This window comes from Pelodiscus sinensis, chromosome 2, assembly GCF_052426305.1.
Source record: "Pelodiscus sinensis isolate ZL-2025 chromosome 2, ASM5242630v1, whole genome shotgun sequence".
NCBI classification, from domain to species: Eukaryota; Metazoa; Chordata; order Testudines; family Trionychidae; genus Pelodiscus; species Pelodiscus sinensis.
Window position 1 is genome coordinate 35,758,985 of NC_143053.1, and position 126,126 is coordinate 35,885,110.

At 43.9% G+C, this 126,126-nt stretch overlaps 1 protein-coding gene and 1 long non-coding RNA gene across 5 annotated transcripts; one reads left to right on the forward strand and one right to left on the reverse strand.

The window, feature by feature from the left end:
* Positions 1-5,433: 5,433 nt before the first annotated feature.
* Positions 5,434-111,678, reverse strand: ATP6V1C1 (ATPase H+ transporting V1 subunit C1). Of its 4 annotated transcripts, none has more exons than XM_075920259.2 (13): positions 111,557-111,678; positions 54,030-54,212; positions 48,389-48,456; positions 35,181-35,266; positions 32,399-32,493; positions 20,750-20,841; positions 19,618-19,716; positions 17,848-17,916; positions 15,108-15,200; positions 14,929-15,022; positions 12,203-12,300; positions 10,386-10,512; positions 5,434-6,217 (listed from the first exon to the last, which is right to left on the reverse strand). In XM_075920259.2, exons 2-13 carry the CDS (start codon positions 54,159-54,161, stop codon positions 6,122-6,124), a joined length of 1,149 nt encoding a protein of 382 aa, XP_075776374.1. In that variant the 5' UTR covers positions 54,162-54,212; positions 111,557-111,678; the 3' UTR covers positions 5,434-6,121. The 4 variants fall into 4 exon arrangements, with proteins under 4 accessions (XP_075776374.1, XP_075776373.1, XP_006122461.2 ...); XM_075920258.2 differs by lacking the exon at positions 111,557-111,678 and adding an exon at positions 67,144-67,290; XM_006122399.5 differs by lacking the exon at positions 111,557-111,678 and adding an exon at positions 67,068-67,275.
* LOC149525244 (uncharacterized) lies at positions 67,390-85,087 on the forward strand. Its single transcript, XR_016348695.1, has 3 exons — positions 67,390-67,729; positions 81,251-81,495; positions 81,940-85,087. It is a non-coding gene; the product is annotated as an uncharacterized LOC149525244 (long non-coding RNA).
* Positions 111,679-126,126: the final 14,448 nt, after the last annotated feature.

The following is a 126,126-nucleotide window of genomic DNA, read 5'->3' on the forward strand; positions in this document are numbered from 1 at the left end:
CCTCAGGAAGAGGAGTGTCTTGGCCAGATAAGAGTGATGTAGACCTGGGAGGGGATAGCCTTAATGGGGACCTCCCAGGTGAGTAAGATGTGGAAGGCAGGCACTGATACTAAAGGCTGCTGTGTGAGTCAGTTTCCTGCTGAGGCTGATCCGTAGCAGTCTCATCTGGCTGCCTGTCTGGTTGTGCTGGCAGCGTTAGTGCAGCATCATGCTGCTTAGTTGGAGCTGGTGCCGGGCGCTTAGCAGGCTGTAATTCACTCTGCTGCGGTGCCATGGCTTTAGTCGGTACCGCAGTTTTAAGCTGTGCTGCGGCTTTTGGCGCCGCCGAAGCTTGAGGCAGCGTCGGGGCTGGAAGCAGTGCCGCAGTTTGCTTCAGTGCCGGCTTTTCTTGCCGTGCCGGCTGCTTGGAGCGCTCCCGGGGCCGCTCAGCTGTAGCGCGCCCCGATGCCGGTGCAGAGTGGGAGGATCGCCCCGAAGCCTTCGTGGCAGGGGTCCTCCCGCTCTGGTGTGCCTCTCCTCCATGTTTTGGAGAGGAAGAGGCTGGTAGGGAGCGGGATGGTGAGGGTTTGCCCCTCGGCTCACTTCTGGAGGGTGGGGGGGAGGCTCTTGTCGTGTTGCCACCTATTCCCCAGCGGGCTGTAAAGCCTTTTCAAATAAAATCATTCTTAGGCGGAGCTCTCGGTCCTTCCTGGCTCTCACTGTGAGTGAATTGCAATGAGTGCAGCTGTGGGGAGAGTGAGATTCCCCCAAACAGTGAATGCACTTTGAATGCCCATCTGAAGCCGCCATAGGATCCCGGCATTGGTCACATTTTTTAAAGCCTGAGGAGCCGGACATGGCCCGTTCCCTCCTCTTTGAGCGTGTTCTGTGTATTTACTTGGCTGTTACTGTTGTTGTTGTCGTCTGTCTCCTTGTGTTGGGTTTTTTTTGTTAAAACTCTTTTCTTTCTTTCCTGTGTTGAACAGCTGTGAGAACGCCAGTACCTCAGAGTCCCGGTTTGAAGAGGATTCTAGCCCCCGGGGGGGGGGGGGGGGATTTAGGTAAGTGTATTCTTCTTGTTACTAGTTTTCTTTAAAAAAAAAAAAAAACCACACCACCAAGGAAAGCTAACTTGGAATAACAGTGGAAAAGAACTATGACTAAACTAGGGAGAGGAGAGTAGTCAGAGTGTCTTACAGGGAGCTCCTGTTTGCTCTGTCCGCTGACGAGGGCGGTTAAAAAGGAACTGAAAGGGAGGGGGTTGAGCCGCGCTCCTCAGGAGGCGGGAAGGGCTCGAGACGCCTCCTGGGCATGCGTGGCTCAACAAGGGAAACTGCTATACAAAGCTCCGATCTGAGGCTCAGGGCGACCCTTCACCTACAGTGGAGCACCCACGGGGACACTACTCGAAGAAGAATATCTGGTTTGTTTGCATGGTTACCACCTGGAAATAAATAACTTTCACGGTAAAACTCTTCACTCTCCTCTCTCTTCTGGGAGTTTTTGGCTCCCCTATTAGCTCTGCAGCAACTCTTCTTGTAAAGATCCCTGAGGTATCAAAAAATCTGGTGGGGTCTGCTCATCAAGCAGGTTACTACCAGAATAATTTAACATGGAAGTGGGAGAAGGAGGATGGTAGCTTGGAAGTGCTGTTTGACCCAGCCTACTGTGTCCAAGGAAATATAAGGGGTCACCTTGGGAGTGCTGACTAACCCAGTACTCTCTGACATGCTCTGTTAATGAGCAATGTTCATCTGATTCCAAGGCGTGAAGAACCCAGCCTTGGGGAACCTAGCTCCTGCAGAAGAGCACCACTGTGAGGGAACTGGCAAAAGGGAAAAGTAGAACTCTGTATGAGAGTACAAGTGACAAACAGCACACTGGTAGAATTACCCCCCCAGACAAATAACACTAATTACTGGGTGTACCCCATCATAATAGATAAATCTGTTAACACTCATCCCCGCACTTCACTAGAGACTTTCTGCAGAAGCTTCTACAGTCTGCTTTCCATCTGCCTTCCTATGACAGGTGTTTCTCCAACCTGTTCTTAAAAACTTCCATTTATGGGGATTACACAATCTCCTTTGGAAGTCTATTTCACAGCTTAACTATCCTGATAGAATGTTCTTCCTAGTATCTACCTAAACCTTCTTGCTGCAGATTAAACCCATTACTTTTTGTCCTACCTTCAGTGGACATGGAGAACAATTCATTGCCATCCTCTCTATACCAGCCCTTACCATATCTGAAGACATATTAGGTTTCCCCAAATACCACTGTGTCTTCTTTTGACACTAAGCTTGCCTAGTTCTTTAAAACTTTTCCTAATGGGTCTAGTTTTCTAAACCTTTTATCAGTTTTCTTCTTTGTCCTCTTTTCTCAGTGTATCCATATTTTTCCCTAAATGTGGTATCGAAAATTGGACACATCTGAGGCACTACCAGTACTAAGATCAGTGCAACAATTACCTCATGGAATCTTACATACAACACTCTTGTTAATACAACCTAGAATATTAGCCTTGCAAAGGATTTTTTTTGTAAATTGAAAACAGTTAAGATAAGTTTTTTGTTTAACTAACACTTCAAATACTCTTCATGCTCTTTTAGTTTTTAGTTGTTACCAAATTGAGGACTACTTGTTGTGTATGATGTGGCTGTATCTAAAATATATAACATAGATCTTTAAACACTGATCTTTCACTTACCTTTGCAGTCAAGTTCAGAATTTCAAATTTCTCTGTGACACTTGATGACAAGTATTTAATATAATGCTCGGCACAAGCCTGTGCATGTTTCTTTTCTTTATATTTAATTTAATAATGTGTCTTTCCTAGCATTACACAGATTGAGAAAGAAACAAAGCTTGACTACATAGGATTACCTGCTATTTAACCTTTCTTTGATCAAGTGGATAGTACAGTCAGTTCATTCAAACAAGATTCAACCTTTACTAGAATGTTTTTATTCCGGGGAATAGAGTTGGAGGTAAGGAAGTTGTTAAGAAACTAGTTTGGATATATAGGGATTCATTAGGAAAGTTGCAACCCCTTTCATAATCTTTCCAAAAGGATTCACTTATTTCATGCTGTCTGCAAGTGAGACAATAGCTAATTAACAGAATTCCTTCTCCGTCCTGCTGATGTTACTATCTAAAATTAAACCAGCTCTTCAGGGCAGGAATCCTCTCCTCCTTTCTACTGTAAAGTGACAAACACACATGTGCAGTAATATGTGAAAGTAGTAATCAAGCCCTGATCTAGATAATATGAAAGGTAGGGCAGGAAATGAGGCAGAAAAGTCTCCATTTTACCAAGAAACCCTTTGCTTACTCCTCCACTGCAATACAACAACCTCCTCACTCTCATTGCCTTATCTATTCCAAACTCAAGTTGCATCTTAACACCTATTCCAGCGCATTTTAAGAACAAAATGAGAAATAGTCACAAGATCTTCACATTATTAAATGTATATCACATGCTACCCATTGCATTCTGGAATACAGTACAGGCAGTCCCCGACTTACGCGGATCCGCACTTACGAACGGGGCTTTTCTTGTCCTGGAGCTCGCGGGCGGCGGGACCGCCCAGAGCACAGCGGTCCTGCCACTGCGTCCTCCGGGGCGAGAAAAGCTGCTCCGGGTCTCCCTGCTGTGCTGGGTCCCCCGCCTGTGCGGCTTTGCTTCTGTCTCCCTGCTGTGCTGGGGGCAGTCCCCCCCAGCACAGCAGGGAGACCCGAGCAAAGCCGCACAGGCGGCAGGACCCCGCTGACCGTGCGGCTTTGCTCCTTTGCCCCGGAGCAAAGCCGCAGAGGCGGCGGGACCTCTGCGCCTCCGCGGCTTTGCTTGGGTCTCCCTGCTGTTCTGGAGGGGGTAGGGGGCGCAGCTAGTGCGCCCCCCCCCCCCCAGCAGACCAGGCTTTTGTTGCGGGACGCCTGGGGTAGAGCAGCTGGGGTGCTGCCCGGTTGGTCCTGCAGGGACCTACCCGGCAGTGCCCCAGCTGTTCTGTCCCAGGAGTCCAGATTCAGCTGCTGTTGAAACTGATCAGCGGCTGATTCCAAGAAGCCGGGGGCAGAGTAACTCTGCCTAGGGCTTCCTGTAGTCAGCCGCTGATCAGTTTCAACAGCAGCTGAATCTGGAGCCAGTTCCGACTTACATACAAATTCAACTTAAGAACAAACCTATAGTCACTATCTTGTACGTAACCCGGGGACTGCCTGTACATAACAGACTATGTAAAATGAACTTGTATTTCAAGTGCCAACAGATATGGGATTTATTTGTGTGTGTCCAGCTCGGGAGCCCATGATTCAACTAGGACAAAGTGAGTTCAGATAAGAGGCAGGAGAATGATTAAAGGATTAGTAAAAATGTGCCTTATATCGCTAAACAAAGAAAGGCAAAGGGATGGTTTAACAAGTACCAACACAAAGAAATATTTAATAGGCTCGTCTGTCAATCAGAAAAGTCTAACATGACCTGAGAGCTGAAGCTTTAAACTAGATAACTACAGACAGAAAATAAGGCATATATTTTAAAATGGTGAGAATAGTCAGTCATTGGAAAAATTTCCCATGTGACAGATTCTCAATCACTAGCAATTTTTAAATTGAGATTAGATTTTTAAGATATATGCTCTAGGAATTATTTTGGGGGAGATGGTCAATGGTCTGTACCACAAAGCAGTTAAAACTAGGCTGCAATAATCTCTTTTGGACTTAGAATATATGAATGATCTTGTTTTGGAGCTTTACTACTTCAGCTCAAAACTCTTGGAAGTGCTTACACACAAGCAGGTCATCCCTTTAAGAGATGTAAGAGTTTCAATGAAAGCTGCTGCTATGTCTGCCAGACAAACACATGCCTGCAACAGTGTTTATACTGAGCAAGTAGAGGCCACACTACTTATTTTCTTTGAGCCTTTAAAGGCTGACTGGGGGAAAAATTTCCAAAAGACTGCAACACTCCAGAAAAGCATCAATTTACCAAACATTGTTTCAAAGCTCAGGACTTGTGCTGATGACTAGAATAAATCCTGTATTTGGAATCCATCAGTGTTGAAGTGGTGAGTGGAACATATAGTTTTAAACACAAATGTCTGTGAGAACAGTTACTGGAAATGTTAATAAACTCTTTCCCTCAAGCATTAAAAGGTCATGCTGCCTTGTGTGATGAGACTATAAGGTAAGTTGTAGTTCTCTCTCTGTAATTTTGGATGCAACATTATTACAAAAAAAGAAAAAAAGAGTGGCTGCCGTTGCAAATAAGGGAAAACAGTGGTTTTTTTTATATATATATATATATATATATATATATACATATATATATATATATATATACACACACACACACACACACACACACACACACACACACACACACACACACACACTGAGTAGGGCATGTGTCTGTGTATGGAACTTTGAATTATAGGAATAAAATCTGCTCCAGTATTTCTCACAACAGTGCAAGTGTTTATTTTAGTTTACCTCGCATCAAATATTTGTTAAACTGAAAGCTGCATTTCTATACTGTCATCTAAAGCATGTATCACAACTTTACATCAGCTGTAGTAATGTTTGGCTGTAGACGTCTACAGTTCTATGCATCACAATGAAATGAACCATATATTTGCACAGATATTTTTATTTTCTCTGACAGTGCTTGTGAACTGTAATTTAAAATATTCTGAAAGCACAGACTGTATATCAATCTCACATACTTTACATCACAATTCAACAACGTTAATACTTGTGAATCTACTAAATACAGAGAACAAAATGGCATAAATGTTTACACTATCTTCCTTTGTAAACGAAGTCTTTATGAACAACGGTAAATGAAATTAATGCAGATCACTATATGAAAGAGGAATTACCCTTTTCTTTAAATAAATGACTCTGTTTATAAATACTCTGATTCTCTCAATGTACATTTACAGACTTGATTGATTAAAAGCAGTAATACCTTTTCTTTACAAGAAAATGACAAGAGATGGACCACCATGGGCAAAATTCACCTAAGTAAAGGGAGTAAGAAGCAAGCATAGGACTAACAGTGTTAGAAGTATCATTGTACTTCAGCCTCACTTCTGTTTGTTTACACCAACACTATAAGAGGATTGCCAGGATAAAGAAAGGTTTACTTGAAGTCCAGCAAATTGCAATCAATCTTGTAATACACATATGGGTAGTACTCCTGTTGACTGAGGTTTAAGCCTGGAATATCCATAGTTGCCTGTGAAACAAGATTTTGAAAAAATGAGTATACATTTTACAATATAATTTGGTTCCTATTTGGGAGGTTACATAACAGTCAGACATTCGGATGCACAAGTCATACCAGACCTGAAACTTAAAAATAAAAAAACGACTTGAATTTTAAACCTTGGGTTATATTTTGTCTGGGAAATATAAATGTAAGGGAGGAAAAGGATAATCTGCTATCACCCTTCCCAAAATGGAATAAAGTAGATACAGAAAAACATCTTCCCTTACAAAATATGGGTAGAGTAGCAACAGTAATACATGCCATATTTCATACAAAATGGCATTTGGCTTTGTTACCATAACATCAGTGCAATCTTCACTGCAATGACATGACATCTAGAGGCAGAAAGACTTCATTTCCATTCACTTCTTTGGATCTATTCTGAAACTACTAAATATGCTTTGCTTGTCATATATACACATTTGAGAGAGTTTGTGTCTGTCTGTCTATAAATGTTTGTTCAAGAATTCCTCCTAAACAACAGCTAGGGCCACCAAATTAGGTATGCAGCTTCCTCTTATATCTTAAAACAAGGTCAAGGTTTGGTTGTGCCAGGAAAATGGGAAGTGCCTGGAATGGGATTGTTTTCCGTAGCATGGAAAGGAAGGGGACTGATTGGAGGACAGCTATACTACAGAGTGATCTCTGGGGGCAACCTCACAGCAGGAGAGCGTCTAGATGGGGATGGGGCTTTGTTTTGCTGGCCACTGGACAAGTAAGTGGCCCACCTGCCCCAAATGGTGCCGGGGACGCGGGGGAGAGGAGCGGAAGGATGAGCCCCCCCTCCACCCACTGGCCCCACCATTGCAGCCTCCCCAGGACCACGCCCTGGCCCACACCCCGGAAATGGTACCACCAAAGAGGCTGGCTTGCCTCCCCTGCCCCCTCAGAAGAAACACTCAGAGGAGAACCCTCCCCCCCCCTCAGAAATGCCAGGTGTTGACCAGCTGCAGGCTGGAGGGGGTGTGTGCGCGCAGCTGGAGGCTACAGCTGGCCCCTGGAGCCCTGCCTCCCCACAGACAAGCTGGAGGCTGGAACAGCTCGGCCGTCACAGCCCCAGCCTAGAACAGTACCATATTTGCCACCATGGGCAGCCCTGGTAAGCTCAGGCCCCCGCAACCCTCCCAGGTCCCTGCCCTCACTCCTGCATCCCCTCTTTAATTTAGCAAGACAAAAATTACAAATATTGTCTACCAACAAGATCTATTTCATGTTTGAATCACTTTCCTTCTTTTAATACAAACTACTCTTTTCCTTCATTTTTAAAAAATATAATAATGTAAATATTACTAGCGGGCTGTGCCCCTTCTCACTAACCTTCCCACCTCTCTGGCAGCTTTTGCAGCCAGAGAACGTGAAAGCTACACTTGCCAACCCCGCCTTTCTCTAGGGGTAGGATTTAGGGATGTTAAATATCGGTTAATTGAATAGTCGATTAACCTCATGAATTCTTATTGGTTACTCAACTATTCTATAATCCCCGGGCATGGGGCCGGCAGCCAGTGCGCTCTGCCCCACTCCCAAGGAGTCCTCTGCCACTCTGTGCTGCTACCTCTGTATTAGAGGCAGCAGTGTGGGGTGCCAGGTGGAAGCTGGTCTGCGAGAGGAACCAGTTAAAAACTAGCTCCCCTCTCAGACTGGCTGCCTGTCCCTCTACAATGCTACCTCTGATACAGAGGCAGCAGTGAGGGGTAGCAGCAGCCCCTGTTGGGAGTGGGGGGAGGAAGGAGAAGGGAGAGGGGAGTCTGAGCTCCCATACCTGGCACGAGCCAAACCTGAGCCTGGCTGCCTGCCCGCCCAGTTCCTAATACACTTTAAATGCAGAGCCACAGGGTAGGTCCCGGATCCAGTGCAAGCCAGGCTAAGATGGACTGCTGGACAGCCTGCTAAAAAATGTACTGGCAGGGGGTGGGGGTGAGAAATGCATGTAGTCTATAGAATTAACCTACAGGCTTTTGCTTATCGGTTAATCAACCATACTATTATATCCCTAGGAGGAGTCTGGCCAGGGAAGAGGGTGCAGAAGTGGGCTGGGGGTAGGTGTCTGGCCAGAGGGGAGGGGGCAGAAGCAGACTGAGGTGCGGGGTGTCGGTGGAAGGTGTATGGGGGGGGCTGGGAGTGCAAGGTCTCAGCAGAGGATGTGTGTGAGGAGGCTGGGGGTCCAGGGTCTCAGCAGGGTGATGAGTGAAGGGACTGGGGATTTGGGGTCTTGGGTTGGGGGCTATGAGTGAGGGAGCTGGGGGCAAAGTTCCCTCTTAGCTGCACAGCTGAGTGGCAGCACAGCTATGTTCTGAGCCCTGCAGAGGTTCAAAACTCCCACACAGGCAGGCAGATCAGTGGATTGGCTGGGGCGGGGCTACCAGAAACAGCAGCTAAATGCTGTCTGCCGTGTGCTTGAAATGGAAGCCAATCAGCCGAAATAAGTAGAACATAAGTGGCTGGGAGGAGGGAGAGAATAATTAATTTGTGTAGAGCAAAGTCCCATCTGCCAGAGGAGAGAGAGGGGCAGAAACCCAGCAGTCTCTTCAGTCCTTCTGGCCTGGGAAAGGGGAGGTGAAGGGCTGACTGAATGGGGTAGGTTACATAACCCTGTGTTACTAATTAATACATGGTAAATTGTGTTGCATTAAGGCCAGATCTTTGCAATCTGGTAGAGTTATGGCTTTTATGAGTTAGAAGTGGCAAGTATTAGGTGTAATGCTAGCTGTTTTGTAGGATGACACCTTATTTGCAAGCTCTTTGAAAATTTGCAAATGACTACAAACCCTGAAGCCATGTGTTAATTTGTTCTGGGGCTTCTACTCTTCCTTCAGGGGAAGAAGGCTAATTCCCACCTTTATAGTCACTAAGTGTACCTACAGCAACTAGTCACAGGTGTCTTGTTTTAATATATTTTATTCCACACGTATGGACTGCTTAAAGTGTGTGTGTGTGTGTGTGTGTGTGTGTGTGTGCGCGCGTGTATGTTGCTGGTATTAGTGGTGTACATTGACACTCTCTCAATACTGGTGATGCACATAAGAAAATTCAACCTGCCCAAGGTTAGAAAATGTTACAGGGAACACTGGTTGGGGGTGTGAACTCCAGTCTCGCCCCCGCAACTCTAGCCCCCCAATCCTCTCACATGTCTCCTGCAGAGACCCTGCACCCCCAAGTCCCCTCACTCACCAGCTCAGCCGGCCCCCCCTTTTGCTTCTTCCACAGCAGGGAGTCCATGCTGGTGCTCCAACTGGTGGAGGGAGGGCATGCGGCTGAAGCACCAGTACCGGCTTCCTTGTGGAGGGAGCAGAAAGCCCCAAGGCTCCTCACGCGCTGCCACTTCCCTTCCCCCTCCTCTGGCTGGGGGAACAGCAGTAGGAAAAGCCTTCTTGAAGTGCATCCCTGTGCTGCTGTTCCCCCAGCCAGGAAAGGGGGAAGGAAAGCGGCAGCACGCGGGAAGCCTCACTGATACTTCCCCCACGCTTCTACTCACAGGGGTGGAGGGGTGTGGGGGTAAAACTACAGCGTGAGAGTGGGCTGGGGGTGTGCAGTCTCGTCCAGGCAGTGAGTAAGGGGGCTAGGGGTGCAAGGTCTCTGCTTGAGGGAGGCGAGTGAAGGGGCTAGAGATGGTGTGAGGAGGGGCTGCAGCCAGTAGGGTTGTGGGGAAGAGGCCAGTCACTTGGAAAGGCAGCCAGGACGCCAGCGGCGATGGTAGCATGGTGCACGGCTGGGGCCAGGCCTGGCCAGCAGCGATGGTAGTGTGGCAGAAGGAGTGGCTGCAGCTGGCAGAGCTACAGTGGAAGAGGTAGGTCAGTGGGAAAGCATAGGTGGCCAGTGATGATGGTAGTGTGGCATGAGGAGGGGCTGCTGCCATTATGGCTGTGGGGGAAGAGTCCAGTCAGCGGGAAAGGTGGCTGAGGCCAGGCTTGGGAGGCCGGTGGCGAAGTTAAATAACTTCCAGAAAAGCCCAGAAGTCTGCATCTCTTTCTCCTGGAGCAATTCCTTTTAGAGGATTAATACTAAACACTTAGGAAGACCATTCCCGCATTGTTTAAAAAAAACAAAAAACCAAAAAGACTTATCAATGTTGAACAGAAGGTGGGTGATAGCTGAACACCATACACACCAATTATATAAAATAACACATGTTACTTACATCAATGATAGCTGCTGCACTACTGTCAAGGTGTTTGTATAAATCATTCAAAACCTCTCTCAGTTTCTTCATTGTTTTCTTATTGGGTTGAAGGAGCATTGCCTGGAAATTAACTGGCAAACCATACCTGAGGGAGCAAGCAGAAAGCTGTGACAGATTCTAATGAGATTTTTTTCAAGTAGCATAAGATTTATTCATTCTTACCGTACTACTGCTGTACTACTTTTTAGAGGTAAGAAACCTTGCTAAAGGTTTTTTGTTCCTGAGACTAAAACATCTTTTTTTAATTTTGGGAAGACCAAATTGTTATTACTATTAAGGATGTAACACTATACTACTATGTATTACTATTAGTGATGTAACCAGTTAGCACGGGACAGCAGCTAACTCCCTCGGAGTGGGGTGGCAGGCAGGCACTGGCTGCTGCCCCATGCTGCTGCCTCTACTAAAGAGACAGCAGTGTAGGGTAGCAGCTTCTGCACGCCAGAAAGCTAGCTGCATGTGTGTGTAACCATTGAAATATTCCACAGTTACAGTTACCCAATTACCCGCTTTTTTTACTTCCCATATTCATTCTTACCAAGCTTTGCTCCCCCTTTCATTTTTTTTTTTTTAAGTTTTGAAGACTTCCACTTCTAATTCTTGGGGTAGTAACAAAGTAATGTATTAAGCTTGAATGAGCTCGCCTGTGTGGAAAGGATAATCCCCTTTTTTATCAATCCCTTTTCCCAGCAACCTTTGAATTTCTTTAGGTGCATATTTATTTTCAACATTTTTTTCTAGTCTCTCAAGTTCCCTTACTCACACCGTTACTTGTCTCCCAAAGTAATAGGCGTACATAGTTGTAGCATGGACTAACTGTAGAATAGATCTACCACATTAACTTATGATTCTATTACCAGTCCCTGCCATCCTTTCAACACTGCTACATCACTTGCTTCATATCATTCCTTATACTGTTCTGTTACTATAAATGTAGTAACAAGCAGCTTTCAGTAACTATCCAATTTAGAAAGCAGCAAACTTCAATTGTGAACCAGATGTTCCTACTCTAAAAATCCATTCTCTCAACAGAATCCATCTAGTTATTTTAATCAACTTATTAACTTTACTTCTTGTTCACTTATGAACAAGAGAAAAGCAAATTATGAGAAAATAATAAAGCTATATACTGGGGAAAATAAATCTAGTGGTCCCTAGGGATGCAAAAATGTAACGATTTAAATAGTTAACTGGTAAATGTTAGCTTATCTGTTTCCATTACGGTTAATGCCAGCTCCCTACCCTACTCTCAGGGAGCCAGCTGTCACCCTGTGCTATAGGCTCTGCAGTATAAACCAGTGCAGCCAGCTCTTGAGGCTCAAAAGCTTTTGGTGCATACAGGCTCTCAGCTGCTGGCCCTGCTCCCAGGGAGCTAATCAGGTAACTGACAGGATTTTTAATAGTTACACAGTTACATTTTTAACCATTTTTTTACATTCCTAGTGATTTCTGTACTGTGAAGTCCTGGGCTACTTTGTAAGTCTCAAAGCTCAAACAGATTATATGACCAAGGGCTTTGTCTTCTCTGTGTATCTTAAAATAGATCACTTTATTTATTGTTTGCATTTGTAAGTCTAGAAAGTGTTCTTCTAGAAGACATTCAATTAAAGCCAGCAAGGACCTCTTGCTCTAACATACAGAGAGCCCAAGACATTTAAAGGAGGAGGACAAGAATACCTCCAAGGACACTACATCCTCAGTTATCCATGTGGAGCTATATATAGGTTTTAAAAAACGTAGGCAAAACCCTGCTAATCAACTCCAAATCTGTTTACCTTAGAACGGATTCAACAAAAACTCGTAATGCTTTCACATGAATCCATGCAATGAATGCTTCACTGAAATTCACTTTCAGCCACCGAACTAGAGGTCCCTGTTGGGGGTAGTGGAGGGAGAAGGAAGGAGAGAGAGAGAGTAGAAGAGACAGGGAGTTATTCACACACTTCAATAAAGATTCAGCCTTAATAAAATGTGTTTAAACAGATGCTCAATGTTAAAAACAATATTGCTACATACACAGTCAACTTAATTGAAGGAACAGGCACTGGACAGCTAACTCCAAAATGTTTTAGTATAGAAAAAGTACAGTACATGAAGACCTGAAACAAAAGCCCACGTGGTACAAGCCTAGACAACAAGAATCAAGACTTTGCAAATATAAAGCAAAGTGAAGCTGTGAGCAAAAGGCATCTCACAGAACTTGGCACAAACTGAAATGCTACTTGGTATTAGGCACAGGCTATAAGCACATTTCAGAGAGATAACAACAAAACACCTTGTTAAGGAACACTCTCCACAGGTAACAGGGACATACCGAACCAGGTTCAGGACAAAGTCTAAAATGTCAGTATGATGGATACAGATGTTTTTGATCCAACCACCAGGTGCATCTAGGTAATATGGTACTCTGATACGTCAGGAGTGACATGTAACTTATTTGAACCTGTGTATAAAAATGTGTCTTGAAGGGGCTCTCTTTGTTCAGCCTATGGAGCAGTGAAGAATCCCATGTCACTAACTGAGCCAAGACAATTGTCAGGGGGCACATATGTACTAGCAGAACTGTAAACATCTGATCTGGGGAGCTGAAGACCATCCTTCCTTTGACAATAAACCTGGCTCAGGTGCCTTCAATCCTTATCTGATTTTGTGGTCTTTGGGGCTCTCTCGGAGTCTGCTATCCTGGCTACCTAAGCAGAGATAGCAGAGCATACACAGGGAGCACACACAGCCAAACAGTTACCATAATTGAATGGAGTAAAATATCTGTCAGGACACTCTGCTGGTGACTTCTGACACACATTGATATATGAAAACTGCCCTTGGGCTTACTGTGAGTACACTGGATTTTAAGATTAGCCAAATATTTATTAGTGAAGTATTTAATCGCTTTGTTACAGTGTTTTTAGTCAATAGAAATCTATTAACTGAAAATTAGGGAAACAATCCTGAGTCATGCCTCATGCTTTACTCAACTTGGTCAGTAGAAAGCAGCCCTGAAGCTTGGAAACCATACTACTAAGTGCATAGAATAAGACAGACTTCACAGAGCATCAACGTTACACGTATTAGCTGCTGGTAAAGGAGATGTGGACAGGGCTTTCTTGTGCACTGGAGATGCCTAGAGCTGTACTGGTCCCTTAAGCCTGTTGGGCAGCTGGCACAAGTTAGATCAGTGATACTCAGATATGAGGCTACGTCCACATTAGGACTTTTGCCTGAAGAGGCAAAGCCAATGAAGCACAGAATAGAATTTTCTTGCGCTTCATTTGCATAATCTCTTCGGATCCATTTTTGCGCAATGGGTTTTTGTGCAAAAACAAGCAGTGTGGACGTTTCCTTTTTGCGTAAAACCCCCTATTTGTGCAAGATCCTTATGCCTCAAAAAGGAAGTATAAGGATCTTGTGCAAAAAGGGGTTTTTGCACAAAAAGGAAACATCCACACTGCTTGTTTTTGCACAAAAAAGGGATCGGAAGAGATTATGCAAATAAAGTGAAAGAAAACGCTAATCCATGCTTCATTTGCATTGCCTCTTCTGACAAAAGTTGTAGTGTAGACGTAACCTCAGTGGTTCAGGAGCCAAATTAGCAATCAGCATTACCCAAAAAGAGAAACAGTACTGCAAGTTCACTGTTTACTATAGTTACTATATATTTATATAGTCATATTTTTATTTATATATATATATTTTCGGACAACAAAATGGCAACCAAATATTACCTCTGTATTCATTACAATGGATTAACAGTAAAAGTATCCTGATTGGTTAATAATTTAGATTAATTAAATCACAGTGTTTTAATATCATGCGCTTCAAAAAGCCAAAGGAGACACATGAAAGCACCACTTGTGGCTCAAGCCTCAATCACTGGATTAGAGTGACACACTACAAGATCAGGGGAAAGACAGAAAACACCACGTTTACCCCCATTCTCGTTTACCTTAGCCAGAACAGAGGATCTGGCTGGATACATTGTAACCTTTATAGGGAGGACAATTTAATGTGTTTTTCTCTTCTATGTAAAAGGAGAAAATTTAGTTTTAGCTTTCTGCTTGGATGTCACAGTCTGTCTAAATGCATGTTTTTCAACTAAAGACACAATTGTATATTTTATAAAATACTTTGTAATACTATGAGCTGCTATTTGTAATGTTTGCAGGCAGGCTACAATGCCTTTATAAATTGGGCCTTATAGCCAGGACCTACCATATTTGAAGCATGAATGTAGTGGAGCCACTTATATATTACCAAAGTCCTTTTGGGAATGATTTACCATTTTGAGGAGTTTATTCAACATCAAGGAGACATTCAACAGTATATATGCAACTGAAGTACATCCCTACCTCTGAGGAGTATGTCTCAAACCAAAAGGAATGATTTAAGAGAACTTGTGTGAGTTTTGTGGCCTGAGGATGATTGCCACAGTGACCTTTTCATGCCTAAATTCTCAGCTACAGCAATTTCTGTCCAAAATAATATTTAGTGTATGCCAACTTACAAATTGTTTCTTTTTGTCAGTAGATAGCCTGTTCATTTCTTCTTTGTCTGCTTTCATCTCTTCTTCATTATACTGGAAATCACGGACCATAAACCTATATTTGGAGAGGAATAAAAAAACGGCAAGTGGCTGCATAGAGTACCCTTAAATAGGAAATCAATCTCAAGAAGTGATCTTACTTGTATTCCCTGGCTTTGTGTCTGAAGTCATCCACTGCCTTCCTGAACAAGGTGACATTACACAGGTAACTATCTTGGTCCTCAGAAAGAACACTGTGTAAAGGAAAAAGTGATACAATGCTCAGGTTTCGACTTTTATGGGACTGATGTATTGCAATCAAAATTCTAGTCTGCAGTTGCTCAGAGTTAGTAAGATCAATTTAGTTGCTTATGAATGGTTCTAGAACTGTACTCAGAGGTGCCAAATCCGGGACTGCTTTGGGGCTGGAGCACACACAGGGAAAAATTAGTGGGTGCTCAGCATCCAAACTCATCCCTGAGCCATCTCCTCCCAGCATCTCTGACCTGCCAGCAGCCCTGCTAACCCATCCCTTCCCCGCCCTCCCAGTATTTCCCTCTTGCTGCAAAACAGCAGTTTCACAGGGTTTGGGGTACTCCAGGAGGAAAGGTGAGGAGCAGGGATATGGAGTGCTCTGGGGAGGAAGTGATAAAGAGGTGGGATGGGGGGCAGGGCAGAGAGGCGGCAGATGGGGGGGTCGAGCACCCTCAGCTAGAGCAGAAGTCAGCATTTCTGGCTCTACTACATCTATAGTTCTTCATTTCCGAAGTTAAGCTACATTAGAGAGTAACTGTAGCTCGAACACTCATCTTTGTACTTTTTGAGCAAGATACTGTTTAGTGTTTACTTTCAGTGAATACTTTCTGGTGTAAAACTGTTAGCTGTGCTAAACCTGATATTTCTCCAATTTAAAGCCTTGTCTTATTGGAAATGAACTTGAACTGATTTTGATATATGCAATCATAAGAGTTTTCAACAGTCACATTATTTTTGGTGTCTTTTAGGTGAAAGGAAATGAATGCAAGTACAGAAGGACAGGAGCCAGCAGTGAACTAAGTAGGTGATTGGGTGGCATGGGTCCATGTTAGCCATCTTGGGGTATGTCTTCACTACCCTCCTATTTCGAAATAGGAGGGTAATGTAGGCATACCGCAATTGCAAATGAAGCCCGGGATTTGAATTTCCCGGGCTTCATTTGCATAAGCGGGGCGCCGCCATTTTTAAATCCCCGCTCGTTCGAACCCCGTGCCGTTCCACAAGGAGTAACGGTAGTTCGAACTAGGAAACCTAATTCGAACTACCTAGTTCGTGCCGCGTGTAGCCGCGCGGCACGGGGTTCGAACGAGCGGGGATTTAAAAATGGCGACGCCCCGCTTATGCAAATGAAGCCCGGGAAATTCAAATCCCGGGCTTCATTTGTAATTGCGGTATGCCTACATTACCCCGCTAGTTTGAACTAGCGGGGTAGTGTAGACATACCCTTGGAACAGGTGCTCTAAAGGAGTCCTGCTAACATCACAACAAAATGTAGATTTCTTCACAAAAGTTAAGCTTTCTAAAAGCCCAAATACTAGAATGTCTGCGATGAACAGCTTGAGGGGCTGAGCCTGTTCCCCACTGCCATGAAATCTGTCACAACCCACCTGATTATACCATCTACCCATCCCCAACTCTAAGAGCAAAGCATGCAAGAATATACCTAATTACCAAAATAAGCTACAAGGAAAACAATGCTGCCTCAAAAAAGGAATTTTACTTCCGTAATTATAATGTTTTTAACACTTGGAACACCCTGTTTGCCTTAGCCATCTCTCTTAACACATTCAAATACCTCTAAAAATTCTCACTTCCATTTACAAGTAGTGAAAGGCAGCAAAAGTAACAAAACAAAAGGGCTGGAAGTTAGGCATCAAGATTGTACATGCACAAGTTACCATGTTATATTACTGCTGCCCCTGTTTGCTCCCTCATCATTTCTCTCACACTTCTTGTGTTAAATTTACATAATAAGATCTTTTCTCCCAATAACTTTTTTTTTTAAATGTACCACCTATGTAGGCACTTTCAGATAATCCAGTTCTGCTTAATATGACTTGGAGACGAAGGAATACATTTGTCCATGTCCCCTTCCTTCAGGAAACTTAAAAAAAGAAGAAGTAAATATCTTATTTCCCCCAGCCAATCCTCTGGCATGTCCCTAAATATTCTTCCCATCAACCCCCACACAAAAGAACCCCAAAGCCTTTAACCAAACTCACCCCCCATACACACTCACATCCAAGATCTGCACTTGCAAGCATCTATACTATTTCTCTGCACCTCCACAGTCACTTCCACATTTTTATATACAGTACCCTCTCTTCCCTCTCACATTTGTACTGGGAATGCACTGACCACCATGGTAGTAGAGTGCAACACATACATTACTGATCTGCATACAATACTAGACCCCTCCCCCCATCCTGTCCCAAGCCCAGATCCAACTGCATCCCCAATTCCATCCTGCATCACTGGAAATCTGATGTAACTTGTTTGAGTCTAGCCCTTCAAGTAAGGGCAACACAGCTATCACTACACCAAGCATGGAATTTACTTGCTTCAAATCTTCAGTCCATTCCTTAAAAATACTGGGTCTGACTGACACCTTCAAGAACTACAGAATTTAGAGAGAATCTTAACCTTCAGAATATTATACATTGAATTGAACTCAGATTAACTATTTCATAATATAATGTAGGTAATTACTTTAAAATCAATTCCTAATCAGCAATTAAAATCCAATTACAAATAAAGGGCCCCAAAGATTTAGGGTCAAGAGGTACTCTTGCTCATGACTAAAACCTAATTAAAGAAAATCAGAGATTTACTTCTGAAAAGGTAAATCATAAATAAGCCACTTACTTGCTGGATCGTGGAACTACCATCTCTGCTAATGTTTCATATTGTTTAACCCAGTCATTGTAATTTGACCTACAGAATAAATAAAATATAATTCAAGTCTAATGCTACAACAACAATGAAATGAGGGTAAAAACCTAATGGGTCACCAAATGCTGGAAGAGAACCCCTAAATATTAAGACAGTATTGCAGTATTTGAAAAATTTTCATCTTCTTGCTAGTCAGGTTTCCCTCTGATAGTTGGAGGACATCAAAAAGTACATGAAATAGGGAACTTGGTCCCCTCTTGTCCTATTTTTCAGGACACAAAATATTGTGAAGGAAACACTGTTAAATGAGAACTCAAAATTAAGGAGGAACAGTATATTATTTTTAAACATATTTTCAAATTCACTTGTGTATATGAGGTCAGCTTTTTTTGTAAGAGTGAAAGGCAGAGATTTTTTAAAAAATCAGGCACAGCTACACAATAATAATTACATGTTTAACATCTCTCAGAAGATCTCCAAAACGTCTGACACTGTTCAATGAAATCTCTCAACACTTTTTTTGGGAACTGGATAAACAGAAGTACAGAGATTAAGAACCAGTTTTTCAGAGACACAATGCACCCAGAACTCAAGATTAGCATGATGGGATATGTGAAGTGTTTTGCTCTTGTTGTGGGCAATGAAACCCATCCCTATACAATCTGACCAAAATCACTAGTCAAAGTCAGAAGGAAAAATATGTTCTTTACTCTCACTTTTCTGACTACTGCTACTAGAATAGATAATATTGCCTTTACTATGGTGTTACACTTAGTAATTCACTATTCAGTACGAATTATTTAGTAAAGTTGAACTTGTATATCATAAATTAGAAGCCCACCATCACCTCTCCACCTCAAGAGAGACAGCTTGGTGACGTAAAGGCAGCAAAACAAAATGCCTAAAAGTTTACTCAGCTTTTGATTCAAGAAATATTCAGTTTGTTTTTTCACCCTATTCGCTCTTAACAAAAAAAAACAAAAAAACAAACAAAAAAAGATTTGGATTTTCAAGTTAGCACTTTGGCAGATAGGCAGATTGGCAGATTTTCAGTTTGAAGCTATTACTTTCAAAAGTTATCTATATAGTTCTCAGCATGTACCTGACAATTCCTCTTGACACTCATACCAGTCAGAGCATTGCTTAAGATGACTTAGTGAGGTTACAAGACCACTGAAAGAAATATTCCTTAAATTGCTAGTGGTTCTACATGAATCTAAAGACAATATTCAAGCTCTTTGAGAAGGTAATATAAAGACACTAAACAGATTTAATGTAATGTATTAAAAAGCTGATATAAGCTAATATTTAAATATCACGCACATTAGTAGTAAGTACATATTTTAGGAAAATGAGAAAAGAAATCCCAAATTTCATTCAGTATTTTGCTGGGATTTTATTATTTTATATGGACAACTTTTGTAATGTTAACAAAAGGTGTCATCTTTCCATACAAAACATTGAGAGCCTAATTTCAAATTTCCTATCAGGGCATCTGTTGATAGTAAGAACCTCCTATGAAAGGGCTATAAATTAGCAACAGCAAGAAAATATCCACACAGACTCATTATGCCACAGGTGAACATTTAAAGATTTGCCTACATTGTTTTCAGTGTCAAGACTGTCCAAAACGCCATACTATAAACCACCCTTTCTTACCACTAACAAAACACATTACATAACTTACATTTTTGCATTTTGGTTATATTTTTACTCAATATTTGGTACCAGGAGATTACTTACTTTGGTACAACTACCACCAATGTAATTAAGTATTCTGAATCGAGTACAAAGTCCTCTTTTTTTACAATATCAGCCAGGCTTCTAGTTAGTAAACTTCCCCTGTAGAAGAACAAAAACTGCTATGGTCAGTATACAGTTCAAATCTTAAATTTGGTCTCATTAACTTTCAGTATTTGGTTAATAACCTTTGTAAAAGTACTTCACTCAAGAACTAATCACTAGTTTGCACAGTGCACTTATTATTCTTTCTGTACCTGAAGTTTCTGTAAAACAGGCTACTTATAAGTTACCAGTGGTTCCACTGTCACTACTACAGCCTCTATGGAGTGGTAGCAGCTGAGAATCCTGACCAATGCATATATGGGGTGTGCGGGCATCAAGTTCCTAAGTCAATTATGTAGTGGTAGGCTCCATTTTCAAAAATGACTTAAGAGGCAAAAGTACAACTGACTTTCACTTAGGAGTCTAAATCACTTCTAATAAAAGGTATCCTTGATGCCTGTATGCATCTCAGAGCCAGTGGGCATGCCCTCCCATAGAGCATGTGACTGAAGTGTGGCCATGCCTGCACAGAGAAACACAAGGTCTGATGACATTTAGGACCTTTTACACAAAGAAGGGAAGGACAGAACGTTGCCCTTAGTTATTTAAAGTTATTCTGACTCTACTTTCACTAAGTTTTATCTTTACCCATCTAAGATGTTATCTCTACATTGCTTAACTAATCTGGACTTTTGAGGACAAGTCACCTGTTACTGTTTGTACTTGAGGACTATATTAAATGCAATATTAATTGGTTTCTTCAGACCGTAATTATAAAAGGAGAAACTTCTTTTAAAGAAATTTAGGTAGATATTTATATCGTAAGAAAACTGTTAGCAACAGAATCATGAAATTAGTAGCATCACGCAAGTAGAATACTGTTTTCATATAGCTACTGTGAAGTAAAAATAGCTATTTTAGGCTTGTTCACCACAGTAAACAAGCTAATTTTCATGACAACCAGAATTCTGAAACAGGCACCTCTAAACCTATCAAGTTGAAATATAGTACCATATATTCACATTACCAACACTTGGCAGTTAAAGAGCCATTTCTTTGTTCTGTATTAGCAAGGTCTAAGATCACTTACGCATTCTTTCTTTCCAAGTTCTGAAGATTGCCTTTCAGATTGTTATATGCTGATGCTCTTGATTTTAAGTCATTGTCAATCTGGGTTACTCCCTTTAAAAAACAAGATTCAAAAACCAAATTGTTCACTTTAAGTCTCATAAAAGTATAAATTTAGCAAATAAGTTTTTTTTTCCAAACAGTAAAGAAAAATCTACAAAACTTAGATTTCATTATTTATAGCAGGCATTTAACAACATTGGAAAAACAAAGCACTAAACAAGTTGTATTGATACACAATTCTAAAACTAGGAATTTATTGCAAATATTTAAGGCAATCCAGTGAGTAATGTAGGCTGGAACTTACCATTTATGAACCACAAGTGGACATGCTGCTTTTGTTTTCAGAAGTGTCCTGTAGCGATGCATATTTAACTCATCCCCCCCTTACCAAATAATATTTATCTGTATTTTTTTCACACCAACTATTTTTACAAGATATTTGATTTATTCAAGAAACTTTTAGAGACCCTACTATTGAAACTGCTCGTCCATTTTGTTTGGTGATTCTATAGCACATTATATGGCCAAGAACACTATATAATAGTTGCAGGAACAGTTTACCACACACGCTTGTACCATATCTCCCTCTCATCCATTTAAGAGGAACTGACCAACTGACAATAGTGAACAGGCTATTTTCTAACACATGATCTTCACTTGTGTAATCAAAAAATATGAGCTGTGATCCTATTTAATCCCCTTCCCAATAAATGTTCATATAACCTTATGTCCACTGATGGGAGTTCAGACATGTTGACCTGTATTAATATTAGATCCTCCAAGTTTAGCTTCCAGATGGTAAAAGGAGTACAGTTTTTGAAACTTCCAAGTAGATTCTCTCTTCACTATTACATACCAAGCTATCTACTTACTATACTTTTAACTTCCTCCTGCTTGGCTTTGATTTCTAATCGTATTATTATTTCTTCTACCAAGCCACTCCTTGGCCAAAGGATGTGAGGCCTTGAATTTAGTATGATTCAAAAAGGGAATGGACATTTACATAGATTTCCACAATAGTTAACAGTATTTTAGGAAGCAATATAAAACTTCATGCAGTAGGCGGAAGTCATATAATCTACTCCCATTCATATCTCTACTTGATACAAATTGGCTTAAAGCCTGAAATGTAGTTTCTTATGCCTTTCTCTGAAGTATATGGCACTGGCCAGTATCAGAAACAAGAAAACTGGAGTAGATGCACCATGGGTCTAAATCCAGTAGGAAAATTCCTGCTCCAATTCTCAGATTTATACTACACCATTCTGTTGAAAATGAAGCAGTTCCCTGATTGTACACTTTGAAGGGAAGATGTAACAAAGTTTGCATCAAAATGTCATTTGCCAATTTCCTTTAGGAAGTTTCAGTCTTGTTTTATATCTTGGCATAACATCAAGCTACCTCGCTTCAAGTCTGTAGCGGTTTGTTATAACTAAAATTAGGGGAATCTGTTTCAGCATGTTTCATGAGAGTTTTTTCATTTAGTAAAGACTGCCATAGGATATTTTGGCTTGTGCTGAAGCTGCACTGGGCCGTGTCCAATATTGTTATTACTGGTCAAAAATCAAAGCTTTTCAAAATTAAAAATCATAGAGCCGGATTTATTTCATTACCTACAGATAATTGGGTATGTCTTACCTCCTTTCTTTCCTCCAAGATTATTTTGTCCTCTTATTCACTCATTGCTCTGGGTCTGATTATACCAAATTGCATTAGTCTAGGACTGGGTGGGTAATAATTTTTAATGGTAAGTGATCAAGGGCCATACTTCTGTGGAGGAGGCGCAGGATCTGGGATGGTGGGTGGGGTGTAAAAGGAAGTCTGGCTGAACAAGGGGGTTATGATTTGGGGCCAGGGAATGGGGTACGGGTCAGGGAGGGGGTATGAATGCAGGAAAGGATTCTGGTCAGGGGGTAGAGCGTAGGCGTGAATGCAGGGTCTGGGAGGAAGTTGTGACCTGGAGGAAGTGGGGAGAGGGGATACAGTGGGTTTGGGTGGTGGCCTGGGTCGGGGAAAAAGAGTGGAAGAGGCAGGCTCTGGCTGGGAGGTACTTACCTAGGCGACTCCCAGGCAGCAGCTCTACAAGAACCCTACCTGTGTGCTGGGTGGGCTGCTCCACATTGCTCTGCTCCAGCACAGGAAGGCAGGAGGGTGGAAACGAGGAGGTTTCATTCACTGCCCCTGCCTTTAGCAAAATTTCTCATCTCCTTTGGGGAATTTTGTTGGGGGGAAAGCTTTCTGCTCCCTGCCCAGTTTGCAGAGCAATTAGCAGCCTGCTGTTTAAAGCACATGCAGCTGCTCTATGGTAAGGGTGCTGGCAAGGTGGCCATGGGCCAGATCAGATTTGCAAGCCATCTCTAGCCCACCCCTAGTCTAGGTGCTAATTTCAAATAGAGGGCATCTTTGGCATTACAGACAGATTCTCTTTCCATCTCAGGGCCATCTTGCTATAAGATTCTATTAAGCTTTATGTCTAACCACACCTCTAGTCTCTTAATATTGCCTACTTCCTCCCTGGTGTACTCTGCCTTCCAGGTTTACAGTGTCATTGTGGACCTTTAATGAACTTTTGAGCTTAGACACAGCGATGGTAAAATAGATATTCCTTTATCAAATGGAATTTAGGAAGAGAGTTTATATTTGGATTTCACTGACATTCAATACAGAGTGTTGCCACATAGAATCATAGAACACCAGGACTGGAAGGGACCTCGAGAGATCGAGTGTAGTCCCCTGCCCTCATGGCAGGACCAAATACTGTCTAGACCATCCCTGATAGACATTTATCTAACCTACTCTTAAATATCTCCAGAGATGGAGATTCCACAACCTCCCTGGGCAATTTATTCCAGTGTTTGACTACCCTGACAGCTAGGAACTTTTTCCTAATGTCCAACCTAAACCTCCCTTGCTGCAGTTTAAGCCCATTGCTTCTTGTTCTATCCCCAGAGGCCAAGATGAACAAGTTTTCTCCCATGACAACAGCCATTTCCACTATTCAATCATTTTAGCTAAACTGAGGAGGGGAGAGAGCATATGACCATGTGCCAACTGAAACTATATGGTCAGTCTCTTCAATATTTAAAGCAACCCCATATACCATCCTTTTCAAGTCCTGAAATACTCCACCTCAGCCCATTCAAGTTATAGCAATATGAGTTTACATAAGGATGTAAAAGGTTAACCAATTAGTCCATAAGCATTAAACTTACTGTTACGTTAATCGACGTTTATGGTTAACTCCCAGACCTGGTGAGGCCTGAACCGCGTCAGTGAACTGTTAAACAATGTAATTTTAATTGTTTAACCACTTAACTTTTTAAACAATATTCACATTGCTAATTTGCTCAATATTAGAATCAAATTAAGGGCTGTTAGAACTCAGGGTTCTGATGTTAAACTTGAAAAGGCATGAAATGGTTTCCATTAAATACAAGGTTTACATTTTTATTCCATGGTTTTCAGTATCTCCACTATTAAAATTATCCAATGCCACGGCTGACAACATGGTGATAACTGTATAAATATATTGTGAGAGAGATTGTTATTTAACAACTATGTTAGCCAAAAATGTATTTGTATTTATAGAGTTAAGGATTACAAAACGCTATGAATTCCATCAAGTCAATGATGTCTGAGCACTGGACTTTATGTTTATATTAACATATCCAGGCTTCTACCTCCACTCCTCATCTACCCTGAAATAACAGAAGTGAAACACATAGCAAAATTAATTATTCTACTTCCATGAAACATCCTTATTTCCATTTCTCTCCCCCCATTAAAAAACAGAGCTATGTCTCCATTGTACTCACGGATACAAACTTTGTTGATTTTTTACCATGATTGCTTCCACGGTTAGGGTTTTTGTTTGTTTGCTTGCTAGCAACAGATACCCTGGACCCATTCCCAGCTACCAAGATTATGTCTCAGGGACTAAACTCAAAATCACTTCCTCAATGCGCCAGAGAACACGGGAGCTTATAGGCCAGCTTCAGTAGCTTATCTCACTGGTTCCCAAGGCCTCAGCTACTATGTTCTTCAGGTTACCTACTTTGCCAGCCTACACTTCACTAACTTTTGCTCCCTGGTTGTGGGGCTCAACTTGAGGTGTCTCAAATCCCTGCTCCATGATTCCATGGAATAGTTCAAGGAATGTGCACTGTGATCAAAACAACTTCCCCTTGTGGGAAAAGCTTCATAGTCATATGGTAAATGAGAACCAGAAGTTATGTTTAATGCACAAGATTTTTATATCCCTTCCAAAATATCTCAGGCTTCAGGGTTTAAGGTAATCTTTCACTATTAGGAATCAGCATGACACTTTCATGTGGAGCAGATTACACCACATCTGCCTACAGTGAGGTTTCACACATTTGGGGCTGGCCATTCTCAGACAGGACACTGGCTGACTACATGATCCACATTCTAATGGTGGGCAATTCCCATGCAGTAAGAGGCAAATGTAGGCAAGTCCTGAAAGGAAAAGGTGACAAACAAGTTGTCTGGCCTTGGCTGCAGCAAAACGGTACAATTTCATGCCATCTAGAAAATTCCCAGGTATGCAGCTGCAGAATTGCAAAGTCCATAGAACCTGGATTGAGATCAGTGTGGCTGGTCAGCCCTCAGAACGATCATTTCATGCTCTCTACAGACTTAAAAAAACCACTATCAGTTCATCTGCAGTTTTCCTCAACTCATAAAATGGATGAAAAATATTGCCCCCCCCCCCACCACCCACACACACACACACACACACACACACACACACACACACACACACACACACACACACAAAATCAAAAGCGAGTTTGTGGTGCACAGTTTTGTGGAAAGTGGGCAAGAACTTTAGCAACTTCCAAGACAGTGGGGAAGTGGGAGAGAAATCAGAGTACACTACCCTGCCTACATCTGAGCTATGCAAAACGCAATTAAATTAAACTTATGTTTGTGTAGTTCTCTACACAATTTCCTTTCCCCCGCTGCTGGAGAATTAAATTTCGATTACTATTTTTATAGCTAATTTCCATAGCAGGACCAACAACAAGAGAAGATTTAATAGCAAGAACTCCATACTCTTATTTATTAAACAAAACCAGATTTCAGAAACAGTTCATTTCCTCAAGTATCAGCTCAACAAGACTTTCACAAATCTACCAGAAAAATTATTGTAAAGCTTTTTTCCAGGGTTTAAATGGATCAACATTTTATATCAGATTGCCAGAAACAAGTTGTCTTAACTTCTGCTGCTTTCTTCAAGAATCCTCCCAAGGTCCATTCCAGTTCTAATATTGTATGATTTTATTAATCCAAAAAACTCATAACTTTATATACTTTCACATTTTAACTAGAGCGGTCAAGCAATTAAAAAGAAATTGGTCTTAGCTAAGTGAGAGGTTAAAAAATTAATCACGATTAATCACACTGTTAAATGATAGAATAATACCTCAAATACTTTTGGATGTTTTCTACATTTCCAAAAATATTGATTTCAATTACAAAGTATACTGTACTCACTTTTTATTTTTGTTTGCAAATATTTGTGCTGCTAAAGCGAAACAGTATGAGGTGAATTGAAATATACAAGTACTAATAATCATTGAATCATAGGACTGGAAGGGACCTCGAGAGGTCATCGAGTCCAGCCCCCCGCCCTCAACGCAGGACCAAGCTCCGTCTACAGCATACCTGACAGATGTCTGTCTAACCTGTTCTTAAATATCTCCAGAGAGGAAGATTCCACCACCTCCCTTGGCAATTTATTCCAATATTTGACCACCCTGACAGGATTTTTTTCCTAATGTCCAATCTAAACCTCCCTTGCTGCACTTTAAGCCCATTACTCCTTGTCCTGTCCTCAGAAACCAAGAGGAACAAATGTTCTCCTTCCTCCTTGTGACACCCTTTTAGATATTTGAAAACCACTATCATGTCCCCCCTTAATTTTCTTTTTTTCAAACTAAACAAGCCCAGTTCATGAAGCCTGGCTTCATAGGTCATGTTCTCTAGACCTTTAATCATTCTTGTCGCTCGTCTCTGTACCCTTTCCAATTTCTCCACATCTTTCTTGAAATGTGGCGCCCAGAACTGGACACAATACTCCAGCTGAGGCCTAACTAGTGCAGAGTAGAGCGGCAGAATGACTTCACGAGTTTTGCTTACAACACACCTGTTAATACAACCTAGAATCATATTTGCTTTTTTTGCAACAGCATCACACTGTTGACTCATATTCAACTTGTGGTCCACTATGACCCCTAGATCCCTTTCCGCCATGCTCCTTCCTAGACAGTCACTTCCCATCTTGTATGTATGGAACTGATTGTTCCTTCCTAAGTGGAGCACTTTGCATTTCTCTTTATTAAACCTCATCCTGTTTACCTCTGACCATTTCTCTAACTTGCTAAGGTCATTTTGAATTATGTCCCTATCCTCCAAAGAAGTTGCAACCCCAACCAGTTTGGTATCATCTGCAAACTTAATAAGCGTACTCTCTATCCCAATATCTACATCATTGATGAAGATATTGAACAGTATGGGTCCCAAAACAGACCCTTGCGGAACTCCACTTGTTATCCCTTTCCATCAGGATTTAGCACCGTTAACAACAACTCTCTGACTACGATTATCCAGCCAATTATGCACCCACCTTATCGTGGCCCTATCTAAGTTATATTTGCCTAGTTTATCAATAAGAATATCATGCGAGACCGTATCAAATGCCTTACTAAAGTCTAGGTATATGACATCCACCGCTTCTCCCTTATCCACAAGGCTCGTTATCCTATCAAAGAAAGCTATCAGATTAGTTTGGCATGACTTGTCCTTCACAAACCCATGCTGGCTATTCCCTATCACTTTATTACCTTCCAAGTGTTTGCATATGATTTCTTTAATTACCTGCTCCATTATCTTCCCTGGGACAGATGTTAAACTGACCCTAATTACCTGCTCCATTATCTTCCCTGGGACAGATGTTAAACTGACCCGTCTGTAGATTCCTGGGTTGTTCTTATTCCCCTTTTTATAGATGGGCACAATATTTGCCCTTTTCCAGTCTTCTGGAATCTCCCCTGTCTTCCATGATTTTTCAAAGATCATAGCTAAAGGCTCAGATACCTCTTCTATCAGCTCCTTGAGTATCCTGGGATGCATTTCATCAGGACCTGGTGACTTGCTGACATCTAACTTTCCTAAGTGATTTCTAACTTGTTCTTTGTGTATCCTATCTTCTAAACTTACCCTCTCTCCACTTGTATTCACTACGTTAGGCACACCTCAGACTTCTCAGTGAAGACCAAAACAAAAAAGTCATTGAGCATCTCCGCCATTTCTAAGTTTCCTGTTACTACTTCTCCCTCCTCACTGAGCAGTGGGCCTACCCTGTCCTTGGTCTTCCTCTTGCTTCTAATGTATTTATAAAAGGTCTTCTTGTTTCCCTTTATGCCTGTAGCTAGTTTGATCTCATTTTGTGCCTTTGCCTTTCTAATCTTGCCCCTGCATTCCCGTGTTGCTTGCCTATATTCATCCTTTGTTATTTGTCCTAGTTTCCATTTTTTATATGACTCCTTTTTTATTTTGAGATCATGCAAGATCTCCTTGTTAAGCCAAGCTAGTCTTTTGCCATATTTTCTATCTTTCCTACACAGCGGAATTGTTTGCTTTTGGGCCCTTAACAACGTCCCTTTGAAATACTTCCAACTCTCCTCAGTTGTTTTTCCCTTCAGTCTTGCTTCCCATGGGACCTTACCTACAAGTTCTCTGAGCTTATCAAAATCTGCCTTCCTGAAATCCATTACCTCAATTGTGCTGGTCTCCCTTCTACCTTTCCTTAAGATCATGAACTCTATTATTTCATGATCACTGTCCCCCATACGGTCTTCCACTTTCAAGTTCTCAACTAGTTCCTCCCTATTTGTTAAAATCAAATCCAGAACAGCTTCTCCTCTGGTAGCTTTTTCAACCTTCTGAAACAGAAAGTTGTCTCCAATGCAGTCCAGAAACTTATTGGATAGCCTGTGCCCCGCTGTGTTAGTTTCCCAACATATGTCTAGATAGTTGAAGTCCCCCATCACCACCAAATCTTTCATGAAATCTCGGTCATGAAAGTTGAACTTACAAACGTAGAATTAACAACAAAAAACTGCACTCAAAAATAAAATATAAAACTTTAGATCCCACAAGTCTACCCAGTCCTACTTTTTGTTCAACCAATTGCTCCAACAAGCTTTTTTAATTTTCAGGATATAATGCTGTCTGTTTTGTGTTTACAAAGTCAAAGTCAGAAGAGGTGTTCACTCTCTTATAGTCAGCATCACAAGATATTTACATGCCAGATGTGCTAAAGATTCATATGCCCATTCATGACTTAACCGCCATTCCAGAAGACGTGTCCATGCTGATGATGGGTTCTGCCTGGTAACAATCCAAGGCAGTACAGGCAGATGCATATTCACTTGGAACATCTGAGTCAGATGCCCCCCAGCATAAGGCTGATTTTCTTTGTTGATGGTTCAGGTTCTGTGGTTTCCACATCAGAGTGTTGCTCTTTTAAGACTTCTGAAAGCATGTTCCATTTCTCATTTCTCTCAAATGTTGGAAGGCATTTTAGATTCTTAAATCTTGGATCAAGTGCTCTAGCTAGCTTTACAAATTTCACATTAATACCTTCTTCCATTTTGTCAACTCTGCAGTGAAAGCATTCTAAAAATGAACAACATATGCTGGGTCATCATCCAAGGCTGATATAACATGAAATATATGGCAGGATGCAGGTAAAAGAGCAGGAGAACTCCTGCCAAAGAGTTCAATCACAAACGAACAATTATTTTGTTAAATGAACATCAACAGCATGAAAGCATTTCCTCTGGAATGGTAGCCAATGCATACAAGTGCTTTGGATATCTGGCATGTAAATACATTCCAATGCTAGCTCCAAAGTACCATGTGAACGCATTCTCACTTTCAGGTGACATTGTAAACAAGAAATAGGCAGCATTATCTCCTGAAAATGTAAACACACATATTTTTCTGAGTGACTGGCTGAACAAGAAGTAGAACCAAGTGGACTTGTAGGCTCTAAAGTTTAACATTATTTTGTTTTTAAGTGAAGTTAAGTAACCAAAAAAAAAATCTACATTTCTAAGGCACAATTTCATGATAGAGATTGCATTACAATACTTATATGACTTGAATTGAAAAATTCTATTTCTTTTGTTTTAAGATTTTTATAGTGCAAATATTTGCAATAAAAATAATATAAAGTGAGCAATGTATACTTCATATTCTGTGTTGTAATGGAAATAACCATATCTGAAAATCCAGAAGAACATCCACAAAATTTAATAAATGTCAATTGATATTCTATTATTCAACAGTGCAATTAAAACTGACATTATTTTTTAAAATGATAGTTAATTTGAGCTAATTATGAGTTAACTGTGATTAATCCATGGTCCTAATTTTAAACACGAACACATTGCATATAAAATATTAACGTCATGCAGTTTTTAATCAAAGCCAGAAGCTAGCCTTCATACTTCCAGTAAGACTAAATACTGTAGACACAAAATTTATGGAAGTTTAATTACCAAGCCTAGAAACATACAAGATTATTGATAAAGAGGTTTTTTTAAGTTCTTTATCTAATTTAGGAAATGACAGTTACTACATTCTGAACTGCACATCAAACTAAGTGTCAGTTACATTCTGGATCAGCTACATACTCGTATAAGATAAATTTAGCAAGAAATTCAAATCAGAGGTTCTTACAATGCAATCTGTTAACTAAGGAATGCACCATAATTAGGGCCCTACCAAATTCACAACCATGAAAATTACAGACTGTGAAATCTGGTTGTGTGTACCCTTTTACCCTGTAGTATACAGGTTTCATGGTGGGAGATGAGTCTCTCTTAAATTGAGGGTCCTGATCCTAAGGATGTTAAAATATCATTATCTGGCTAATCATCTAGTAGATGCAATTTGTATCAACTACAATTAGTCAATAAGTGCTGCTGTACAGAGCTGCAGCAGGGGTAGCTCCAGGAGCTGACTCCAGCTGGTGATGAGCAGTCCTGGCTCGTGCAGGATCCAGAGCCACCTGTGCTGCAGCTCTGCATTTTAAGTGATCAGTGCTAGTTGAGACTGTTCGGTCCTGGCTCGTGCTAAGTCCAGCAGCCCCTGTTTATAGTGGACAGCCCTGACTGCTGCAAACAGGGCTGCTTTGCAGCAGCGTCCCCTATTTCCCCCCTGCTGCCTCAGAGGCATGCAGCACCCTGGAGATGGTGCTGGAGGGAACTGGCTTTTAAATCCCTTGCTTGAGTCCCCGCTCACCCCATGGACCCTGTGGCACTTCTGCTTTTGAAATGTAGAAGAGCCCCAGAGGGCTCTTGTACCTTTAAAAAGCAAAAGAGCCTACAGTGGGAACAGCGCGAGCGGGAACTCAAGCAGTGCCCACTTGCGCCGTTTTTTTGCTGTGCCTCTGCCTCCCCTGCCCCCCATGGAGATGGTGCTGGAGGGAATCAGTTCCTGCTCCCTACTCCCTTGCTGCCTCTCTCTAATAGAGGCAGCAAGGTGGGGGTGCGATTAGTCAAGTCACTACTCAACTAGTCGCTAACATCCCTACCTAATCCAAAAGGGAGCTGCAGGTGGGTTTGCAAGGAGTATGGGCTGTGCTAGTGCCACCCTTATTTCTGCACTGCCTTCAGAGCTGGGTGGCAGGTACTGACTGAGGATCCAGCTCTACAGACAATAGCACAGAACTCTCTCCTGTTGCACAGCTCTGAAGGGACAGCCACCAGCAACAGCAGCACCACAAAAGAGTAGCAGTACCACAACCCCTCTCCAGTAACTCTGCCACAAATCCAATACTGTGCATTTTCAATAGATGAAATCATGACATTTACTCTTTTAAAAATCCTATTATTGTAAAATTGATCAAAATGGACGAGAGCTCTAACCATATTTACAGAGCACGTGTCAGCCTTCTGGCACTGATTCTTCCTTTTACCCACAACCTACTTCATCATTCTTTTACGGGTTTTCAGAGACAATTCTCCTTTGTGCCCTGTGCAGATGCTTCTGTTTTCTGGATTTTCTTTTGGGCAAATACCATCATTAGCTAGTTCGGACACCACACAAAGGGAACAGAAGCAAACAGAAAAATACGCTGGTGCTATTAATGCAGTGAAAGTATATACTGAAGTTTCCTGTTGTTTTAATACAAAAAGCAATAACTTAAGGGGTCATATTTGCTCTGGCCTGTGTATTCTCACTGAAATCCAGGAGATTGCACAGGGTGAGAACAAATTTTGCAGTGGGGGGGGGGAGCACAAATATCAAATGTGAGACATAACCCATCTGTCCAACACATAGCATAGACATACGTTTTATTTGTATATGGTCTCATTGTATTTTTTGCTGTGGCCAATAATACAGTTGTCACAGAACAGGTAATAGATGAAGGGGAGTGACCCTTGAGGAAAAACCTCTAATTTCATAAGAAGCATGGAGTGGAAAAAATTGAGAATCATTGCCAAACCACATTCTTGCAGCAAGCATAACAGCAATACAATATATATGTAGTTTGAATTAGATGTGATCTTACCTTTGCAATTATTTCTGAAATATTCTTCAGAGACTGTTTGATTGGATACTTGGCCATATCCCACTGGAACCTTGTTATATAAGTAACCAAGTCAACTGAAAGTGTGAAGGAATGAAATGTGTTAAGTTTGATAATAAAGATAATAGACTTTGATACTTTGTTTTCCACAGTATTATTTCTGATAAGAACATAACAACAGCCATACTGGATCAGACCAGAGGCCCATCTAACCTAGCATTCTGTCTTCCAAAAGTGGACAATGCCAGATGCCCTAGAAGGAGTGACTAGAACAAGGAATCATCAAGTAAACCCCTCTCCTGTCACCCATTCCCAGCCTCTGACAGAGGCTAAGGACACTATTCCTATCCATCCTGGCTAATAGCCATTGATGGACCTAATCTCCATGAATTTATCTAGTTCTTTTTTGAACTCTGTTAAAGTTCTGGTCTCTACCACATCCTCTGGAAAGAAGTTCCACAGGTTAACTGTGCTCTGCATGAAGAAAAACTTCCTTTTGTTTGTTTTAAACCTGCTACCTATTCATTTCACTTGGTGACTCCTAGTTCTTATGTACATAACTTTTCCTTATTCGCTTTTTTCCATACCAGTCCTGATTTTACAGAACTCTATCATATCTCCCTTAGTCTCCTCTTTTCTAAGTTGAAAAGTCTCAGTCTTCTTTAATCTCTCTTCATACGGCACCCATTCCAAACTTCTAATCATTTTTGTTGCCCTTTTCTGAACTTTTTCCAATACCAATATATCTTTTTGAGATGAGGCAACCACATCTGGACGCAGTATTCAAAATGTGGGTGTGCCATGGATTTATATAGAGGCAAGAAAAAAATTCTCTATCCCTTTTTAAATGATTCTTAACATTCAGTTTGCTTTGACTGCTGCTGCACATTGGAGTGGATGTTTTCAGAGAACTAGCCACAATGACTAAGATCTCTCTCGAGTGGTTATAATCAAATTAATCCCTATAATTTTGTATGTAGGGTTGGGATTTTTTACTTTGCATTTATTGACATTAAAATTAATTTGCCATTTTGTTGCCCAGTCACCTACTTTTGTGAGATCCATGGAAAGTACTGAGAAAGACTGCAGACTTTCAAATATATTGGCCCCGTTACATATATTAATGGCAGGGGTGGGGAACCTAAGGCCCAGGGGCTGGATGGGACCCATAGCTTGCCTTAGATTTGGCCCCCGAGGCTCAGGGCTTCTCCCTCCCCTCCCAGCACTGGAGATCTCTATGCTGGCATTCCAGCCCTCCTCCCCCACCGCAGGGCTGGAGCACACAAAATCTATTAGCCTGGACCCCCCCCCCCCCCCCCAAGGCTCTGGTGTGCGAGGGGAATGTCAGGAGTGTCTTTCTCCTTCTCAATTGGGGGCCACGTCAATGAGGGTTGGGGGAGGAAGTTTGCACTTCTCACTTGTGTGTGGCCCCCAACTGATTTTTCTATGGGTCAGCAGTCTCTGACCGAAAAAAGGTTGCCCATCCCTTCCTTACAGTATTAGAACATCTGAATCTAAAAAGCTATAAGTGCATTGATTGGGATTCTTGCCTTCAGATATTGACTTCTGTAGCCCATTAAAATTTAAGAAATACTAACCTGGAGAAAGCAACAATGATTTCTCTTTAAGAAACAGCAAAGTGATGAAGACAAAAATAGTATGTCTGCCTACCACCGATGGCAGCGGTGGTCAAACTGCAGCTCATAAGCCGCTTGTGGCTTTTTTACAGTTAAAGTTTCGCTCACATAGCCCCTTCACACCTCTCCTCCATTCTCAACCTGCCAGAGTGGGGCAGAGGGAGGGTGAGGCTTTTGCACTCCAGCAGGATGCTGGAGCTAGGGGTTTCTGCCCTGTAGAGGGAGGTCTCAGAGCTTCAGCCCACAGAGAGGCCTGGTGGGACTTGAGGCTTCAGCTAGAATGAAGTTGAAGTCCTGAGCCCTCGCAGGTACACCCAGCACTCAAACTTCTGCAGATTACTCTATGTGGCTCAGAGGGTCAGGATGTTTGCCCACGCCATGACCTACAGCATTCAAGTCTTGATTTGCCCAAAGCTGTTTTTTGAATGTCAAAGTTAATTTGGTGCTCTGACAGACTAGCAGCTTCATGCACAAGTGCAGGGAGTAGTTTATATACAGATATGCAAGTATCAGATTATTATTATTATTTTTTTGCTGGGCACTACTTCAGCAGTCATTTTAACTCAATTTTGTATCTACCTTTCATAAAAATTCCAAACCATAGTAAATATTTGTCAGATATATTACTTGGCAATAGAATGCTTACATGAGGGATCAGCTCTGTGTACCACTATGGCCAGTCTTGTTTCTAGGAGATAGCTAGCCTGATAAAGTGTCACTTGACAACTTGAGGGTAGGCAGAGATTCTCAACTAGCTTACGTGAAGATCTTAGTAGTTATGATTTGTACATCCTGCTACATGAACACAAATTACTGATATAATATTCCATCCCAAACAAAATCTTTAAAAATGTATTAACAGCAAGAAAATAATTGGACTTTAAACTGGTAGAAGTATAAAACCACAATACGCAAAGGGAAACCAAGACTTTTGAAGTGAGCATTTAATGTAGATCTGTATCTAGGTTTTATCCCCTCCAAAATAAGTGACTTATTCAAGAGACAGATGAAAGCATTTTCATGTTTAAACTAAGTTCTCAGTCTGCTTCTTTACATGACTTGCTAAGTCTGAAGGAAAAAAAGCACCAAATCCTGAAACACTGGGAAGAACAAAGTTAATACTTTACCTCCATTAGCCAATAAATTTTCCTGAACTTTATCTTTACTGTCTTCCAGAACATCAGACATGTATTGGGCAACCTTCTTGACCACTCTGGAGAACCAAGATAGAGCAACAAAACAGAACTGCTTTGAGAATAAAGAAAGCAAGGTCATTTTGAAAGAATCTGTTACGTTAGCTCCACTAAGTCAAAGACAATTTGTTTTCCAGACAATTACATCAAATTTAAATTTTTAAATTGCATTCCTGGAAGCCTCACCTTAGCTAATTGCAAATGCAAAAATCCTCTATCTTTTTTGTTTATAGGCTTTCCTAGGTGCTTGTCACTATAGTGTGACTACCTCACAGAGACCCTGGGGTATTAGGTGGGTGTATATAACCGTGTACATCTGAGGCTATGTCTAGACTACAGGGTTTTTTTTGGAAAAAAGTGGCGTTTTTTGAGACAGCAGTAAACCTCATTATACTAGGAAGAACACCTTTTTTTGAAAGAGCTCTTTCGAAAAAAGGTGTTCTTGAACTCAAACAGGGCTTTTTTGAAAGAGAGCACCCAGATTGCCTGGGTGCTTTCTTTTGAAAAAGTAGATTGCTTTTCCGAAAAAAAGTGGTGGCTATCTAGACAATCTCTTTCGAAAGAAGCTTTTTCGAAAGATTATTTAAAAAAAGCTTCTTTCGAAAGAAGCAGTCTGTGGTTACACAGTTACCCAATTACCCACTTTTTAACATCCTTAATGTAAATAGAGTTTGGGAAGTGCAGTCAGCCCTGGGCATAGAGACAGGAAATGGTGGCATCTGGAAGATAGGTCATAAGAATCTTTGAAATAGGGAGTGATAATAGAGTGGCATTCAGAGATTGTGGAGTAGATTCCTATTCTGCTTTCTCTCCCCATCCTGCAGCTTTTCCTCACGAGGAAAAATGCTGCTACGTTACAGAAATTCTAACAGTGTCAGAATGCCCTACTTAGCAGATGGAAGACACGTAGCCATAGTTACAGTTTTAATTGGCTAGTGTACAGAATCATTTCCTTGTTGAAATCAATAGTAAGAAAAGCAACATGGCTTATCAGCAATAACTGAGCCACAAAAATAAGATTTATTTTTCAGCCAAACGTTTTAAGTTTAGCGCAAGCAAGGAAAAATTATTCTTTTAGAAAAGTACTTAGTACTTCTCTGTAGCTCTGCAAGCACTTTCACAAAATAATTACGTCTATTGTACAGATAGGAAAATATAGCATACAGCAATTATGCACCTTGCCAAAGATCACATAATTCAATTTCAGACCTAAAAAAGAACCCAGGATCCTATCCTCATCATTATCTATCTACTCTTCAGAAGTTTTACGTTTATGTATTTGCTCCTCTGCTATTATTTCATCTAACCCCAATAAACCTCTGTAATGTCTACACTGCATCTTCCACTCTTATAAGGTGGTAGGTACTATGCCAGTGGTAAACTAGAAACAGCAGAAGAGAATCTAAATCGTACATGTTTTTACATATATTCTTCCTTCTACATTCCCTTTCCAATGTCTTCCTGTACTGGACTCTGGGTGATAATTCTAGGTAGTCTCTTAACAGCTTATTGGTTATTTCAGAAAACCCAGCTTCTCATCCAGTCAGACACACCAGTGCAATTTCAAAAAAATAATTACACAAGGAACTTCTCAACGCCAGAATACGATAGCATTTAATGGAAAGGGATCCTCTAATCTCTTCCTCTTCTTCCTAGGGTTGCCAGATGGTTTCTAAAAAATACTGAAAAAAAAAAAAGGACCCCAAGACTTGTTAAGCAAAAAAAAACCAAACAAACCCCACAAACACAAACATGGCCCCTTTAAGAAATGCTTTTGAGGCTTTTTGGCCAGGAAAAAGAGAAAATCAGAAAATACCGGACATTTTAGGTGTCCAGTATTTTCTGAATGTTTTTTACCAGACAGGAGGCAAAAATACTGGACTGTCCAGTCCAATACCGGACACCTGGCAACCACCTAAAGAAAGGCCAAATCCCTGCCCTTGAAGACAACGGGTCTTTTTTAGAATTGGTAAACTGCACACCAGACAACTCTGTAGAAGAGTGAAGATAGATTCTTGCTGAGACAATGGTCCCACAAAAAGATTAATTTGTTTGTAATCCTAACTATTACCCAAATTCAGACTCAAAGAATTGTCCATGTAGAGTTTAAGTATTAAAATAAGATTTAAGAGAAGCATGGAGAAACATCGCACCCTGCGGTCTTCGCTTTTACACAGAAAAAACAGTTTCTTTGGGGAAACAAAAAGCAGCTGTAAATGCGCTCACATCCTTCCCCAGGGCCTTTGTATTAAAACCCTGAATTTAGGACTGGGCTGCCCAAGCAGCTGCTGCCGACCATGTGGCTTGGGCCCCGGGCAGAGCCACGGCAGCAGCTGCCACTTGCTATGCAGCCCACACGGGCCGCAGCTCTGCTGAAACTAGGGCCAGGGCCATGTGGTGACTGCCCTGCTGCTCTTGAGGCAGGGCAGCCACTGCACAGTTCTGCTGAGGAGGTAGGCAAGTTGATGGTGCGTGCCAGTGCAGATACATGCCTGAGAGAGAACACTGGCCCTCATTCTCCCTTATCTGTCCCCACCCCTCTTCAGCCCCCTCCTGGCCATCCCTAGGACTGACTCCTCCCACCCTGCACATGCTGGGACCTGGCAGCAGCTTCCCTGGGCCCAGACAGGGATCACAGCCAGCTCTGCTGGGAACAGCATGGGGCCAAACCCCCTCACCCCCCGTGTTGGCCCAGAGCACTGCTCCCAAGGGAAGGGAAGGGAGGGAGGGTGTCTCTTACCTGCCCCTAAGCACTGCCCGCCCTGGGGTAGGGGCTGGGCCAGGCAGGGATTGGCTCCCAGGAACCTACTTGGAGAATCCTCCTTGTGGCCCCGCAGCAGCCTCAGCCCCCTTCCCCCGCCCTCCCATGGCTCAGGGATCCAGTCCAAAGCCTGGCCCCAGAATACCTACAAGCAGAGGTTGCAAGTCCTCCCTGCTGCAGGGGCCGAGTCCAGTGATGGTTTCCTTTGTGCCTGCTGCTGGGTCCTAGTGGTACACCACCACGCTTCAGCTCCTTCCCAGAGCTCCTACCCATTGCTTCGGAGTCCAAGCAAGACAACCGTCCCTGTGCTAAGGGAGTGTGCTGTGGCCTGGTCTGTGGACTGGTGGTTGGGAACCACTGTGTTAGAGAACCTGGAGCAAATGATGGAATTCCCCCTTCCTGACATGGACAAGCTAGGTCTGACCAACCTCCAGAAGACTCCCCCCTCTGTAGAAAGCTCTTCATAGACTCATAGACTTTAAGGTCAGAAGGGACCATTATGATCATCTAGTCTGACCCCCTGCACAGTGCAGGCCACAGAATCTCACCCACCCCTCTTAGAATAATCCTCTCACCTATGTCTCAGATATTGAAGCCTTCCAATACTTTGAAGGCCCCAACATGCAGAGAGTCCTTCAGCTGTGATCTGTGCCCCATGCTACAGAGGAAGGTGAAAAACCTCCAGGGCCTCTGCCAATCTACCCTGGAGGAAAATTCCTTCCTGACCCCAAATATGGCGATCAGCTAAACCCTGAGCATGTGGGCAAGACTCACCAGCCAGACACCCAGAAAGTTCCCTATAGCAACTCCTATCATCCCTCCATTGACCTATTTCCAACTGGTAATGAATGGTCAATTAGTTACCAAGATCATGTTATTTCATCCAACCATCCCCTTATCATAGAATCAGAACTGGAAGAGACCTCAGAAGGTCGTCAAGTCCAGCCCTCTGCTCTAGGCAGGACCAATCCCATCTAAATCAACCCGGCCAGGGCTTTGTCAAGCCGAGACTTAAACACCTCTAGGGATGGAGACTCCACTACTTCCCTAGGTAACCCATTCCAATGCTTCACTACCCTCCTAGTAAAATAGTTTTTCCTAATATCCAATCTGGACCTCTCCCACCACAACTTGAGACCATTGCTCCTTGTTCTGCCATCTGTCACTACTGAGAACAGCCTCTCTCCATCCTCTTTGGAACCTCCCTTCAGGAAGTTGAAGGCTGCTATCAAGTCCCCCCTCACTCTTCGCTTCTGCAGACTAAACAGACCCAAGTCCCTCAGCCTCTCCTCGTAGGTCATATGCTCCAGACCCCTAATCATTTTGGTTGCCCTCCGCTGGACCCTCTCCAATGCGTCCGCATCCTTTTTGTAGTGGGGGGCCCAGAACTGGACACAGTACTCCAGATGTGGCCTCACCAAAGCCGAATAAAGGGGAATAATGACATCTCTGGATCTGCTGGCAATGCTCCTCTTAATGCATCCTAATATGCCATTAGCCTTCTTGGCTACAAGGGCACACTGTTGACTCATATCTAGCTTCTCATCCACTGTAACCCCCAGGTCCTTTTCTGCAGAACTACTACTTAACTGGTTGGTCCCCAGCCTGTAACTATGCTTGGGATTCTTCCGTCCCAAGTGCAGGACTCTACACTTGTCTTTGTTGAATCTCATGAGATTTCTAGTGGCCCAATCCTCCAATTTGTCTAAGTCACTCTGGACCCTATCTCTGCCCTTAAGCGTATCTACCTCTCCCCCTAGCTTAGTGTCATCTGCAAACTTGCTGAGGGTGCAATCTATCCCCTCATCCAGGTCATTAATAAAGATATTGAACAAAACCGGTCCTAGAACCGAACCTTGGGGCACTCCACTAGAAACCGACCGCCATCCTGACATCGAACCGTTGATCACTACCCGCTGGGCCCGGCCTTCTAGCCATCTTTCTATCCATCTTACCGTCCATTTATCCAATCCTCATTCCCTTAACTTGCTGGCAAGAATATTGTGGGAGACCGTATCAAAAGCCTTGCTAAAGTCAAGGTATATAACATCCACTGACTTTCCGATGTCCACTGAGCCAGTTACCTCATCATAGAAGCTAATCAGATTGGTCAAGCACGACTTGCCCTTTGTGAATCCATGCTGACTATTCCTGATCACTTTCCTCTCATTCAAGTGTCTCAAAATGGATTCCTTTAGGATCCCTTCCATGATTTTTCCAGGAACCGAGGTAAGACTGACCGGCCTATAGTTCCCTGGATCGTCCTTCTTCCCTTTTTTGAAGATGGGCACTACATTTGCCTTTTTCCAATCATCCGGGATTTCGCCCGATCTCCACGACTTTTCAAAGATAATGGCCAAAGGCTCCTCAATGACATTTGCCAACTCCTTCAGTACCCTTGGGTGCATTAAGTCTGGACCCATGGATTTGTGTACGTTTAGTTTTTCTAAATAGTTCCTAACCTGTTCTTTACCCACCAAGGGCTGTCCATCTTCTTCCCATCTTGCGTCGCTTAGCACAGAAGTCCAGGAGCCGACCTTGTCCGTGAATACAGAGGCAAAGAAAGCATTGAGTACTTCAGCTTTCCCCACATCCTCTGTCACTAGGTTACCTCCTTCATCCATTAGGGACTGCACACCCTCTCTGATCACCTTCTTCTTGTTGACATGCCTGTAGAAACCTTTCTTGTTATCCTTCACATCCTTAGCCAGTCGCAACTCCATTTGCGCTTTCGCCTTCCTGATAACCCCCCGGCATTCTCGAACTATACCTTTAAGCTCCTCCCTAGTCATTTGTCCAAGTTTCCACTTTCTGTAAGCTTCCTTTTTGTGCTTAAGTACACCAAGGATTTCCCCTGTAAGCCAATCCGGTCTCCTACCAGGTTTGCCTCTCTTGCTACGCGTCGGGATGGTTTCTTTCTGTGCCTTCAATAAGGCTTCTTTAAAATACTGCCAGCTGTCCTGGACTCCTTTCCCCTTCATGTTAACATCCCAGGGGATTCTTTCCATCAGATCTCTGAGGGAGTCAAAATCTGCTTTTTTGAAGTCCAAGGTGTGTATTTTACTACTCTCTTTCCTTCCTTTGGTCAGGATCCTGAAATCTACCATCTCATGATCACTGCTTCCCAGGTTGTCACCCACCTCTACGTCCCCTATTAGTTCCTCCCTGTTTGTGAGGAGAAGGTCAAGCTGTGCACGGCCCCTGGTCGGATCCTTCAGCACTTGTACCAAGAAGTTATCCCCAACATTCTCCAAAAACTTCCTGGATTGCCTGTGTACTGCCGTATTGGTTTCCCAACAGATGTCAGGGTGATTAAAGTCCCCCATGAGAACCAGGGCCTGCGATCTGGAAGCTTCGCTCAGTTGTTCGAAGAAAGCCTCATCTACCTCATCCACCTGGTTTGGTGGCCTGTAGCCGACACCAACCACAACATCACTGCTGTTTGCTCCTTTAAACCTGACCCATAGACTTTCAACAAGTTTTTCTCCCTCTTTATACTGGAGTTCAGAGCAATCATAGTGCTCTCTTACATATAGTGCAACTCCTCCTCCTTTTCTCCCCTGCCTATTCTTCCTGAACAATCTATACCCTTCCATGGCAGCGCTCCAGTCATGCGAGTCATCCCACCAAGTCTCTGTTATCCCAATTAAATCATATTTCTTGGCCTGGGCCAGGGCCTCCAGTTCTTCCTGCTTGTTGCCCAGGCTTCTCGCATTAGTGTACAAACACTTCAGGTAACCAGTTGATTGCACTATCTTCTCCATTCGAAACTGGGGTCCTCCTTTCTCGCTCCTTGCTCTATGCATTTCTTCCCGGTATCTGACTTTCCCACTCCCCTCAGGGTTTTGGTCACCGTCCCCCGACGAACCTAGTTTAAAGCCCTCCTCACTAGGTTCGCAAGCCTGCCCGCGAAGATGCTCCTTCCTCTCTTCGTTAGGTGGATCCCATCTCTTCCTAACAATCCTTGCGCCCGGAACAGAGTCCCATGGTCGAAGAAACCAAAGCCCTCTCTGCGACACCACCTGCGCAACCACGCATTTACGTCCTCAATTCGACGATCCCTGCCCAGTCCTTTCCCTTCAACAGGGAGGATGGACGAGAACACCACTTGCGCTCCAAAGTCTTGGATCCTTCTTCCCAGCGCTACATAATCCGCAGCAACCCGCTCAAGGTCATTCTTGGCCGTATCATTCGTTCCTACATGGAGAAGCAGGAAGGGGTAGCGATCTGAAGGTTTGATCAGCTTGCTAAGCCTCTCAGTGACATCCCGAATGCGAGCTCCCGGTAAGCAGCACACCTCTCGAGATTCCAGGTCCGGACGGCAGAGGGATGGCTCAGTCCCTCTTAGGAGGGAGTCCCCGACCACCACCACCCGTCGTTTCCTTTTGGGGGTGGTGGCCGTGGAACCCCCATCCCTAGGACTACGCATCCCATGCCTTTCAGTAGATGGAGCTCCCTTCTGGTTTCTACCTTGTGAGGTCCCTTCCAGAGCATTCAGCACTGCAGAGCCTGTGGAGAGAGCTTGAAAGCGATTGCTTACCTCTATAGCATCGGGGGAATCCCGTGCTGGCCTTTTTCCCCTTCTAGAAGTTACATGCTGCCAGTTCTCTTCTTGGTCGCGTACTGCCCTCACTGGCTCCTCTGCCTGCCGTGCTTGAAGGATCAATTGCTGCCTTCTATCGAGGAAGTCTTCATCCTCTCTGATCAAGCGTAAGGTCGACACTTGGGCCTCCAGTCCTCTAATTTTTTCTTCCAAAATCTCGACCAGCTTGCACTTGGTGCAGATGAAATCCGTTCTTTCTTCCGGGAGGAAGACAAACATGGCGCACGCCGTGCAGGTAACAACAGCAGCAGACACATCATCAACCATCGCTGCTGTCCTGGAGAAGGGATTTAAAAAGATAGACAAGAGAACCTCCCGCCCTTCCCTCTTCCCTTCCAAACTCCCTCTCAAAACTCCCTGTTAGCAATCACCTGTTCACAAGCTCCTTGGTCGCTTGCCCACTGCCTTATAAAGCCCCTCCCCCTACCAAGGCTCAGCCAATCAGCAGAGGCTTCTACAATTCAAACTTTAATTAGAAGCCAACAGTTTCCACCTGCCAATCACAGCCCCTACCAATCACAGCACAAACTCTATCAAGGGGAGGGGGGAAGGAAAAAAAAAAAAAGCCTCACTCTCAAACACAGGGGAAAATAAATAAATAAATAAACAAACAAACAAATAAACAAAAAAGAACACACACAACCCTCACTCACAAACACAAGCTCAGCATACAGCAAGAAAGCCCCAAGCACAACACCCACTTCACGCAAGACTCCTGTATCTACTTCTCCTCTACCTGGAGAACTCCCCCTCTAAAGCCTCACTCAAACAGGGGGGGAGGAGGGAAAGGAAAAAAAAAAAAAAACCCCACAAACCACCACACACCAAACAAACACAAGCTCTGCACACACTGAGAAAGCCCCAATAACAAAACACACTTCCCTCAAGAGTCCTGTATCTGCTTCTCCTTCACCTGGAGAACTCCCTCTCAAAACTCCCTGTTAGCAATCACCTGTTCGCCCATGAGAGGGACTTGATGGGGAGTCTCGGTGTAAGGTAGGGGTGGCCAATAATTCTGGAAGGAGAGCCACTTCACATATTTCGTAAGTGGCCAGGGGCCGACCCAGAAGAGGCAGGGCCTCAGGCGGAAGGGGTGAGATTGAGAACTACCCTGCCAGGAGCTTTGCTTGGCCTGGGGTCACTGCCCCCTGACTTCTGGCCAATGGAAGGGACCCGGAGCAGAGGGGAGGGTGCTGGGGGCTAGCCTCCTCCCAGAGTTGTCTGGGGTGGAGGCTTAGAATTCACATAACATGGCTCACAGTTCCTGGCCTCGCTGCCTGGCAGCCACTCAGCAAGTACAAGCCCTTTGAATAGAAACAGACAGAAGGGCTCGCGCCTCCGTGGCAGCTCCCAGGCAACGGGCCAGTGGGACTGAGAGCTGCGAGACTTTTCAATTGCTTCTATTAAAAGGGCTTGTGTCTACTGGCTGGCTGCCAGGCAATGTAGCCACCCAGCAAGCGCGAGCCCTTTAAATAGAAGCAGTTGAAAGGGCCTGTGCATCTCCAGCTCCCAGGCAATGTGCTAGGGCAGGGGTCAGCAACCTTTCAGAGGTGGAATGCCGAGATTTGACTTATTTGCCTCCATGTATAGGTCTGAATGCCAGTGATACTTTTTAAAGTCAATAATAGTCCTACTTACAGCAGCTTCATTAATAAATAAATAAACATGCAAATCTTACCTTTTAGTACAGGAGTCGGAAACCTTTCAGAAGTGGCGTACTGAGATTTAACATATTCACAGATGTGTGTGCTGGGAGAAGGAGGGGAGAGGGGAGGCAAGGGCAAGTTGGGTACGGTGACCCTATTTTCTGAACCAGATGCAGCTAGCGAGAACAGTTTAATGTAAATTATGAAACAGATTACAATTTAACTTTTTCATGTTAGTTTATCAAACTGAATTTTAAATAAAGTAAAATATTATGTCCAATACAAAAAGTTTCAATGTTTTTTATTTATGGCAAGGACGGGGAACCTTTTTTGGGTTGGGAGTCACTGCCCCAAAGAAGAAAAAAAATCAGTTGGGGACCTCACAACTGGGAAGCAAAATAACTCTAAAAACCCTCAATGCTCACTGATGTGGCCCCAACTCAGGCAACTCACTCCTCTGGTGCCCCAGATTCATGGGGTGAGGGGAAGGGACAGGAGGGACTGAGGTTCAGGGATTCCCATAGACCAGATTTACTTTTCTGGGGTTCCGGAGTTAGTGGATTTTTATGAACTTCCGTAGGCTCTGGGGTAGGGACAAAAATTAGGGGTACAGCGACAGAGACAGGACTGCCAGCAAGTAGGACAGCGATGGGGTGCAGGATCTAGCAGGGAGGTAAGGTGCAGAAGAGGCTGGGAGTAGGGTGTCTGGCCAGGTGGAGGGAGCAGGAGCAAGGGAGGGTGCAGTGTGTAGCCAGGAGAGAGGATGCAGGAGTAACGTGAATGAAGGAGAAGGGGGGGAAGGGTATGTCTGGCCAGCAGAAAGGGTGCAGGAGCAAGGGAGGGTGTTGGAGCAAGCTGGGGGTGCCAGGTCTTGCGGGGGGAGGGAAGTGAGGGGATTAGAGTGGAGGGGTAGGGCATGAGAGAGGACCTTACCTGGATTCATGCTCTCCTTGCAGCAACGGCCACAGCCACACTGTCCCAGCTGCCCCAGAAGGAGACCCCGCTGCTGGGACCCCAGTGGTCTGGGCCTGGCTCCAGTGGCCCACCTACCTTTGTTGACACAGTCCAGGGATGCCCCAGAGGCTCCACTGCCACTGTGGTCTGGGGCTAGTTCCGGAGGTTGCTGCTGCCATGGCTACACAGTCCTGGATCCTGTGGCCACGGCAGCAGCACCTCCAGCCTCCGGGGCCAGCCCCAGACTGCATGGCTGTGGCAGCGGCATCTCTAGTCCTGGCTGAGGCACCACTGAGGAGCCTTAGCCCCAGTGCTGCCTCACCTGCTGCAGGGAGGAGGAAGCACTCTCCAGTGGCTGTGCAGGGGAGGAGGAGTGGGGCTGAGCTCCCTCCCCGTGCTGCTGAAAATCGGCTTGCATGCCATAAGTGGCACCCGTGCCGTAGCTTACCAACCCCTGTGCTAGGGGGCAGGACTGGAACTGCCTCGCTGGCCGGATCAAAACCCTAGACTTTTACCCATCCCTGGTATAAGGGGCGATGCTCAGCAGGAGTAATGTGGGAAGGGTATAGATTCATGGGGGTTGAGTTAACTGGGAGGAAGCAGCTCTTCATACAGTGACCCCTTCTCCACCATTTCCTGGCCCCATCATGCCTCAGCCACAGGGGGAGGGGGTCACTATACAGGAAGCTGATCCCTGTGTCCACCCAACCCCCATGCATCTGGACCCTCCACCCCTGCTGAGAAATTATGAAGTTTTGCTATGCGTGCGTTACTGAAATACGTTGTGAGGTTGGGAACCAGTCCATAACCAGCCTTTCAGGGACAACAATGGAGCAACCAAACACACTGATAGCCCATTAAAGGGAATCCGCACTCCCAGGGACTATCTGGGAACTATATACAATTGAGAGTGTGTCTAGACTAAAGAGTTTTTTCGAAAAAAGTGGCAGTTTTTCGAAAAAACTTCCCCTGCATCTAGACTGCCGCCACGTTCTTTCGAAATTAAATCAAAAGAACGCGGCGCTTTTTTCAACCATGGTAAACCTCATTTTACGAGGAAGAACACCTTTTTTGAAAGTGCTCTTTCGAAAAAACCCATTCTTGAATGTTAACAGGGCTTTTTCGAAAGAGAGCATCCAGACTGCCTGGGTGCTCTCTTTCGAAAAAGCGGCTCGCTTTTTTGAAAGAAGTGGTTGTAGTCTAGACACTCTCTTTTGAAAGAGCCAGAGACTTCTCAAAAATAACATGCCTACAATGGAGACTGCTTGCCCCAGATCATAGCAAAGGATCCTGCCAGCAAGCTAGAAGAAACAATAAAAGAGCGGTACTGACATCATAATTTGGCCTCACTCATTCCTGGTGGACCAAGGCTTTGCACTGTGGAGGTGGTTCTATGCTGGAGAATTCCAGCCTATGTATTGTTTGCAACAGGCAGTCGTGTTGGCCTGTTTTAGCAAAAACAACAGGGAATCCGGTGGCACTTCAAAGACTAATACATTTTTTAGGGTATTAAAGCATAAGCTTTTGTGAGCTACAATTCACTTCCTCAGATGCTAAAGAGAGAAAAAGGACACAGAGATGGGACTGTGACATCAGTGTTAATGAAATCAGAATGGATGTAGCTCATCTCCAACAGTGGTGAGAATACTTGAATGGGAAATGACTTATTGTAATACGAGAATCTCTCCAAGTGTTTAATTAGTCTAAATCTACAAACCTATCATAGATGACTATGCCTCGCTCTCACAGACCTTCAGAAGCTAGCCAGTCCTCACTTACAGTCAGTGCCCCCAACCTGAGGCACCACCAACTTCACAACAGACACACTAATCCAGGAACCCATCCTGCAACAAACCCTGTTGCCAACTCTGTCCACACATCTACCCTAATGACACCATCACAGGCTCATTCACGTGTACATCTACTAATGTAACATATGCAATCATGTGCCAACAATACCCCTCTCTGTACATCGGATAAACCGGACTCTTTTATACTGAAGACTAAATTGACACATCACACATTAAGAATGGCTACATCCAAAAGCCAGTGAAGGAGCATTTTAACCTGCCTAAGCTCACAGTTTCAGAGACTTGCAAGTTGCCATTCTCAGAAAGAAAAATTTCAAAAACAGACTGAAGAGAGAAACTGCTGAGCTGGAATTCATATGCACTAGCTTTTGTATTCCAAATAAGAGGTTTTCCCAGCATTTGACGTACAATACACTGTTATAGGTAAAATACGAAACATGTTTATTATTGACTACAGAAAGATAGCTTTTAAGCGATTATAACTCGTAGGAATAAAGGGTAAAGATGGCTACCAAAGAAAACTAAAATAAGTACGCAATCTAAGTTCTATAAATTCAACAAGATTTGAACCAAGCTATGTCTCAGCCTGTATATTGAATATCTGTAACCTGCTAGTACTATCAGGGTAAAACAACAATGAGTCTGGTGGCACTTTAAAGACTAACAAAATTATTAGGGTATTAGCTTAAGCTTTTGTGAACTACAGCTCACTTCCTCAGATGAGAAAAAGAGAGAGAAAGAAAAGGATACAGAGATGGGACTGTGACCTCAGTGCAAATGAAATCAGAATAGATGTGGCTCATCTCCACATTGAGGGAGTGGCTGACTAGGTAATGAACCAACATTAGTCAGGCTTCTGGACTAATGGTATAGCCCTGGGTTCCTAGATTGGGGAACTGGGGAAACTGGCTGGAGTCTCTCTATTGTTAATTCATGAGTGGCTGGGAGAAGCATTCATTTAATTCAGCTGGGTGCGTCCCTGACTCTGGATGTCTGTGTGAGTGCAGTATTTAGAGAGGTCTGCAGCTTGTCACAGAATTGCAGAGTGAGAGGGAGTGGAGGTGGGTAAACCAGAGTGCTCAGCAGCATTCCAGTTCCAGGTTGCACCCAGGAAAGCCCATCACATTCACTATCACTGCCTGTGAGTCTTAAGTCAAGATCTGAACACATTTCTCCTAAATTTGGCAGCATGCAGCACTACCACAAAGAACCATTATTTATTAATCAAGGTCATCTAAAGCACGTTTAGCTCTCTTTATACAGAAAGCCTGGGTACTAGTAAACAAAGCTCAGATCAATCTGCTGAAAGGTTGACTATGGAGTCATTATGAAACCTGAACAGCAATATATAAATATAGTGATATTACCCCTCCACAAACGCATCCAACTTAGCCAGCTCATCTGACAAACCAACTAAAATATCCAGTGTGCCAACCTAAAAGAGACAAAAAAAAAAAAAGAATTAAAATGTATTAATGGATTTTAGATTCAGGTTAAGTCTTCGAGAACAAGCACTTAATTGCTAAACAAGAAAAATCTTCAAAGCAGTACAAAATGTTCAAAATGATTCAAAGCAGTACAAAATGTTTAAATTTAACGATTACTACTGACTTTAATAAGAGTTATTCATACATGTGAAACTTTGGACATTAATTGCTTCCTGAAACTATACTATCTGAGGGTATGTCTACACTACAGCACTAATTCGAACTAACTTAGTTTGAATTAGTTAATTCAAACTAAGCTAATTCGAACTAAGGCATCCAGACTAAAAAACTAGTTCGAATTAGCGTTTTGCTAATTCGAACTAGCATGTCCACACAGAGTGGACCCTGAACCGGGGTTAAGGATGGCCGGAAGCAGTGCTGGCAGGGCATCAGATGAGGACTTAAGAGCGTGGAGCTGCTGTCTCAGGCTAGCCGAGGGCTGTGCTTAAAGGGACCCGACCCCCACCCCGGACAGACAGTTCTCAGGGGTGCCCCGCTTGCAAAGCAGTCCTGGCTTGGATTGCCCGGAGTACCCACACTGGGCACATCACAGCACTCGGCCATCAGACCGGCTACACTTGCCGCAGGCTGCCATCTGGGGAGAGGGGGCAATTGGGGGGGCTGCAGGAGAGGTTCCACCCCCAGAAGCCCACAGAGCCAGCCCAGTCCTCCCATTGGGGGCTCGTACCCCATTCCTCCCTCACCTCCTTCCACTTACCCCTCCCTAGCCCCCCTTCCTGATGTACAAAATAAAGGACAATTGTGTTCAAAAATAGAATATCTCTTTATTGAACAAAACTGGGGGAGACTGGGAAAAGGAGGTGGGAGAGGGGAGGGCAACTACAATGATGAGGGGTTTGGAACAGGTCCCATATGAAGAGAGGCTAAAGAGACTGGGACTTTTCAGCTTAGAAAAGAAGAGATGGAGGGGGGATAGGATAGAGGTCTACAAAAGCATGAGTGAGGTGGAGAGGGTGCATACAGAAAAGTTCTTCATTAGTTCCCATAATAGAAGGACTAGGGGACACCAAATGAAATGAATGGGTAGCAGGTTTCAAACTAGTAACAGAAAGTTGTTCTTCACAAAGCAAAGAGTCAACCTGTGGAACTCCTTGCTGCAGGAGGCTGTGAAGGCTAGAAGTAGAACAGAGTTTAAAGAGAAGTTAGATCAAGTCATGGAGGTTGGGTCCATGGAGTGGTATTAGCCAGGGGGTAGGAGTGGTGTCCCTGCCCGAAGTTTGTGGAAGGCTGGAGATGGATGACACGAGACAAATGGCTTGGTCACTGTCTTTGGTCCATCCCCTCCAGGGTCCCTAGGGTTGGCCGCTGTCAGCAGACAGGCTACTGGGCTAGATGGACCTTTGGTCTGACCCAGTACGGCCATTCTAAGCTCAGGGTCGGGGGTCTCAGTGGACCACCTTGATTTTCATGCAAACCTGCTCCTGGGTGGCCAGGCTGGCAGCTCTCCTGCCCTAGACGGCCGCTTTCCTGTGCCTAGTGCGGAGGTCGTGGACGAGGTCCACGATGTCTACACTGGACCAGGCGGGTGCCCGCCTCTTGCGGTCCTGGGCAAGCTCCCGGGAGCCGCCAGCCTGGTCTCGGGAAGAGGGGGAGGGCTGGGGGGCATCAGGTGGCTGGCTCGAGCCGTGCAGGTGCAGGGTCTGCTGGCTGGGTGCTGACAGGCTTGCACCTGGCACGGGCACCATAGCCAGCCCGTGCCCCTTTAAGGGGTCCGGGGCCGGGAGGGTGGCAATAGAGTTTCCCTGGTGTTGGCCAGAGTGGCCACCAGGGAAAGCTGGGGAGGGCTAGCCTCCCACTAGTTCGAATTAAGGGGCTACACACCCCTTAATTCGAACTAGTCAGTTCGAACTAGGCTTAGTCCTCGTGGAATGAGGTTTACCTAATTCGAACTAAGCGCTCCGCTAGTTTGAATTAAGTTCGAACTAGCGGAGCGCTAGTGTAGCGCCTATCAAAGTTAATTCGAACTAACGTCCGTTAGCTTGAATTAACTTTGTAGTGTAGACATACCCTTAGACTTGACTTAAGGTAGCCTGGTACAACAGAACTTTCTGTATTCTGCCCATTCAAGATCCCTTGATACTATCCATGGATATTGAAAAAAAATCAATTGTTATTTATTCCGCATGATTTGCTGAAATCTTTTGGCAGTTTTTGCATACAGAACTCAAGTCTCAATCAGACCTGATAGTCACCTAGTTCAGGATCCCATCTCCGAAGGTGGCTAGTATCAGATGCTACAATGGCAGCAATAACAACACTGCATTATGCAGATGTGGGATAATTTGCCACCCACAGATAAGGTCTCACTCTTATATAACATTTACAGATAGGTTTAAGCTATAAAGCATGAGATTTAACAGCCCTTCCAATGTTAATTATAATAACTAATAGCAACAAACAACTCTGGATAGTCTTGTTATTCAAATAAGTGTCCAGAGTATAGTAATGTAGTTTTTTTTTTTAAGCATTTGGTCTTTCTTCTCCCACCCTCCAAAAGCATTTGTCATCTTTTCCTTTATATATAAGGTATTTGCAGCCACTTTTGCAAATTTATTTTTGGGAGACTAAAACCTCACTATGTTGGATTCAAATATTGCTTAGTAAGTTACAAGAGTGGATAATATCAAATATTTTGGGTGCAAGTAAATTGATGTTTAAGTCACAGGAAGCCTTTGGAATCTCACATATGGTTAGGCTTCCTCAAATATATCGATAAAAATGGAAGGATTTTTCTTTTTCGGGGGTGGGGGGCAGTTAACCTGTAAAATGAGATTTTTTTCCTGAGTTCTCTTGATGTGTGTTGGCACGTTATTCACATAAGAAGCAAATGTTTTATAGACAATGAGCACTATGTGGACAACCTTTAAAAACCATGTTTAAATGCAGTGATTATGTTACACTTAAATAAAGGTATGTTAGAAATCTTGATGTAGATTCAATTTTTAACTTAAGATGTTGAAGGCTCCAAATCTAACAGCTCTCTGTTCTATGTACTCAAATGTACATTAAAAATGTGCCTCAGGTTGTAGTTTTGAGTACAATCTCTGTACCCTCTTCTTGTTTTGAGGGCAAGGAAGGGAAAGAGGATGCTTTACATTCTAATCTCTGGTAGTGACCTACTTACAGGTTCATATCTAGCCAAAAATCTTAAAGTGAATCATTAATAAGATTTAAGCCTCAACAGGGACTAATGTCAAGATCATCTCATATTTTCATGTCGTCCAAACCTTGACCTAAGCTCCCTCTGCACTTGAATACAGTCTCTTTGCCCACACAAAGTTTAAGCTGGAAGAACAAACCTTTTAGCCATATGGCGTATACCAGAATTAGAAGCTAAAGGCTTGAATCACAAGTGTTACACAAAAGTACAGCAAAAACAATCTTGGCCTCCCAGATTGGGGAAAGAGTTGTTCAGAAAGGTCAGAGATAAAAGAAAAAGGGAGGAAATATCTGCTTAGATCCTTAATGAGGGGTACAAAAATAAAACCCACAGGGAACTGTCCTAGTTAAGTAGTGGTCTCACCACTGCAGATAGACCATTATTAGATTCGATACCAGGTCCACAGATGCATTAAGCTTGTGCTTGAACCAACTGGAAAGAAGGTGGAAAGGAGAGGAAGGATGTTTTTTATCTACTTTGTACTCTGAAAATCCTGGAGCTTAAACTTCAACTAGCATAATACAGAGCACTTGAAGAGGCGCTTGAAATTATATTAGCTGGCGACACCTCCTAAGAAGCCCACCACCAGCTAAAAATGAACCGGAGAATTATGCCCTCTGGGTCACTCCCAAGGACAGTGACAGATAGCAGGTGGTAAGGATAAAAGATCTGGCCTCCTATTTAGGAATCATTTGAGTGACAAGCACATTTTACTCCCTTTTCTTCTCCTCTTTTTCCTCTGGTAGATTTTTCTACTTTCAGAAATTGTTTTCGACTTATAAGTTCTTATTGTTTCTGACACCAGGATGTGCCTTCTCTTATTTAATGCACTGGTACCAATAGGAAGAAGTGAATCCAAAGTCAAGAGAAACTGGTTTTCAGATTTCCTTCTTCTTGCAGTAGTATCCACCAGCTTCTACTATTTTTTTAAGTCCAGGAGCAATTCTGAAACCTTGTGCATATGCAGAAGCTATGTCCCTTCCACAGCTTCCCCTCCACCATGCAGAATAAATAGATTCTACTGACGAGGCACTGCAATTACTCATTTTGCCCACCATGGGCTGCTGTGGCACCACAAGAGAGGGAAGTCACCCAGCAGAGAAGCTGCATTTCTCACAATGGGGCTAGGTAACCAGGCACATGATGGAGAGAGTGAAGTAAGCAGGGCTGCTGGGGGGAGAGATCACAGACTAGGGCACAGGCTCAGGAGCTAGTATGGTGACAGTGCTGAGCCAGGAGGTTAATTGGTGGGGCTGGCAGGAACACATGGGGCAGGGGTGGATGTCACTGACTGAATGGGAGAGGCTAGGAGCCAAATAACGTCTACATGGGGGAAACTCCCCAACTCCCTAATAATCCCTCCCTACCCCTCAAAAATTCTGCTCCATACTTCTTCTATTCACACCTCCAGATTCACTCCCAGACCCCATCCCAGTAATTACTCCCCATTTCCTCAGCTCCTCTATTACCCCAACTGCCCCAAGCCTTTGCTCTGATTCTGAGGAACGTGATAAATACATTTATGTATTGTAAAGTGAATGAATTACTCAATGTTCTTTACTAATATACCTGGCAAGGAATCAGTTTGTCAAAAAAAAATCCTGAATCTTTGTCTGTATTGTTAGAAATGTCTGCTGACAGATATTTCAAATCAGATTACTAAAATAAAAAAAGAATATCACACCAGCTTCAGTTATTTTGACAAAAATGTCAAATTTTAAATTATTGTGTGCAGATTTCGGGGAGGGTGAAGAATGCTAACAGAAGTAATTTTTCTATGAAATACTTTGGCAAAGAAGCAGCACCATCTGCACTAAAGGAGGAAGTGCTGTGTCTGGATAGGCTCTGTCTGAAAGAATCTGATTTTAATCAAGCCCATTACATGGCATCTCAGGTGAAAAAAGGAGTAGCAGACAATTCAGAAGTGAACCACAGAAAACCTTAACACCAGACAGCTCATATTACAAATCGCAATTGATCAAATATAGTTACAACTTCTCCTCCATTTAACTACTGTGTCATGGTTTCCAGAAGCAGCTGCCAGATCTAGAAGAACGGAGGGAATGGAATTATAGCATCTTCAAGTCTTACAGAGTAGAATCCAGAACTCAGGATATGTGAAAGAGAAAAGCTGAATTTCAGGTATTTTTCTCTAAATGAATTTATCTCTGGAGTTCAATTTTACATAAACTCCTACTAATCTGTGATTTCCTTCATTAAAGTTCTACTGTTTAAATCCCCAAGAACTAATTAGAAATATTAAGATCACTAAGTTTTTGTAGAAGAAGAAACCTGAATTAGATAAAGAAAATATGAACTGTGACTGAGTATTGTACGTACCTTTAAGTCAGGGATATTGAACTTTGAATTGGTGGAGAGATTATTATTTTTTGTAGTTGCAGTATGTAGTTTTTCCCATGTCTGTTGACATGTTTTCTCCCCAGGAGCAGAAATAAGCCAGAACTCTGTCATTTTTGTCACTTTATCTTGACACTTGATATTTCTGAAGATAGATGCGAGACACTGGGGGGAAAAAGAATCTATGCTTAGCCACAGATTACTGTCCCTTGAAGTAGTAACCTTAAAACAATCTCCTATGTTCTCAGAGTACAGTTCAACACACTGCAAAGAAATTGCTACAAAAAAGGTAACGTTATGTTTATTTTAACTCTTCAACTACTTGCAAACTTACCCTAGAAATTGCAACGTAAAATGGATTATTTCAAATACACTGAATCCCCAATATGACGTAGTTTACAAGTTAACTGAAGGTACACAACTGACAATAATTCAGCTCAAACTCCCAAAGCCATGCATCAATATAAATAAGGATTTTTTTTAAAAAGCCTGAACAGCAAGTAATAATACATCTGAATATATAAGGAGAGCAAATGTGCTCAGTAAGGTGATTTTTGCCTGACCACTTCTCCCGCCTCCCCCCGCCGAAAACACACTTGAAGAGCTATTGCTTGACAATGAAGTAATTTTAAACCGTTCACTGCTCTGAACTTAAGCAGATTTTCCAAGTGGCTAACTTAAGTAGGGAATTTCTTACTACATCTCTGATCTCATTTATCATTGTACTTTACAAAACTGCACACATAATAGACTGTTGTTCATTACAACAATTCAAGAACTGAAAGAAAATTACAGTGAGAAGACAAGTAAACGTTTCAAAAAAGATCAAAGAGGAAGTACTTAGGCACTGTTCTAGACATAAAAAACAGACCAACCCTACTGAGTTTTACTGGACTTTAATTGGCACATCACTAAGTGTACTTTGTTTATTTGATAATTATGGTTTGGTTCTGTTAATTCCTATTTTTTCCCTATAGAATATTTTGGAAAAGTAGTGAAGTTTAATGAGCCCTTATTAACCACTTGTAATCTTTGCTGAGAAAGGGGCCATATCTATAACAATCAGTGTGTGGGTTAGCAAAGCTTTACTGTACATAAAAACCCACATATTTCCCCTTGATTATATGACTTCCAAATTAATGCAAGTCCCTTCCAATTAGGAGATAAACAGGATGAGACATATATTACTAAACTCTGCTGTCTGCCCACACAGATTTTATTAAATTACAACTGCCAATTTATTTTCTTCCTTTATAAACTCCTGAAATATGCCCTTTTACCATCATGATCCTGCTTATAAAGGAACTTCAGTTTGTTGTAGAGATCCACCTTATAAAGGAAGCTATTTAATGCAGTAGCAGAATGTGGCACATAATTGCAATGATTTTTTGTCCATGAGTGTATAATGCAGGGAAAAGGGGGGTAATTTTGTATTACATAAAGCCTAAGAATCTACATGAAAATATGCTAGCTATATTTAGTGTTGCCAACTTGCTAACTGCCCAAAACCAAACACACTTGCCCCATCCCCTGCCCCTTCTCTGAGACCGCTCACTCCATCCCCACTTCCTCTCTCACACTCATTTTCACCAATCTGGGGCAGTGGCTTGGGGAATGGAAGGGAGTATGGGCTCTGGAGTGGGGCCAGGGATGAAAAGTTTGGGGTCCAGGAGTGGGCTCTGAGCTGGGGCCAAGAGGTTCAGAGTGTGAGGAGGCGGCTCTGAGTGGTTTTGTGAAATGAAGGGATCAGGGTGTTGGGGTGTGGGAGAAGGCAGCAGGCTCTGGGGTGAGCCAGGATAGAGGGGTTTGGGCTAGAGATGTTAAATTGCGGATAATCAGCTAATTGAGTAGCTGATGGACTTTCCAATGACTACTTGATTAGTTGATGGATGGGTGCTTGCTATCCCTGCGGGAAGCTTTAAGAGCTGCTCAATGGGAAACTGGCCAATGGAGCTGTCTGTTTCAATAACAGGCAGCCACAAAGCATAAGGGGCTCATAGTTATTCACAAAGTACAGCTGTAGCCTGTGCGGGGGGACGGGACGGGCAGGGAGGCTAATTCAAGAACTGGCTGCTGGCTGGCAAGTCTCCTGGCCACAGGCTTCCTCTGGCACCCCAGTCCCTCCTTTCCCCAACCATCTGCCCCTCATTCCTGCTCCCTTACTCCACATACCCACATCCTTTGTCCCCTTCCTGCACCCAGATCCGGCACCCCAATCCCCTGCCCCAGAACACTGTCCCCTTCCTGCACCCAGATCCGGCACCCCAATCCCTTGCCCCAGAACATAGTCCCCTCCTGCTCTAGGTCACAATCCAACCCCCGGTACCCCAGTGCCACAGGTCACAATTGCTTCCCTCCCTTACCCCAAGCTCCCTTCTGCACCCAATCTCCTCTATTAATATCATGGAAGAGTGCAGCCCTTGACCACTTTCAAAATTCTTGGAGTGCGCCCCCTCAAAAATTATTGCCCACACCTGCCTTAATATATGACAAAAATCCAGTGGCCCCTTTTCTGATGCAACATTAGATTCCTCCTCCACTGTCCTCACTCTGCTTTGTAAGTGTGTTTATAGAAACAAATTGTTTGATGCATTGGGGGTTCTTTATTCCAACCACCTTTTACATCATTTGTGTTTTTTATCTGAAAACAGTGTTAGGGTGGCTTCAATTTACTGTATAGCACTCAAACCATTTACAGCCAACATTTGCTCGCAATATCTCCTGATTGGAAACTCCCATTCAGCTTTTGGTCTGCCACTGCACAGGACAAAACACCATTGTTCTCCCGCCTCTTAACCATATCCCCCAGGAAAAGACTTCAGTTTAAAGACACACATTCCCAGACATCTGAAATGCTAAAGTCACTTGTGTTATTTTCATTTGCTACACTTGAAGTTTTAGTACTTTCAAATTCTAGTCAAACACCATTTTTAAAACAGACTTTGCAGGAAACTGAAGAAACTAAACAAGAAGGCATCACTGCAGAACAAGGAAGTAGCTCTTGAGAAAACAGTGCAAGCAAATATCCCAGCAAAACCAAATCTGACTCATTCACAACAAGTGGAACATTATATGTTTCCACTGAAAGCTGAAAGTCTCCTCGTGCATGTGTTATAAAATATTTCCAAAAGATGTCTCAGATATGATTAGTGAAATGAACAGTTACATCTTCATAGTGACATGGTCTCAAATTCTTTGTTGTGAAAGAACACAACATTCACCAATCAAACTATTTTAAATGTTTACCACTTTTTTCTGAAAAAAACTGAATTTAGACTGGCTTCAAAATTTCAAGTCTTAAGGATTTTTACAAATAGCTTTCAAAGGCAGTCTGTGCTATTTTAACACTAACATTTAGTCTATGGCAATTAAACTATAAACTACTGAAGAGAGGGACTTATAATAGATTTCTAATTCAGCTGGTAAAATAAAAAATAAAGAAGGTTACACTGTTGTATTCAATTCCTCATTCTGATAACCAAGATTGGTTTTGATTTAAAATAAAACACTATAGTGGCACATCTGCAGCTGTGTCACTGTTATGCTTCACTATAGTTTTTTAATACATCAATGAAAGGCGTTCTTCCATCACTGTCATAAAGCTACCTCCTTCAGAGGAAGTAGATAGAAAGCTAATGGAAGAATTCAATCAACCTAACACTAGTCTACACCAGGTCTTAGGTTGGCTTACCTACATATCTCAAAGTTGCGAATTTTCCACATTCCAAGAGACATAATTGAATCAATCTAGCTTTCTAGTGCAGACTAGCCGTAACAATACTTTCATACTAGCACGAGAAAAGGGATGTGGCCATATCAGTTGCTCAAATTGGGATCCTAAAATAATTATTTTATTTTTTTGCAGATGGTAGTAAGTTGCATTTTAAATGTCACAACTCCAGTCTTGAAAAATTAAATTGCCATCTTGCTCTATGGTAAGAAGGAAGCTTTTCCAGGCAAGGCCCATCAATATCTGCCTTTTTTTGAAAAATAGTTTTTGATATAAAAGATATTCTTCCAATCAAAAAATGTAAACCAGTACAGTGCTGTGATCTGAAATTTGCACAGAGCTCCAGTGCCTCTGCTACTGCTCAAAGCAGACCCGAGTTGAAGTAATGTGAAAAGTGATAATTAAGAAAATTGTGAGCAACAATGAAAGTGAAAAAAATCGGATCAGTTTCATTCTACTTTTACTGCTTGAGAAATCATGGAGCCATTCACTGGAAAGAAGACTGAGGATTTGTCTTCATGCACAGAAGTGCAGGTGCTCTTTAATTGAAGACACTATTACACCAATGGGAGAGCACAGTAGCAGAGAAATACTCCATTACCATCCTCAAAGAAGACTAAAAGTGGAGGGAATGGGAAAGCAGTGGAGAGCCATGCACATCTTCATTAGCAGCCAAGTGTTTTTATATTAGTCAGGGATCATAAATCAAGTGTTCCTTTTCTTTTTCAGTAGCCAGAATGAAAACAGCACATCTTCAAATTTAGCCAGAGGTTTATAAGAAACGGAAGCCCTCAAACAGGGTAGGAATTCCAGCACCCTTCTATTTTTCATCAGTTTCAGGATGACATTGGCTTCCTTCCTGGTTATTACCTCACACAGTTCTATCAGCCTTTGACTAGTAACAAAAAACAGGACTGTGTAACACTTTAAAGACTAACAAGATGGTTTAATAGGTGATGAGCTTTCGTGGGCCAGACCCACTTCCTCAGATCAAATAGTGGAAAAAAAATTGTCACAACCATATATACCAAAGGATACAATTAAAAAAATGAACACATATGAAAAGGACAAATCAAATTTCAGAACAGAAGGGGGATGGAGGAAGGGGAAGGGGGGGGGGAGGTAAATTAACATAGCTATTATTTAGGATCTGGCAAGATTTCCAAATAAATTAGAAGAGAAATGCACAATAGGAAAAAAAATTGGTGAGAGATGCGATGGAGACAGCAAATACAGAGAAAAAGGCAGAGAGAACAGTGTAGATAACGCATGATATGAAGGTAGTGAGAGAAAGGAAAAAAAGCAAACAGATTCTAGACAGCCCAGGAAAATAGACACAATAATCTATTATAAGAACATACATAAGAACATAAGAACGGCCGTAGTGGGTCAGACCAAAGGTCCATCTAGCCCAGTAGCCTGTCTGCCAACAGTGGCCAGAACCAAGTGTCCCAGAGAGGGTGGACTGAAGACAATGATCAAGCGATTTGTCTCCTGCCATCCTTCTCCAGCCTCTGACAAACAGAGGCCAGGGACACCAATTCTATCCCCTGGCTAATAGCCTTTTATGGACCTAACCTCCATGAAATTATCTAGCTTCTCTTTAAACTCTGGTCCTAGCCTTCACAGCCTCCTCTGGCAAAGAGTTCCACAGGTTGACTACATGCTGTGTGAAGAACTTTCTTTTATTAGTTTTAAACCGGCTACCCATTAATTTCATTTGGTGTCCTCTAGTTCTTAGTTCCCATAATAGAATAAATAACTTTTCTTTATCCGCCCTCTACACACCACTCATGATTTTATATACCTCTATTATATCCCCCCTCAGTCTCCTCTTTTCTAAACTGAAAAGTCCCAGTCGCTTTAACCACTCTTCATATGGGACCCGTTCCAAACCCCTAATCATTTTAGTTGCCCTTTTCTGAACCCTTTTCAAGGCCAAAATATCTTTGAGGTGAGGAGACCACATCTGTACACAGTATTCAAGCTGTGGGCGTACCATAGTTTTATACAGGGGCAGTAAGATATTCCGTGTCTTATTTTCTACCCCTTTCTTAATAATTCCTAGCATCCTATTTGCCTTTTTGACCGCCGCTGCACACTGTGTGGAAGTTTTCAGAGAACTGTCCACGATAACTCCAAGATCTCTTTCCTGATTTGTCATAGCCAAATTAGCCCCCATCATACTGTACCTATAGTTGGGGTTATTTTTCCCCGATGTGCATTACTTTACACTTATCCACATTAAACTTCATTTGCCATTTTGTTGCCCAATCACTCAGTTTGGTGAGATCTTCTTGGAGTCCCTCACAGACTGCTTCTGTCTTGATTATCCTAAACAGTTATCTATCATCTGAAAACTTTACCACCTCACTGCTTACCCCTTTCTCCAGATCATTTATGAATAAGTTGAAAAGGATTGGTCCCAGGACTGACCCTTGGGGGACACCACTAGTTACCCCTCTCCATTCTGAAAATTTACCATTTATTCCTACCCTTTGTCCCCTGTCTTTTAACCAGTTCTCAATCCAAGAAAGGACCTTCCCTCTTATCCCATGGCCATGTAATTTACACAAGAGTCTTTGGTGAGGGACCCTGTCAAAGGCTTTCTGAAAATCTAAGTATACTATATCTACTGGATCCCCCTTGTCCGCATGTTTGTTAACCCCTTCAAAGAACTCTAATAGATTAGTAAGACATGATTTACCTCTACAGAAACCATGTTGACTTTTGTCCAACAAATTATGTTCTTCTATATACCTCACAATTTTATTCTTTACTGTTGTTTCGACTAATTTGCTCAGTACTGAAGTTAGGCTTACCAGTCTGTAATTGCCAGGATCGCCTCTACAGCCCTTTTTAAATATTGGTGTCATGTTGGCTACCTTCTAGTCATTAGGCATGGAAGCCGATTTAAAGGATAGGTTACAAACCACAGATAATAGTTCAGCAATTTCCAATTTGAGTTCTTTTAGAACCCTTGGATGAATGCCATCTGGTCCCAGAGATTTGTTAACATTAAGTTTTTCTATTTGTTCCAAAACCTCTTCTAATGACGCTTCAATCCGGGACAGTTCCTCAGATTCATCACCCACAAAGGACGGAGCAGATTTGGGAATCTCCCCAATGTCTTCAGCTGTGAAGACTGAAGCAAAGAAATCATTTAGTTTCTCCACAATAGCTTTATCGTCCTTGATTGCTCCTTTTATCTCTCGATCATCTAGGGGACCCACAGGTTTTTTAGCAGGCTTCCTGCTTCTAATGTACTTAAAAAACATTTTGTTATTTCTTTTTGAGTTTTTGGCTAGCTGTTCCTCAAAAATCTTTTTTTGCTTTTCTTATTACATTTTTACACTTGATTTGACAGTGTTTACGTTCCTTTCTATTTATCTTTAGGATTGGACTTCCACTTCTTAAAAGATACCTTTTTGTCCCTCACTGCTTCTTTTACATGTGGTTAAGCCACGGTGACTCCTTTTTAGGTCTCTTGCTATGTTTTTTAATTTGGGGTATACATTTAAGTTGGGCCTCTATTATGGTGTCTTTAAAAAGTTTCCATGCAGCTTGCAGGGATTTGGCTATAAGAAGGAAAATAAGGCAGAACAAAAGAAGGAGATATTAAGCGAGTTATTTCTTCCTCATACATCAATACAGTTGCAATTAAACAGTAAGTCACTGTTTTGTTCCTTTAAATTGCATGTGAGTGCTGTCACACACACTTCTTTCCCCACTGTACACTGTTAGATTTTGGTTTTAGGCTAGTAAACATTGGGTACATTTTAAAGTCTGCTGATAGATGAGACATTGTGATAAGTGAGACTAATATCTATCAGCTTTGAAGGCAAGTGACCTCAAATATGTAGATAGATGGTTTTGCAGGCAATCACTTTTAAATACTGGAAAACCGTTATATAAACAAACACAACTTTAATCTGTTTAAACAAAACCAGAATCATCAGGCCCTTACACTAATGCTGGTAGCAGTTATACCAAAGATTATCCTGATTTCAAATGCTGGCACACAGTATTTCAGAGATACTAGTAAATTTTGCTGCTAATACAATACAATGGAGAGTGGAGAGAAAAAAGTGTAAGCAGTCACACAGAAAAAAGAAAACTGGAGTATACAAAGCAAAGTTTCTTGTAGACTTTTCACTCCAATTTCTTACTCTATTTTAAATTCTATAGTGAATAACTGACAACTTATTTAACTGTCAAATTAACTGGCCAATTCTATCAAAAAAGACTGAAAAACTCCTATCCACTTAATTACACTGTAAGGGCATGTCCACACTAGGAAATAACTAAATTCGAAAAGATAACTCCCAAAAAAACTATTTCAAAATAAGCTTAATCCCCGAGGAAAGCAGGAATACATATTTCAAAATAACCACCCGTTATTTTGAAATAATGGGCTTGGTAGTGTGGATGCTCCGCTTATTACTTTAAAATAAGAGGGGTTATTTCGAAATAACTCCCTAGTGTATACCAGAGCTAACATGTAATCTCATGTAAAACTATGAAGCTTAATAGCTGAATTTACAAGTCCGAGAAAAAATAAGGTCTTTTACAGAAAGACCAAATTCATTATATCCAGTTTAGAGTCACAAAATGTATGTTAAAATCTTGCTTCAGAAATACTTCTCAGTCAGAGGCTGTCATGGTCATGCGGGATGGCCAGTAGCCTGGGGACTAAGGGTTAACTATGTCCGTATATCTAGCCAGGTAGCATTCAGCCAATAGAAATGCAGATAGGAATTTCAAACAGGGACAAAGGAATGTTTGGTTTTTCCCTACTTTGTCCCTGGGCAGTTGACTCTCCAGATACTGAGGGGGACAGAGAATATGTCCCTCTCCAAGAAAAGACTCTTCACCATCTGTAAGTAGTACAAAGTCTAGATAAATCCGTTAGGTGTTATTGCTTTATGGTTTGGGAATGGGAATCTGATGTCTGTGCATTTAGAAATGGGTTTTCCTCCCTTTTTTAACTAAGTTTTGGCCCATGGGAGTCCCCCATGAGTATATTAATTGGTGACTTTTCCATCTAGTCATTATGCTTGAAACAGGAGTATAGTTTTCATAACAACAGGTTTTTTGTTTTTTTTTTATTAACCTGGTATTGGTTCAGTTCTCCATCCTGGAAAATCTGTCTGTGGATATCTGCATGCCTCTGACTAGAGGGCAGCTACCACAGACTGCAGTTTATATTTTCTCTCTCTTTTTCAAGTTCTTTGGAGAAAACAGCTTGCGGTGGCCTGGGGTTGGTTTCAAGTGTCCACCCCTGTTTGTGGGTTCAAAAGCACTTGATGGTGGCAGTGGATTTTTTTGACCCCAAAAATCTAGGTTTTTAGGATTGTGGGGGGAAGTTTTATACCAAAGACTGGAGAGAGAAGGTTTTGGGGTACTTTTGTGGGCCCCCCTTCTGCATTTATCATGTCAGAGTGGGGAATCAGCCTTGACAGAAGCCATGTTAGTGAGAGGTGTTTTTTTTTTTTTTTTTTTTTGCTTCTCATTTCTGTGCAGCCCCCAACTGATTTTTCTGAGAGTCAGTGGTCTCTGACTCAAAAAATGCTCCTCACTCAATTCAACACTTCAGTACTACTGATAACGTCTATTCTTGTTTATAATAAAAAGACTCTAGAATTTTACAGGAATACTATTACAACTTAATTCGCATATTAGTGTCATTGACTAAACAGCATTATTATACTGAATTTTCCTTGATACTCCTTTATAAACATGCCTGATACTACTAAATTACAAAAGCTGTCACAGAAATATCCAGATGTTTCTTTATTTTCAAAATATATATTAATACAATTTTAGGTGTGTGTATTATAGAGAAATTCTAATAGAACTAACAATTTTGGCATCACAATAATTAGATTTTGAAATATGATTAAACTACACTAGGCACAAGGGATGGAATGTAATGTACAAGACCTCTTTGAAACCGAAAGTCAAGTCTCAAAGAATTTTTGAACAGGTGAAATTTATCAATGTTTTGGAACATGCCTGTTGCCACATCTATATAGTCCTTTCTTCATTACTATGCATATTTTCTTAAAACCATATATGCAGTATGAAGTAAAGAATGGACAGTAGTGAAGATGCTGTATAGAAGAAGTATAACTGTTGTCATGGGATAAAAGGGATAGTCTTCTTATGGACTGATAACTGGCTAAACGACAGGAAACAAAGGATAGGAATAAATAGTAAATTTTCAGAATGGAGAGGGGTAACTAGTGGTGTTCCCCAAGGGTCATTCCTAGGACTAATCCTATTCAACTTATTCATAAATGATCTAGAGAAAGGGGTAAACAGTGAGGTGGCAAAGTTTGCAGACAATACTAAACTGCACAAGACAGTTAAGACCAAAGCAGACTGAAGAACTTCAAAAAGATCTCACAAAATAAAGTGACTGGGCAACAACATGACAAATGAAATTTAATGTGGATAAATATAAAGTAGTGCACATTGGAAAAAGTAACCCCAACTATACATACAATACGATGGGGGCTAATTTAGCTACAACAAATCAGGAAAGAGATCTTGGAGTCATCGTGGATAGTTCTCTGAAGATGTCAACGCAGTGTGTAGCAGCAGTCAAAAAAGCAAATAGGATGTTAGGAATAATTAAAAAAGGGATAGAGAATAAGACAGAGAATATCTTATTGCCCTTATATAAATCCATGGTTCGCCACATCTTGAATACTGTGTACAGATGTGGTCTCCTCATCTCAAAAAAGATATACTGGCATTAGAAAAGGTTCAGAGAAGGGCAACTAAAATGATTAGGGGTTTGGAACGGATGCCATATGAAGAGAGATTAAAAAGACTAGGACTTTTCATCTTGGAAAAGAGGAGACTAAGGCAGGGATATGATAGATGTATATGAAATCATGAGTGGTGTGGAGAAAGCAAATAAGGAAAAGCTACTTACTTGTTCCTGTAATATAAGAACTAGGGGCCACCAAATGAAATTAATGTGCAGGTGAATGTAAAACGCTCTGACTCAATCTAGGAAAATTCCGTATAAAATACATGCCATTTAAGGTACTATTTTGGTTAGGGATATCAACATATAGTCAACTATCCAGTTAACTGATAAGTTAACTGATAAGTTTAAAACAAATAAAAGGAAGTTCTTCACACATCGTACAGTCAACCTGTGGAACTCTTTGCCTGAGGAGGTTGTGAAGGCTAGGACTATAATAGAGTTTAAAAGAGAACTAATTATATTCATGGAGGTTAAATCCATCAATGGTTATTAATCAGGATGGGTAAGGAATGGTGTCCTGAGCCTCTGTTTGTCAGAGGCTGGAGATGGATGGCAGGAGAGAGATCGCTTGATCATTATTTGTTTGGTTCAGTCCCTCTAGGGCACCTGGCATTGACCACTGTCGGCAGACAGGGTACTGGGCTGGATGGACCTTTGGTCTGACCCAGTATGGCCATTCTTATGTTCAAAGCAAAGGCGCAATAGGATAGCAAGCACTTCACCCACCTACCCACCTCTTATTGACTAACCCAGTAGTCGATGGAAATTTTATTGAATACTCAATTAGTTGATTGAAATTTAACATCCCTAGCATGTAGTTGACAAGATTAACGGATAAGCCTAGACTTATTGGTTAACTGTATAGTTGACTATATGTTGATATCCCTAACCAAAATAGTACCTTAAATGGCATGTATTTTATACGGCATTTTCCTAGATTGAGTCAGAGTGTTTTACATTCAGCTTCCATCTTTACTAAGATTATTGCAAGTTTACATATATACAAATAGATTAGATGAGGACCAAAGATGGGATAGGTACCTTACTCGTTTCAAAAGAAAAAAACAGTAACAGAAAAGGTAGAAATGGTGGAAGTGCTTCATGACTTCGTTTCAGTTTTCCACCAAGACTTTGCAGATGTCAATACTAATTTTGTATCCGCACAGGGCTCTACATATAGTAACTCCATCTAGGTTGTATTTCCATAGTTCACTGACATTCATTTTGTAGTGCTGTTGTGGAATCTCTCTCATTGGAGATTTTTAAGAGCAGGTTAGACAAACATCTACCATACAAGTGACAGACCTTGATGATCTCTTGAGGTTCCTTCCTATTCTATATGCCTTCATTATTGTTTCCAGAAATCAATTCTGGGTATGTACTGCTTTGCTACTACTGTCTATACATTTAAAAAAGGGAAGTCTGCCATGGCAAGAAAGTGATGTTTGTACTGGAAAGAATTTGAGGAAATGTAAACTTTGTACAAACAAGCTGGGGAAAAACACATTTACTTAAACAACATCATAAGACCATATTACAAGTAGACTACAGTGCTCCATTTGACTCAGTGCCCATAAGTGGAGAATCTTAATCATTTCCAGATTTGCACAAAAGCTTCACTTAAATTTACACAAGACAAAAAACACAGCAAAGGTTTCATTTTCAACCCCTTGATATTTCAGATCAGATGAAGTTCATGGCCATGAACCAGTTGCTAGAAACAACAAGTTCTCAGCATATAACCCTGCACACACACAGCTTCTGCATTTACAACTGATGGACTCAGGCAGGATAGAACAGGGCCTGTAATGATCCCCAATAACTGAAACTTTTGGAGACCTCAAGAGCCTAAGAATGTCTGTTATTATCTGACTAAACAACAGTTTAAAATCAAGAGGTATTTAGTGTTTCATTGGACAATAAAATACTCTAGGACCAAAAATCACTAAGTTTAGAGTATGATTTTCCATGAGCCTGAGTGGAGCACAGGTTTACTGACAAGAAGGCCTCTTTATGCAGCTCAGGGGAAGGGTGTTGTTTTTTGCACTTTAGGGACTACGGCAAAGGTCTTTTTTAAGCATTGGGTAAACTGAGGGTCAGCCACCATGGTTTTTAAAAATACTCAGTAGAAAAAAATGACTATATTGACAGCACACATCCTACACCAAATTTAAGTTTCAGCCTTATCTCCTATTCGGCGGGGACGGAGGCGAGGGCTAGCTATCTGGGGGAGTCTTTTCCCTCCGCGTCCTTTCCCCTCGCAATCCACCGAGGAGTCGCAGCCAGGCCCGCCCGGGGACTCTCTCTTCTCCTCTCCTCTTCCCCAATCCAATGAGCGAGGGGCTGAAGCCAGGCCTCCTGAAGGGCTCCATGGTCGGTGGGGTGACCCGTTCCCAGCCCTGACACCGCAGCAGCCCCATTCACCCGGGCCAAGTCCCACCCCGCACCCGGCCGGGCCCTTCCACGCTGCGCCTCCGGGACGGCGCCTCCCTGCCCTCTCCACACTCACCGGTGGCCCCGGAGCTGCCGGGCCTGGCAGAGAGGGGGCGGGGCGGATCCCACTGGCGCGCCCGGTGGGTATTTACCCGTCACTGCTCCATCCTCCCGTGACAACAGCGCCCGCCACCCCTCGGAGCAGTTAGCGAGTCACGTGAGCTCCCAGTCAGCTGATCCCTGCGACAGCTTCACCGGGGGAACCGGGAACGGAAGGGGCGGGGTACGCACCGGAAAAGGTTGTTGATTGGTTGGCGGGAGGAAAGGGGCGAGGAGCAGCGCGGATTGTGAGAGCGGGGAGATGGAAGGGGGCGGGACGGATGGCTGAGGGGGCGGAGCTGATAGCCGCGAGGGGCGGGACTAGGCCGTGGAGTGCGATCGCTCCCGGCTACTGTGCGCGGCTGCAGTGAGGGGAGTCGCTGCTCGGCAGGTGTCGCTGTGGCGCAGCCCCCAGCCTGGCGGGGCCGGTAGCAAGCGCTTTGGCCTGTACGTCCGCCAGGAGGCGAGTTGTCCCCGAGAGACCGGCAGAGCGCTAGCGCCAAGCACACGCACGCCCCGGCCCCACACTCGCCTTTGTAGCCGAGGGGGCAGTCTCCTCCCTCCCTCCCTCAGCACTAAATAGCGAACTCCTTGGCAACGTCCATGAGGCACCAGGCTCAAGAGAGGGGCCTGAGAAAGGTAAGGAGAGGCCGGGTGAACGGAGCCGGCATGTCCCATTGGTAGTTTAGGCTTGTTGGCAGCTCTGATGTTGCCGGCACGTAAGAAACTAAACTGAATGCCCCAAAGACAAAAAAGAGGTCGAGGAAAGGACCCACCTTTTCTCTCTGATATCCAGAGACCGGGACCGCTCCCACCGCACTGAACAAATAAAATAAAGTCAGTTGCTGACAGGTCCTGATGCCCAGATGTTTGGCTTGAAGTTACTAGTCAGTTACATGGGTGGAAAAATTATCCGCCTTGCTAAACAAACTTAAATTCCCAGCTGAGGAGCTTTGAGTGTGTCAGAAATGCAGGACATTCGGAGCTTGCCTTCTTATGTGCTGCTCACTTGTTTTTGTGAGCGGGTAATGATTTTTCTATCTATATCTCATCTATATCTATATAAAAAATGTCCTGCAGGAGGAGAGAGTGAGGTAATCATGTCAGCATCAACAGGCTGGAGGCAAGGGTAGGTAGAGCCCCATGGGTAGCATGTTCCACAGCAGTAGGATGTGGCTTTCCCTGCTGGCTGTTTCCTTGCTCCTGCCCCTCCACTCAGCCACCTCATTCACCAGATCCAGCTCAGCCTGCCTGCTCCCCCCCCCCCCCAGCAGGGAGCCTGCACTGGCACTCCAGTTTCATGCTCTCTCCCCCTCCCACCTCCCCCCAGGTTGAAGCACCAACACCAGCTTCCCATGGGGGCAGGGACAAAGCCCTGCAGCTCTGTGCTGGATCCAGCTTGCAGGGAAGTGTGCATGTTGTCACTCCCTCCACGGATTTCCCTACACCCCCCATGGCTCCCAGTTTTGTGAACTAGTTACATGCCAATTTAGTGATTGTTTGGAAATTTGAATTGAAATTGAAACATTAATACACACTTTAAAAGCATATACAGTGTGTGATAAGATATGTGTATCTGAAAAAGTGTAATAGATCTGAAAAGCACGAACATAGACTAGCTTCCTTATACAGCTGTTGTTTTTTATGACAATGTCAATGCATTCATTTTGGTGATGTTGGCCAACCTAATAATTTCAAATTATGATTTGTAAGCAAAGTCAAAATGAGCTCTCCTTGACTGCTAGTGATGAGCTGGGGGAAAAGGCTTCAGGACCAGATTGTATTTACAGTCACACCTAATCTACCTAGGTATCTAGCAAACAGCTGTGTTGTCCAAGTGATAGATTTTGGCTGGGGTTGGGATACAAATCACTGAATGCAAGGGATGGAGGGGGGAATGAAATGTTGTTGCTCTTATTGTATGACTAAAGGGTAGTAGAACTGTACTTAACCTGTACTGATTGAGGGCATCAAGAGAGAGGGTGGGGACAGATGTTTTACTTGATGGTCTTTCTGAATCACAAGTACTATATGACCTGCCCCTCTCCACTGTTTAAAGACAAGAGCTGATTAGGCTCCCTATATAGTCTTTTGTTAAGTGACCACTACAGCTGAAATCACTGATAATCAGCTCTAAGTGCTTAGTCCTGCTGTGGGGAGAGTGTTCCTGTGGGTACAGTGATTTTGTGTAAGAGAGAGCCCAGACTGTACTAGCAGCCAGGTTCCCCCACTGAGAGCTCAGCTGAAATCACTGAGAGCTGGCTGGAACCTCAAGAAACCAACTCGCAGAGGTCACAGTGGCAGGTGGCAGCAGAAGGTGATGGCACAGGGCCATTGACAACAGAGTGACGGAGTGAACAGTGGCACAATGAATGTTCAGAGAAGACTACTGCCATTCTCTCTCGTAAATCTACTGTTGAAACCACTTAGGTCATTAAACAATGCCATCCAGGCATCTGCTACAACAGTAGTAGATCCAGCAACAGAAGGTATATCTGGGTCAATCTATCCATTGAAAAAGTACTGGAAGAAGCAAAGATTTCAGTCCAGAAGTTGACTAATGAAGGCATTTATATTGAATCCTTAAGTGAAGAGGACAAGAAGTGTTTAAGACAACTGAAAAAGTACACAGACTTGATTTCTTAAAAATCTACAACAGCGACTTATAGATTCTACTCAACCTCTACGTAGCTTTTACAGATGCCTGTCCTACAAAACACTGACAGTTGAGTGGAGAGAGGCACTACCAGCAATGGGGCTGCCATGTGCTCAGGACAGAATAGAGAATTTGAACACAGAGTGGAATATCATACAACGAATAAATGAAGATTTGACTTCAACTTCTTTTTTATCATCACTAGTGGCTCGACCAAATCTTTGCGTTATGTCTCCTGGGATGAAAGAAGTAGGAATTCATCTCTTGCTACTCCCAGTCACAACAGCTACAGTTGAGCATTCTTTTTCATCACTGAATAGAAGTTTGTGTTGTGAAAGAAGTTGCCTTGTGCCTGATCATGTGAATGAACTAATGAGCATATCAACTGAAGGAATGGACGTACCGGACACTGGAGAAGCCACCAAAGATGAACGCATTGCATTCGAGAAGTTCATTAACAGAGTTGTGCAAAATTATAACAAGAAACCAAGAAGGATGTAGACGTAGTGCTTCATGGAAGGCTTGAGTAACCAACTTTAATTTGTGCGATGTTAAAACGTGAGTTAAATCTAATAAAATGGTCATGAAGCATTTTTCAATTTTTAGTGTGGTGACATACAGCCCACCTTCACTCTCACATTCTCACCTCATCCGCCCTGACTCCCCCCCCACCCCCCGTAAATTCGAACACCCCTCCCACCCATTTCAATTCCTGGGGAAGACATTGGCTCCCTCTCCCTCCTGCGGGGGAACAGCAACGTGGTGTCTGGAGTGGTGCATAGTGCAAAAAAAAGTAAGTGTCCCCTCAACTCCTCATGCCCAGACCCTGCACCCCCAGTGCCTCATGCATCCTCACTCCCACCCCCACCGTGCTCCTGCACTGCCTACACTGCTCCTGAACCCTTCTCCTGGGACAGACACCTACCCCAACCCAGCTCTTGCACCTTTCCCCCTGAACAGGCCCCCTGCCCCTAGCCTGCTCCTGTCCCCTCCACTCTAGACAGACACCCTTTCCTCAGCTTGTTCCTGCACCCTCCCCCCAGCCAGATTCCCTGCCCCGAGACTGCTCCTGCCCCCTCCTCCTGCCCAATCAGGGACCCAGTCTCCATCTAGCCACAGTGTCCTGTTCCTGGCTCCAATCCTGGGGCAAGCCCATCGGGCCACAGGAAGGGTTGGTGGTGGCCCCTCCTCCTGCTGCTGCATGGGTAGGAGGGGAGGCCACAGTCTGGCTATGGTGGACAGAGGGGTAGTGCATCCCTCTAGTAAATTTATAATAATCTTTGAGTGAAGGTTATTTTATGTTTGGTATTTTAAAACTGTCCCAGCCAAAGCCACCACTTCCATTAGACAGTTTAGGGCAGCCACCCCAGGTACTGTGTTTTGGGCAGTGTGGGAGATTACTGGGGAAGGAGGGAAGCCTGGCACTGGCAGCAAGGGCTGATCTCATCTCTGCACTCACCGGTGGTGGTTAGAACCATGGGAAGCGGAGTACTCTGGCCTGAGCCTGCTCTGCTCTTCTCCTTCCCAGTCTTTCACTTCACTTAGTAGCAGGAAGCAGAACACCTAGCCTCAGCCCACTCCGCTCCGCTGAACACTGGGTCTGGCAACTGGGCTCGGATCCCACCACCACAGTGTGAGGGGACCCCTGCTGCCAATGCTGTGTCTCCCAGTAATCCCCTGTGGCATGTTGCTCAAAGAGGAGGTCTGGGGGAAGGGATGGAGTGGGTGCAGAGCAGGATGGGTTGTCCTGGATGATTATGATTGTCCTAACCCCTCCCCTTTTTTTTTTAAGAATAGAGTGGGGAGATTTTGCTTTGTAAGAGTTACTTTTTTGGCCTGCTAATTTTGTCTTTTTTCAAAGTGTTCAGATACTTCGGTAATGATGAGTATAGCTTAGATCCGTGGTCACCAACCCGTCAATCGTAATCGACAGGTTGATCGCGAGGCCTCGACCAGTCGATGGCGAGGTGTTCGGGCACCCCCACCTACCTCTAGTGTAGTGGCAGCTTCCTGCAGGGTGGACGGAAGTCCTGTCTGAAGCCCGCGTCACTTCCGGGGGTTCTGGAAGCGCGCGGGCTGCTCCCCTCTCACAGCTCTGTTGAGTACTGAGGGAGGGGCCATTGGCCCTGGAGGAGGAGTGCGGCGGCTTCCCTGCACCGCCAGCGCTGGAGGGGTGAATCTAGCGCAGGAGTTTCCCTGCGCTGCGGAAGTGGGGGTCTGCCCCAGGGTTTGGCCCAGGGCAGGCACCCGCGGGGGTTTGGCCGAGGCGGGGGGAGGGGTGGCTGCACCGCAGGAGGGGGGTTTGGCCCCGAGGCAGGCACCCGTAGGGCTTTGGCTGCACTGCAGGGGGCATGTGCCGATTTCCCTCGGGGAGGAGGGAGAATCCTGGGAGGACTCTCTGCCCCCTCTCCCCAGCCCTCTGTTCCTTCTCCCCACTCCTCAGCCTCAGAAACCTGCCCCCACTGGCACCCTGTCCCCTGCCCTCCCGGCACCCTGTCCCCTCTCCCGTTCCCAGCCGCAGAAACCTGTTCCCACTGGTACCCTGTCCAAACAGTTCCCTGCCCTTCTCAGAAATAAAGACAAAGCAAAAACTTTTTGTGATTGACATAGTATTTTATTTGAAAATAAGCCTGGCCAACAAACCCCCAATTGGGGCCAAGCATCATGACACTCCTGCACTCCCCTTTCCCCCAGACCCTAGATGTCAGCCTGTCATACACTGGAACCCCCTGCCCTGAGCCCCTCACATACCCCAACTCAAATTCCTGAACCCTCACATCCAGAAGTCTGTGGCTTACTTAGTACCCTAACCCTACATCTGACCTTAACACTGCCCGGCCTGGAGCCTCCTCCCCGAGCCAGTGTTCCCTTATCCACTTCCTCCTGCATCCAGATTTCCTCCCAGAGCTTGCACCTCTCACCCCTTCCTGCACCCAAATCCCTCATTCCCACCTCAGAGACTACACATCCTGTCTCAACCCAGCGAGGGTATGTCTAGACTGCAGGAGTTTTTCAGGATTCCGGAGATACCCCAGAAAAACTCTTCTGCGTCCAGGGATGCGTTTGTTCTTTCACTTCTTTTAGTGGAAGAGCAAACATGATCTTTTGGTCACCCCTATATTCCTCTTTCCATGAGGAATAAGGGGGCTTCCAAAAGAAGGGGTTTTTCTGACATTTGGTCAAGTCTAGACAGGCCAAATGTTGGAAAAATTTCTTCCTACAGAAGAATTGGGGGGAAAAAAGCAGCAGTGCAAGGGTTGGGGATAGCAAGTGATGGCGAGGAGGAGAACAGAGAGGGCGGGGCTTCAAGGAAGAGGCGGGGCAGTAGATCTTGGCTTGTTCTGTCATTTAAAAAGTGATCTTGGATGTAAAAAGGTTGGAGGCCATTGGCTTAGAAGTTAGATTTATTGTTCTTTTAATTAGTCTGCTGTGCCTGTTCCAGAGTCCTTCAAAGAGTTACTACAGTAGCAAGAAGAGAAAATAGGTAGCTTTAGCTCATAGTTTCCTTGTTCTTTGAGTGATTGCTCATGTCCGTTCCAGATAGGTGTGTGCATGCTGCATGCACGTGTCATCAGAAGTTTTTCCTTTAGCAGTACTTGTTAGGCTAGCTAATATATACCTCTGCTGGCCCTCCACCCCCTCAGTTCCTTCTTACTGGTCATGACGGTCATTGGATCAGCCCACATCGCTTTAATGCAAGACATTTTTCGCGAGCTGGGGCTGCTCCTGAACGTGGCCAAGTTGACTCTGGTTCCAACCCAGGTCATAGAGTTTGTGGGGGCCCACCTGGACTCAAGTGTCAACCATGGCCTCCTTTCCCAGATCCCGCTTCCTGGTGATCAAAGTGGCTGTCCAGGGCATGCAGGAGTTCCCGATGACCACGGCCATGGCTTGCATGTGTCTCCTGGGACTGATGGCTGCATGCACCTATGTCATTCAACTCACCTTCTACAGATGTGGCTTGCGCAAGTGCACAACCCGTCCCTGTACTCTTTGGCAGAGAGGTGACAGTTCCACACAATGTCCTGTGCTCTCTGGACTGGTGGACTCAGGAGGAGGTGATCTGCACCAGAGTTCCATTCACCAGACCTCTGCTTACCCTCAGATGAGTGACGGACGCATCTAACACTAGTTGGGGGGGCCCACCTTGGGGACATGCAGACTCAACGTATGTGGTTAAGGGATGACCTCTCCCTGTGTATCAATGTCAGGGAGCTTTGGGCAGTCTTCCTCACCTGTGCACCTTTCTCCTTTGGTTTGGGGCAAGATGGTCCTTGAATTCTCCAACTAGTATGTTGGCAGTGTCTGTTTTCTTCCACAGCAGTCACTTATTATATCAACAGGTAGGGCCACTCCCCTCCTCTGTGCTAGGAAGCCCTACAGCTCTGGGAGCTATGCATCGGGGCGGATATTCACCCAGTTACCTCCTATCTCCCGGGGTCCCAGAACATTCTGGCAGATCAGCTAAGAAGGTCTTTTGCAGCCACAAGTTATCCCTCAGAGTGGACATGGCCCTCCAAGTCTTCCGCAAGTAGGGGTTTCCTCTTCTGGACCTGTTTGCCACCAGGCCGAACAGGATGTGTCCAAGGTTCTGTTCCTTCATGGGGCAGGGCTCCCTAGGAGATGTGGCCTGAGGGTCTCCTTTATCCCTTCCCACCTTTCCCGCTGGTCCACAAGGTACTCCTGCAGGATTGGGAATACAGGGCTGTTACACTAGGTAAATTGATAATAATTATTTGTGTGCTTGAATATACATAATTCATTCAGCTTGTGGTCCACTATAACCCCTAGATCTCTTTCTGGCGTACTCCTTCTTTTGAAAGTACGCTTATTAAGTTTGCAGATGATACCAAGCTGGGAGGGGTTGCAACTGCTTTGGAGGACAGGGTCATAATTCAAAATGATCTGGACAAATTGGAGAAATGGTCTGAAGTAAACAGGATGAAGTTTAATAAAGACAAATGCCAAGTGCTCCACTTAAGAAGGAACAATCAGTTTCACACATACAGAATGGGAAGCGACTGTCTAGGAAGGAGTACTGCAGAAAGAGATCTAGGGGTGATAGTGGACCACAAGCTAAATGAGAGTCAACAGTGTGATGCCATTGCAAAAAAAGCAAACATGATTCTGGGATGCATTAACAGGTGTGTTGTGAGCAAGACACGAGAAGTCATTCTTCTGCTCTACTCTGCACTGGTTAGACCTCAGTCGGAGTATTGTGTCCAGTTCTGGGCACCGCATTTCAAGAAAGATGTGGAGAAATTGGAGAGGGTTCAGAGAAGAGCAACAAGAATGATTAAAGGTCTAGAGAACATGACCTATGAAGGAAGGTTGAAAGAATTGGGTTTGTTTAGTTTGGAAAAGAGAAGATTGAGGGGGGACATGATAGCAGTTTTCAGGTATCTAAAAGGGTGTCATAAGGAGGAGGGAGAAAACTTGTTCATTTTGGCCCCTGAGGATAGAATAAGAAGCAATGGGCTTAAACTGCAGCAAGGGAGGTTTAGGTTGGATGTTAGGAAAAAGTTCCTAACTGTCAGGGTAGTTATACACTGGAATAAATTGCCCAGGGAGGTTGTGGAATCTCCATATGTGGAGATATTTTAGAGTAGGTTAGATCTATGTCTATCAGGAATGGACTAGACAGTATTTGGTCCTGCCATGAGGGCAGGGGACTGGACTCGATGACCTCTCAAGGTCCCTTCCAGTCCTAGTATTCTATGATTCCGCCTTTTTCAGTTTTCACCTGGGTACAGGTAACAGCAACTGAGACCAGTATAATGGGCCAAAGCAGCCCCTTGCATCTGCAGGGTAGTAGAGGCATAAATGTGGTATAAAGCCACTGTTGGTTCTCACCATCTCACTTCCATTGCATGGATGTATGCAGCCCAATGACTCTCACAGGAAGTCCAGCCCTTGAGGTTCACACTCTTAGACACTTAAATCTACCATTCTGTGTCTTCTTTTAGGCAAGGTAAAAATCTTTATCTGTCTCTTCATACAGTAAGTCCATTCCTCCAATCCTTTGATCATTTTTGTTGCTCTCTAATTCTCCTTGAGTGTATTAAAATATTTTTTTTACTTGAAATGCCTTGACTTGTTTATAATTAATACTCTAGGTATGGCCTCACTGGTGTAATTTTACTATGCAGTGGCATCTTCTTCCATAGACAAGGATTTTAGGTATATATAATTATGTTTCTATTATACATGAGTCATATAAAGCTCAAAACCATCTAAAAACTAATAATTTCTATTTTTGTCTAAAGCTTGTCTAAGTTAAAAATGCATGAGTCATCTATTTATGGTTGCGTTATTAACCCTTGATCAGTTAGGTTTCCAGTAAAAACAACTAATACAACTAAGCAGCAGGATCAGGTGCTGCTATAGACAGTCTCTTGAAGACAGGTAAAATACAATATATATCAACACAGACTATCAAATAAGCCATTACGTGTGTTATGTAACAATGTTATAAATGCTTTATATGACCCATAGCTCCAACCTATCAGGTGGGAAACCAGTATTCACTTCTATAAATATACCTAGCCAGGGGCGGATGAGAGTTGCGTGGGGCCTATTGAAGCGCGGGGCCCGGGGCAGCACAATCTTTTGGAATGCGCCCTGGCCACAGCCGACAGGTAGTAGCGCATGCGTGGGGCCTATTAAAGTGTGGGGCCTGGGGCAGCCGCCCCGCTTACCCTACCCTATATCCGCCGCTGTACCTAGCAGTTAGCAAATGATATACTATGGAAGACACTTAGGGAGAATAATAAGCTTGCCTAACCTGTATGAGATAAGGTACAATATCCTTTTGAAAAAGCAGGGGATTCTGAGGGCTGTGATATAAAAAAGCCTGGCAATTAAAGTGCAGTATGTCCATTCCTGTTATGATAATCATCCTAATCAGAAATCACTATAAGAACAAATGGCATAAAGGAAGTATATAGGCAACCTATAACTCTCAAGCAGAAAACAAGTAGGGTAGAAGAAAAGGTATAACAAGCTAAGAATAAACGTGATACTTGGAACAAAAGAATCTGTACAGACTGTATCATGCCTTGGGATACTCCCCTCAATCTAGAGCAGTACTCTTGTCCATCGTATGTCAGTGAAGAAACTCAAGGCAGGTTATCAGACAGGCAAGGTGGATGAGAGAATATTTTTTTATTGGACCAACTTCTGTTGAAGAGAGAAAGAGACAAGCTTTCAAACTTATACAGAGCTCTTCTTCAGTTGTGGTAATCTTACTCATAGTGTGACATGTAAATACAAGATGGAACAGATTGCCACAGCTAGATGTGTAACACTCTGAGTACATTTCCCAAATTTGAAGAAGACCTCAGTGTGAGCTTAATTAGGTACCAAGAATCAGCTAGAGTCGAGGCCAAAGGTAAGAACCAAGCTTTAAAACTAAGTTATCTAGAGCAAATCTAGAATTCTTACAGCCACTAACCTATACCTGCTATGGCTGGGCTTAAGAGCTGCCTTTCAAGCTATTAGGCAGTATAGCCAAGAGGGATGTAAAAGGTTAACTTGTTACCTCGTAAGCATTAGCCTTAATAGCATGTTTACTGGGTAACAGCCGGGGAAGCAGTATCTGAGTCATGGCAGGCCCAGCAGAAGCAGACCAGCAGCTGGCAGCAACAGCCAGACTATCTCAGCACAGCAGCCGTAGTTGGCCTGCAGACACAGGACTCTCTTGGGCTGAGGCAGGCTGTATGGGTGCCAAAATTTCAGGTGGGCTAAAAGCTTTTAGACTGCTTTTGAATACTAGAACAAAAGGCATTTGCATGATTACATTTCAAACAACTTTACATAGGTGTTAATGGCTTAAGGTAGGAAAGGATTCTTTTCACAGAATTTTTTTAGTGTTGTAGAGCTCTGCAAACTCTGATCTTAATGATTTTTTAAAATCCTGTGTTACTAGTTAATTCACAGTAAATTGTTAAAACTGGAAGAACTTTAGCATATATCCTGTTTAATTTGTTTGGCCTTTCAGTTGGAGTTGGATTCAAGGCAAGAGCTCTAGGGGCTTCTGCTCTTTGAGTTAGTGACACACACAGGATGAAAGTTTCAAACCAGAACTTTTATCTGTTTTTACAAGTCTCTGTTTCATTTGCATAGCATGGATCCTAAACATTTCCCAGAGAAAGAGTATAAGTCTCAGTGAATACTTTTACTCTGCTTTATGGTGTCAATAAATATTGTATTAATATTTTCAAGGAGAGCATGACTATTTCTGGTTTACTCATAAATTTGTTTAGCATCTTAAAGCTATGCATATTTTTTAGGCTTTTACTTAATGGCCATGTCTTTGGTTTATTTATATAGCTATTTCCAGTATGCCCCATTTTGGTGTGTTTACTAGCTTGAGTTGTTAGGATGATAATATATGTACTTCAAGAATAGTGTTAATTATTTTTATTTAATTTCTTATTACATAAACATCTTAAGTATTGCTTGTTGTTAATTATCGCTTGTTTAAATATATTGTTTTCCATACCTATAGACTATTTTAAAATATATATATTTATACTAGGGTTTTTGTTTGTACTGGGATACACTGCACATCCGCATAAAACCTCAATATTGATGGTACACACAAGAAATTTCAGCCCACCTGAAAGAAAATTCAGCCCACGCAAGAATGGAAAATGCACCCACGGTGCAGTGGCCCAACCGCTAGGATCCCGCCTGTGGTGCAGTTGTCCCTCTCCATTGGCAGTATGATGGCCCAGCTGGGATGGAGCAGACCTACCCATGGAGGGCCAGGCAGCTGCTCTGCATTAGACCTCCAGTTAACTGGTTAAAAGATCAAAATTATATCTTTTAACTGCTTATCTTTTTTTAATGGGCATTTACATCTCTAATAGCCCATCAAGCAGCCTGCTAAAGGCTAGTTGTATTCACTAGGTTACCCAGTAATTAGCTCTGCTGCATGCCCTTGCTTCCAGAAGGACTCTAGTGTACACTCCGATTCCTAACAGCAATAAGAAGAGGTTCTATAAATATATTAGGAGTAAGAGAAAGTAGGGATGTTAGTTATCGTGTAATTAAAAAGTCATGGAACTGCATGAAATCTAGCGGTTACACGACTATTCAACACTCCACGGGGGCAGGTGCTTCAGCTAGTGCATTCCTGGCACCGCTCCCTGGGAACCCTCTGCCACCCTGTGCTGCTTCCTCTATATCGGAGGCAGCAGCGCTGGGTGGTAGGTGGGAGCCAGTCCACCAGGGGAGCCAGTTTAAAAAACAGTTCTCTGTGCAGACTGGCTGCCTCTTCCCTCCCCTGCTGTAGGAGGCAGCTGGGGATGGGGACAGGCAGGTCTGGGGAGCCGGCACATGTGGGAGCCTGCTTGAAAGCCAGTTTCTCACTCCAGCCTGCCCCCCATACCCTCCGTGCAGCAGTGTGGGGCCGGGGGAAGGGAGTGGATCCTGTACTCAGGGGAAGCCTATTTAAAGCCAGCTCCTTATGAGCTGCTCTGGCTCTGCAGTTTAAATTTAGTAGGAGCAGGGCTGCTTGCGTGCCAGGCTCCTACTACATTTAAACTTCACAGACACAGGGTGGGTAGCTCTTGGACCAACATGAGCTGGAACAGACTGCCTTCCCTTATCAACTGATCGTGTAGTCGATACAAATTTTATTGACTACATGATTAGTCAGTTACCTGCCTCTTAATATCCTTATTCTGTAGTTGACTACATGTTGACATCCCTAAGAGAAAGAGGTAGGAAAATGTAAGTCCATTTGCCAATAGTGGATGATCCCAAAAAGGCTGAGGGGTTTAATGCCTATTTTCCTTCAGGCCTCATGAAAAAAGTTAAAACTATAGTATGCCCACATCTTGAATACTGCGTAAAGATGTGGTCTCCTCACCTCAAAAAAGATATTTTGGCATTAGAAAAGGTTCAGAAAAGTGCAACTAAAATGATTAGGGGTTTGGAACAGGTCCTAGATGAGGAGAGGCTAAAGAGACTGGTACTTCTCAGTTTAGAAAAGAGGAGACTGACTGAGGGGGAATACGATAGAGGTATATAAAATCATGAGTGTTGTGGAGAGGGTAAATAAAGAAAAATTATTTACTTGTTTCCCATAATATAAGAACTAGAGGATTCCAGCCAAATGAAATTAATGGGTAGCAGGTTTAAAACTAATAATAGAAAGTTCTTCACACAGCACACAGTCAACCTGTGGAACTCCTTGCCAGTGGAGGCTCTGAAGGCTAGGACTATAACAGAGTTTAAAAAAGAGCTAGATAAATTCATGGAGGTTAGGTCCATAAAAGGCTGTTAGCCAGGGGGTAAGGAATAGTGTCCCTGGCCTCTGTGTCAAAGGCTGGAGATGGATGGCACCTGTTACTGGCCACTGTCGGCAGACAGGATGCTGGGCTAGATGGACCTTTGGTCTGATCCAGTATGGCCATTCTTATGTTCTTATTGTGATCAGAAGCTTAAAATAGTATTAAGGAGGGGGAAGAAATACATGGCAGAATAGGGAAATAATAGGTTAAAGGATATTTAAATATATTCAAGTCAGCAGGGCCTGATAAAATTCGCCCTAGGATACTTTAAGGATATAGTTGAAGCACTTAGAACCCTTAGCAATTATCTTTAAGAACTCATGGAGGATAAGAGAGCTCCTAGAGGTCTGGAGAGGAGCAAACATAGTAATTTATCTTTAAAGGGGGTGGGGAGAGAATTGTGGGAATGAAGGCTAACATTGCTACTTAGAAAAATACTGGGAAAACGTATCCATTTGTAAGGAGCAAGGATAGATTAAATAATAGTCAATGTGGATTTAACCAACCTAATTACTTTCATTGATAACTAAAAACCAAAGACTTGAAGAAACGAATGACTCTGAATGGTTACATTCCAGATAAGAGCTATAATACAATCTTGATTTAGAATTTGTTAAAGTCTATAATAGTTTTTTCATATGGAGTTGAAATGCTATGGTAGGAATAGTTTAATGTATTTTATTTACTAACATTTATAAACCCTTTTGAGGATAAAAGGGATAATAAGTACTATAACTTCTAATTCAGGGTACCTGATAAAATTTTTTTGATTAAGGTACCTCATCCTTTATACAGCAAATGGTATCTTTGAACGTAGAGGTTGCTAAATACAACAGAAATAATGTAACTTACTGGTGGGTGTACTTACTTATGTGCCTTTGATAACAAGAGATTCTGGATCAAACAGTCCTGTATACTGAATAAACCATGGGTTTCCAAACTGGGGGGGCATGCCCACCTGGGGCGGGGCGTGAAGAAATTCCAGGGGAGCGTGAGGCGACCCACCCCCCCCCAAATCAAGTTTTGCTGCCCCAGTCAGTTCTGTGGGGGCGTGAGGGTTTTTCAAAAATCAAAAAGGGAGGCGTGATGTTGAAAAGTTTGGGAACCACCGGGGGGATTTTTCTTTGTTCAAATGAAACTTTTTAGTAATTACCTTACTGTCTTATTTTCCCCACCTTTATATCATTTAAATTTCTCTTTCAGTACTGCTGACAAACCTCAAGCCATACAAAATAGCCCAGGGGTTGGCAACCCACAAATGGCATGCAAGCCAATTCTCATTGGCACACGATGCAGGAGTTCAACCTTGCCCCTCCTCCCTCATGCAGCCGGGAGCCTACGCCAGTGTTCCCTTAACGTGTATGCTTATGTGGCGACGCAAAAAAAAAAAACGTATCTAAGCCCTCCCACCTCTGCAGCAGCACTTGCTTTCCTCCTGCTTCTGGAAGGTGAGTATCATGGCTGCACCCGCTGGAGGGGATGGGGACAGAGCCACATTGAGGGTGTGGGTGGGTTAAGGACCAGGGGATGTTGAAGCTGTGGGTGGAGGGAGTATTGAAGTCATGGGCTAGTTGGGGACCAGGCATTGTTGAAGCTGCGGGAGTGGGGAGGCTGCTGAAGCTGCAGGCGGCCAGAGCCACATTGGGGTCCACCTGCCACTGGAGGCTGCATTGCGGGGTGGCTGCTGTCGTCGTTTGGGGCCTAGAACACATGGTGGGTGGGCGGATTGCTGCTGTCAGGGGTTGAAGCTGGGGGATTAAATATGTATTGCGGTGGTTCCCAGCCTGTGGACTGCAGACCCATGGTGGTTCAGAACAGTACTGCAGGAGGTGCATGGAAAGTTTTTTGAAATGTTTTATCTTTTTTTCTTTTTCTTTTCCTTTCTTCCCCAGGGAGGGGGATCCGAGAAATGTTAATAGATTGAAAAGAGGTTCATGAGCTCAAAAAGGTTGGGAACCACTGATGAACTGCATATTTTGAAAAACTATTGCCTTTTGCATATGCATAATACTGACTGGAAAAACTATTGCTCTTTGACAGTCTCCAGCTTCCCCCACGTGCACTAGTCTCATGTTATTCTGAGGCAGCCAAAGCCAGAGGGAAGGAAGTAAAAAAGCCATCAAAATAGTATATTTAAAAATATATATATACAGAGATTCTGGCAGCAGGAAGAATAGGATCTCAGCAACTAATGGTGGCTCCTAAGAAAGCAAAGTTATATGTTTGCTCATTTCAGCCTTCTTGGACAGACGAATACGGATTTGTTCAACATAAAGACCATACTGTTTGTGCTTTATGTTGTGAGAGCGTTGTTTGTCACATATCAAGTGTCCAACAACATTTTCAGACAATGCATGAGAAATCCTTCAAGGATGAAGTGGACAAGACTGAGTCAATCAAACAAGCCATCACGAGATATGAAAAGCAAATCAGTGTCTTTACTAACTTCTCTGTCATTATAAATCAAGACACAGAAGGAAGTTACAAAATTCCACGTTGTGTTGCAAAACATGGAAAGCCATTTACAGATGGAGATAATATAAAAGAGGCTTTTTTCAGTTGTTCAGATGTTTTGTTCAATGGCTTGCCCAATAAAGACACAGTCATTTCCAGAATAAAAGATTTGTCTTTGTCTGCCATTTAAGTGGTGAGATGTATTGGTGAAATGGCAGAAAACATTAACAAACAGCAGATGGTGGCATTAAAAGATGCAGTGGCATTCAGTGTTGCGCTTGATGAATGTGTGGACATAAATGACATAACACAAGTTAGTAGTTCTTGCAAGATACTTTGCCTCGGTCAAAGTTCGAGAAGAGCTATGCTGCCTAAAAGCCATACATGGCATAACAATGGGAAGAGCTAGCGAAGATGTTTATTAATCATTTTGAGGAAAGAGGGAATTGATACCAGAAAAATATTTTCTGAGACAACTGCAGGTGCCCCTGCTATAATTGGAAAACAGAGGGGATTTGTAAAGATCATTGAGGATGAAATCGGCCACCTGACAGTACATTTTCATTGCATTATTCGCCAAGAAAATCTTTGTGCCAAGATTTCTAACTGAGTTTAATAATGTGATAACTACAATGGTGAAGCTCGTGAATTTTCTTGTTGCTTGATCTGCCTTTTACGCATCAGCAGTTTGAAGGGACAGTGAATACAAGGACATACCGCTTCACATACCAATGTTAATGTTAACATCTTCAGTGTTAATTGGTTATGCCATGGGAAGGTTTTGACATGCTTTGTGGATTGTCTTGATGCAATCAATATTTTTTTTTGTCAGAAAAAGGTCAAAATTATTCTGAACAGGATAATGACAAATGTCACGCAACTAATGTTTCTAACTGACATCACCGTGCATCTAAACAAACTCAGCCTCCAGCTGCAGGGTGCACGCCAAACTGTTCTAGGTCTTTTTGAAACATGAAAGGCATTTGTTGCTCTACTTGCCATTTTTTCTCAGGACGTTGACACCTCGACTTTCTGCTATTCCAGCATTTTAAAGAACTATGAAACATCAACCTCAGTGATTAGAATATGCATGTAAGAACTCACATCAAAATTTTTTGCTAGATTTTAAGACTGCCAACATTTTAGCTGATGTTTTCCTTTCTAATCAAACCAGATAACTTTGCTGCCAGCAATGTAGACTTGACAGTGTTTCAGTGGGTGGGTCTTGAGGATTTTGAAATGCAGCTTATTGAATTAAAATGCTCAGACTTATGGGCCTCAAAGTGTAGGGATCTGCGGTGCACACTCGAGGCTACCGAGTAAGATCATGGGGTCTCTATCATGACCTGTTGGAATTCACTTCCTGTGAAATTTGACTGTTTGAAGAAAGTGGCATTTTCACTGCTCTCGCCTTTGGATCTACATATCTCTATGAACAGATATTTTCACATATGAAGACAGTTCTTTGTCCCTCTTGGAGCCGGTTAATGACTGAACATTCGTTGGCTTGTGTGCTGCTTGAAGTATCAAACTATGAGGCCGAGATCAGAGAACTCCACAAGGCAAAGCAAGGACAAGGATCACACTAAACGATAAGATCTGCATCTTTATTTATTAAAGAAGATTCTATAATGAGGATTATTATTGACTTTAAAAAGTATCATTGGCACTCAGACCCGTACATAGAAGTGAATAAATTAAGTCTTGGCACTCCACTTTGTTACCTACCAGCACTGTGCTCTTGGGGAGCCAGGGAGTGACATTCATGGAAAACCATCACCCCACCCCTCTCCCTAGGTGTCTGCTAGAATCAGACAAATCAAGGAAGATGCAGGGGAAGACACACCTAAACTAATTAAGGAAACACCCCAGCCTCATCTGCATTTAAGATAGAACAGAGGGACATCTCATTAGCATACAGAATGGAGACCAGCTCTTCCAAGGCAGGAACCGCAGTGAACTATGGGATACCGAAAGCAAAGAAGCACTACCTGATGGGAAATCTCTACTCCAGATGCTAATGAACCCAGGCCTGCTCATACCCAAATTAGTCATTATCAGACCAATTCTAGTAATGCATCCTATTGACATCCAAAATACTGAAGCTGCCTAGTTGCAAAGTGAGCTAGTTCAAGGAACATCACCCATAACCAGGGGTGATCAGTCTCTATTGTCTTGCCTCTTTCTCTTTGAACTATTGTCCTATCCCTAAAAAAACTCCTATCCTTGCCCCAAGAAAAACTGTTCTGATACCTGGATTTAAACTGCATCAGTTCCATTGAGACTTCTTCATCTCCTGTCTGATCGTGCTGGGGGCTCTTCTCTGCTTGTCTCCTGCCCTCTGAACCCCCGGCTACCATCATCATCTGGGAACCCCGATCAGTGCAAGCTCCATGGAGTGGTGAGGTCTCTCTCTCTCTCTCATCAACTACCTCTCTAAGCATAGCCTCCTGACTCTGCCCTATGTAAACTGTTATATGGTTAGCTAGCCCTAACATTTGTCATCAGTTCCAGTTTAGATTTAATATTGTAACTGTTTTGTGTGTTTGGCTCCCTATATATATAATAAATAACTTTAATTGTTAAGATGGTTGCTTCTCTCTCTTTCTTTCTCTTTCACTCACTCTTCCTCAAGAGGTGGTTTTTTTGTTTGTTTGTTTTTTTGTTTTTGGCTTCCCCATTCGCTCTGCAACAACGCTTCTTGTACCCAAGCTAAAGATCCCTGTAGTGCTCAAAATCCTGTGGGGTTTGCTCATCGTGTGGTTTACTGGTGAACGATTGTGGTGTGAAAGAGGGGATTAGGGGGTGCTGAATCTGGGGGCATATGAGGATGGCAGCCTAAAGTGCTGTTTAATCCAGCCCACTGAGTCCAAAGGCACATGAGGGTGCAATGTGGCATTGCTGTTAAACCCAGCCTGCTGAGTCCAGGGACATATAAGGGGTCAGCTTGTGAGTGCTGATTACCCATGCTCTGTTAGTGGGTGTGAGTGTCTGTGTGTTGCTCAGGTGGGAAGAACAACATCCTGCGGAACCTAGTTCCTGCAGAAGAGCTCCAGTGGGAGAGGGAATTGGCAGCATGGAGAGGATTCAGTTCCATATAAGAACACAAGTAAGCACAAGCAGCACACTGATAGAATTGATAACCTTCCCCAGACCCATAAGAGTAACCATAATAAATGAGCATATCCCAAAGTATTGGGCAAATCTGGTGGTAACTTCTGAAAGGTTGCTGACCCCTGAAATAGCCTCTCTTTCTCAAATACATTAGATTCCAAGGCCAGAAGGGACCATTGTGACCACCAGTTAACCTGACTTCTTACCTAACACAGACTATAGAACTTCCCCAAAATAATTCCTACAGTGCATCTCTTTGAAAAATATCCACTCTTGATTAAAAAATTCTCAGTGATAGCGAATGCACCATTATCTTTATAAATTACTCCAAAGATTCATTACCCTCATTGGTAAAAATGTACACCTTATTTCCATTCTGGATTTGTCTAGGTATAGCTTTCAGCTGTTAGATCGTATTATACCTTTTGCTGCTTGATTATACAGCCCATTAATGTTTGTTCTCTATGTGAGTACATAAAGATGATAATTAAGTAACCAATTAACTTTTTCTTTAAGACTGGACTCTGAGTTTATCACTATAAATAAAGACTTCTTTAATCTAGGGATGTAATTGATTAACTGATAAGCAAAAGTTTATAAGTTAATGCTATAGACTACGCACATTTCCCCCTCTCCCACCTGTAAATTTTTTAGCAGTTTGGCTAGCAGCCTGTCTCAATCCTGGCTGTGATGCATCTGAGACCTACCACCGCTGCGGCTCTGCATTTAAAGTGTATTAGGAGATAGGCAGGCAGCCTGGCTCATGTCCAGCTCATGCTGGGTCCAGGAATTCTGAGCCCCCCCTCCCCTTCCCTGGATAGGGGCTACTGCCACCCCTGCATCAGAGGCAGCAGCTCAGAGAGACAGGGTGCTCCTCCGGAGTGGGGCCGGATTGTACTGGCAGCTGGCCCCACCCTCAGGGACTATAGAATAGTCTACTATTAAGAATTCATGAGGTTACTGGACTATTCAATTAACCAATATTTAACCAATAATATCTCTACTTTAATCATTCTTGTAGCTCCTCTCTGAATGCTTTCCAATTTTTCAACATCCTTCTTGAATTGTAGATATTAGAACTGATCGCAGTATTTCAGTAGCAATTGCACCAGTGTCCAATACAGAAAATAATCTCACTATTCTAACCCATTGGGGCTCTTGTACATTTCAAAGACTGAGGTGCCACAGGAAGTTCAGGGCCAGTGGGGGAGTTGAAGTGTGGCAAGATCAAAGGTGGAGACACCCTTATAGACTAATCAAATAGTTGACAGAAATCCCATTGACTATTCAATTAGTCTAGCAACCACTGTTCACGGCGGCACCTTAGTGGGGCTCCTGTACATTTCAAAAGTAGAATCGCAGGAGTGGTGTGAGCAGAGACTTCTTCAGTCCCCACTCACACGGTTTCCCGCTGTGCCTCTATCTCCCCTGTCCCCTGAAGAGACAGTGCTGGGGGGAACATGCTTTTAAGCTGGCTCCCCCCAACATTAGCTCCTGCTTCCCTCGCCTTGCTGCCTCTCTCTGATGCTTATGCTTTTCAGATAGTTGACTAGTCGCTTACATCTCTAGTCAGTGGCCTCTGAACCAAAAAAGGTTCCCCACCCTTGGTTTAAAAAATGAGTTTTCAAAGTTGGGTTGTGGGCCCGCTCATGTAAGTCACTGGTGGGGCTGTGAAATGTTTTATTTAAGCATCCATAGGCACAGGGCCTTGCAGCTCCCATTGGCTGCAGGAAGCAATAGCTCGGCCCACACCACTTCTTGCAGCTCGCCTTAACTGAAAACAGTGAACTGCAGCTACTGGGAGCGTGAGGCTCAAGCATTTAGATAAACAAAGTATCTCGCAGCCCGCCAGCAGCTTACCTGGACGGGCCCGCAACCCAACTTTGAAAACCTCTGGCTTAAAAGAGTACTTAAAAATTAATAAACACTTCCCAGGTGTTAGTCAGGTCTCCTAGACAAGTTAGACACAATTGCATGATACACATAAATGTGCATTTTTAATATGAGCTCCTAAAATACTTTTTAACTTAATTCAATAAGCTTTTTCCAAGAAATTGCAGGATATTGCCATCTCTCTCACATATCATACACTAACTTGTTCTGTTAACATGAAATACTTTTGCAAAGTATTTCACTTCTATCTCTATACTTAGACACTATCATAAAAGCTCTGATGTGTAATATTGCAGCCTTTCCCAGCTTGCCTTCAAGGCAGAGTTCATCGGCAGTCTGATGTTCCCACTTCAATCCCTATTTAATTGTTCTTTTTCCTGTCTGGCGATGATCTAGACACATTAAAAATGAACGCAGACAGACATAAAAAATATTCTCTGAGGGATCATGGAAAGTCATTTCCCTCTTCTTAGGTATATATAGTATGCATGCAGTTTTGTAACTAGGTATTTTTGCACCTAGGGCAAAATATTAATTATGTACCCCTCTTCAATTAAAAAATGTCTCTAGTTTGCTAATTTTTATTTATCTTTACTTCAAGAAAAATCAACAAAAATTATTAATTAGTATAGTAATATAGCAATATATATATTAGGAACATATTTTATTTGGATAATTAAAAATTAATAAAAATGTGATTAACCAACAATATAAATAAAGGAACTTATAAAAATGACAAAATAGTTCTAATACTTATAAATTTACTTTACGCGCCTTTAACGTGGCAAACTCATTTATATAATTGAAATCTATTATTTGCGATATTGCATGCTCATTGGAAAGGATTGATAACCTCTGCTGCCCAATACTAGAAACTAAGTTTTTTTTTTTATAAACTTTAGCTCACTTTAGCTCACTTTAGCTCACTTTAGCTCACTTTAGCTCACTTTAGCTCACTGAAGCTTCATTCAGTGAGCTAACTTAGATAGGGCCACGATAAGGTGGGTGCATAATTGGCTGGATAACAGTAGTCAGAGAGTTGTTGTTAACGGTTCTAAATCCTGCTGGAAAGGGATAACAAGTGGAGTTCCTCAAGGGTCTGTTTTGGGACCCGTACTGTTCAATATCTTCATCAATGATGTAGATATTGGGATACAGAGTACGCTTATTAAGTTTGCGGATGATACCAAACTGGGTGGGGTTGCGACTTCTTTGGAGGATAGGGACATAATTCAAAATGACCGTAGCAAGTTAGAGAAATGGTCAGAGGTAAACAGGATGAGGTTTAATAAAGAGAAATGCAAAGTGCTCCACTTAGGAAGGAACAATCAGTTCCATACATACAAGATGGGAAGCGACTGTCTAGGAAGGAGCATGGCAGAAAGGGATCTAGGGGTCATAGTGGACCACAAGTTGAATATGAGTCAACAGTGTGATGCTGTTGCCAAAAAAGCAAATATGATTCTAGGTTGTATCAACAGGTGTGTTGTAAGCAAAACTCGTGAAGTCATTCTGCCGCTCTACTCTGCACTAGTTAGGCCTCAGCTGGAGTACTGTGTCCAGTTCTGGGCGCCACATTTCAAGAAAGATGTGGAGAAACTGGAAAGGGTACAGAGAAGAGCGACAAGAATGATTAAAGGTCTAGAGAACATGACCTATGAAGCCAGGCTTCATGAACTGGGCTTGTTTAGTTTGGAAAAAAGAAGATTAAGGGGGGACATGATAGCGGTTTTCAAATATCTAAAAGGGTGTCACAAGGAGGAAGGAGAAAATTTGTTCCTCTTGGTTTCTGAGGACAGGACAAGGAGTAATGGGCTTAAAGTGCAGCAGGGGAGGTTTAGATTGGACATTAGGAAAAAATTCCTAACTGTCAGGGTGGTCAAATATTGGAATAAATTGCCAAGGGAGGTGGTGGAATCTCCCTCTCTGGAGATATTTAAGAACAGGTTAGATAGACATCTGTCAGGGATGGTGTAGACGGAGCTTGGTCCTGCCTTGAGGGCGGGGGGCTGGACTCGATGACCTCTTGAGGTCCCTTCCAGTCCTATTATTCTATGATTCTATGATTCATTGCTAACTGTAGTTACAGGCAAAGTGAGGAATATTCTAAGAGCAAATTATAAATTTGGTTATGACTCTACAAGTGAATAGTCATATAATTGTAGTATATTAAGAGGTGAGGCTGATGATAGATTATTTGAAACTGAGGCTGTGATAGGTTTGAAATATTTAATTTCAATACAGAATTTGTTACTATTGAAATTATCACATTTCATGGCCAAATGAATAGCGTGTTTTTTCAATTCAGAAACCTCCTTTTCTTGGATAACCAATACAGTTAAAAATGAAAAAAATCAGTGATTTCATTTAATGCACTATATCTCCAACTAGCTGGAGTTACCCGGAGTTGCTCGGGAAACTGGAGGAACAAAATGTAGAAAAACAGTAGTCCATTATCTTTTTTTGAATGGTAGAAAAGTTGCACTGATTTCCATAGGGATTAAGATTCATCCCCGCAGGTGGGGGGGGGGTGCGACCCTCAGTGGACGGGAGGTTACATGTGGGAGGGACGCTTCAGCTCACACCTGGGGCTGCAGGTGCCATGGGGGGCAGGGCGGGTGCCTGAGCCGTTGTGCGCATGAGGCCAGCACGGGGGAAGGGGGGCGTCGCTTATGTAACCTCGTGGGCGGGAGGGGGCAAGTCCCAGATGGTGCTGGGGGCCGCAGGCAGTGGGCACGGGACCTAGGGTTGGTTACTTTTTGATTTTTACAGCTTGAGCTCAGGCCCGATTGGGTCCAAAAGTACCTTAAAACCTTCTCCTGGATGAAAGGTTATCTCCTGCAAAGTTTGGTTGCGGTAGCTCTTATAGTGTCAAGTTATTAGCACACAAACTTACAAACATTCTCCTTTATATATGAGATTTAAGTGGATAATCAGGGCATCAAATACTTGGTTTATCTCCATTATGTAGGCTTGATTTGAGGTCAAATTAATATTTTTATCATCTGACTCGTCGGGATCTAATCTTTTAACTCATCTTTTTGTTGGTAACTCAGGTAAAATTTGTAATTGTCTAGTTTCAGGTGCTTCTGTTTCTAATATATCTTTAATGATACAATTTCTGATTTCTTGAATTGTGTTTTTTAAACCAGCAATTAATGTAACAGCTTGACAAAAGGTCATATCTTTTTTTGAAGAGCTAAATTAATAAATTATATGTTCTGGAGAATATTATTGCAAATACATAAATTACAAATACATTTATAATCTATGTTTGACAAAACCTTCATCTGCAGAAATTGTTTTGGGGTCTTAAGAGTTTTTGGAAACTTTTAGCAGAGCACATTTTATTTTTGGTAGCTGATCATGCATAGATTTTATAGCCATAGATTTTGATGACCACAGAGTATCACAATGTTGTTTTCAAGTAATATCTACAGAATTCATTACAATCTCCCATCTAGCAGCAGAACTTGAAAAAATACAAAAAATCTTTGGATTGTGCCAAAAAATGTAATCATGTCTACAGATACTTGGGCAGCGAGACAACAAGCCTCGAGACAGGCTTGTGTAAACTGGAACTTAGGTTAGCATGCATGTGCTCTTTACTTTTGCAGTTATCATTTTTACTTACTGCGTCTTTGTGTTCCTGATTATGATGCACCCAGGGTGAGCACTCTACTTCCCCACCCTTGTTACGGTACTGTATGCAGGCAGTGGGGGATAATTTTTTTTTATCCTATTAAAAATCTGGGCAAGACATTGCATCCTTTCAGTACAGTAGGGAAAAGTAACCTAATACTGATCAAATTAAAACCAGCCTAAACTTTTGCCCCAAACTCAACCAACTCTATAATGAGGTTTAATAATATATAGAGCAATTGCTAAATTCTGTTTGTGTTACTCACCAAAAAAGAAATGCAAAACTATCTCTATCTTTGGCTGAGGAAAAATGTAAGGTAAAATCAGCAAAAGTCATTGGCTTTGTCTAAATTACAAGTGCTACAAGCAACACAGCTGAGGCACTGGAGCTATGCCAGAAGAGGGGTTTGCTGTAATTAATCCATCCCCTGGAGAGGTGGTAGCTAGGCTAATAGAAGAAATCCTCTGTTGATCTAGCTGTGACAGTGGGAGCTTGGTGAACTTAACTATGTTGCTCAGGGTGTGATATTTAGATGTAGGCTAGGACACTGTATTGCGTATTAAAGCAGTCTAGAGAAGTCTTTAAAGAGAAGTCCTTGCTTTATTCAAGACTCAAATGAACAATACACTGGATTTTGATCTCTTTGGTTCCTTATATAATCCTCTTCAGCATAGTATCTGAGCACTTAAATATAGAGGATCTTCTGGCATTTGCTAGGATAAGTAAATAAATTCCTGGAACTTCACTGCACAATGCAGTTAGTACTCGCATGTGTATTTTAAAATGAGCTCTAGTTAGGTCCTTATTCTGCACTGAGCTGTGGTTAGACAGTGGATCAGGGTATCACTTTGGAAGCCAAGTAAATGCTAAAAGAAATCGCAGGTGCCTTTAACGAGTTTGAAGATACTGGAGGTGAAATCCTGACCCCACTGAATTCACTAGAGGCCAGGATTTTACCCTAGGACAGTGTTTCCCAAATGGTGTTCCGCGGAACCCCGAGGTTCCACAAAGTGAAAATAAGAGTTCCACGAGAAAATTCCATTACAATAAATTTTTATGATTTAAAAAAAGAATATTTATGCATTTATGAATTTTAGCATTTGTTTATTATAATCCTTACTTATTTGTGGTCTACTTTTTCAGCTCCATATATGACTGTTAGGGGTTTTGCAAAATTCTTTAGAGTTTAAAAGGGTTCCATGGCCAATTTGTTTAGCAGGCTGGCCAGCAGTCTGGCTCAGTCCTGGCTTGAAATGAGTCCGGGACCTATCCTTGCTGTGGCTCTTTATCAGAGATAGCAGCATAGGTCCATGAGGGGAGCTGGTTATTAAACTGACTCCCCTCACGGACCAGCTCCCGCCTGACACCCTACACTGCTACCTCTGATACAGAGGCAGTAGTGTGAAGTGGCGCAAGGGGCTCCTCAGGAATAAGGCTGGAGCACACTGCCTGCTGGCCCCTCCCGCCAGGGACTATAGAATAGTCGACTAACCAATAAGAATTCTTGAAGTTACTCGACTATTCAGTTAACTGATATTTAATACCCCTAGAACAGTGGTCTCCAACCTTTTTACACCCAAGATCACTTTTTAAATGACAGACCAAGCCAAGATCTCCCTCCCCGCCTCTTCCTTGAAGCCTCGCCCCTTCCTTGAAGCCCCGCCCTCTCTATTCTCCTCCTCTCCATCACTTGCTCTCCCCAATACTTATACTGCTGCTTTTTTAAAAAAAATTCTTCTGTAGGAAGAGGTTTTTCCAACATTTAGCCTGTCTAGACTGGACCAAATGTCAGAAAAAAAACCCTTCTTTTGGAAGCCACCTTATTCCTTGTGGAAAGAGGAATATAGGGGTGACCAAAAGAGCCTGTTTGCTCTTCCGCTAGAAAAGTGGAAGAACAAACTCAACCCTGGATGCAGAAGAGTGTTTCTGGGATATCTCCAGAGTCCTGAAAAACTCCTGCAGTCTAGCTGGACCCTTGCTGTGTTGAGACAGGATGTGTAGTCTCTGGGGTGGGAATGAGGGATTTGGGTGTGGGAAGGGGTGAGAGGTGCAAGCTCTGGGAGGAAATCTGGATGCAGGAGGAGGTGGAGAAGGGGACACTGGCTCGGGGAGGGGGCTCCAGGCTGGGCAGTGTTGGGATACTAAGCAAGCCACAGGCTTGTGGATGTGAGGGGCTCAGGGCAGGGGGTTCCAGTGTTTGATAGGCTCAGATCTACGGTCTGGGGAAGGGGGAGTGCAGGAGTAGTTGTGGCAAGATGGGAGCTTGGCCCCAATTGGGGGTTTGTTGGCCAGGCTTCATTTTTAAATAGAATACTATGTTAAACACAAAAAGTTTCTGCATTGTCTTTATTTATGAGAATGGCAGGGGACCTGTCTTGAGTCAGGTGTCACTGACCCATAGGAAGTCATTTGGGAGCAGGGGACAGAGTACTGGGGAGGGGTGCTAGTGGGTTCTGGGGCAGAGAACAGGGTGCCAGTGGGGGCAGAGGAGAGGGGGCAGTGTGCCAGGACAGGTTCCTGCAGCAGGGGACAGGGTGGTGGAGGGGGACAAGTTTCTGCAGAGGGGAGCAGGGGGACAGGTTTCTGTAGTAGGAGACAGGGTGCCAGAGGGAACTGGTTTCTGCGGGGGAGGCTGGTTTCTGCAGCGGGGTGGGGGGAGGGAACAGGGGGCCAGGAGCGAGGGGAACAGGTTTGGGGCAGAGGAGAAGGAACAAGGTTGGGGGCAGGGAGTTCCCTACACCAGCCACGGAGGGAAGCCTCCGACTCGCGCTCCCTCTGGACTGACCGCAGGGCAGCCGGGCTGGAGCGAAGAGAAGCGGCTGTCCAGACAGCTGGCCATGGCACTCAGCCAGGGTGCACCAAGCTCCACGTGGGCAGGCGCAGAGAGGAAGCCGCTGATTAGCTGGAGCGCGGGGCAGCTTCTTTCAGCTGAAAGCCACAATCAGCTGGCTGGGGTGTTTCAGCCCTCCCGACCTCCCAGCTCCCACCATTCCTTGCAGGTACTCACCTGTGTTGTTGCTCGGTGAGTAGCTGCTCCTCAAATGAGGAAATCTAATGTAAATGTACTGCACAGGTGCGCAGTGCAGAGAGGGCTCAAGAGCTACTCTTAGAGCCCCTGACATCTACCGGTAGATCGCGATTTACTGGTTGGTGACCACGGCCCTAGAATATGCTGCATACGCATAGGGATGGCCCTTGGTTGGTAGCCAAAGCCAAAACTCAGACCCCACCACTTGGGGCCGGGGCCAAAGCCAAAACCTGACTCCCATCACCTGGGCCAAATCCCAATGGTTTCAGCCAGAGGCACTGGACTCATGCTTTCGATTCAGCTCCAGGTGGTAGGGCTTAGTTTACAGGCCCCCCTACCTAGAGTTGAAAGCTTTGAGCTTTAACTCCCTCCTCACCTAGGGCAGCAGAACTCAGGTGGGCTCAGGCTTCATTCCTCCTTCTTGGGGTTATGTCGTATTTTTTGTTGTCAGAAGGAGGTCACAGTGCAATGAAGTTTGAGAACCCCTGTTCTATATATTCTTACATTACAATTGCTTGCTGAATATCCTTGGCATTGTGGATAAAATTATAAATATTGCTGGGCTTATGTGCGGTCTTATAAAAGCTACGTTGGTAATCATGGTTACCTTTTTGGATTTTTCCATACCTTTTTCTGCTGCATTCACAGGACACTGTAGTCATTCACTAAATCTAGTAGTTTGTAATTGCTGGCAACCATGTCACACTCTTAGGATTTCTGGTGATGTCATAATGACCAGACTGATGATACCACCTAAGGCCAGAAAATGCCTATACACTATATGGACGGGGAGGTTGTTATGCACAAAAAGGGAAGCCTAAGGGATGTCTGTGCACTCTAAGGAACTTAACAGAATTCAAAAAAGAGCTAGATAGATTCATGGAGGTTAGGCCCATCAATGGCTATTAGGATGGGTAGGAATGGTGTCCCTAGCCTCTGTTGGTCTGGAAATGAGGGACAGGGAGGGATCATGTAAGGATTACCTGTTGTGTTCCCTTCCTCAGGGTCAACTGGTATTGGCCACTGTCGGCAGACAAGATACTGGGCTAGATGGATCTTGGGTCTGACCCAGTATGGCCATTCTTATGTTCTTATGAGGCTCAGGTTGAGGTACAATATCTCCTGGATCTTCTTTTGGAATGATCCAATTCTGACTAGCCCCAGCTCAGGTCTGTCTATAATTTACACAGCATATTGGACCTCAAGAAAAGCATAAATAGTCTCATGGGTGTACTGCATAGTCCTACCTTGATATGTATGGCGTTTTTCCCAGAAATAATAACAAATATTTTATTTCAGTGAAGTAATTCTGAGAATCAGGTAAAGACTATATGCTTGAGGGGAGAGTAAGGACCAAGCTCTTATTTACTCAGACTGGACCCTGAAAGATGGACCTTTCTGCTGCTCAGCTTTTCAAACTATAATACTTACAGTTTTCACATGCAATTACAGCTGCAGCAGTGTCATCTCCAAGCATGTCAACCCCTCCCTCAAAAAAAATCATGTGATGGAGTGACAGGATGTAAAAACCTCTCACTAGTCAGGAAGAGGTTAAGGAATAGTTATTGGCTAAGTATGTACCACCCCTTAGCCTTACCAAGCATACTCAAAATGGAAGCAAGGTTCAAAAGGCAGACAAGCAACTCAGTCTGGGCCTGATCAGCCAGGTTCTTATTTGCCTTCTACTTTTTTAGCCCTTTGAGTTCATGCTTTCAAGTTTTTCTCCACAACCAGGAAGGCTAGAAACATTTTCATGTAAAGAAAGAAGAGATTCTCAAGTAATCACTTCACTATAGTAACTACAGCTTTAAGTTAAAGATGAAACATCACAAGGCTCACAATAAAATGAAGTTGGCAACACTGCAATATACTATGCATATGGAGACTCCAAACACTATTGGAGACATCTTTTAAATAACAAAATGCCCACTAATTGGTCATTATTAATGGTATTTGACTCAACAGATATTCTGGCAGAAACTTTTTAAAGAGTTTAGGGTGTGATCCCACATAAATACATTGAAGTCTCAGTACATTTAAATTTGCCACCTTTTAATTCCTGTGAGTGTCCCCCTGTTCATGTGTTTTGGGATAAGGAAAACAAAAGTTCTCAATCTCCCTTCTCTATATCAGCATTTTATATCCTTGTATCATGTCCCCTCTATTTCTTTTTTAAGGTAACCATCAATGGAGATACCAGAGTTCAGAGCTACAGAGTATACAGGATGACTCACAGAAAATTGTGAAGATTAAAAGGTTTGCATCCAAAAATACAGAAGAAAGGCTGAAGAATCACACTGTAACCAGGAAAATGCACATTTACATGATTGGGGACTCCCTACTAAGAAAAACATGTAGGCCTTTCACCAGAGCTGATCTGAAAGACAGAAGGATATGCTGAGAGCTAAGATATGGGTTGTGGACCTGAGGTTGAAGAGGATCCCAATGGGAGCAGGGAAAAATTCACCAATTGTTCTTCATGTGGGAACTAATTATACAGCTAGATTCTTACTGGAATGTATCAAGGCAGATTGTCAGGCTGGGGAAAATGGGTAAGGAAATGGTGACTAATGGAAACCAGAATAAGGAGGTAGAAATGACCACATCCAAGGTGGAAGTAAAATTCAAATGACTTAAAGGAATAAAATGAGGGGGGAGGTTACAAATAACCTCCATTCAAAAATATTAAAGGAATTGGGACATGAAATTGCCCGTCCAATAGCAAGAATTTTTAATGAATCTGTAAACTTGTGGATTGTATCCTATGACTGGAGAATTGCTAATATTTTTCCTATTGTTAAAATGAGGGCAAATGATAGAAGTCATTTTTGTTAAGTTTTTTAACTTGTAAGCTGATCAAAGAGAGGCAGATGTAATCCTCGATGCCATTTTTTGTTCTATAGTCACATAGTGACATCCTTGAATGCAGAATATGTAGAAAAATGAGAAATACGGAATCTTTTGAAAAAGGGTTTGTTTGTTTTTTTAAAAGAACCGCATCTAGACAGCACTTTCACTTTCGAAACACCTTTTTTCGAAAGACCACTGTGATGCGATTATGCAAATGAAGCGTGGGATATTTAAATCCCCGCTTCATTTGCACTTTTGATTTGCCTAATTTACATCCCTCTTTCGACAGAGGGATGTCGTTTAGACATACCCTAGATGAGAGGAAAATTGGTCAGAATAGCTGTTGCAGAAGCTATTGCACCATAAGTGCTCTTCAGGGATAGGTCCTTCTGTGTACCCATGTGGACACTTTTTTTCCTAGAGTAAAAGTCATTTATTACAGAATAAGTACTGTATTCACAAAGCACACTAATTATCCAGGAATAAAGTGAATTCTATGCCAGAGGAAAGTGTTCAGATAGGGAACTGTTTTGAAATAGCTAGAGCAAAATAGTTTATTCTGCAATAGTTATTCTAGTGAATTTCCCCATGTAGATAAGAGTAAAAGGTCTCCACAGACTGCTTGATACCGGGCTGGCTGCAATTGAGTTTTTGAGTAAAAGCCAAAACATGTTCTTGCAAAGGTACTTTTCCAGGCTGATGGCATTAAGACAGAAGCAATTTGGCAAGCAGTAGTCGTAAACATAATTGCATTTGGCCAGAATCCTGTAGTCAGGAAACGTTACATAGATGTAGACTGCCACTTTTGCTGTTTTATCAATTTTTGCTCAAGGCAACAATCACAGCTATGAGCATATGGCAAATAAAAATAACTAAAGTGAAAGTATTCTAGATCCCGTGCCTTCTTGCTGCTTTTTTACCCAAGAATTATCCCTCTCAGAAGTCCATCTGACATCACAAAAGCTGTAACAGCCTGTACAGAGTAGAAAGACTGATACAGTCTTAGTTGTTGGAGAAGCAATTAATCATTCAACATTAAAAGATTTTAGGTGGAGTGGGAGTGAGGAGAGAAAACTGCTGAATATTCCATTCTTATAAACTTGCTGTAGCAAGTGGTTAAAGAAAGCTAATTCTGCAATCACAGCAGTAGAGTTAGCTCCCTGGTTTAACTGTGGCCAGAGGAGGTTTCAAATGACTTACGCAAACTAAGGTTTCAAATAGCACATGCCTGAAAGAACATTCTATTCTACTAAGCTAATTCCTAAAATATGATCCACAGCCAATGGTTGATTAGAGGGAGTCTCACACATCTACTGTACTTTATTCAGTGGGTTGACTTAATTGTTCACACAGAAATACATAAGATGGTTAATTAACTGCAGATTGCTTTAAACAGATTTTTCTTTAAAAAAGAAAACTGAGAAATCTTTAGACACTTTGTAAAGTTTATGGGTTCACTTTTTTGTTTCTGTTTTGCTTTCTGATGTTTCTTGTTCTCTTTTCCCCAGTTACAATAAGCAGTAGTAAATTTCAGTCCCCTGCACCAGAGACTGAAAGCTAACTGTCATTTATATGAGATACCCTGTGCAAGGGCCTCAGAGTGTGTTTGCCAAGAAGTGGCACTGGGGGGGATTCCATGCTGCCTCTCAGCAACTTCCACATCGCATGTGCTCAGCTTACAAGGAAAAGAGATTGGCCAAGGCTTCCAGAACTGAGTAGTGATCTTGAGTGCCTCTATTTTTGGGTGCCTAACTTGAAAAGAAGGCTGAAGTGTTTAATGTATATTTTGAGTCAAATCTTCACTAAAAAAAGTTAATGGTGAACACTTAATATTAACAACAAGGGGAAGAATAGAAGACAGAATGAGGAAAGTACAGGTTAAAGAATTTTCAATAATATTTAGCTGTATTCAAGTTGGCAGAACCTGATGCAATTCACCCTAAGGTACTTAAGGAACTAGCTGAAGGAATTTTTGAACCCTTAGGCTATGTCTACACTATAGCCTCTTGTGCAAAAACATATGCAAATGAGGCAAAGCAAGGAATATTGCTGTGCCTCATTTGCATAATTAATGAGGCTCTGTTTTTGCATAAGAGGCTTTTGTGCAAAAAGGAGCTGTCTACATGGCTCCTTTTGTCACAAAAACCCCTTCTTGCACAAGAGCCGTTCTTCCGCATTTTTTTCAGGAAGAATGGCTCTTGTGCAAGATGGGGTTTTTGCGCAAAAACCTCTTGTGCAAAACAGAGCCTCATTAATTATGCAAATGAGGCTCAGCAATATTCCATGCTTTGTCTCATTTGCATATTTCTTGTACAAAATGGGTGCCATGTAGTCATAGGCTTAGCGATTATCTTTGAGAACTTCTCAAGGATATATGTAGTTCTAAAGGACTGAAGAACGGCAAACATAGAGTTTACCTTTAAAAAGGGAAACTGAGGACTCGGGAAGTTATAGACCAGTCAGCCTAATTCAATACCTAGAAAAATACAGGAACGAATTATTAAGCAATCAGTATGTAAGCACCTACATGTTAATATGGTTTTAAAAAGCAACCTAGTTTCTTTCTTTGACAATTATGGCCTAGTGAACAGAGGGAAGCAGTAGATGTAATTTATTTGGATTTTTATTAAGGCTTTTGACACAGTCCCACCCACATGACAGTCTGATAAGTAAACTTGGAAAGTATGATATAAATGAAATTACCATAAAATGTGTGCATAAATGGTTGCAAAACCACATTCAGGGAGTAGATATCAATGGTTTGCTGTCAAACTTAGAGGATATATCTAGTGGATCCCTGCAGCAGTCTGTCCGGGACCTAGTATTCTTCAACATTTTCAATGATATCTTGAATAATGGAGTGGAGAGGATTCATATAAAATTTGCAGGGGACACCAAGCTGGAAGGGGTTACAAACACTTGGGCTATGTCTGCACTCGCGGCTTCTTGTGCAAGTACAGCCGTTCTTGCGCAAGAATCTGCAGTGTGTCCACATTGCCCACCCGCTCTTGCGCAAGGAAATTTACAGTACAGCATGGTAAGAGAGGGCTTCTTGCGCAAGAGCTACGCTCTTTTTTATCAGATATAAGCCCTCTTGCGCAAGAGGGCAGTGTGGATGCTTGGCAGGGTTTTCTTGCACAAGAAAGCCCTATGGCTAAAATGGCCATCAGAGCTTCCTTGCGCAAGAGAACATCCGCACTGCCATGGGAGCTCTTGTGCAAAAGCACAGCTCGCACATGGCAGTGTGGATGTTTTCTTGTGCAAGATTTCTTGCACAAGATCCCTTGCGCAAGATGTTCTTGCGCAAGAAGCCACCAGTGTAGACATAGCCTTGGAGGAAAGGATTAATGCAAAATTATCTTAAAAAATTGAGAATTGATTTGAAATCAACAAAATGAAATTCAATAAAGACAAGAGTAAAGTACCTGACTTAAGAAGGAACAATCAAATTTACAAATCCAAAGTAGTGAATAACTGCATGTTATAGTGGATCAGAAATTGAATCTGAGCTAACAATATGATTCAGTTATGAAAAAGGCTATTATTCTGGGGTGTATTAACATATTCAGGGCTCGCCAAGTGGTGACGAGCCTTGCTCGCCAGCCATGCAGTTTCGCGCTGTTCTGCGTTCTGCGCATGCGCAGATCGCTCTGCGCCGGCTCTTCTGGGTTGTAATCTACTCGCCACAGGTGAATAGATTACATTATTTGTCGAGCCCTGAACTTATGTGACATATTTAAGAGGGAGGTGATTGTCCACTACTAGCAATATGTTTAAAAGTGCTTTATGAATAAGGATGTGAGCAATTAGTTGACTATCCAATAAGCAAAAGCTTATTGAATAGTCAACTAGTCCCTCGACTAGTTGCTTCCTCCCTCCCCCGCCCCCTTACTGCCAGTAGGCTCTTAATACATTTAAAAGGCAGAGCCATAGCGGGATTAACTCCTGGGGCCAGGAGCCCTCTGTGGCTTCCCTGCTTATTGACTAGTTGACACAAAATCCATCAACTAGTCAATTAGTTATTTAACTTACATTTAACATCCCTATTTATAAATTAAACACAAAGTATATTAGGAATATGAAAACATTTATGCTACATGTTAAAGATGGAAGAATACAGTATTTTGTATTTGCAATAATAATTCTGAGAGATTAATTCAGTTTTTAGCACAAACTTCAAGTAGAAAGTATTCATACTTCACCTGTAGTAATACATAGCCCATATGAATTTTGATTAGGATCCATGGATTTGCATTAATAATAAGAACAGTGAGTTGAGAATGAAACTAATTTATCTCCTCTTTAAAAAGTGGACCAACTTATTCACTGCACAAAACTACTCATTAAAGGGATTACTTTTTAAAACACAAGTAAAAAGAACTTACAGATCTGAAAAAGTTCCAAAGAGTTATCTTCATTCTGGATTTCCTACAATCAATTCTTCTGCACCAGCAGTGAGCCTTGAGTCATAACTTTTGTCCTCATGTACATGTAAAATCATACGCCAGCCGAACCATGATTGTCCCATCGCGGACCAAAGATATGTTTTAATACAATATAGAACACCAAAATTACCCTCGAAGTGTTGGTTGCTGGCACTGACAAAATAATTATTATCAACTTCACCGCTTTGGAAAACAGTCAATGTTCAGGCTGGCTTAATGAACTGAGATATTTCAGTACTGACTTCAGCAATCTTCCAGTAAACTGACAGTTGGTTTGCAACAGATGAAGCTGAGTAATCAGTCAATCATAGCTGAGCTGAATTTAGAACTATACATTTGAAGCACATTTTGAACTTGAGTTTCTTAGGTTTGGAGTTAAGATGAAAGTTGCAAAATATTTAATAATTTTGTAGCCTTGTAAAATTTCATTGAATAGTGGCTATTCTCAAATCAGTTACTTCAAAGTAGCTGAATTTATAAAAAGCTTTTTTTGAATTTGGGTAGCTGGGTTTATCTGTCCGTAATACCCAGATAGGCAATAATTATAGAAGGGGGGGCTGCTTCACAGACTTTTGAAGTGGCTCCAGGTCACTCCAGAAGGGGGGGATGCCTTGGGCGGAAAGGGCAAGGCCAGGACACTTCCCGTGCTCCCCCACCCAGAGACCCTGATTGGCCTGGGGGTGGTGGAGCATATGAAGTCTTTGCGCCCCCACCGCACCCCCCCCCACTCCTAGAGAGACCTGGCAGCTGTTCCGAACAGCTGGTGGGTTCCTCTAGGCACTGCGCACCTTTTATAGAATGGGAGAAGATTTCACATGCTCTCCCGCCCCCAGGCCAGTCAGAGCATAGAAGTGCGTGAAGTCTCTCTCCCCCTTGCCCACTCCCCGTAAGGGGCCTGCTGCCTTAGAGTGAACCAGCAGTTATTCTCAAAAGCTGGCGGTTCACTCTAAGCCAGTGGTCTCCAACCTTTTTAAATACAAGATCATTCCTGAAAACCATTTTAACCGACCAGGGCACTAACGTAACCTCTCGGTTGATGAAGGAGCTTTGTACGTTACTACGGATAAAAACCTTCAGGACATCGGTATACCACCCCCAGTCTGATGGGTTGGTGGAGAAATTTAACCGTACGTTAAACGATATGCTAAGGCGGGTGGTACAGGAAGGGCCCCAGGATTGGGACCAGATGCTGCCAACCCTCCTCTTTGCCATCTGGGAAGTACCCCAGGCATCCACCGAATTCTCCCCCTTTGAACTCCTGTACGGGCGGCAACCCTGGGGGATATTAGACATCTTAAGGGAGGACTGGGAGGCCCAAACCACCTGGTGTCAGGGTACGGCTCAGTATATTTTACTGCTGCGGGAGAGACTACGACGAAGTGGGGGTTATGCTCAACTGAACCTATTAAAGGCCCAAACCCGGCAGGCGCATTACTACAATCGCACGGCAGAGGCCCGCCACTTTGAGTCAGGAGACCGAGTGCTGCTACTGCTCCCCACCAAGGAATCGAAGCTCCTTGCCAAATGGCAAGGACCGTATGAAGTGATCTGAAGGGTGGGGGAGGTAGACTACGAGATCCAGCTCTCAGGGAGGCGGCGGCGGAGGCAGGTCTTCCATGTCAACCTTCTCAAGAAGTGGGTGGCATGAGAAGGCCTATTAATGGCCCTGGTGGAACCTGAGGAAGACCTAGGGCCCTCCAGCGAGGACTGCACGTCAGACGGGAAGGTGACGCTAGGACCAGACCTTTCGAAGGAACAGGGACAACAGATAGCGGAACTGCTGTGGGAATTCCAAACCATCTTGACGGCGGCACCAGGACGAACCGAGGTAGGGATACACCGCATCCGTATGGAACCGGGGTGGGTAGTGCGAGAAGCGCGTCGCCCCCTGTCGAGGAAGGTGTGGGAGACCGTGAGACAGGAGGTGCAGGCCATGGAACAATGGGGAGTTATTGAGGAATCACGGAGTGAATGGAGAAGTTCCATCGTGCTAGTCCCAAAGAGTGACGGGTCTGTGAGGTTCTGCATCGATTTCTGGCGGGTTAATGCCATCTCCCAATTTGACGCCTAGCCGATGCTCCGAGCGAAGAGTTGTTAGAAGCCCTAGGGCGAGCCAGGTATATATCCACCTTAGACTTGTCAAAGGGGTATTGGCAAATACCGCTGGATCTGCCCGATTGGGGAAAAAACTGCCTTCTCGACCCCATTTGGCTTGTACCAGTTCTGCAGGATGCCCTTCGGTCTCCATGGGGCAGCTGCCACCTTCCAGCGGGTCATGGACTGAGTGCTGGCACCCCACCAGGGATATTCGGCCGCCTACATCGACGACATTGTGGTCTACAGCCTAAACTGGCAGGAGCATCTGGAACATCTTAGGGCGGTAATGCAAGCGCTGCAGGCGGCGGGGCTTACGGCCAACCCAAAAAAATGTCACTTCGCGAAGGGAGAAGTGTCCTACCTGGGCTACACGGTAGGAGGGGGGCACCTAAAACCTCTGCTGGACAAAGTAGAGGCCCTAAGGAATTATCCCGCACCCGTGACCAAAAGACAGGTATGGCAATTTTTGGGGCTCGCAGGGTACTACCGTAAGTTCGTACCAGATTTTGCGACGGTAGCCACCTGGTTAACCGAATTGACCAAAAACACAAGCCCCACCAAGGTCCAGTGGACGGACCAGACAACTCAGGCTTTCCAGGAGCTGAAGCTCCGATTAACCCAAGCCCCGGTTTTAAAACAACCGGATTTTGAGAAACCTTTTCTTTTATGCACAGATGCTTCCGAATGCGGACTAGGAGCCGTCCTAGCACAGGAGCACGGTGGTGAGGAACACCCGGTTTTATACCTCATTAGGAAACTTCTACCTCGGGAAAAGAACTATGCGACCATCGAGAAAGAGGCCTTGGCCGTGAAATGGGCCATAGAATCCTTGAGGTACTACCTATGGGGTAATAAATGTAAGTTAATCACGGATCACGCACTGCTGTTCTGGTTGATGCATTTCATCAGGACCTGGTGACTTGCTGACATCTAACTTTCCTAAGTGATTTTTAACTTGTTCTTTGTGTATCCTATCTTCTAAACTTACCCTCTCTCTGCTTGTATTCACTACGTTAGGCACACCTCCAGACTTCTTGGTGAAGACCGAAACAAAGAAGTCATTGAGCATCTCCGCCATTTCCAAGTTTCCTGTTACTGTTTCTCCCTCCTCACTAAGCAGTGGGCCTACCCTGTCCTTGGTCTTCCTCTTGCTTTTAATGTATTTATAAAAGGTCTTCTTGTTTCCCTTTATGCCTGTAGCTAGTTTGATCTCATTTTGTGCCTTTGCCTTTCTAATCTTGCCCCTGCATTCCCGTGTTGCTTGCCTATATTCATCCTTTGTTATTTGTCCTAGTTTCCATTTTTTATATGACTCCTTTTTTATTTTGAGATCTTGCAAGATCTCCTTGTTAAGCCAAGCTGGTCTTTTGCCATATTTTCTATCTTTCCTACACAGCGGAATTGTTTGCTTTTGGGCCCTTAACAACGTCCCTTTGAAATACTTCCAACTCTCCTCAGTTGTTTTTCCCTTCAGTCTTGCTTCCCATGGGACCTTACCTACAAGTTCTCTGAGCTTATCAAAATCTGCCTTCCTGAAATCCATTACCTCAATTGTGCTGGTCTCCCTTCTACCTTTCCTTAAGATCATGAACTCTATTATTTCGTGATCACTGCCCCCTATGCTGTCTTCCACTTTCAAGTTCTCAACTAGTTCCTCCCTATTTGTTAAAACCAAATCCAGAACAGCTTCTCCTCTGGTAGCTTTTTCAACCTTCTGAAACAGAAAGTTGTCTCCAATGCAGTCCAGAAACTTATTGGATAGCCTGTGCCTCGCTGTGTTAGTTTCCCAACATATGTCTGGATAGTTGAAGTCCCCCATCACCACCAAATCTTGGGTTTTGGATAGTTTTGTTAATTGTTTAAAAAAGGCCTCATCCACCTCTTCCACCTGGCTAGGTGGCCTGTAGTAGACTCCTAGCATGACATCACCCTCGTTTTTTACTCCTTTTAGCTTAACCCAGAGACTCTCTACACGGCTATCTCCTACGTTCATCTCCACTTCAGTCCAAGTGTGTACATTTTTAATACACACACATTTTAATCACCCAGCCTACCAAAGGGTTCTTTTGCTTTCTGTCCTGCAACCTCAGGTGCCTTAATGCTGTACTGCTATGGTTCAGAACCTTGGAACCAGTGGCAAGCCTACAGGCATAAAGGTCTTACTCTTGCTTCCCCAGCCTAATTTTTTCTTGCCGTGTGATATCAATGACTTTTCCAGTCCTGAGTCCCTCCAAGTCCATCGTCTCAACACTCAGACACCTGGACTTTTCCCCTCTGGTTCATCACCCCCAAAAGAGGGAAAACAGCTCCCCTGTTATCAACTCACTTTGGCACACACTCTCCCTGTAGTTGCACAACAGAGACCTGCTTGGGGTAAAAACACACAAAAGTTTATTTAATAGAAAAACTTGGCACTTAATTTGTAATGAAAGAGGGCCTGGAGCTCAAGCAATTTATTTACTTTCATAACTAATGTGGTAAGCCCAGAGATGCAGGGGCTATAAATTGCCTAGCCTAGAGATGCTGGGCTCAGCCCTAGCAAGCCTGAGCACAAATTAAGCACTGGAAAAAAAAATCACAGATTCAAAGATGAAATAGTAAGAAAGGGCAAACACATACAAGTTGTATAGCAAACAAATATAAGGTGCAAATTCAGACTTATGTTTTTATATTACATAAGTCCCATTTTCTAATACAAATTACTTATTGCCTTTGAACAGTTTTCCACTGTGCCCCTTAGCCTGAGGTGGGATCAATTGTTCACAGACAGCCCCTTGTCTTTGAGACTGTTCCTCAGTTCTGAATGTCTTTCACCTTAAATGTCTTTCTTTTAATAGGCATCAGGTTTAAAATAAACAAACTGAAGTTTTTCTTCACTCAGCACATCATCAACCTGTGGAACTCCTTGCCAGAGGATGCGGTGAAGGCTAGAACTTTAACAGGGTTCAAAAAAGAGCTAGATTGATTCATGGAGGTTAGGTCCATCAGTGGCTATTAACCAGGATAGGTAGGAATATCCCTAGCCTCTTTTTCTCTGGAGGTGGGTGTCAGGGGAGGGATCACATGAGGATTACATGTTGTGATCCCTCCCTCTGGGGCATCTGGTATTGGCCACTGTCGGCAGACAGGAAACTGGGCTAGATGGAGCTTTGGTCTAACCAGTATGGGCGTTCTTATGTTCTTTCCTATTAAGAAGGTTTGCAGGGTTTGTTTCTCTCACTTTCTCTGATTCATGGTGAGGGGGCAGAATTCTCTCTCAACTTGGTATTGGTAGTTAGTGTTCCCTCTACACTGCGCAGCAGGACAGCTGCACAGGTGATTAATCAGTCCACCCTCCCCAAGGCTCAGGGTTCTGTGCAAGGAGCTAATCACCCCCGCCCAGTCAATCACCTGTGCTGCCATGCAGCTTAGAGGGAACACTGTTGGTAGTCATGGTGTCTCAGTGCCTTCCAATTAATTGCAATGGTCCATTATTTGTCCTTTCTTAGATTATATCATAGGCAGTGTGACAGACCCAGACTAGCTGGCTGTTGCACTCTCATGGAGAGCAGATATACAATAAGGTTACCATATTTGAACTTTCAAAAAAGAGGATGCTCCTGAGAGGGAGTGTATCTGTATCAGTATCTACTAACTCACATTGTATTAATGTGTTATATATAGTGTATATCTATATATAACACATTAATACAATGCGCGTTGGTAGATACAGATGCTCCTGAGAGGGAGTGTCTTCTTTTTTGAAAGTTCAAATATGGTAACCCTAATACAGGGTACTAGATAAACAGTTTTCTATTCCCTGAATAAACTCTGTGTCTGCTGCCACATAATTAAGGCAGGCAAGACACCTGAGGCTAGTTAATAGCTGACCTGAAGGAGCAGGCTAATCAGACACCTGCAGTCAATTAAAGGCAGGGGAGCTGCTATAAAAGGTTTTCCCCAGGTAAGGCAGGGGAAAGGAGAAGAAGGATGGACTGAGAAGAGGAAGCGTGTTTGCAGAAAAGCTAAGATGGGAAAGATTCAGTCAGGTACCGGAGGAAAGGTACTAGGGGAACATTTGGGGAAGTAGCCCAGAGAAAAAAGACTGCTGTGTTGGGTTGGGGGGGGGAAGCAGTTACCACTGTCTAGTGTCCCTAAGCCGTACCTGGAGTAGTGGGCAGGCTTAGGTTCTCCCCAGCCTCCCTGTGCCACAGAAGGAACTAATTCTGGGAAAAGGAGACTACGAAGAATTACGGAGGGATCTCCTCCTCCCCCTTCATTGACTTTGCCAGTGATGAAAATGGCAAAGCTGAAATCCTGAGCTCTAGAAAAACGTAAGAGGCAGCATTCACAAAAAGCCTCTGAGGGTATGTTTACACTACAGTGTTATTTCAAAATAGCTTATTTTGAAATAACACGTCTACACACAAAATACATTTCGAAATAGCATTTTGCTTTTTCGAAATAGCGTGTCCACACTGAGTGGACTCTGAATTGCATTTAAGGCTAGCTGGAACCAGTGCCAGTAGGGCACCAGGTCAGGCCTAAGATGCTGGTACCGCATAAGAGGGTGCACTCCAAGCCAAAACAAAAACAAGCGGCACCATCAGCACCGATCACACTGCAGAGCCAACATAAACGCCGCTTGGCACCGAAGGTGCCAATTCAGTCGGCACTGGCCTCGGCACCTAAGAGACCCCACACCAAGATGCCACCTCCTGACCAATTGGTGCTGCCTGCATCAATGGCACCGAGTAACACATGTACCCCGGTACCATCCCAGGAGCATCTACGACATAAGTCTCTTATCAGGAGCCGTCCTTTATCGGCACCGTTATCTCCAGGTTCCTACATACAATCGGTGCACTCACGTGGACAACTGATCCCGTCTCGCTTCCCAAGCAAAGCCGACACCAAGCCACACAGCCGCTTTTCTTCCCAGCATTCCATCCCAGCACAGCGAGCTTTATCCTGGGACACTGGGCCTATTACATATGCATATCCACCACCACCCTGGTATGCACATCATTACACATTCCCGCTGCCCCCTTGCCCCGGGCAATGGCAATCATGGGAGTCATGTCCTCATAGGAAGAGCCATCATACTGCACCTTCCACAACATCCAGAGAACCATCTAATTCTCCCCAACCCACTACCTCTATAACAGCGCCTAACTCCCCAATCCAGACTGAGATGGAAGACTCTTTGCCTGAGGGCGAAGGACAGATCTCCTGTGCATAATTCTTGGTCCTCACCAGATGAGACGGTTATATCCACCACCCCACCACCAACCGATCACTCAAAGAAGTTCCAAGAATTTTTTAAAAGAGTAGTGTTAGCACAAGAGCGAGATTTACAGGAAGTTCAGGAAAATAGTATTGCCTCTTGCGAACCTTGCAACCTCCTACCTCCTCCAGGATCGCCCTCCTCATGGACAAAGCTATTATGGACCCCATGAACAACATTTGGCAGACCCCGGCATCTATCACTCCAACCAACAAAAGAATGGACCGAAAATACTTTATCACACCAAAGGGAATGGACTTCCTTTTCATAAACCCTCCCTCAAACTTCCTGGTAGTCGATTCCATTAGACACAAAGCCAGACAACTCAATATTAGATCAACACCACAGGACAAGGACCACAAAAAAATGTACATCATGGATCGTAAAGTATACTCCTCATCTACCCTGCTTCTTAGAGCAGCGAATTACACTGCCATGCTAGCGGATTATGACTATTCTAATTACTCCAGGCTTCAAGAGCTTATATAATACCTGAACACAAGAGGCCTATCCTCCTCAACATTATGCAGGAGGGCCATACAATTTCTTGCACCGCACTACAGTCCATAATGGATGTAGCAGATACAGTTACACGCGTCACAGTCTCAGCTATCGTGATGCAGAGAATATCCTGGCTCCAAGGAATTTGCAGCAGAAGGTCGAAGACCTACCCTTTGATAAAACCAATCTCTTTGCTGCAAAAACCGATGAAGCACTTCATTTGAGGAAGGACTCTCATACCACCCTAAGAATCCTGGGGCTGTACACGCCCCAATTTAAGAAAGCCAGATACACCAACTACCAGAGACCCAGGGAGCCATACATACAGCAACCGAGGTATGACTTCTGACAGAAACAAAGGCCCCAACGATGTAGGCCTCAATGCCAGCAACAACATCAAACAGCAGCTGCCAAACCTTCCATATCCAAGCAGAAAGTTTGAAGGTTCAGTCAGGAGCTAGAAAGACACTTTCCTTGTGGTCACATCATCAACCAATTATCCACTATTCAACCACCACCTCCACCCCCTTTTTTCAACGGTGGGCTCAAGTAACATTAGACAAGTGGGTCCTAGAACTCATCCACTCATCCCTGTCATTTCTGGTCCCCCTATCCATCCTCCCACCCCATCCCTCTTCAGGGACCCCTCTCATGAGACCCTCTTCAAGCAAGAGGTCCTCCGATTAGGCACCATAGAACTGATACCACCAGAGTTCCATGGCCAAGGATTCTACTCAACTTATTTTCTAACACAGAAAAAGAACGAAGAATGGAGGCCCATTCTGGATTTAAGGAAGCTCAACAAATACGTCCCTTATCAATGATTCAAGATGGTGACCCTAGCAACAATAATTCCAGCATTAGATCAAGCAGATTGGCTTTTGCCTCTCAACCGTCAAGATGCATATTTCCATATAACAATCCATCCCACCCACAGGCGTTTTCTATGATTCACGGTTGGCAGTCACCATTACCAATACCGAGTGCCCCCTTTTGGCCTTTCAATAGCTCCCAGAGTGTTTTCCAAAACTCTAGCAGTCATAGCGGCATGCCTACTTCATTAGGGAGTCATAATATTTCCATACTTGGATGACTCTCTCATAAAAGGCACATCCTTACAAGGGACATGATCGAGATTACCATGAAACTCCTGTTCTGCCTGGTCTTCCATATAAACTATAAGAAATCCATGCTTCATCCCACTCAGGCATTGGAGTTTATAGGAGCGCATATCAATACTGTCAAAGCTAAAGCAGCTCTACCCACGTACAGATTCGACACCCTATGCAACCTCATAACAGTAGCATGGGCGACCCCTATCACAACAGGTTTGCAAATGCCTAAAAATCTTGGGCCACATGACTGCCACAACCTATGTCGTCAGGCTGGCTCATGAGATGCCTTCAGTCTCGGCTAGCCACACTTTACCCCTCATCCAGTGACCCGCTCTCCAAGTCAGTTACCATTCCGCCACATGTCCTCAATTCCTTGCACTAGTGGATGCGTCCACTCAATGTCTTAACTGGAGTTCCATTCCATCAACCGATCCCTACACTTACCATGATGACCGATGCATCACACATAGGATGGGGTGCCCATCTAGGAACCCTCACGGCCCAAATAAAATGGTCCTTTACAGAGCAAATGCTCCATATCAATCTTTTAGAACTGCAAGCGGTGCAGTACACATGCCAACATTTCCTACAATACATAGCACATAAGACTATCAACATTATGACAGACAACACCACTTGCATGTATTATATCAATTGGCAAAGGCGGTGCACGATCCCTGTCCCTATGTACGGAAGCTCTCAAACTATGGAACTGGTGCCTTGCACACCAGATTACCCCTGTTGCCACTTATCTTCCAGGGGTGCTAAACGTTACAGCAGATGCCCTAAGCCGCAAGTTCCACGACCAGCACAAATGGAAGATAGACACATAAGCCCTCAATTATGTGTTCTACCAATGGGATCAGCCAGACATAGACCTCTTCGTGACCAGGAACAATTGCAAATGCCACCGTTACTGCTCCAGAGCAGCCTTAGGGAAGCACTCCCTTGGGAATGCTTTCTCCATCAAATGGGACACACCGTTACTCTACGTGTACCCACTCTTCCCCATACTCCACAGGGTCATCATCAAAATCAGAACAGAATGAGCTCACATGATTCTCATTGCACCAGCATGGTCGAGATAAACATGATATCCTTACCTCCACAGAGTGACGGTAATGGATCCATACGCTTTTCTACCTCAACACAATCTTCTGTCCCAGAATTACGGTGCAATTCTCCATCCCGAACCATGCAAACTCCACCTCCACACCTGGCTTCTTCATGCCAAAAACACCTGTTCAGAAAGAGTAAAACAGATATTAATCAATAGCAGAAGAGAATCCACCGGGAAAACATACATCTACAAATGGAACAGATTCGCCCAGTGGCTTAAACATACTCTCACTATATCCCCTGAAACTGCCGCCCTCCCCCTCTTATTGAACTACCACTTTTACCTTAGGGAGTCGGGCCTGGCTCTAAGTACTGTCAAGGTTCATGCAGCTGCTATAGCAGCCTTCCATCGCACCACTGAAGGTGATTCTTTCCTCTTGAACCCAATCACCAAAAAATTCCTCACTGGTCTACAAAACACCTTTCCATCTGTTTGCCCACCAGTTCCCATATGGGACTTAAATCCCATACTTAAGAGCCTGACAAAGTCGCCTTTTGAGCCCTTGGCGACCTGCCCTTGGTCATACCTATCTATGAAGGTCTCCTTTCTAGTTGCAATAACCTCCAGCAGGAGAGTAGGGGAACTTGTTGCACTAATGGCGGATCCCCCTTATACAATTTTCAGCAAGGACAGAATGACACTCCGGCCCCACCCTAAATTCCTCCCAAAATTTCCCTCTCCCTTCCACATCAATGAACCTGCGTTTTTCTCCAAGCCACACTCTGATCCATCACACGCAGTATGGAACACCCTTGATGTCCGTAGAGCGCACGCATTCTACATTGATCGTATGAGAGCCTGGTGAATATCTCCTAGACTCTTCCTATCCTTTGCAGAATGATCCAAAGGACAGGCTATCTCTTCTCAGAGAATCTCCAAGTGGATCTCTTCATGCATTCACACATGCTCCACCATCCACAACAAAGAACCACCTGGCACCATCACTGCCCATTCCACCAGGGCCCCGTTCTCTAAACTGCCTTCCTCAAGAACGTACCTCTCCAGGACATTTGCAATGCAGCCACTTGGTCATCAGACCACACATTCATACAACATTATGCTCTGGCATCCTCCATGGCTGTGGGACAAGCTGTATTATCCTCACGGATAACAACAGGGCTCTAAACCCACCTCCAAGAGCTGACTACTGCTTTATAGTCACCCAGAGCGGAGTACTCACAGGGCCATTACTCAAAGAAGAAGAAAGTGTTATTTACCTTGTGCAGTAACGGTGGTTCTTCGAGATATGTCCCCGTGTGGGTGCTCCACTACCCCACCTCCTTCTCCTCCACACTCTACTAGTGTGGGTAGAGAAGGAACAGAGGGGCTGTGCCATGCATATGCCTAACGGACACTAACGGCCTGAGGGGGCGCCACAGTGCATGTGCAGTGCATCAGACACCACTAGAAAATTCTCCGATCGCTGGCACGAGGGTGCACCATGCACCCAGAGTGGAGCACCCATGGAGACACACACATTTGGGTTCCGTGCTGCACGGGGAGCACGGAACCCAAACGGTTGCTTGTGCCACTTGCTCCCACACAGCGGCCTGGCTGAGCGGCGCAGAAGTCAGCCGAGAGCCACGGCGGGAGGTGAAGGGGGGCAGGGCGGTGACGTTCACGGCCAGGGGGCGGGGCCTAGAGCCACTGTCACACCGCACATCACCGCCCCGCCCCCCTTCCCCTTCTGCTGTGGCACTCAGCTGACTTCTGCACTGCTCAGCTGGGCCGCTGCGGGGGAGCAAGCGGTCGTTTGGGCCCCGCACTCCCCATGCAGCACAGGCTGCCCAGAGGGACCAGCCAGCATTTCAGGCAACAGCACCGCCCAGAGGGAACAGCCAGCATTTCAAGCAACAGCGCTGCCCAGAGGGAACAGCCAGAATTTCAGCGTTACAGACTCTCAGACATTGGGCTACTATATATATGACTAGCCAATTAACCCGTCATAAGACGGGATTTTCAGGTCTCTCCTCCACGTCGGTCTTCTCTCCTGAGCCTCCGGTCTCTCATTCTGTCTCCGTCTCCCCCCCCCTCCTCCTCCTTCTGCCTCCCCCCTCCCTCAGCTTTCCTACCCCTCTTGCCTCTCACTCGGGGGACTGAAGAGTCCAAATGACCTTTTGGGCTCCAAGCTCCCTGTGCTGCATAGGGAGTGCGGAGCCCAAACGGCCGCTTGCGCCACTTGCTCCCACGCGGTGGCCCTGCTGAGCGGTGCAGAAGTCAGCCGAGCGCCATGGCGGGAGGCAAAGTGGGGCGGGATGGTGACATTCATGGCCAGGGGGCAGGGCCTGGAGCCACTGTCACACCGCACATCACAGCCCTGCCCCCCCTTCCATGGCGCTTGGCTGACTTCTGCGCCGCTCAGCCAGGCTGCCACGTGGGAGCAAGCGGCCGTTTTGGCCCCGCACTCCCCATGCAGCTTGGGCCGCTCGGAGGGAACAGCCAGCATTTCAGAAACAGCACCGCCCAGAGGGAAGAGCCAGCATTTTGGCGTTACAGACTCACAGACACTGGGCTACTATATATATGATTCTTTAGCTAAATCCCACATGTTTAACTTTTATGGCAAATTTCATATCAAATGTTCATTCCAGTAGTATATTTTTCATCACTTTTACCATAACATATTAGTCCCCTTTTCTGAGACTTCTGAGCATAAATGCACTTGTATTAATCAAAAGTTTCTAAAAAGTTAAACCAAAATCTTTTCAAAATTGTCTGCGGGCCCTTTTCTTCAAAATATTGCCCATTCTATAGCTGCTAGGTCAGCCAAATTGCTGTGCCAAGTTTCTATCCCTGGAGGTAGTCTTTCTCTGAGCAATATTACTCATTTGGCTACAAGCTCTGCTCAAGAGAACCAGTTTTTCTATTAATCTCAGTTTCCAAGATTATGGGAAATATCCCAAAACACCAGTTCTGGGCAGTAATATTTAAGGAGACATCATCATTTCAATCTTATCTACTTCTAGCCAAAAGAATTGTATCCTGGGACAGTTACATACATGTGAACCAGTGTGGTTCCAGCAGCAGTCTTTTGGCAAGGCCCATTTTTTGATCTGAGGGGACCAATGTGAACAAAATATAATTTTGTGCAGGATCCTCTTAAATTATAGATCAGTAGTAGAGTTCTTAATATTATGCAGGGTACTTCCTCATTGGTTAGGGCTCAAGAATATATTCAAACCCTTATTCCAGGCCTGGCCCAGGCAATTTGAATGTGTTCCACATTATGTCTGGTAAGAGCAATGAACATGTTTGGTACTTCAGAAATAATAAATAAAGTACAGGCAGTCCCCGGGTTACATGGATCCGACTTACATCGGATCCCTACTTACAAACGGGGTGAGGGAACCCCGCACTAGCTGCTTTCCCCCAGCAGACCAGGGAGACGCGAAGCTAGTGCCCCTCCCCAGCAGACCAGGGAGACGCAGAGCGACTTTTCTCAGCAGACACCTCATCTTGAGAATAAAGGACTGAGGGAAGTGAGGTGTGGGAGAATAAAACTGAGCTCCGGAGAAATGTTTGGCTAGAGTTTCCCCTACAATATGTACCAGTTCCGACTTGCATACAAATTCAACTTAAGAACAAACCTACAGTCCCTATCTTGTACATAACCCGGGGACTGCCTGTAATTTAAAACATTAACACTGTGTATGACAACTGTTGTGTGTCAGGAACCTCTGTCAGAGCAAAAAATGTACATGTGAGATTTAATAATGCAGCTGTGAAGCCATGAGTAGATTCACTTCCGTAGCACCAGATTTCACATTAAAGGCAAGTATCTCATGTAGAAGAGTAGATCTTTTGGATCTCTAGGGATTGCACTCGCCACGCAGTTCCTCATTAATCTATAATTAACTGGACATTAACGAATGATATTTTAAAAACAGAGTACCCCCATTAAATCTTTCAGTGATTTTTCTGTACTCAGTATACTTACTGTGATGTAGTGGGGGGAGCCTTGCTGGTTGCTGGGCTTGGGCAGTGGGTGACCTCCACTGGTGGCTGTTTATAGCATGGCCCAGCAGGACAGCGGATGAGTCACTAGGCAAGGGTCTCCCAACCTGTCCGACCGGTCACCTCCCAGGGAGAGAGACAAAGGGAGGAAGGCGGGGTCCAACCCCAGGCTGGGGGCAGGGCTGGAGGAGAGTTGTAGTTTCTGTCTGGAATCATGGAGGAAGCAGCCTAAACAAGGGGGCCTGGGATTTAGGGGCCGAGTCTCCCCCATCTCAAGGGGGACTGAGGCATCCTAGGCCTGGCCCTGTAACTAGATTACATCTGTGCTGTGCTGCATCCTTGGAGAAGCAATAAACTCCCTCAATCCTACTGCTTGGCGGAGTCTGTTCATGCCACTACGGGGGTGCAGGAGTCGGGGGAACTCCGACGTGTCATCACAGTGGTGTCAGGGGTGGGATACACTGCACCCCGTGGATGGAGCTTCCAGCAGCAAGTGACCCCAGACCGTATGCTATCAACACTCAGCTGACCCTGACGGGCATAGACAGCACCCCATTTAAGGTACCCATAGCCAGGGTGCATCTGAAATGGGAGACCAAGGAGGGCCCCTAGAAGTGGGGGTGTACCCGCACTTACCTACGGAGAGGTTGATAGGAGGTGACCTAGAGGAGTGGCCATGTGGTCCTCAGAGGGCCCTGGTCACCACCCGTAGCCGTAGCCAGAGCTAGCAAGGGGCTGGCAACCTGGAACTCGAGGAGGTCCCCCAACAGGGGGCCCTGGGCTCCGTCCCAGGAGACGTGGAGTCAGACCAGGCTGGGGCTCTGGACCTAGGCAGTGAGGAGAAACTCGCCCCAGTCCCAGCCCCAGCCACTGAATTCCAGGCTGAGGTGCGGGCGGATCCCTCCTTGCAGACCCTGAGGGACCGGGCCGACCTGGGCACAGCTCAACCCCTAGGGGGAGATTGCCAGGAGATGTTTCGGTGGGAGAGGGGATTTCTGTACCGGGAATGGCTTCCCCCCGGGAAGGTATGGGAGTGGAGGCTCCAGCGGCAGCTGGTGGTCCCCCAAAGGTATCGCCGCAAGCTGCTATACCTGGCCCATGGCATCCCGTTCTTAGAACACCAGGGGATTCGGCGCACGTGGCTGAGGCTGCTCCAGAACTTCTACTGGCCGGGGATATTTGCGGCTGTGCAATGGTACTGCCAGTCCTGTGACTCCTGCCAGTGAGTGGGGAAGGCCCAAGATAGGAGAAAAGCTGCTTTGAGACCCCTGCCCATCATAGAGGAGCCTTTCCAGAAGGTGGCGATGGATATAGTGGGACCCTTCAGTAGAGTGACCCGTACGGGGAAGAAATACATCCTGGTGGTGGTGGACTTTGCCACCCGCTACCCTGAGGCCGTGGCCCTACCCTCTATCGAGGCAGATACGGTGGCAGACGTACTGCTGACCATTTTCAGCAGGGTGGGGTTCCCCCAGGAGGTTCTCACGGACCAGGGATCCAACTTCATGTCAGCCCTGCTCTGATGCTTGTGGGAGAAGTGTGAGGTCCAGCACACCTGGGCCTCAGCGTGTCACCCCCAGACCAACGGGTTGGTGGAGAGATGCAATGGGACTCTGAAGCAGATGCTAAGGACTTTTATGCACAAACACCCTCAGGACTGGGACAAGTACCTACACCACCTGCTGTTTGCGTACAGGGAGGTGCCCCAGGAGTCCATGGGGTTTTCACTGTTTGAGCTGTTATATGGGAGGCGAGTAAGGGGTCCCCTGGACTTACTGAGAGATGAGTGGGAGGGGAAGGCCTCCCCGGAGGGTGAGCTGGTAGTGGAATACGTCCTGACATTCCGGGAAAGACTTGCCAAGCTCATGGGCCTGGCCAGAGAGAATCTGAGAAGGGCCCAGAGGAAGTAGAAGCTCTGGTACGACCACAGTGCACGGGCCCTCGCCTATGCTACCGGGGACCAAGTGATGGTCCTAATCCCTGTGCGGAAGGACAAGCTGCAAGCCACCTGGGATGGCCCCTTCAAGGTTGTTAAGCAGCTGAGTGACATGAACTCAATGGTGGAGCTAACGGGCCAGACACGCAGCCAGTGGATGTATCATGTTAACATGATGAAGCCGTACTGGGACAGGGAGAACTTGGTGCTGGCCATGTGTAAGCCCTGGGAGGAGCAGCAGAAGGATCCCCTGGTAGGTCTGTTCCCTGGGGCAGGGACAGACTCTTTACAGGAGTCAATTTCCCTCTCGGACCAGCTCACCCCGGCCCAGCAGGCCGAGATCTGGGAGGTGCTGCGCTCCTACTGGCAGCTGTTCTCCAACAAGCCGGTTCTCACCAACCTGGCTGTCCACCAGGTGGAGACGGGCACCCACCCCCCAGTGCGCTGCTCCCCATTCAGGGTCACGGGGAAAACAGCCCTGGACCTAGAGAGAGAGGTCCAGGACATTTTGGCCCTGGGGGTGATCCAACCATCCTCAAGCCCCTGGGCCTCTCCTGTGGTGCTGGTCTCCAAGAAGGACAGGTCGATCCGGTTCTGCGTGGACTACCGGAAGCTCAACGCCATCACGGTGGCCGACGCCTACCCAATGCCAAGGCCTGACGAGCTCCTGGACAAGCTAGGGGGAGCTTGCTACCTCACTACCCTAGACTTCACGAAGGGCTTACTGGCAGGTGCCGCTAGACCAGGAGGCCAGACTGAAATTGGCTTTCATCACTCCGCTGGGGATCTACGAGTTCCTGGTCCTGCCCTTCGGCCTCAAGGGGGCACCGGCCACCTTCCAGCATCTGGTGGACTAGCTGCTGCAGGGAATGGAGAACTTTGCCCTGGCGTACATAGATGATATTTGTGTCTTTAGCCAGTCCTGGGAGGACCACATGTCCCAGGTCAGCCAGGTACTGGATCGGCTGCGGGAGGCTGGGCTGACTGTAAAGGCCGGGAAGTGCAAGGTTCGAATGGCCGAAGTGTCCTACCTGAGCCATAAGGTGGGGAATGGCTGCTTGAAGCCGGCTCTGGTTCAGGCTTTCATTGGGAAGGCGGAGTACTCTCGGCGGTTTGTGGCCAACTTCAGCTCCATCGCTGTCCCGATCACAGAGCTGTGCAGGAAGGGGAGGGCCAGACAGGGTGGTCTGGACGGAGCAGTGCCAGAGGGCTGTCTGTGCACTGAAGGAAGCCCTGGTCAAGGCCCCAGTGTTGGTAAACCCAGACTTTGACAAACCCTTTATCGTATTTACCGATGCCTCGGACACCGGGCTGGGGGCAGTGCTGATGCAGGTGAACAAGAAGGGGGAATGACATCCCTGCTGCCCCGGGAGCGGAGCTACGCGGCCATAGAGAGGGAATGCCTAGCGATGGTGTGGGTTCTTCAAAAGCTGCAGCCATACCTGTTTGGCCGGCGTTTCACGGTGGACACTGCCCCCTGACCTGGCTGCACCAGATGAAGGGGACCAACGCCAAGCTGCTGAGGTGGAGCCTGCTCCTGCAGGACTATGACATGGAAGTGATCCACGTCAAGGGGAGCGCCAACATCATCGCCGATGTGCTGTCCCATAGCGAGGGGCCCGAATTTCCCCAGCCCACCAGCAGAGTGGCCCTGCTCAGTCCGCTCTCAGAGGGGGGGACAGATGCGATGTAGTGTGGGGGCATTGCTGGGCTTGAGCAGTGGGCTGTGGGTGACCTCCACTGGCGGCTGTTTGTAGCATGGCCCAGCAGGACAGCGGATGAGTCACTAGGCTCCCAGGGAGAGAGACAAAGGGAGGAAGGCGGGATCCAACCCCTGGCTGGGGGGCAAGGCTGGAAGAGAGGGTAGTTTCTATCTGGAACCATGGAGGAAGCAGCCTAAACAAGGGGGCCTGGGATTTAGGGGCCCAGTCTCCCCCATCTCAAGGGGGGCTGAGGCATCCTAGGCCTGGCCCTGTAACTAGATTACATCTGTGCTGTGCTGCATCCTTGGAGAAGCAATAAACTCCCTCAATCCTACTGCCTGGCAGAGTCTGTTTGTGCCACTACGGGGGTGCAGGAGTCGGGGGAACCTTGACGCGTCGTCACACTTACATTCTACACATTTCATTGTGACTGCTGTAAAGTAACCAAGTTAGTTTTTCAAGAGAGATTGTGGCTTTGTTCAGTTTGTAATCAACTTTTGTTGGATGGATTTGATTCTTGGAAACTCCCATATATACCATGTGAAAGATCATCACTAAAATGCTCAGAGCTATTCAAAAAATGCCTGACATCAGTGCCTCATCGTTTTTAAAAGTGTAAGTTTATAAATGAATTGACTGTAAATCTAGATCATCACTAAGAACCAGATTAATAAAGATTTCTAACGCATCTTTATTGTCATAAAAAATGTAAAGGTCTTACATTTTTAAGCTTGCTTGTGCATGGGAGTACTTGGACAACTGATTAATTTGATACGGATATTTTAGGTTTAGTTGAACAAAATCTACCACAAAATACAAACTTTGTAACCCAACTTGAAACAATTATACATTTATCTTGTATTAAAACACGAGATAGTTAAAAGATGGAAAATAACTGCTAGCTTTGTACGATGAATGGCCCTGTTGTGGGAAATAACTTAGCATGTCATACAAGTAAATAGTAGAACTAATCATGTTTCATTTACCCATGGCCATGTCTAACCCAATGTGGTATTTTTTATAAAAAAATAATGAAAATTCAATAGAAGTCACTAAAGCTGATGAATAAAACATTCTGTGACACATGGTGAAATCTCAGAAACTGATGTAATCTAGGAACGATTACATGCCATTTATAAGTATAGGGTTTTCCTAAGAATACTGAACACTTTCCACAGAAAAATCTGTTACACTTTGAAGTCTTCACGCACAGTCCTGACATTGCTCCCACTTGAGCAAATGGTAACACTCCTGCTGATTCAGTGGAGCTAGAGACCAAAGCAATGTGTCTAATCAGAGGTACAGGGTAGGAGATCAAGGGCAAAGGAGAAAGAATGCAGTGGGACAGACTGGATGACACCAGACTCACTCTAACAGAGAGCTATCTGCTTTAGTGGTACTATAGATGAAGATGGACATGGTATCAGATTCTATACAGGATAGCAGATTCAGAAAGCACTTTTCTCTTCCCCTCTGACACTCAGTTCAGCTACATGAAAATATACCCAGTCCCATACATCCCTTCTCCCCTCTCTAGCCCATGAGTAGCATGTAACTTTCTGAGGAGTGGGAAATAATTTAAAAATATAAAAAGGAAGAAAAAAAGCATGCATAGAGAAACTGGATATAAAAAGGAGAGATGCTGGCAACTTTGTACAGGTAGCATGAGGATGAAATGGGAAAAGAGCAGAGGCTGTTAGATTGGAGGGTGAAATTTCCCAAAACACGTAAGTGACCTAGGTAGCTTATAGCTTGTCTACATTTAGCTTAGGCAGTCGTACAAGGCTGATAGTAGCTGAATGAAGCTGGCTATGTGTCTTGCATGATAACAGGCCATCTTGCAATTGCAGGGCAGCATGTATGGGTGGAACTTTTACAACACTCTTATTGGCACTGTTTATTGTTCCTTGAGTAAGAATACACTGCACCTTAGCTAGTGCTTGCTGCTGACATACACTTTGGCTGATTGAGAAAGTGGGTGTGTCCCCTAGCTAACAGATCATATTGTTTTATGGATGTGGTATGTGTGCTGGGTGTACTTCTCAGTACATTCTGGAGCTCTGCGAAGGCACACTATCTTACTGCTTACAATGGCATAGAAAAAGAAGAGGATCTTCTCTCAACAAACAAGTATCACTCAGCCCCATTTCTCTTATCTGTGCCCCCAAGCTCACTCAAATTGTGGTCATCAGCCATTTTGGCTGGGCCTGATGAAAAGGAGTATACTGAAAACACCACAGCCCACATCTGTCTAGTAGCCATCCTAATACAAATTGAACAGGAGCCTTTGACATCAGTGACTGCTGATAGTGAGACATGGTAACAGCGGAACCTGCAGTTTTTTATTTTAAATTTATTCTTTTTTATTATGGGATACCTTAGAACATGTTCTTTTCTCTATGCTAACCTAATTGTCTCATTCTGTTTAGCTTGTTTATATCTTAACATAGTATTTTTAGTTTGTGACATTTATATTTATTGTTTCATTTCCTCTTACTTTTCTTATTTGATCAACGGTGTTGCTTCATGCAATCTTGGATAAAACTGGAACTAAAGTTACTAATCAAGATCTGTTTGGAGGCTCTTTGAACTCATAAAGTAGTAAGAATTTTCTTTGATAATCATCTCAGAGGACCACTAGCACAAACGAAAAGAAGACATGAACTATAGATCCTGGAACTAAGGGCCTGACCCTGGAAAATTCTGAGTACACTGAAGTGGAAGGTACTTACCTCCTTGAAGAGGCACTGGCCAAAATTGTGAAGTATAGGTGCCTAAAGTTAGGCACCAAAGTCTATTTATAGGCACCTAAAAATAAGTGACCTATGCAGGCACTCAGCACTTTTCAAAATAAGGCCAATTACATGCATCAATATGGGCTTAGAAAATATGGGTTTGAAAATTGTCATCAGCACCTTGCAAGATCAGGCTTTGATTTGACATGCAATTCAGCTGGCTCTAATATCCTAATCAATAATTATACAGTTAGCTCAGTAAAATGCAAACCTACAGAATTTTCACAATTATCTATTATCTTGTATACGTGACATGGGTCCCAGTTCTGCAAACCCTTATATGTGCACTTAACTCAAGCAAATATTACTATCAGGACTAGCTACTGGCCTATCATAATTTTCCTGTTTTATTTGTGAAAATTTGTTAGAAAATGCACAAAGGTTATATAATGGGAACAGACCTCAGCCTTGATTTGTGATTCTCTCAAGATCATGTGAAGCAATGCTGTTATTAAACAAAATGCAGATGCATCTTCATTGACATCTAAACATATATTGAAGTGGAATCATAAGAGAGAGCACTTTCTTTATCCTTTTCTATCTCTCACCTTTCAATCACAAGAGTGAAACCATTGCTGCCTATCAAAGGTGGAAAATCAAGAAGAAATAAAATACTCCTTCAAGATTCAGTAAGAAAACTTCCTCTTTTAAGATGAACTAATTAGCTTGATGCCATATTAATGCCCTCTCAGCTGGAGGAAGCTCAAGTGAAACCTACAGGACTATCTGCTGTTTTTCAAGTTTTTTTTCTGGAAGATTCCATAGGTGTAATCTTAGTTTAGAACATACAACATAGTATGTGTCTCTATGTGGGTTGGAGATGGGTCGGAAGGTAACAGATGAGTATTACGAGGCAGCAAAGCAGATTGAAAATACTTTTAATCAATGCCTGAAACTAGTCCCAAGTAGTCACAGGACGAAATTCTAAGTGGACTTCCTACAGAAAAACTACAGAGCTATTAAAGAAAATCTGGGCTATGTAGCAAAAATAAAATAACCATAACTGAATATTTGTGAAAAGAGTGTTAATGTTACCATGATACTTTGTAATAAAAACTGTTATTTTTTAGTAAACACTAATAACAGTAAATAATTTGCATGTCCTGTCTATTTTTAAAAATGTTTGTTAGGAGTCCTGGTTTAACTGTTATATATGAGTGAAATAATCTAATTTTGGTGTTTTTTTAAACAGGAAATTTAAGAGTTTATTCATGGAGCTTAGTTCGCTGATTTAGAAACTGACTCCTTAGGTTAGTCATAAAAGGTGCTCTGCACATCACCAAAACATTGTCTCTTCTCTGAGCTGGGGAGTCTTACTTGTAGCGGGAAAGAATAAATTCCACAGCAGCTAATTAATTCCTAGCCTGTTGACTGATGTTCTTGATTTTGATGATTTGTGTTACTCCCCTATTAGAAGCTAGAATTATTTTCTGATAGGCCACTGAAAATCCATCAGATAGTTAATGGCTTTAGGTCATTTCTGACCTGGTCTAATTTTATGCCTGTGTGATTCAGCAGCAAGCAGCTTAGTGGTTGATTACAGAAATCCTAAAACAGCAGTAGGGAACCTTTTTTGGGTTGGTGGCACTGATCCGCAGAAAAATCAGTTGGGGGCCACAAAAGTGAGAAGCAAAAAAGAGAAAGAAAACCTTCACTGACCTGGCTCCTAACTGAGAAGCAGAAAAAGAGACACTCACGTAATTTGGGGCACCACAGTTCCCCTCATAGCTCAGCCCTGCAGGAGGGAGGCACCCAAGGCTTGAGGATTCTCCCCAGGGCCAGATTAACTCTTCTGAGGGCCTGGAGCTCATAGATTTTTGTGGGGGCCCCTAGGCTCTGGGGTGGGGCCAAAATTGAGAGGCTCACTGTGCAAGAAGACTTCTGGGGAATAGGGTGTGGGTGAGAGGTAGGGTACAGGAATGGGATGGGGTTAGGGGTGTGGTGTGTGGGTGGAAAGTTGGATGCAGAAGGAGAAGCAGGGTCTGGACAGGAAGGAAGGTGGGTGTGGGGTCTGGGTGGGAAGGTTCAGGAGCAGGCTGAGGGTGGGGGTGCAAAAACTGGGCAGGAGGTAGGAATAGGTTCGGGTGCAGGATCTGGGCAGAAGGTAATCTGCAGGAGCAGGTGAGGGTGTAGGAACTACACAGGAGGAAGAGTGCAGGAGTGGGAGGAAGTGCAGGAAGGGACAGAGGATTGGGGCACTTACCTGGTGCAGCTCCCAGTGGAGGACACAGATGGCTCTGCACCACCTTTCATTTGCAGGCATCACTGCTTGCATTGGCCACAATTCCTGGCTGATGGGAGTGGAGGGGAAAAAGCCTGCAGGCAAATGCTTCCCTGTGCCACTGTTCCCCCAGATAGAGAGGCAAGAGGGAACAGCAGCTGCTTCCTCCCTCCACCTGTCCTTAAAAACTTCCAATTATGGGGTTTTCACAATCTTCCTTGGAAGCCTAATCCAGATTAACTACCTTCATATTTAGAAAATTTTTCCTAAAATCTAATCTTTCTGAAACAGTTGTCCCCAATACATTCCAAGAACTTACTAGAAATTTTGCATTTTGCCATATTCGTTTTCCAACACGTGCCTGGGTAGTTAAAGTCCTTCACTAGTACTAGTCTTGTGTTTGGGCTATTTCTGTTATTCTAAAATATGACTCATTCACCTGCTCTTCCTATTTTGGAGGTTTGTGGTAGATCCTTACCATGATGTCACCCCATTTTGTCCTCTTATCTTTATGCAGAGACTTTCAACTGCTCTGCTTCTCATCTTTTTTCACCAGTTGATTTCAGAGGTAATAAGTGTGTATTTTATTTGCTTTTCATACAAGCTCTCAAAAATGGAATTCTGCTGTGATTTCCCCCAGGACTTTCAAAATGCAGTACCTCCTTGGTTTCTTCCACCCATCTCTCCCACAAGATTTTTTTTCCCTTTTTTAGTGCTGCTTGTATATCCTGAGGAAGGAACTCACAGTAGCAGGTTGTAGCCTGTCTGTGTGGAAAATTAGAAATAAGTGAACAAGATTGTAGCACCACAGGCATTTTAAATTTTGGGGCCCAGATACAAAAATACTGGTTTTAGTTCATGTATTTTCTTATGCAGTAGTCCCGAGGGCATGAAAAATACATAACCTCAGTTTGTCAGGAATATGAAGATGATTAAAGCCTTCTTCAGTGAATGTTAATAACAGCCTATTAATGCTAACAAGTCAGTCAGTTAATAGGCTGTTATTAACTCACTGAGTGAGGCTGCTGATGGACTTTAAAGGCCTGGTTTCTGCCATGACATCTGCTTCCAAATGGGCATTTATTTTTGTGGGCCTCCAATCAAAAGCAGGGTTCCTCCAAGCTGCTGTGAGAAAATGATGTATGTCTGCTCACTTGTTCTGTATTTTGAGGGATGCTCTTTATTTGATGCCTAATGGTCCATGACTTATTTTCAATAAGGAACTACCATAAAGCACTGCATCAGATAAAATAAGTCTTTAACCAATAACTATGCCAATGATCACACCCTTTGGCACAAATTAATAATTTTGCACTCTGTATGTTTTTGTTCCATAAACAGAAACATTGCAGCCTGGTGTACTTTAATAATAACTTTTGCCTGACATTTTTCATGAAGTAGTCTTTATTTTCAGGTACCAGTCTATGCTGTGTGAGTAACAATCAGACTTCATGCTTTAGTTGTTTCTTCCCTTTTCTGAGCCTTTGCTCAAGTGGATTGGACGGTGGGAAGCATAAATTGTTTCCTTACCCTGGATCCCCTTATAGAGCGGCCATGGGCATAACAGGGAAGACGCAGTGCTCAGCGGTGCCCTTCTCCTTGGCCCCCTGGCTAGCTGAGGACACAGGACCTTTCGCCCCTCACAGGATGGGGATGGCGGTAGCCAGCCGTTCTGTACCGCGGGAGTCATGGGTGCCAGCCCGGCAGTGGCTGAAGCACTAGAGGCCCCAAATAGACACTGGCTTGCTGGTCCCGGGCTTCCTCTAACGGCCCCTCCCGTATCACGCTGCCCCGCACCTGAGCTCCGCGTCGCGCAAGGGCTTCCCCTGCTGCCCGCCCGCCCGCGGCCCCGGCTCACGTAACTCCTGCAGGCCCCTGTGCGCCAAGCTGCCAGGCCCGGATTGCGTCACGATTCCCACCCGCCGGCCCGGCTCGCCCAGCGCG

What these genes read in the sequence shown, in the direction of transcription:
- ATP6V1C1 (XM_075920259.2), bottom strand. Translation starts at nt 54,161, where the DNA reads ATGACAGAGTTCTGGCTTATTTCTGCTCCTGGGGAGAAAACATGTCAA. An exon ending in TTTCAGAAATAATTGCAAAG is followed by an intron (nt 20,842 to 32,398) that starts GTAAGATCACAT and finishes TGTTTTTTAAAG; the next exon opens with GGAGTAACCCAGATTGACAA. An exon ending in CTGACAAAAAGAAACAATTT is followed by an intron (nt 12,301 to 14,928) that starts GTAAGTTGGCAT and finishes TACCCCCAACAG; the next exon opens with GGACCTCTAGTTCGGTGGCT.